This window comes from Solanum dulcamara, chromosome 2, assembly GCF_947179165.1.
Source record: "Solanum dulcamara chromosome 2, daSolDulc1.2, whole genome shotgun sequence".
Lineage (NCBI taxonomy): Eukaryota > Viridiplantae > Streptophyta > Magnoliopsida > Solanales > Solanaceae > Solanum > Solanum dulcamara.
The window spans coordinates 22,294,940-22,439,118 of record NC_077238.1 but is presented as its reverse complement, the minus strand read 5'-3'; the positions used below and the strand labels follow the sequence as shown (position 1 = coordinate 22,439,118).

Sequence of the window (144,179 nt, the reverse complement as noted above, 5' to 3'; positions counted from 1 at the left end):
ACTTCGAGGTAATTCCTATGACTTCGAATGGTACCTCAAATGTACTTAAATAACGGCAAGATTTGTCCATCTTACTCCAAACAAAGGCTTTGAACTAGGACCACATCATGCTTGAAGTGTTCTTACCAAAAGAAGTCCCAATTTGCGTACATTTAAAGTATTATGACTTGAGTACATTTTGTGAAGTACGCTCACACTCAGAAATAGTTCAACGTATGCAATTGTGATACCATGGACTTGGCATTTATGTAAATCTCCACTAATGTGAGAAAATTTGAAATGAAATCATGTAGGACTTGTTATCGGCTTGTAATGTAGGTTTAGGGAAGGGTAGGATATTCATTTGGGATAAAAGTAACTTAATTTGTTTTTGAGCATTGCACTGAATTTGTGCTTTCAAAGTTTGTTACGCTTTTAGCTCTTGATCTCATCGATGTCCTTTTGGACTTCTTTTCAAGCTTAACTTGTCTAAACTTTTTCCCCTTCTCATCATTTTTTAAAATTTCTCCTGTTTGTTTGGAGAAGAGCAATTTTGCTTTCTTGAACTTGTGGAAAATTCTCAAGTTTTTTTAAAGTCATTTTTGCATCCTAAACTTTGAAGGATTTTTCAATTTTTATTTTCAAAAACTTTGACCTTTGAATCTTCTTTTGTATCTCACACATTTTCAGTGCACTCAAAAAGGCAAGGCCAAGAGAGGGATAGTGCGTATAAGCACTCAAAAAGGGTATAGGCTAAAAATGTGGTTGTCCAAAAAAAAAGCTTTTAGGCTCAAAGTGGGACATGATAAGGATTAATGTCATTTGGTAAGCTTGAAAAGGAACAAATGGGTCAAAGAAGGCCTACAGTCATTTTTCAAATCAAACATTACTCATAATTTCGCCTCAATAACATTTAGGCCAAGTTCTAGATCAACAATGCAACACAATTGAATTTAATTCAATGCACATGAAACATGAAGTTGGCTTTGTTCTCATCTTGAAAGCATGAAAGAGAATGTTTTTATGTGTAACAAAAGTATGAACGAGAGGTACCAAAAAAATCTATGATTTACCACGAAGTCAGTCTTCTCTATTATATTGATTGCTCTTTCATATATACACTCTAACTATGTTGGCACCAATTAAGTCAAAACATGATTTTAACAATGAGAAATATATATTATTATTTTTTTTTAAAGTTTTTTGAATAAAGAATAATGAACCCTATAAGGGTTGCCTACATATCTCATTTGGATTAGAATCAGATGTGCGTAGTTCATGCAGATATGGTAAAAATATCTTTAAACAGTAAAAAAATTACTTTTTTTGAAGGAAAAAATAATAAAATGAAAAAATCAACGAGTCAAGTTGGAGAGCGGACTACCCAAATTTAAAAATGTCAAACAAAATCTTTTGTTTTTTTTTTTAAAACTATTTTTTAAAGAAATATAAGAAAAAGAAGATCAAAGATATCTATTGAACATAACACTATGTACAAAAATTAATACGAAGAGATAAATAAACTCAGAGCGACGCCTCGCTAGTCTGGTGTCTGAGTGCGGCCTTGATTTAATTTTTGAGGATTTTCCTCAAAATTTTTACCCCTGTTCCAGCTTCAACAAAATTTGGTATTCAATCTTGTAGCAAATGTCTTCTTGTGAAAAATTTTGAGATCTTCTCAAAATATTTTGCCCAGTTTCTGTTGTAAAATAATGAAAAGCTTATAGGAAACATGACCGAGCCATGGTGGCGCCTACGTATCCCGTTGAAGCAGGAATCATGTCAAACGTAGTTCCAACCATTGACTAGGTAACCATATTTTTGACAAGACAACTACAACTTTTGACTAAGCAGCCACAACTTTTGTCTATACAACCAAAATTTTTGACTAAGCAGCCGCAACTTTTGACTATACAACCGCAACTTTTGACTATACAGCGGCAATTGTTGACTATACAACCATAACTTTTGACTAAGCAGACGCAATTTTTGACTAAGCAGCCACAACGTTTGACTATACAATCAAAAGTTTTGACTAAGTAGCGTAACTTTTGACTGAGCAGTTATTTTTACGAATTATCTAGAGTTGCTTTTGAAAGATCGGTAACCCAAGCGGATAACTTGAGTTGGAACTTATGACAATCATTGGCTGCATGGCGAACCCATAAATTATCATGCATTTTGAAAAAGGTTATGTATAAAAAAGATCAGTTTCGGGTTCGTAAAACCATTCTTTCAGATACAAAATATCAGAGTTGATTAACGAAATATGCCATGAATGCAAATGACAGTATAAATATAATTAAACAAATAATAAAAAAATAATAAGTACAATATACAAATAATCTACAAAATATACAAGATATAATGTATGACATAATAAAAGAAAAATCTCCTCAATTTAAAAAATGAACTCATAATGGTTAGAACCTCATATTTCGAGCAGAGTTGACATTCTGTTACATCTCTATTTTTGCAAATAAGGAGCAACGTCATGGACTCGTAAAAAAATCAACTTAATAGTTTAAAAAGAACTTAAAGAAAAAAAAATTTAATTTAAGGAGTCGCCACCTAATTTTAGGATAATTAGGAAATCAATTAATTATTTATAAAAATATCTACGAAATTACTAAATTCTAGGTAAGGGGTTCAAGTGATTCGAAGGAAACGTATTAGCATCCTTCAAAATCCACAACTGTGGATCCCGACTGAACTCATTTTTTTAAAATTGAGGAAGAGATAAATAATATAACAAATATAATAAACAATAAAATATACACAAAAATAAAGTAAAATCATAATATAGGAAATGACCTAATATTTGGCTAACTTGATAATATACATAATAATGAATTAAAATTATTATTCAAAATTTATTCGAATAGCTTCTTCGGGAAGTAACTATGAGTTGGGTACTTGTAAAGACACTTAGTACAAGTGTTAGTAACAACAACAACAACAACAACTCAAAAATAAAATCCGTTTTATAAATATGAAGGCCTTAGAAATTGATGGTAATTTCTTCATCGGCCACTTTTTTTTAACTTCCTATATAAGATTAATTATAATAGAGACAAAAGGAGTGTCAAAATTATTTAAAGAAAAAGTTTGAAGGCAGAAACACATAAAAAGGAAATCAACCAAAAAAAATAGCATAATAATGAAAATAAAAAGAACATTGGAGGACACTCCAACAAAATTATTAAAATGACTAGAGGAAAAACAACCCAAATACATTAATATTGATATCACATTAGAATAAAAAATGATTTAAAAAATAAATAAATAAATAAAATAAAAAACACTTAAAATGGACCATATTCTATAAAACACAAGCATGAAGTAACCAATATATAAAGCAAACCAAAAAAAAGGAAAAAGAGATATGACTTACTGCTAATGGTGTTTTAATGATGGGGTTCTTTGATAAAAATAAAATAGTACTAAGTTAAATATGCCAACAAATTAAATGTATATAAACTTAAACTAAATTTCTGTTTTTTAAAATGGAGAGACCTCAAAAATCGACGGAGAAATTTTTTCAATGGCCAATTTTAACCTATTCAAATTAATTAAAATATCGGGGGAAGCAACAAAATAAACAACACTCAATAAAACATTGACACGCAAGTGTGCTTTTAAGGCACAAAATCAATATAAAATTAGTAAAGAAATGCAAAAGTTTAGCCAAACAATTTGGTTCATAACAAAACAGTGAATGCCTAACAAAAATCTTAAACTAAATGACTAGATGAAATAAGCCTAGAAATTATAACTTAAACATTTGCAATGTCTAACAAAAGATCACACTAGCAAAAAGAAAAGAACTTAAAAGGACCTAACATTAGATATGACAACCCATACAGTAGACTGAGAACTACAACAAACACAAAAAAAACAACATTTTAATATAATAACAATACCAAACCCAACAAAAGATTTCACACATCAATGAATTGTTAATAAATAAAGTAACTGCAACCAAAATAAGATAAACAATACCAAACAAATAAACAACAAAATCTTAAATGGGGCAAGAACTACTAACGAAATTTGTTAAAGAACCAAATCAACAAACAACTAAAAGTAATAAAAAAATAGAGCAAACCGTGAACATGAGACAAAATAATAAAATAAAATAATCTTAAAAAATCAACCGAAAGCATAAAAAACAGCAACCCAAACTGTAATGACCCTGAAGGTCATTTTTGAATTTTTTTGCGAAATAACTATTTTAGTCCTTCCCCTAGTTGCCCTGAGTCTTATCATATTTGTATCGAGAGTCGGTTTTTGGGAAAATTTTATGAAAAGGTTGGATTTTCGAAATTTAGAGTTTCCATAAGCTTTAAATATTTAAAAGTGGTATTTTAGATCAACTAGAGCTATGAGTCTCAGAACGGAATTTCATCGATTCCAGCAGTTTCAGAATGAAAAAATTGGTTTAGGAAAGTTTACGGAATCAGAATTGGGGCTATAACGAAAAATTGAGATCTTGAGTTGGGAATTTGATGAATTTTACGCCAATGTTTGACTTTGGTCAACTTTTGGAGTTTCGATGCTCGGAATGGAATTTCGATGACTCCGTTGGATTCGGGGGATAGTTTTTAGTCTAGAAGAAGTGTTAATGGAATTTTTAAAGGTTCTATTTTGGTATTTTGGAGGCCTAAGTTAGTTTAGGGGTGACTTTACGAGTTTTGAGTCAAGGAGACGTCGAATTCGAATTCTGATGATTCCATTGAGTTTCAAAATTAGTATGGTAGCATATAAGGTTTGTGTGCTCAGAATTTCGAACGAATCTCGAGGGTTGATTCCAAGAATTGAGACTTAGTGTTTTTGTTGTTGGTTGTTGATATTTGGTGCAAGAATTCTTGTTCTTCGCGATCGCGTAGGCCTAGTCACGATCGCGAAGGGTTAGCTGAATTGGTCATCACGATCGCGAGGAATTCTCCGTGATTGCGATGGTCAATTAATGAGTTGACCGAAGTTTTCTCATCAAGATCGCGAGGGAGGGTGTCGCAATCGCGAAGAGCAACACCTGGGCAGACTTGAAAATTTCCAAAAATCGGAATTTATCCCATTTCTTCCATTGTTGAACCCTAGAAGCTCGGCCTAGGCGATTTTAAAGGGGGGTTTTCAAGGATTTGGTGAGGGTAAGTGTTCTTGACTAAAATCTTTCATTACCCAATGATTTTAACGTGATTTTCACTTGCAATTTCATGATTTAAAGACTTCAAATTGAGGGGTTTCACTAAGAACTTTTCATTCTTTAAATTGGTGTTTGAGGGGTGATTTTAACTCCAAATTCAAATTGATTTTCAATATTAGTCTCTAAATACCTCAAGGATCATTTTTAATAAAGATTTTTGGATTTTGTTCGTCTTTCGAAATCGGGTATTTTGGGCTGTTCAGATCAGTTTTGGGCACAGTGTTAAAAATATCAAAATGGGTATCGTTAGACTCGTATTCTTATTGGCATTGCTTATTTGAATAGATTGTCTTGATTCGGAATATCAGCGTAAGGGTAAAGCTTAGATTCCTACGTAGTTCGAGGTCGAAATCGAGGCAAGTGAATTTCTAAATCTATGTCTAAGCTTGTAGGATCATGTATTCGTGATTTTACGTGTTTGAAAGTGATTTTGGGAATTAGATGAGGATAATTGATGTTTAAGCAAATTTATATTGAAATAAAGGGGTAATAGAAAGTGAGTGGGAGGATTTATATATGTTGTGTTCAATAAGAGTGATACTTGATCTATCGTGAATATTTGAATATACCGTTTTGATATGGGTTGATATTTGAATTATTGTGGATATTTGAACTTACTGTTGATATATGACTTGTGATTTGTTGATATTATCATTCCATCATCGTATTTTTCATGGACATTGCCTATTTGCATTGATTCTGATACTTTGAGATGAAATTTGATTCGATGATTATGCCAAAGGAAAATGGTTCCGATGAGAAATGATTTATGCAGAAGGAAAATAGTTCCGGAAATGCTGAAGGGAAATGGTTCCGGCGAAAAATGAGTTATGCCGAAGGAAAATGGTTTCGGCAGATACATGGTCCATGTGTGGCCCCATGGATTTCAGCCTGCTAGTCAGTGGATGTGTATCATTTAGGACAGACATGCATCACTATATGTGACATTGCATTACATTTCATCGCATCATACATATTTTCTATTTTGGACTGTTTTACCCCTGCTATCCCCTTGATCTATTTTCTTCACTATTGAGATCCTATTGATAGTTGAGTTGTACTGTGGTGGAGACTTATATGTATACATGTATTGTGCTGTTAGAACTGTTAGTCTGGGATAATTTTCATGCAGGTTGTAGTCTGGGTGGGTTGGATGGTATGACAGGAATACGTGTGTCTTATTAGCTTAGCTTATCTTAGTTGTTCGCTTGCTAGATACCGTGTCGGTGGTACTCACCCTTGCTATATACACTTGTGTAAGTTATGAATCCGGACAATGATCTCGTTCTCTCATTTTCCATCCGCGTCTTACTGAGGAGATTCGAGAGGTAGTTGTTGTTATCGGACATCTTTCCTATTCCTCTTTATCTTTTACTTTGATCTATTTGAGATACAAAGGATGAGACTTGTATTTATTTTAGTTTTTTATAGTAGAAGTCTTGTATATGTGACAACCAGTCCATGAAAAAAAATTATTAGTGATTAAGACTTCCGCTTTTGACATTTAAATTGCTTATTTTTAAATTGTTTCTACTTTTATTTCTGTATTCAGTGGGTTAGGCTGATTTGTCCAGTGGGAAATGATAAGTTCCATCACACCTGAATTTCGGATCTTGACACAAATAGAGCATTCAAGGAAAAATGTGAAAATATAAAAGATACCCATAGGCGACGTGATTTTGGACTTGTTCATAGTTACCGAAGCTCACTGCTGGTTCACTGGAACTTGGAGAATCAGTGGTTTCTGGTGGTGGAACTTTGGTTATTTTCCAACATGGAGGTGACTGGAACAAAAAATAAGGAAGATGGATTTTGTAGGTGAGGTTTTTGGGTTGTTCTATCTTGGAGTTGGCTGGAAATGGAGAGAGAGAGAGAGAGAGAGAGAGTTGTGTGTTTGTGAGGTTGTTGGTTTTGTTAGAAAAAGAGTTGTTGGTGAATTAACAATGATAAAAAGGAGTGAATATGGGGATGTTTGGGTTTGTGGTTGTTGATAAGAAACTACCAAAAATGGGTGTTTTTTATTATTTAGAAAAAAATAAAAGAAGAGAGAGAGAGAGAAAGAGTTTGAAAATGGGAAAGGGAGGGGGCCCGCAAAGAAAATATGAAATATGATTGAATAATTGAGTCTTGTATTCGAAAGACCAAAGTAGTTAATTTTGAACGCGATGAGCCAAAATTGGGTGTCAACAACTTGTCCCTTTGTTTGTCTAGGATTGATGAAAGAAATTGTGGACAAACAAAGTTGATGAACCCAATTTTGATTTGATAAACTTTGAACAAAACAAAATGAGATGTAAATAGAGCTTTTGAGCAATACTCTACATCCGTCAATATGGCAGAAAATAATCAACAAAAAGACAAGGACTAGTTGAAAACTGAAGACACGCACGTACCTTCGACGTTACTTCCAAAAATGCCTAGTGAAAATTTGTGTACCTTTGAAAGGAAGACGATCCACATAGCATGTCACTTTGAACGGCGTGATGTCTTAACTTTCCGCTTGTAAGACAGATGACCCAACTTAAATATAGCATGCCACTTTTTAGGGAGGTGGCGTCCCGACATGTCACTTTTTGGGGAGGTGACTTCCCAACATGTCACATTTTGGAGAGGTGACTTACTAACATGTCACTTTTAGGGAGGTGACGTCTTAATATGTCACTTTTAGGGAGGTGAGGTCTTAATATGTCACTTTTTAAGGAGTTGATGTCCAAACATGGTACTTTTTAGAGAGGTGACGTTCCAATTTGTCACTTGAAAGGCGGACGACCCAATTTGAACTTGAAATATCACCTTTTAGGGAAGTGACGTCCCAACATGTCACTTTTTAGGGAGGTGAAGTCCCAATATGTCCCTTGAAAGCCGGATGACTTAATTTGAATTTGAAATGTCAATTTTTAGGGAGGTGACGTCTCATTGTGTCACTTTTTAGAGAGGTGACGTCTGAACATGTCACTTTTTAGGGAGGTGATGTCCCAACATGTCACTTTTTAGGAAGGTGACATCTCAGTTTGTCACATTTTAGAGGTGAAGTTCCAATGTGTTCCTTGAAAGGCAGACAACCTAATTTGAACTTGAAATGTCACTTTTTAGGAAGGTGACATCCCAATGTGTCTCTTTGAAAGGCGGACTACCTAATCTGCAATAAAAATGTTAGTAGCAACGATAACATAAATGCAACTTAAACTATGCAAACATGGTCTTATATAAACAATGAATACGGTAATGATCCAATGTCCTACTTTGAACAAAACAACATTCTGAATCTTACAAAAAATATCAATTGAAGGAAATAACCAATAATATAAAAAAAATGTCATTTTGAAAGGTATGACAAACCAATTTTTTAAAAATGTCAATTTAGATGGCATGACAAACCAATTTTAAAAGTATCCTTATGCCTGAGATAACAAAACAACTTTAAAAAGTATCATTTTGAATGGAATGACGACCCAAAAATACAATTTAATGGTGAATGATTTAAACGGTTTCTTTGGACAAGCATTAAAAGATGGGTGTCAACCCATTTTTATTTTTTGAACAATGAAACATTTTAACTATAATTAGCACCAACAAAAGTATTGCATAGAAATTTCTCATGAATGCTTTCTCATTCAACCGAGATTGACTTCGAGGTAATTCCTATGACTTCGAATGGTACCTCAAATGTACTTAAATAACGGCAAGATTTGTCCATCTTACTCCAAACAAAGGCTTTGAACTAGGACCACATCATGCTTGAAGTGTTCTTACCAAAAGAAGTCCCAATTTGCGTACATTTAAAGTATTATGACTTGAGTACATTTTGTGAAGTACGCTCACACTCAGAAATAGTTCAACGTATGCAATTGTGATACCATGGACTTGGCATTTATGTAAATCTCCACTAATGTGAGAAAATTTGAAATGAAATCATGTAGGACTTGTTATCGGCTTGTAATGTAGGTTTAGGGAAGGGTAGGATATTCATTTGGGATAAAAGTAACTTAATTTGTTTTTGAGCATTGCACTGAATTTGTGCTTTCAAAGTTTGTTACGCTTTTAGCTCTTGATCTCATCGATGTCCTTTTGGACTTCTTTTCAAGCTTAACTTGTCTAAACTTTTTCCCCTTCTCATCATTTTTTAAAATTTCTCCTGTTTGTTTGGAGAAGAGCAATTTTGCTTTCTTGAACTTGTGGAAAATTCTCAAGTTTTTTTAAAGTCATTTTTGCATCCTAAACTTTGAAGGATTTTTCAATTTTTATTTTCAAAAACTTTGACCTTTGAATCTTCTTTTGTATCTCACACATTTTCAGTGCACTCAAAAAGGCAAGGCCAAGAGAGGGATAGTGCGTATAAGCACTCAAAAAGGGTATAGGCTAAAAATGTGGTTGTCCAAAAAAAAAGCTTTTAGGCTCAAAGTGGGACATGATAAGGATTAATGTCATTTGGTAAGCTTGAAAAGGAACAAATGGGTCAAAGAAGGCCTACAGTCATTTTTCAAATCAAACATTACTCATAATTTCGCCTCAATAACATTTAGGCCAAGTTCTAGATCAACAATGCAACACAATTGAATTTAATTCAATGCACATGAAACATGAAGTTGGCTTTGTTCTCATCTTGAAAGCATGAAAGAGAATGTTTTTATGTGTAACAAAAGTATGAACGAGAGGTACCAAAAAAATCTATGATTTACCACGAAGTCAGTCTTCTCTATTATATTGATTGCTCTTTCATATATACACTCTAACTATGTTGGCACCAATTAAGTCAAAACATGATTTTAACAATGAGAAATATATATTATTATTTTTTTTTAAAGTTTTTTGAATAAAGAATAATGAACCCTATAAGGGTTGCCTACATATCTCATTTGGATTAGAATCAGATGTGCGTAGTTCATGCAGATATGGTAAAAATATCTTTAAACAGTAAAAAAATTACTTTTTTTGAAGGAAAAAATAATAAAATGAAAAAATCAACGAGTCAAGTTGGAGAGCGGACTACCCAAATTTAAAAATGTCAAACAAAATCTTTTGTTTTTTTTTTTAAAACTATTTTTTAAAGAAATATAAGAAAAAGAAGATCAAAGATATCTATTGAACATAACACTATGTACAAAAATTAATACGAAGAGATAAATAAACTCAGAGCGACGCCTCGCTAGTCTGGTGTCTGAGTGCGGCCTTGATTTAATTTTTGAGGATTTTCCTCAAAATTTTTACCCCTGTTCCAGCTTCAACAAAATTTGGTATTCAATCTTGTAGCAAATGTCTTCTTGTGAAAAATTTTGAGATCTTCTCAAAATATTTTGCCCAGTTTCTGTTGTAAAATAATGAAAAGCTTATAGGAAACATGACCGAGCCATGGTGGCGCCTACGTATCCCGTTGAAGCAGGAATCATGTCAAACGTAGTTCCAACCATTGACTAGGTAACCATATTTTTGACAAGACAACTACAATTTTTGACTAAGCAGCCACAACTTTTGTCTATACAACCAAAATTTTTGACTAAGCAGCCGCAACTTTTGACTATACAACCGCAACTTTTGACTATACAGCGGCAATTGTTGACTATACAACCATAACTTTTGACTAAGCAGACGCAATTTTTGACTAAGCAGCCACAACGTTTGACTATACAATCAAAAGTTTTGACTAAGTAGCGTAACTTTTGACTGAGCAGTTATTTTTACGAATTATCTAGAGTTGCTTTTGAAAGATCGGTAACCCAAGCGGATAACTTGAGTTGGAACTTATGACAATCATTGGCTGCATGACGAACCCATAAATTATCATGCATTTTGAAAAAGGTTATGTATAAAAAAGATCAGTTTCGGGTTCGTAAAACCATTCTTTCAGATACAAAATATCAGAGTTGATTAACGAAATATGCCATGAATGCAAATGACAGTATAAATATAATTAAACAAATAATAAAAAAATAATAAGTACAATATACAAATAATCTACAAAATATACAAGATATAATGTATGACATAATAAAAGAAAAATCTCCTCAATTTAAAAAATGAACTCATAATGGTTAGAACCTCATATTTCGAGCAGAGTTGACATTCTGTTACATCTCTATTTTTGCAAATAAGGAGCAACGTCATGGACTCGTAAAAAAATCAACTTAATAGTTTAAAAAGAACTTAAAGAAAAAAAAATTTAATTTAAGGAGTCGCCACCTAATTTTAGGATAATTAGGAAATCAATTAATTATTTATAAAAATATCTACGAAATTACTAAATTCTAGGTAAGGGGTTCAAGTGATTCGAAGGAAACGTATTAGCATCCTTCAAAATCCACAACTGTGGATCCCGACTGAACTCATTTTTTTAAAATTGAGGAAGAGATAAATAATATAACAAATATAATAAACAATAAAATATACACAAAAATAAAGTAAAATCATAATATAGGAAATGACCTAATATTTGGCTAACTTGATAATATACATAATAATGAATTAAAATTATTATTCAAAATTTATTCGAATAGCTTCTTCGGGAAGTAACTATGAGTTGGGTACTTGTAAAGACACTTAGTACAAGTGTTAGTAACAACAACAACAACAACAACTCAAAAATAAAATCCGTTTTATAAATATGAAGGCCTTAGAAATTGATGGTAATTTCTTCATCGGCCACTTTTTTTTAACTTCCTATATAAGATTAATTATAATAGAGACAAAAGGAGTGTCAAAATTATTTAAAGAAAAAGTTTGAAGGCAGAAACACATAAAAAGGAAATCAACCAAAAAAAATAGCATAATAATGAAAATAAAAAGAACATTGGAGGACACTCCAACAAAATTATTAAAATGACTAGAGGAAAAACAACCCAAATACATTAATATTGATATCACATTAGAATAAAAAATGATTTAAAAAATAAATAAATAAATAAAATAAAAAACACTTAAAATGGACCATATTCTATAAAACACAAGCATGAAGTAACCAATATATAAAGCAAACCAAAAAAAAGGAAAAAGAGATATGACTTACTGCTAATGGTGTTTTAATGATGGGGTTCTTTGATAAAAATAAAATAGTACTAAGTTAAATATGCCAACAAATTAAATGTATATAAACTTAAACTAAATTTCTGTTTTTTAAAATGGAGAGACCTCAAAAATCGACTGAGAATTTTTTTCAATGGCCAATTTTAACCTATTCAAATTAATTAAAATATCTGGGGAAGCAACAAAATAAACAACACTCAATAAAACATTGACACACAAGTGTGCTTTTAAGGCACAAAATCAATATAAAATTAGTAAAGAAATGCAAAAGTTTAGCCAAACAATTTGGTTCATAACAAAACAGTGAATGCTTAACAAAAATCTTAAACATTTGACTAGATGAAATAAGCCTAGAAATTATAGCACGGACGTGTTGATCCTCGTCTCGTCACTCTTTACTTTGCTACACTTGAAGTAGTTCTCCAAGTGCCAAAGGAAGTTCTCCACCTCTTGTGCATCACGGTCACCCTTGAACATAGGTGGCTTGGGAGCCTCAATCTTGGCCTCCCTGTCCACGCTGGACGTCACACATCTTCCCGCTTCCACTTCTCCCTTGAGTGCCGCCATCTCGGCCTTCATGGTCTCTATCTTGCTTAGCGCGTCCATGAGCCGACATTCCAAGAAAGTGATCACCTTCTTTGTCTCGTACTCGGCAGCCTTGCGCACCTCCAACTCCTTTCGGATGTTGTCATTCTCCTCAAGGGTGAATTCCTCTAGACACTTGAACTTGCCGTCGAACTTGTTCAAGCGCTTGCCCAATATCTCTATGGCTTGTCGGGCAACATACACCCTTGCAATCCACTCTATGCCGGGCGTGACGTCCATGGGATCCTCGCCTCGCTCATCGTCACTCGCCTCAGTGGCCGAAGGTGAGTAGGATGTTAGGGCCTCTCTTGGTGTAGGCTCAAGCGGCACCTTCTCAATTCTCTTAGAGTTCTTCTTTCCCTTGCGGTTCTTCCTTCCAACATCTTGCTTGACGTTGGTGGAGGTAGTGGCGTTGATGTCTCCCTCACTTTCCATATCCCTTAGTAGAACCTCACTCTTATACCACGTTGTCACGGACTTAAACTTCAATAAGACTTCCGTGCGGCACTTGACAACTTACTCACAAATCTTTCACGATCTTGCAAGCTCAAGTAAACCTTTAATACTAGATCGCTAAGGGAACGTTAGATTGTAAGAAAGACAAGAGAGCTTTTATGAAGAAGGCTTTGTATTACTTGGAAGAATGCTTGATTTCTTGATGGTTTGTTACAAATGAATGTCCCCTCTATTTATATTACTCCTAAGGGGCTTGAGTGTAAATAAAAATTACGATATAAGTCCTCTCATATTTACAAAGAAGTTCCTCTCTAGAAATCTCTACACACTCTAGAGAAATCTAGGTCTTCCAAGACTAATCTACAAGATTCTAGATTTTCTCTAAGTCTTTTCAAGAATTCTCTTGGACATTCTAGAGCCTTCTATTAACCTCTCCAAGACTCTAGATCGTTTCTCCGTCTTCATGATCAAGTGGCGGGTCATAACAAAAAGGAGTGAAAAGGGGAATGTTTGTGTCTGTGGTTGTTGAGAAGAAATTGCCAAAATGGGTGTTTTTTTTTCTTTAGAAAAAAATAAGAGAGGAGAGAGATAGAGAGTTTGAAAATGGGGAAAGGGAGGGGACCCGCAAAGAAAATATGGAATATGATTGAATAATTGAGTTTTGCATTCGAAACATTGAAGTAGTTAGTTCTGAGCATGATAAGCCAAAATTGGGTGTCAATAATTACACATTAATTCCAACTGAATAAAATTGAGAAATTCCTAAGATAGAAATAATGCAGACGTACTACAATCTATTACAATTAATCTTATCGATAGTTTGGAAATAAGGCTCAACCTTGCAACATTTATACCACTCACTCAAATCCATAGTTTAAAGTATTACTACTTATCGTATCGTCTGAAAGAAACCTCACAAGCCACCCTAACACTTCATCTGACTTAATGCCATGAGAAAAATCCAACTTATTCTTATCCAAAGACTGATTCAAGTAAAATCTGTCAAAAAAGGAGGTCAGGTCAATTTATAAATGCCACCAAAAGAAGAAAAGAAAATACACAGAAACTACTAACACATTGTTCTTCTTTTCTTGTCCATAGAAACTACTAACACATTTTTCTTCTTTAGTAGTATTGTGGGTTGATCAAAATATGCAAAATCATGAAGGAATATATTTACCTTTGATCTCTCTATTATTATTTTTTAAGTGTTTAGCATGTCCTTTATTCCTAATTGACCCACCATAGAACCAGACATAAATTGTGTCAATTAGATAAATCTTATCGTTCATAAGGAACTCCAACAGAAACTTCAACTTCAAGTTCACAATAGCAAGGAAATTATAGAGTTTTAACAGAAATGAACAATGTAGAAAAACTATATAAAAAGGGAAGTATCCAGTTTTATTATGTATATTATTTTTGTGCATTACATCCCCACATTATTTATTAGGGAGTCAATTCTACATTATTTCTTCTATGCTAAAATTCTTTTGGATCATTTTCTTTGTTTAAACTTTTCTAATGTTCCATTTGATTTGCTGCTCTGGTTCAACAATTCTACTATTAAAAGACTACAATTTTGTATTTAATTCTCCAATTGGCTTTTCATCTAACTTGTCATTATCTAGGACACTAAGGAATTGTGAGTAAGTTCTCAAATACAGAGAAATATGGCACGACCCCTATTCTCAGGTCATGATGGCACTTACATCAACCCACCAATAGGTAAGCCTGATCCATAGCCCGGAGTCAGAAGCAACGGGCTATCAAGAAGAAGAGAAACAAATCAAACAGAAAACAATAATGATGAGAAGAAAGAGGAGCAAACAAAGGTACATATCCAAAGAACCGTTCCCAAATCTTGGCATTGTCGATATTTGAGCATCTAATAAAAAATAAGAGTACAAGGCTTATACAAATATAAAATAGATACAGACAGTCTTTGAAAGCAAGTAAGGACTAGTCCTAGCCGAAAATAGATGGAAATCGGCAACTCTGAATGCCAGGAGCTCACCAAATCTCCGAATGCAAGTTGCTCCGCACCAAGCCCAAATCATTGGCGATAATCCATAGTATAATCTTTAGAGTGCAGAACTGTAATATGAGTACCAAGCGAATGGTATTTAGTAGGCATAGGCCGACTGAGATCCACAGATAAAGCAAGTATAGATAACATATAACCAAGTAGGTATAACACAAATAGCTAATCAGGAGCTAAGATAAGGTAGAACAGGAAATAAGAGCGGAAAGACAGGATACATAGAGAAAAGAACCAGAGTCAAGGAACGCACCTGGAAGCGCAAGCCCATAACCTATTAACAACAATGAAGCATTATAGGGGTCAACTAGTAAAGAATGGAAGCCGACAACTATTGCTAATCATATAGTCACCTAAGGATTATCCAACTCAATTTAGTAGGGAGTACCAACAACAACAACAGACTATCACCCCTTGTTGACCAACCATAAATACAACAAAAGCTAAGTACAAGTATGATCAAACAATAACCGACTAGATGTCCATACCTCCGAAAGATACAAACAATGACAAACATACCCCTGGCCATCATAAAACCAGGGGACCAAACAACAGGAAAGTATATTGTGATAGGCAATGCGAATGAATGCAAGTTTGTAGTAAAAACTAGTAACATAATCGGTGGCTCTCAAATATCATCAATAATCAAGTGTATATACTCACTCCAATCCTCAGCCTACCAGGTGGGACCCATGTATCTCCCTCATCCGGTTCAGTGGTGCACCGCCACAAGGATCTAGAGGGGACGCGGGAAGTTGTATATACTGCTTGGGTCCAAATCAGATCTTTTATGTAACACATAGCATCCTCATCGTGGTATCGGAGAGTGAGTAGCCAAGCCAATGTAGTAAAGGGTGACATTGCGTCATAGTCAAGTAAAGGCTAAGAGCATCCCAGATGCAGTCAATGTAGAAAAAAAGGCGGTGTTGCGCTGAATATCAATAAAAACTGATATCAATAAAAAAATGAGTGCATCTTTGATGCCTTTGATACATCCATTATAAAAGGAGTACGTCCTTGACGCCTAATAAGTCTCAAAACCAGTGTCCAAAAGATTCAGGTGGTACGACTCCCGTTAAAACCAATTTAAAATAATAGTGGAAATGCTAGAATGTCTTCTCAAAAATAGTAGCAAAAGTCCATGAGGGAACCAGGATTGTATCATAAAATATGTGAAAATGATCGATCAATGCAAGTGCAAAAATTGAGAAATGGCTCAGAATCACATAGGATGAGATATATCTCTAGGATCAATGCCTTACCCCAGATATGTAGAACTAGATCGCAATCGAGCACCACTAAGCCCAACCTACGACTATGACGAGCTATTGAGGTCTCTAGCACTAGCACAAGATACACCATCCAGAACAAGCCCTATTGGAAATACGCTTAGCTATAAGGGCGATACAACACATGATAAAGAATCTATGGCTCAAACCTACCCTAAGGCCATCAATAACAATCCTAAAAAGGATAAAAAGGCTAAGGCAATACCACAACAAAGCTCATAGCCTAAACTAAGGATTTCACGGGACTATTCTAGTCTAAGGCTTAACTAAGAAAAAATGGAACGGGAGGAGAAAAACCTTATTCTCAAAAAGTACCAACCTAAAATTACATGTAATATACATTAAATGATATCTAATAAGGCTCAGTCAAAGTGAAAGACCGTAGCCAACATCGAAGCCGAACACGCGCGCTCCAAAGCTACCAATTTGAAGCTTTCCACCCCCGAATCACCTTCAATTACCGCCATACTAACAAAATAACGTCCACCTCGTCAATACAGATGCATTTGCACATAAATTGCACTAATCGAAGGACCCAAAATTAAGACTAAAATGGGATTGTGGACCCACAATGTGAACCCCAAAATTGATTTTGTGAAAAGATTCATTTGAGCTTACCGAGCTTTTGTTTCAAAATATGACACATTCGGTGCTTGAAAACGAAGAAAACAACCCATGTAATTATATCACCATTAAAGCATAAATCAAGAGCTATGGAAGCCTACTCCGGGCAGAAATTACCTCAAAACGAAGCTCCCCACACTTCTCTGAACACTTTTCTACGATCCCACACCAATTTCAAACCCAACGCAATTTGAATCAACCAAAACAGAGCTCTATAGCTCTCTAAATAGCGAGTTGAATGAATGGGAATAAGCTGAGTTCGTGTTTGTCCTTTAACTTAAAGACCAAACGAAATTGTTCTCCGCGAACGCGAAGGAAGAGGTCCCTAATGTGGAGACCAAGCTCATTGTCATTCGCGAATGCAGGCCAGGCATGCGAATGCGGAGGGGAGAATTCGAAGGGCAAACTTGGATTCCGCAAATGCAGCTTCTTACCTGTGATTTCGAAGGGCAAATTTGTCCTACACTAGCTAATCCACACCTGCTGGTTTTGACCAATTTCAAAATCTCTGACGGGGTGCTTGAGATTTGTTTGGAACCCTATGCACGCAAACGAACTATATTACCCCACTAAATTCAACGTTCTGGACTCAATGGTGCAATTAAATTTTTTGTCCAAGGTCATCTCGATAAAAAGTGGGTTCCACACCCAAGCGCCATTTTGGTCAATTCTACAAGCAGACTCAAAATGAGATCGGAAACCTTGGGAAGCGCACGAAAGGTCGTTCAAGACCAAACTCAACATTTTAGAGCTAACCGCACTGATGAAATTTCAATCCAAGAACGTTTGCCAAGAATGTTGACCAAGGCCAAACTTAGGCTAAAAGCTTAAAGCTAAAACGCATAATGGCTCAAACTCACATCTAAAGTCTCGGGAACCGAGTCGATCATGCCACTAGCCTAAAATAATCCTTTCAGAGCTGATGAAATCGTCAGAATTCCATTTTGAGGCTATTTTCCCAGAGTTCTGGTTGAAGTCAACCGTTGAAACTCTGGAAGCTCCAAAACACAAAAACAGGTATAAAATCCAAATGAACGACCAGACAATCGAACTATCAATGCAAGCAAGTCATAAATGACTTGAGGCTGCTATATGAAAGCTCTAAACACTAAAAGATTGAAAAAAAAGAGAAAATGACCCAGAGGATCATTACAACAAATCTATCTAATTAACTAATAACCTCCTAAAGCATGCAAGAACATTATGAAGTAGATAAACTCCGCATATCAAATAAAAAAAAATCCTTATTGCCACACCCAATGATGTTGAAGATATAATATCTCTCTCGGGACTTGAATTGAACATATTGCACACCTAAGTAAATTCCCATATCCAAACATAAATTAAGTGAAGAAAAACATAAATGTGAATCTAGTTCTATCATATCCTATCATTTCACCATTAGAGCTTTACCTTTCTTTTAACACTATTTTAGTAGCGTAATCTTTGAGCATTTCAGAATATTATTTGATGTTCTAGTATTCATATCTAACTAACCTCTACATTTTAAGATGATAAAATATGAGAAACAAATTTGAAGCTCAAAGACAAAATCTACTGCTAGGAGCTTCTAAATTTATGTGCAAACATTGACCATCTTCAAAAAATATTATCACTGAAATACGAAAAATTTACTGCATTTGAAAATTATATATTAACAATACAATCAAGTCCTAAAATTATTCAAAGATCAGCAAGGTATCTAGTGTATCTGAAACATTTCAGACCAAAGAAATTTCTGCATTTACCTTTATGTTCATGAGTAAAACAATTACTTTGTAAAAGTACTCTCGCTACTTAGCAACTGCAAATCAACTCTTCCTAACATAAACTTATTTTGCTTTGTCTTTCCCATCTAAAAAAGAATTGAAGTAATTATCAATGCTAGAGTCAACCATTAGCTCTTGGAAAATCATGTAGAAACGACATCCATGCCAAAGTTGGAAGGAACGGTCAAGTGTCTAATTAATTGAAAATTCATACCACAATCATATCATTAGAATTACAAACTACAATAATTACAACATATCCAATGTAATTTTATAAGTGGGATCTATGGAGAATACTTTGTCCGCAGTCTTATCCTTAGCAAGTGAAGGTATATAGACCATTTTCGTTCGAACATCAACCCACTATAAAATTATAAATTGTGGAATTAATGAAATCATAAGTGCAATTGCTATAAAAAAGAAACCAACCCCCAAACGTAGCAGCACATAGAAGAACCATAACATAGAGAAAGGAGAATATAAAGAGGAGATAAAGCTTCAAACATCTGTCACAATCCAATTTCTTAGGCCGTGATGATACCTGCTAACACCCACCAGCAGGTAAGCCTAATTCTTAACCTTTAGCCCGGAACTAGAGGCAATGGGCTATCAAGCGGAAGAGGGATAAACAAAGTGGAAAGTAAGTGATAATGAGAAGAGAAAGAACAATTGAAACAAACACAAGAAACCACCCCAAGACTTGTCATCAGTCAGTAATTGAGCATCTAAACCAAAACAGAAGTACAAGACTTTTACAAATACAATATGAGTACAGACAGTCTTCGAAAGTAAGTAAAGACTATTCTTGATATGGCATGGATGGAAATTGGCAACTTCGAACGCTAGGATCTCACCAAATCTCCGAATCAGAAGCTGCTCTGCACTAGTCCAATCAATCGCGATAACCCATACTATGATCTACAGGGGGCAGAAGTTTAGTATGAGTACCAAATGAATGGTACTTAGTAGGCATAGACCGACTGAGCTCCAAAGATAAAGCTTAGTAGGCATAGACCGACTGAGCTCCAAAGATAAAGCTTAGTAGGCATAGACCGACTGAGCTCCAAAGATAAAGCAAGTATAATTAACATATAATCAGGTAAATACTGCACAAGTAACTAATCAGAAATTATCACAATAATGACAAGAAATAAGACAAAGAGACTAGAGACATAAATAAAGGAGTAGAGTCAAAGAAACACACCTGAAACGCAATCCAACAACCCTACTAACACGAAGAATGCATCATAGGAGTCTACTAATAAAACTACAATGCTATCCGACAACTCTAACCACATAATCACCTAGGAACTATTCCGATTGAGCCTAGCGGAAATGACCAACCACCATCCAACTCAAATACCCCGTAGATCAACTACCAATACAACCGAAGGTATCAACTACAAGTACAACAAGAGATAAGAGTAAACATAATCATACAATAACCGACCAAACGCCCATACCTCCGGAAGGTGCAAACAAGGACAAACATACCCCCGACCTCCATAAACCAGGGAACCAAACAACAAACAAATATATTGGTGATAGGTAATGCCAATGAATGCAAGTTTGTAGTAAAAACCAGTAACATCATCGGTGGCTCTCGGCAATCAACAGCGACAACAAGTGTATAGACCCACCCTGCCCTCGACCAGCCAGGTGGGATCCATATGACTCCCTCATCCAGTCCCGTGGTGCATTGGCTAAAGTGGACCATAAGGAACGCGGGAAGTCAATATAAATTGCCTGGACCTGAACGAGGTCTTACATAGATATATAGTATCCTTGTAATGGTACCGGAAAATGAGTGGCCAAGCCGATGTAGAAAAGGACGACACCACACCGAATAATCAAGTACAGGCTAAAGGCATCCTGGATGAAGACAGTATAAAAGGACGACGTTGCGCCGCATATCAATAGAAACTGAGTGCATCCTTGATGCCTCAAAACTGTCAGTATATAACAGAGCACGTCCTCGATGCCTCGTAAATCTCAAATCATTTTATCATAGTAGTCCAAGTGTTACGACTCCCATTAAAAACCAGTTTAAAAATAATAAAAGTGTGAGAACGCCTTCTCAAAATTAGTAGTTAAAAACCAATGAAATACCAGGATCGTACCACAAAATGAGCGAATATACTCAATCAAGGCAAGTATGTCATCACCAACATCCAAACAAGAAACACACAATACAAATACTAACATTGAGCCAAAACCACACAGTCAGGGAAAAAAGGGACTAAACTGGGATCCAATCGCTCCTCGAGCACGGCCTCGAGCCCAATCAAAAGGTACAAGACAAAAAAGCATCCTAAGCCTACAACTAAACAAATGCGAACAATCGAGACATGGCTCAAAATCAGCAGGGGGAGAAATATCTCTAAGGTCGACGCCTTAACCCAAAATATGCCACCTCAGCTCCCAACGAACACAGGTAAGCCAAACCTATGAAGTCTCAAGCACTAACGTAAAAGGGTATCCTATCCATAATAAGTCCTACTTGATGCTACGCCTAGCTACGAGGGCAATAAACACCTGATAAAGCACCTATGGATCAAACATAGCCTAAGTCCATCAATATCAATCCTAAACAAGATAATAATGCTAAGTCAACACCACAACCAAAGCCCACAATATAATCCAAGGATATTACGGGACTATTCTAGCTTAAAGCTCACCCGAAAACAAGAAAACAGAATCGGATGAGGAGAATGCTAATCTCAACAAATACTCACCTAAGTCATATGTAAAATATACAACACGATATCTAATAGATTTCAGTCAAAAGGGGCAGACCGTAGCCTAGCTCGAAGCCGAACATGCGCACTCCAAGTCCACTTTCCGATAGCTTTTCACTCCAAAAATGACTCCAAATTCTTCCACACTATCAAATTGATGATCTACATATTAATACAAATGTTTTGACACCAAGAACATAATTTTCGGAGTCGGACCAAAAATCGGGTCTAAAACGAAATTGTGAGACCTACGCCGGAAATCTTGAATTTGACTCTGTAAAAAGGTACATTTGCGCTTAGAGAACTTGTGTCCCAATTATAGAACAATTCAACGCTCGAAAAGTATGAAAATCAGTCCATGCATAATTTTACCATTCAAGGATAATTTAAGGAGGTTAGTCGCTTAGGGACAAAATTTACCACAAACGATGTTTCAACAAACAAAACTAATTACGTCACGATGTTTCTTGCGAAAAAATCCACAATTTAGACTCAAGAAATACTGAAAACGGAGCTAAAATGACCAAGAAGCAAGCCCCCAAATTTCATCGAAATACCAACTTGAAAATACTAAAAGACATCAGCTTAAACATCAAATTTACCTCCAACGAAACTTCTAATGCACTCCCTAAGCTCATCAATGCGCTCCCATCGGAACTCTCTTGAAGTCAGACCTTTGAATCGCAAGAATCGAGTTTATATAGACCAAGAAATTAATTTCCAAAGTTCTTAAAAATTTCACTTCGAAAATACTCAGTGCAACATTAAAAATCAAGATTTTACCTCAATCGAATGCCCCAAATCAGTTTTCGAGCTCCCCAACGCGTTCTCCTCAAAACATCTCACAAGTTTTCCTTTTGGATCACCCAATTTGGATATCTAGAACTCAAGTTATGGTGTTTTAAAGTTGGAGAAATTACCTAAAAATGTGGCACCAGCACTGCTGCTGCACCCCTATTTTTGGCATAGTCCGAAAATCTCCGACGGGTGCTAGGGATTCATTCGAAACCCCGTGCGTGCAAACGAGATATGTTACCCCACCAAATTCGACGTTCCAAACTCAATGGAGCATTCGAAATTCTCATACGAGGTTATTTTAATAAAAAGTAGGTCCACACCCAAGTGACAGTTTAAGTTAAATTCCACAACGGACCTCAGGATTAGATCGAAAGCCTCGGGAAGCGAACAAAGGTCATTCTAGACCAAAAAAGACATTCCAAAACTAACCGCACTGTCAGAATTTTCATCCGAATGCGTTTTCCAAGAATGTTGACCAAAATCAACCATAGACTAACTTTCAAAGTAAAAAGCATCAAATGGTCCCAAACTCGTATTAATTGTCTCGATATTCGTGCCGATAATGCTACTAGCCTAATTCGGCTATTTCGGAGCTGATGAAACCATCAAAATTTAAATTTGGGGTCTCCTTGACCCAAAACTCAAAAAGTTTCAACTAAACCAACTTAGGCCTTCAAAATACCAAAACGGGCTCGGAATCTCTAAAAATTCAACCAACACTTCTTTTAGACAAAACCATCCCCCGAATTTAACAGAGTCTTCAAAATTTCATTCCATGCATCGGATCTTCAAAAGTTGCCCAAAGTCAAACGTTGGCCTAAAATTTCTCAAAATCCCAACGCATGACCTCAAATCTTCGTTACAACTCCAAAATAATTTCGTAAACTCTTCTAGACCAATTTTTACATTCCAGAGCTGCTGGAATCGACGAAATTCCATTCTGAGACCCATAGCTCCAGTTGACCCAAAATACTACTTTTGAACATTTAAGGACTTTTAAACTTAAAACTTTCCAAAACTCATCTTTTTCATAGAATTTTCTAAAACCAACACCAGTACCAATCAGAAATGACTCGAGACAACTAAAGGGAGAGGTAAAATGGTTATTTTATGAAAAATTCCAAAAACGACCATCAGGGTCATTACAACATCTCATCCAGACTATTCTATAGTGATATAATGAAATGGAATTGGGAAGAATAACCTTAAAGGAGAAGGATATGTATAGCCACTTACAATCCAACAACATTTGTTGCTCGCCATAAGGATGGGACACCCATATTTCGATCCCATACAAGCCTGTTACATGAAATGCACCAAAATCAAAGCAAGTCACCCCTGAGAGAAATAAATGAGTTCTAAAGATCTTTGGCAAATTCAAAGAGGATTTTCTTGTACGTTCATCACAAAATATTTCTAGATCCCAATACGCCCAATGCCTGATAGCTGCCAAAAAGCATAAGTTAGAAAACACAATATGTGTTTTCGTTAGTCATTAAACCTACAAAAATAAAATATAATCATCGAGTATAGCAAATGAGATCAACATTCTCAATAGTCAAGAGAACACAGTTTGGCGTCACAGTTATAGTATACCTAGAATATAGTTAACAAATTGAAGAAATGAAGTGGAAATTTGATCATCACTTATTTTTCAAATAAATAATCTTACAGCAGTCAACAAAGGAAAAACTAGGAGAATTGAAAGCAAATATCATAACCATCGATAAGAAAGATAAAAGTTGCTACAAATTCCTATAACTTCTCTCAGAAAAAGAAAATTCAACTCCTTATATGAGTCGTCCATAGGTCTATCAAGCAGCTTCATTGTAGACTTTGTCCATTTGTTATTCTTGAACTACAAATAAGACTATCTGCATTTTGTACTTAAGAGATTAATTCAATTCTAAACCCTCCTAATTTTGCAACTTTCATTTGAATTCTAAGAAACCCCAATTTCAAATCTTAGGTTAAAATAGTAAAATTCTTATTTAGCAGAGAATTACCTACATGCAACAGCCCATATGAATATGACCTTAAAGGCAAATAACTAAATTAACATAAGGGAAAGAACTTAGAAAGTTAGCCATGGAAGAAATTAAAAAGTATAGAAAACTGAAAGATTCCGGCTCAACAATGAAAAAAATTCTCAGTTGAACTTCTTCAAACACCTGGTGTATGTAAACGTAATCATAATAAAATCTAAAAAATGTGTAGTTTGTACATGATGTTGTTATTGTGAAACTCCTATTATTGTTATGGAGTAATGGAGCTCGTCTTACCTGACGAAATTTCTAAAACTAAATTCAGAAGAAGTCGTCATAAGAGCATTCATGTATGCAGAAATACTGGATAGACATCAGAAATAAAGTTAAAACTCATTGGAAAGAGTACTAAATCGAAAGACCTAAGAAGAGCACCCACAAATTAATTAATCATAGTATTGTTTTTTGGAGAAATTAAAGTCTTAGAAAGATGAACAATAAACATAGCCGAAGAGAAACGACCCGTGAAGAGTCGGAATCAAGGCTTGGCCTTGTCACTGCCGTCCTCCGCCGTTAGTTCTGACCACCGAGAAGTTATTCCAAATCCTCTAATATTCGTCCTTCAATCAGAGAGAATACGGTTTAAGATTTTTTATTTTTTTTTGAACTTAATTCATTTTTGATTAAGAATTTTAAAATTACAGTTTTCTCAAGGATCAAACAAGTACAGTTGTCTCACGTACAATGAATGCACCAAAATTGTGATTTCATCACTGTGGAATTTTACAATTCCACGAATGCCCCTATTCATCCTATTACATTTCTAGCACAAATTACAATTTTTGAAAGTTGTGTTCGTCCTCTATGTTGTTGGCTTATATATATTAGAATAAGGAAATATAAACAAGGAGGATTATCTACAAGGCTGCAGTTTTACATACACCCAATCCTCCAGTTGGAACTTTCTAGCATGTATGAGAGAATTGGCCCGAAAGAGCATTCTCTGTTGAGCTCCTTGCAAGTGGAATTTGGCCCAATGTTAGTAGAATTATATCAGGCGTCTATTATATTGAATTTATCTGATAGTCCGTTCAATGTCAAATTCAATAACATCAATCTCAAAGTTTTTTGATAAATAAAAAAAATGTAGTGGCGAAGAATAACCATACAAGATTTTAAAATGAGAAGTTTGAATAGCAAAATGTGGACTAAAGTTGTACCACCATTTTACTAAAGGCAAATAAGAAACCCAATCAGCCAGTGCATCAGTACAAAAATACCTTAAATAAGTTTTAAGATATCGATTAAGGATCTCAATTTTTCTATCAATCTGAGAGTGATATGTTATAGTACTGTAAAACAATACCTTGAACAGTCAAAAATTCCTTTTAAAATATGCTACTAATAAAAATAGGATCTCTGTCACTAGCGATTAAAACAGGTAAACCATGAAGTTTGAAAATATTATCCAAGAAGCAGGGCGAGACAGAGCAATATCCTAAATAACAATTTCCCCTTTGGACTTAATTAGTCAAACAACAACAACAACCCAGTGGAATCCCACAACGTGGGTTCTAGGGAGGGTAAACTGTACGCAGACCTTACTCCTACCAAGATAGGACAGCTATTTCCGAGAGACCCTCAGCTCAATAGAAGCATAAAAAGAGGTCAGATAAGGCTAAGAAGTTCGAAGTGATAAGGAAAAACAAATAACGAAAGCGACACCGATAAAATAGATAATAACAGAAATCAGAGCATAAGAAATTATAGTGCGCTAATGCGCCTACTAATAAGGAAGAATAACGAGACTATGTACTAGCCCTCTACCCTAATATGGGTCCTCCACACCCTCCTATCTAAGGTCATGTCTTCAGTAAGCTGTAACTGCGTCATGTCATGTCTAATCACCTCTCCCCAATATTTCTTCGACCTACCCCTACTTCTTCTGAAACCATCCATGGCCAACCTTTCACACCTCCGTACTGGGGCATCTGTGTCTCTCCTCTTCACATGCCCAAACCATCTCAGTCGCATTTCCCTCATCTTGTCTTCCACCGAGGCCACTTCTATCTTGTCCCAAATAGCCTCATTTCTAATTCTGTCGCTCCTGGTATGCCCACACATCCATCTCAATATTCTCATCTTGGAAACTTTTATCTTTTGAACGTGAGAGACCTTAACTGACCAACATTCCACCCCATATAACATAGCCGGTCTAACCACCACTTTGTAGAACTTGACCTTAAGCTGTGGTGGCACCTTCTTGTCACATAGAACACTAGAAGCGAGCCTTCATTTCATCCACCTTGCCCCAATACGATGTGTGACATCATCGTCAATCTCCCCGCTGCCTTGCATGATAGACCCAAGGTACTTGAAACTACTTTTCTTTTGGATGGCCTGGTCACCAAGCCTAACCTCCGCGCCAACCTCCTGAGGTATCTCACTGAACTTGCACTCTAAGTACTCTGTCTTGGTCCTACTAAGCTTAAACCCTTTAGACTCCAAGGTATGTCTCCAATCCTCTAGCTTAGCGTTAACTCCGCTACGAGTCTCATCGATCAGGACTATGTCGTCCGTGAAAAGCATACACCATGGCACCTCACCTTGAATTTGTCGCGTCAATCCATCCATCACCAAGGCAAATAAAAACAGACTAAGAGTTGATCTTTGGTGCAGGCCCATCATAACTGGGAAGTGCCCTGAGTCCCCTCCCACTGTCATTACCCTGGTTTTGGTACCCTTATATATGTCCTTGATCACCCTAATGTACGCCACAGGTACACCTTTAGCCTCCAAACATCTCCATAGTATCTCTCGTGGAACTTTATCGTAAGCTTTTTCTAGGTCCATGAATCCCATATGCAATTCCCTCTTCGTCTCCCTATACTGCTCCACCAGTCCCCTCATAGGATGGCTTCTATAGTTGAGCGTCCTGGCATAAATCTGAACTGGTTCTCTAAAATAGACACGCCTCTCCTCACCTTCATCTCCACCACTCTTTCCCACACTTTCATAGTATGACTTAGAAACTTGATACCTCTATAGTTGTTGCAGCTCTGGATATCCCCCTTGTTTTTGTATAGAGGGATCATTACGCTCGACCTCCATTCTTTAGTCATCGTTGTCATCTTAAAGATGACATTAAATAACCTAGTCAGCTATTCCAAACCTACTGAGATTGCACTCTTCCAAAATTCCCCAGAAATCTGGTCAGGTCCGTCTCTCTTCCCCAACGCATCCTACACACAACACCCTTAACCTCTTCGACTGTAATACTCCTGCAACACCCAAAATTGTGACACCTCCTTGTATATTCCAAACCTCCCAACACAATCTCTCTGTCCCCTTCTTCATACAAGAGTTTACGGAAGTATGACTGTTATCTCTGTTTAATGAGGGTCTCCTCTACCAATACTTTTCCATGCTCGTCCTTAATGCACTTCACTTGATCCATATCGCATGCCCTTCTCTCCCGTGCCCTGGCTAGCATAAACAATTTCCTATCCCTATTTTTCTCTTCTAGTTCAGCATAAAGGCGTTCAAAAGCTGTCGTGTTTACCGTCGAAACTGCCGACTTCGCCTCCTTCCTCTCTATCTTATAAAGTTACCTATTCATCCACTTTTCCACCTCATCCTTGCTTTCTATCAACTTCGCATACGTCATCTTCTTTGCTTTCACCTTCACTTGCACTTCTCCATTCCACCACCAATCCCCTCGATGTCGACAACGACTTTCTATTGAGACTCCCAACACTTCCCTTTCTAAAACCCTAATACAACTAGTCGTCCTATCCCACATACTATTTGCATCCCCACTAATATCCCAGGCCCCCATATCCTTCAATTTCTCTCCTATCTCCAGGGCACTATCCGTGGTCAAACTCCCCTATCTGATCCTAGGTCGGTTATCCCCGACCCTCTTCTTCCTTATCATCTAGATCCCTAAATCCATCACCAAGAGCTTATGTCGTGTCATAAGATTGTCGATCAGAATGACCTTACAATCCTTGCACAGACCTTTATCATCCTTCCTAAGGAGTAAAAAATCCATACGCGTCTTAGCCACTGAATTGTGGAAGGTTACCAAGTGGTCCTCCTTTTTTGGAAAACTTGAATTGGCTATCACTAACCCAAAAGCTCTTGCGAAATCCAAAAGTGAAACTCCTCTACCATTTCTGTCCCTGAAGCTAAAGCCTTCATGCAGATCATCATACCTTCCCGAACTAGACCCGATGTGCCCATTGAAATCCCCTCCCACAAAAAGCTTCTCTGTAAGTGGTATGCCTCCCATTAACTCATCCAAATCCTCCCAAAAATGTCTCTTATCCTTCTTACCTAAGCCCTCTTGCGGCGCATAAGCACTAATAATGTTCAACATGATCCCTTCAATGACCACCTTAATCGATATCATCCTATCCGTGACTCTCCTAACCTCCACCACCTGATACCTTAAATCACTGTCTAAAATGCCTACCATATTCCTATAATTTGATCTACTAGAGAACCAAAGCTTATACCCATCTACCTCCTTAGCTTTAGAACCTACCCATTTGGTCTCTTGGACACAAGCTATATTAATCTTCCTCTTCTTTAGAATCTTAACTAGCTCTATGGATTTTTTCGTTAATGTCCCAATATTCCAAGAACCTACTCTCAGTCTAGATGCTCTGTTAACCCACTTACCCCTCCTTACCCTCGTCTCCGTCCCTATTCCTGAGCGAGAGCATGACCCTAGTCTACCATCACTATCCAAAGCCACAAAAATGCGTATGAACTAATAAATTATTCAAAGGTCCAAAGTCAGCAAAATATAACTACAACTATATGAGCAAAGAATAGATATGGAAAGATATGATAACTGGAGGTACCAACTCCAGTTGAAATGAACCTGGTTGCCGCCGCAAGAAGATTGTTGATGATGGAATCTATCTTTTTCTCTTTAGACTTTTGTCAAACACCTTATGCCCCTACTTCTGAGTTCTATGAAATGCTTCAACTCTAGCTCAGATTCCAGCCCTACTTCAAAAAATGAATGGAAAGCAAGATACATAAATTGAAATAGCTACAATAGGTGAACCTTAGGTAAAATCCCAATTGAGTGGCCACAGAAGGATCAGTGTTTCAGATATATAGATCGAAAAACCTTTTTTCCTTTGTTCTATTCTCCGTTTCCTTTCACCTCCAAGAACACTTAAATGGATTTAGTATTACAGAAAGTAAAAAATAAAGAAAAGAGAATTAAAGAAAAAGAAACAAAAAAAACGTGTCAGCCCATGGTTAAAAAAAAGGAATAGAAAATGGTTGAATCAAACTGTTGGGTTTTTAAAAGATGAGGCAATAAAAAAGGATTGAAAATATATCTTAGTGGATTGAAATAACTTTCAGTAATTTTATTAAACGTTGAAGGGTCTTTAAACTGCCAACATAAAATTATCATGAACCGATCCATTGGGGCGTGCAGGCACCTACTCTAACACCTAAGTAGGAGAACCCTCAATCCCCTAAATAGAAATATCTTGCGGAAGTTTAACAAAATACAAAGAATAGGCTAAAAGAGTTATGAAATCAATTTATATTAACTTAAAAACTCCAAGGTTTATTACAAAACACAATCTAACACCCAAAGAATACTAGTCTATTCAGGTGCAATAACTTCTAAACATACAAATAATAATTAAAGTAATGACACAACTCCAACTATCAAGAAGGAAGAGTAGAATATGTGGGAGAATTATCTTCATCTTTACCTAAGAAACATCACTGACCCTGCAACCAGACTATGCAAAGTAGCATAACAAGAGTAGTATCAATATAAATAACATGTAATGGTAGGCATCATCAGCCAACCCGATACTCACCATATAATATAAAAAAATCAACAAGAAGAAAATATACTCTTGAGGAAATACACTGCTAAATATTTATGCACAGACTCTTATCATTCTCATTAACCTCATTAAAGTCATTCAAGCCTAACTCTCATCCCTTCTAGTTGGTTCGCTACCAACTCTAATACAATCAAGGCCTAGCCCTTTTATAACATAGAGGACTTTCCAAACTACGGGCCACCACTGACTCTATCTAACCAGTCTACTACCTCTAGCTTTCACACCAACACCTAGCCCTAGAATTAGCATCTCACTTGAAAGAGAAAAGTATTTAAGTGGACAAAGGCTCATTTTCTAACCCCACTGGGCCTTCCATGGCGGGACCTAACATGCTTTGGCGACCTTGTCAAAGCTGGATTCCTCTTTCCAGGGCGGCCTGCTCAAAGACAGAATCTTCGAATTCTCTCACAATCTTCCTTCTCCACATATACCAATAGGACAATATCAATATTTGACTCTACGTCATTAATCTTACTAGAGCACACATCAAATGCTCTCCACTTGTTTACCCACGGCCTCACACTTTTGATACGAACGTATCTAGCCACCATAACATAGTTCGAACAGGCATATACAAAAGTACATTACCAATTTACCAATTTAATGGCAATATAAAGTTTCACAGTGTAAATCTCAAATACAACAGTCAAAATGGTAACACTTGGACCTTTGGTCCTTTCATATCAATTAATACACAAGATGGGCATGCTCAAATATAATCGAGTGAGTTGGTCTATCATCACATATATATTCAAGATCAATTCACAAATGATAGAAACATAATGGTTCTCTCATTGAACCCACACCTAAATAGTTAGTATATGTCGTAACGTGACATCTGATCCAATATATGTATCGGAGCGTAACACCCAATCTAATATGTATATTGAAAGGTGACACTCGATCCAATATCACAATCACAAACATAATCACAGTTCATAAAAAATAGTTCACACACTTTCACCATCAAGTAACATGTTCATTGCATGCAATTATTCACAAATAGTCATTTCATTGGTTTCATTCCATCTTTCCCTTCATTAACAATATTTACTCAAGTCTTCTTTATTCAAGGAATCACTTTTGGTAGAACAAATTCAAGATTAGGTCTTAGGATTGTAGATCAATTAGAACAACATCTCAATCACCTAATCACAATAATTAAATGCATGGTAAATATCACAACATTGCTCAATCACTATTAAGAATTTCTTTATGATATAGACTAAACAATAACCTATAGCTATAGGTAATCAAATAAGTTCACGACATGAGGTTTATCAATACTAGTCATTCACATTCACCATTTATTTCATAATATGCATTACATAAGTAATTCACTGGGAAATAATCAGCATAAACACTCACAATTATTGTATAAGCTTATCCCTATATGCATTAATAACCTATAATCCCCATGTCTCAGAATTCCATTATGACCGAGCTATTCTCTACATTTAATCTCATAAGAGTCATTGGCCTTTTAAATAGTTTCACTAAGGTTAACATTCAAAGATTGTACCTTTAACACTAATCACATAATATTCATGACCCACAACATACATTCCCACTCTAAACAACAATTGACAATCATTTAACCATCCAGACTCCGTACCCAAAGACCTAGGCATGAAATTTCCTGTCAATCTACATTATATTAAGCGATGAAAATAAATTTATAACTACTCAATTAAGAAAATCTAGCCTACCTTGACGCCAAGCAGTTGTAAAAGGTCTATAGCACGATTCCTGACTTTCGAAAGGAGAAACAATGGAGATAGGCCTAAAATATGTGGGTTGTAGCCTTCCTTACACTATGAATCTCTTATTTCCTTCTCTCCAAGCCTAAAGCGGATTTTTTTTTTTTGGGGGGGGGGGTTAGGGTAAACATACTCTATTTGGAACCTAAGGGAAGAAGAATATAATAAACATATGACCTCTTTTATTTCTTGCCCATCGGATCCCGTTCTAGAAGCCTAATCCCGCTTTGGTGGTATCATCATGTACAATGTCTAGTAAAATAAGCATAATTGTTTGCTCCGAACTTCAAATGAGGCAAACTCAGTGGCGTTAGAAAGAAGACTCATAGCCCTTTAATTTGACAATTTTGGGGGGGTTTCTAGGGTAACCATTCACTATTTGAAACCTAAGGGAACAAAGAGATAATAAAAATATACCCTCTTTTACTTCTAACCCATCGGATCCCGCTCTGGAGGCCTAATCCCTCTTTGGTGGCATCAGCATGGATAATGTTTAGTAAAATGAGCATAATATTTTACTTCGAACTCTAAATGAGGCAAACTCAGTGGGATTAGAAAGAAGACTCATACACCTTTAATTTAAAAGGTCATCGGACACCTAATTTATTATAGGATGAGACCTGTGGTTATTTCAAGTTGACTCTAATTTAAACTCAAGTACGAAACTAAATCGAAAAAATACTTTCAACTTAACTTTAAGATAGGAGCATTGTACAACCTTAATTCACAACTAATGCATTCGCATACTAAGTAATTGATCCTAGCCTTATGATGAATGAGATTTATACGTCTTTACCACATATATTTTTAGTTAAGACGGAATAGGTCGTTATGATAGATACCAATTTACCCTTCGTTCATCCCCGAACGACAACATGGAAGAGAGGGAACATGCCGATGAGTTTTTCAAAACCAATTATGAGACACCATTACAACTTTGGGAAAATCAAATCCCCGGACTAATCCCTTTGCGTCAAACACTACACTTAAAGTTCTACAAACCTGAATGTCATTTCAAAAGTTTCTATAGGATACTATGTCCCTCACATATCATGATACCGCCTTAATCTTCTCAAACTCTATACCTCAAGACATCAAATATCTCTAAATAACACAATTCATAAAGTTCATTGGAATCTATTCTAAACTGAAATCTTGTAACCTCTAATACTAATAAGAACTTTATCTGGGCACTAACACTCTAACCAGTACTATAACGAGCACATCACCACCACTCAAAGAGAAATAACCACAAAGTATCTCATGCATCAAACTCAAGAATCAATACACCACAAATAAGTATGTAAGGATGATCATTCACAATCAATAATTGAGCATCAGTCACATTCGCTGGCAATGACCTTGGTACTACACTCTTGCCGGAAATGACCTCAGTAAGACACTTTCACCGGTAATGATGTGGCACTTTCACCAGTAATGACGTCACATCACACTCTCATACAAAATGACCCCAGCATCACACTCTGGCCAGAAATGACCTCGGTATCACACTCTCACCGTAAATGACCTCGGCATCACACTCTCCATCTTCTCACAGTGTCCAAAAATTAAAAAAAATTGGTATGTTCACACAATAATGAGGAAACGATAAGTTCAAGCAATTCACAATCATAATAGGATTATCAAAGCATATCATAAGATTCAATTCAATGTCTATATCAAACATTTCACACTTTTCAATCACAATCATAGCAACATATTGCCTTTTTATTAACCTCGTTCATTTATTAAGATCAACTCATATGAATACATAACCCATCACATCAACCCAAAAATATTACCCATATAAATCAATAACAATTATGACCATTATCAACTAGGTTCTAAAATCACTAGACAACCACGACCAGTCACACACTTAAGAGTTTTTCTCATTATCTTAGTATAAACAAACATGCACACTACAGGGATCTATTCATCACCCACCTTAAACCAATAACATAATGATAAATAGAAATACCTTTTTAGAAATAACTAAACATTGAGTTCCCACAACTCAATCCAATAGTTAAAATAATTATGAAAAATAGACACACAGTTTAACAACAACTAAAGTATTGTGTCCCCATAAGCTCAATCCAATAGTTAAAATAATCATGATCACAAGTACAATATAGTCTAAACTCCTAGTATCAAGTCTTAGCTAAGTAAACACATGAAATCATAGTAATTCCTTTAACATACTTCCAAGACCAAACCAAGCAATGCATAGTCAAACTCAAGATCATATTATTGAAAACCAGTCATGAAACATGTTAAAGAAATCTTTCATAACAACAATTCTGCTGTTATGCAACAATAGCCTTTTCTCACATGGTTTCCAATCAGGCCTGACTGTTCCATAACCGAAGTTTTCCCACAATCATAGTTCAATCTTTTACCTTATCATCCTTACCAATGATAAGCCCATGCACAACTAAGGATCTACATTCTCTCACATAAAATACATCATGTAATACATCAGAAATTCATTCATTAATCATCTTATAGTCCATCACTAGACCATTGTACTTAATCTAGTTATGACTCTCACGTAATCATGGAATAATTTCACAGAAACTCATGCAATCATATCTCACATAATTTTGACCATTTGGGCAAGTACACTTCACACATCGATAATTATTCAGACTACACTCTGCACATAACAACAATTCAAGGCTATATCACAAAAGTAAGTCAAAATTATTAACTTAATTCGCTTTATGGATGACCATTAGTTGATCATCCATACACTTACATAACCTCTATGGTCAGATACCAATTGTGTTACACCCCACGCTTTTAAAACTCGGAATGTCTCATAAGTTCCTTGGACATTATCATATGAACCAGATATGCTACGACACTATCGAATGACTCCAACGAAGGGAGGATGTAATACCCCATAGTAGAGAAGGTTGGAGATGAAATCATAAGAGTCCAGAAGGAATTGGAGGCCAAGTAATGAGTCGTAGGACTCGATTTACCTATGTAAGCTACTAATTTAAAAGTCATATGCACTTGAGCTACTTAAGCATATATCAAACTTACGTAGCACGGATTACATAGGTACAAAAAATAAGACGAGATTACGAGCCCGCGAGGAAGGGAAAAAACGACGACACGTGGTAGCCAATGAAGAAACGACACGTGGCAGCACTTCAAGCAAGAAGGTGACCCACCTGCTTGGGGTCAAGTAGGTGACCCACCTGCTTGGGGGGGTGGACCCCACTGCCACATGGCAGCCCCTAGTTGGCAGCATGATACAGTGGCCAATTGTGGCTCGACACGTGTCACCCTAAGGGGCTGACACGTTTCACCTCCAAGGCATCCCATATATACATGTTAAAATGACTCTTAGTCATTCACTTATCCATAATTTCAGCCAAAAACGTGAACAAAAGGGAGAAAAAACAACCTAAGGCTAAGAGAGAGTGTTATGGCGGCAACAAGGAAAACAAAGGTAAGCTTCCACTTTTGCTCCATAAATTAAGTATATACAGTGTTGCTTAAACATGTGGAGGTGTATATATGTGTCTTAGGATGCCTACGGAATCATGGTTTCAATTTTACACTTGGAACAAACAAGAAAAAGTTGAAGGAAAACTTAGAAAGCCAAAAAGAGAGGGTTACGGGTTTGGTCTCCAAAAGGTGAGCCTATGAGTTTTGTTCCGTGAATTAATTATTTGAGGTGTTACAAGGTTATATAATAGTGTTTGACAACCAAAAATTTCAATTTGGGGCAGCAAGGAAGTCATATAAACAGTCCTCCTAATTTCAGCACGTCTAGAGAAGTTTCGAGGTGCAACTTGACAATTTTGGCCAATTTCGGGTAAGGTAAGGTTTCTTCTTTTAAGTTGGACTTTATGGCGTTGTTATAAAGGGTGTTACACTCCCTATTGGTGGCTGGAAATATGAAAATGGCTTAGAAATACTTGGCGTTCGGAATAAACTAATTTGTAGTCGTTATAGTTGAATTGTTATCGAAACAAAGTGTTGTTCTTGTGAGGTGCTGCTGCAGGGGTGTGGCTTGTGGTTGCAGGGCCTAAACATGTTCTAAATGAGGTGGGGGAGATGCTGGTTTCATCCACACGACCCCCGCTTTGCACGGTTAAAGATTTGACAAAAATGGAAACTAGAAACTTCATTTTGATATCGTATTTTGGATAGGTCGTTTGGAGTATATATTATATATTGTTGGTCTGAGTTGCTGCAGGTTATTGTTGTTGGTTGGCTGTAGGTCATAGGGACCTAATTGGAAATTCGGATAGGGCACATTATAGGGGAGGTGCTGCCCAATTTTCGTTAACGCCTTAACAAACTAAAGGACTAGTCGAGGAAACGACTAAGGAAATAGATTCCATTAACATTAAGGCATAATCCAAGATGCTGGAAAGTTAAGAGTAGTTGATATTCGTATTAATTTTATATTGAATAGGTTCGGAAGACGACGTGTCGAACAGGATAAAGGGTAACTCCCAAAAGGTATGTAAAGCTTTCTCTTGGCATGTTTTGGTATAAGTTCGTACAACTATCTTTCTTTCCTTTTGACAAGTTTTAGCCTTAAGTGAAGTGTGTGTGGAATGTGGGGATAATTCCATTCCCAAAACTCCAAGTATGCCTCATAACCCATATCCACTGCTTAGTATTGGAACTGCTGCAAGAATTGAGTATTGCCTAGTAAGGCTTCTATGTGTTAAACACTAGTATGTGGAAAGCTATCTCTCATTTCCTTTGATACGTATTTGGTACGAAAGTGAGATTATGATACCATAATGATTCACCGAGCCCCATGATGGGCCGGGTATGAAATATGTGTATGCAGATCCCATAAAGGAAAGTACAGACCATATATAGTTTATTCTCTTTCTTCTTCTGGCATGTCTTAGTTGTAGGTTAAACATGATATGAGTTCCGGGGTAACTCCATTCTTAGCATCTCTTATTTACGTCTGAATATCGAACTTTTATAATAATCGAACTATTTCCCTGGAACTTTTATTTGTTAAAAAGGTAACAAATGTACAGGCTCCAAGTCTTACAGACTATATGTTAACAAATGTTTCTGGTTCCATAAGCGATTTGGCTTTAGTTTAGTACATGTCTAGGAGCCCCGAGATTATAATTGAGACAGCCCATAATGGCATTTAGAGGACACTCGAGATGACTACACCGTTACTCGGGTTCTCAAATAAAAGCTTAACTTTCTTATTCTATCGAGTCTCTGATAACGATTTAAATTGCATATAGTTACTCACTACTCTACTCGTGTATACCGTAACACTTCTTTCCTTGAGTCCCGGTCCAGGATATGTTCTCGTGCATAGTTCACTGCATTATTCACTGAGTCCCTCAATAGAGGGCCAGGATACGTGTATAAATATATGATGATGTGTTGTAATAAGGTGGTGATGGCACTGGGGCCATGATGGTTTTACAGAGATGATTTTATAGAGATGATTCACCGGACCCTCGAAAGGGTCGGCTATATGATATGACTCGAACATGCATGTTTTTGTAATTCATAAAGTACAGGTACAGGCTTCTGAATTAATACCTTATCCCCTGATTCTCTATCTCAGATATATTTCCAGTTGTATTATATTATGTTTTACATACTCAGTACACATATCGTACTGACCCCCTTTCTTTGAGGGCTGCGTTCATGCCCGCAGGTACAGATACAGATTTTGGAAGTTTGTCAGTTAAGGATTCCATGCAGCTCAGCTGGAAGAGGCTCCCTTGTATCGGGGCCTAGTTTTTGATACTATCCACGGATGTATAGAAATTGTATTATCCATTCAGGGGTACGGCGGGGGCCCTGTCCTACCATATGCTGTCATTTATATGTTTATAGGTCTGCAGACATATATATGTGGGTTGTATATGTCAGTTTGGTTCAGCTGGGTCTATGTGATATATTGTACATGTTGTTATGTTATGGCAGCCTTGTCGGCTTGCGTGCCCTGTCATGTTGTGATACAAACAAAAAGGGATACAGGTATATGTAAATGTTATCGCCCAGTGGGGCTCTGTGATATGATATATTGTTTTATTTACAGTTCAATGTGACCACAGCTGATAGATATGTGTATGGGGGGTCTAGGTCGGACCCCAGTCGCGACGTACGGGGTTGGGTCGTGACAGAAGTGGTATCAGAGCAGTTCGTCCTTGGAGTGTCTGCAGACCGTGTCTAATAGAGTCTTGGTTATCGATGTGTTGCGCGCCACATCTATAAACAGGAAGCTACAGGACATTTAGGATGTTACCTTTCTTCTACATCTGAGATCGTGCTATAGATCTGAGTCATAAGAAAATTCCTTATACTAACCTTGGATCTTAACAGAAGGACGACACCAACAGAAGGAAGTAATTGACGACATGGAAAGTTACGAAGCATGCAGGTTAGTAAAGTAAAGCCACGAAAGATATTCGTCAGGTAAGGTATTGAAATATAAAGTTGAAACTTGAAAGGAAAGCAGACAGAAAGTGCAACAGATGCAGTTTGAAGTGGGACATATGAGGTAAGTCCAGTATTTTTATATTATTGTTGACATTGAAAGACTTGAGTGGCTGTGATATGAGATGACATTGAAAGTCCTGTGCGGCTGTGATATGATATTATATATATATATATGTTGGCCCTGTGAGGCATTGTTGGTATTTTCTGTGTGCAGGTTTTGGCATAGGTAAGAAATGTAGAGGAAACTCTGCTGAAATTTTGCCAAAACAAGGAAAAGGGAATAAAACATAGTTTTATAACATGTCTGAGAAGTTGATACCAAGTACCCCTACTGTGTTCAACTAAAGCTGTAAGAGGTACCCTTTAGGTGGTCGATAAGGGGCACCCTTTCCACTTGAAGAATTTTATTTCGGAGGAACAAAAGCTTAATTAAGTAGTAAAGTTTAGACTACGGTATCTCCAGCCGTATTTGTACTGTAGAAATATAAACAGAGGGCTCAGGGTGAAGGATAAGATGTCCGCGAATGAGTTTCACTCTTTTTGAAAAAAAAAATATACCAAGCCCTCAACTCCTAATTGTAAATTAAATGAGTTGTTCATAACTCGAGGATAAACTCAGAAGGAGACCAGGTAGGTCAAGTATTAGAAGAAGTACTGTGATGTTTAAGAGGTTCTGATTTCTTCCAACAATGGTTGGAAAATGATGTACGATAATAGTTTATAATTTGCCACCGACTAATTGGGGAAAGAACTTCTAATAAAAGCACCCCAAGGAGGTGTCAGGAACTAAACAGGAATATGAATTAAAAAGGGGATAGGTAAGTATGAACTGAACAGTGTGATATGAGTATGCAGGGATAAATTGGAACCACTAGTAAGACGCACTTAGTACGCGTTGCCTAAGTTAAAGGCCTGCATGGAGAACGCAGTAAGATCATGGGGCTTAAGATACAAAGAAATGACGCGTGTACACAGCGTTGCCCCAAAAATAGTGGAATCCTTAAGGGACGAGGATGGAAAACTTAATGAACAAATGACGTAACTTCCATTCATCCCAAGAAACAAAGGATATAGGTTGTGTCAAAGACACTACTTTAAGAAAACCTGGAATAGTTATTCCCACAATACTAGTACCGCCTAATTGAAATTGGAATGACTACAAGTACATACATAGAAAAGCACGAGTACCCTCTAAAGGGGGGAAGTTAATGAGAAAATGGCAAAAGTAAGGTAAAGGCAATCGATATGGTAATATATTTGAGATGGACGTCTAAACTTCAATAAGATATCCTGCCGAACCAAGTTAGAAAGGTCTGGAAGCCACCAGTAATTGAACGGAAGCCAGAATGCTACATAAGGTAGCGTTGAGAAGGTTGTGACAAGACCCTAAACAACATAACGCTAGAAGGCGACTGCGTATAAAAAAAGGGTGTAAACAAGAAAGGATGTCGAATGAATTAAGAAAAACTGCGAAGGATAATGATAACATGCTAGATCAAAAGCCAAAATATTAGCTATAGAGTTGGTCGCAAATAATGTTGCGATAGATATATAACCAAGGACAAAGGAATAAAAAGTCTTCTGTGGAAGAAAATGAAAAGGACACAAAGTGAATCGAGGATAGGGAAGCGTATATGTCAAATTCCTTTAAAGCTATGCCAGGTAATAATAGACAAGAGTCAAAGCGGCTCCAAGGGTCACTATATGAACAAACTTTGGCGCTACTCAGTAGCCCACCCTAATGAATGGGTGCGTACAAAAAGGGATATGGTCATAGCAGAACTAAAGGTTTACGCCGATACTAGTTGCAAGATAACATAGGAAAGGACGAGGCGAAACCTAAAGACTCGCGAGACAATGCTGAGGTAAACCTTGGGCTAAAGTTAGTACCCGCGCCTCGTGGAAAGGACTACAACGAAACGCGACACGGAGACTTCCCAGGGAGGTCACCCATCCCAATATTACTCTCGCCCCAGCACGCTTAACTTCAAAATTCTGATGGAACTTAATGCGTTAGTGATGGTATGATCACGCGAGATGGGAGAATCTGAACTAGTGACGGAGAAACGATATGAGATTATGTACCCAGAGTATTATAAGATACGTTAAGGAAATTCTAACAAGGACTTAAGCAAAACAAAAAGGATTAGCTACTTGCTAACTGATGACATATTCGAATGCCACAGTTTGTCAACATAGTACCTGTTAATAAGAGGCAAACCACCGAAGGGTTATATGGGCCAGTAGGCGAGGGAATTTCGACACCATTGGGCAACCAACTCTGAGGGCAAGAAAAAGCAAAACAGTTGATGTAACTTACAAATGACAGGAAGCAGTGCCCAAGGTCGAAAATCCCACAATATGACCAGGACTACAAAACTTATTTTGCACTCCAGTGCCAGATGACTCTGGAGGGAATGTTACTTGTGGAATAACGATATTAGTCCCTACTCCTTCGATCAAAGGTTACCTAATCCGCTGAGAAGGTGTAAAATTATAGAGTAAAAAAAGTGGTAGGACCTTACGGAGTCCCCACAGCTATTATCCCAAGCGAAGGAGCCCAAGTTGCAACTAACTACCGAGAGGTGCAAAGAAAAGTTAAGCCAAACTACCGAGATGGAATTAGTACTACGGGTGAAGTAATACATGGCCACGATTGGACCAAAGATCTACCCCGACCTCGAGTGTAGGAAGGGAGGAAAAGCAGGGTAAGACATGAGGACTGGCGAGGTAACACTAGGATGCTTCTTGTACCCTCTCGTATTCTTGTAAAGGTAAAACAAAATGACACAAGATGATGTGTCTAGAGGATTATAAGCGGGGGTAAGGGAAATTGTGAAAAGGTTTAAGTAAAACTGACTGAACTGGCTGGTTACTACAGGATAGCGAGCTTCTATGCCAAAACTCTTTTGGAATTACACCAGATCATGTTAGACAAAGCACAGAACGACTACGAGCGCCGTTATATGGGGGGACTGCAACATTATTCGGTAGCCAACCCTAAGGATTGGGAAAAGAGGGGAAGAAGAACCCAAAAGATTGAATACCAGTTAAAGTTCTGAAAAGAGTCGAGAAAGACTATACGAGGCTAACGGTTCCCAAATTATCCACGTCATTACGCACCTATTTTATACTTGGTAAGAGTAGGGTGCTATATGAGTTGTTGTGATTAGGCTAAGGAATCAGCCCATTTGCTCCAATCAAGAGCACCTATGCTTCTGAAATTAGAGAGAGTTATAGAACATGGAGAATGGTAAGGTTCCGTGAGGTTTCCTCCTCTAATATCCAGATAAAGGGACTTCAATTCTAATTAACGCCTTGAGATCAGTCCAAGAAGAGGTCAGGAGCACAGACAGTTCTTAGTACCACATTCCTCCCTCGAGCTACTAAACAGACTGAGCGCACTATTAGACGCTAGAAGATATTCACAAGCCGGGAGATTAACTTCGAAGGTAGCCGAAATGATTATCCATAACTTATCAAGTTGCCTACAATAATAATTACTACTCCAGTATTCCAATGGACCCGAAGGAATTGGAGGTCAAGTAATGAGTCGTAGAACTCGATTTACCTATGTAAGCTACTAATTTAAAAGTCATATGCACTTGAGCTACTTAAGCATATATCAAACTTACGTAGCACGGATTACATAGGTACAAAAAATAAGACGAAATTACGAGCCCGCGAGGAAGGGAACAATTGACGACACGTGGTAGCCAATGAAGAAGCGACACGTGGCAGCACTTCAAGCAAGAAGGTGACCCACCTGCTTGGGGTCAAGTAGGTGACCCACCTGCTTGGGGGTGGTGGACCCCACTGCCACATGGCAGCCCCTAGTTGGCAACATGATACAGTGTCCAATTGTGGCTCGACACGTGTCACCCTAAGGGGCTGACATGTGTCACCTCCAAGGCATACCATATATACATGTTAAAATGACTCTTAGTCATTCACTTATCCAGAATTTCAGCCAAAAACGTGAACAAAAGGGAGAAAAAACAACCTAAGGCTAAGAGAGAGTGTTATGGCGGCAACAAGGAAAACAAAGGTAAACTTCCGCTTTTGCTCCATAAATTAAGTATATACAGTGTTTCTTAAACATGTGGAGGTGTATATATGTGTCTTAGGATGCCTACGGAATCATGGTTTCAATTTTACACTTGGAACAAACAAGAAAAAGTTGAAGGAAAACTTAGAAAGACAAAAAGAGAGGGTTACGGGTTTGGTCTCCAAAAGGTGAGCCTATGAGTTTTGTTCCGTGAATTAATTATTTGAGGTGTTACAAGGTTATATAATAGTGTTTGAAAACCAAAAATTTCAATTTGGGGCAGCAAGGAAGTCATACAAATAGTCCTCCTAATTTCAGCACGTCTAGAGAAGTTCCGAGGTGCAACTTGACAATTTTGGCCAATTTCGGGTAAGGTAAGATTTCTTATTTTAAGTTGGACTTTATGGCGTTGTTATAAAGGGTGTTACACGCCCTATTGGTGGCTGGAAATATGAAAATGGCTTAGAAATACTTGGCGTTCGGAATAAACTAATTTGTAGTCGTTAGAGTTGAATTGTTATCGAAACAAAGTGTTGTTCTTGTGAGGTGCTGCTGCAGGGGTGTGGCTTGTGGTTGCAGGGACTAAACATGTTATAAATGAGGTGGGGGAGATGCTGGTTTCATCCACACGACCCCCGCTTTGCACGGTTAAAGATTTGACAAAAATGGAAACTAGAAACTTCATTTTGATATCGTATTTTGGATAGGTCGTTTGGAGTATATATTATATATTGTTGGTATGAGTTGCTGTAGGTTATTGTTATTGGTTAGCGGTAGGTCTTAGGAACCTAATTGGAAATTCGGATATGGCACATTATAGGGGAGGTGCTACCCAATTTTCGTTAACGCCTTAACAAACTAAAGGACTAGTCGAGGAAACGACTAAGGAAATAGATTCCATTAACATTAAGGCATAATCCAAGATGCTGGAAAGTTAAGAGTAGTTGATATTCGTATTAATTTCATATTGAATAGGTTCGGAAGACGACGTGTCGAACAGGATAAAGGGTAACTCCCAAAAGGTATGTAAAGCTTTCTCTTGGCATGTTTTGGTATAAGTTCGTACAACTATCTTTCTTTCCTTTTGACAAGTTTTAGCCTTAAGTGAAGTGTGTGTGGAATGTGGGGATAATTCCATTCCCAAAACTCCAAGTATGCCTCATAACCCATATCCACTGCTTAGTATTGGAACTGCTGCAAGAATTGAGTATTGCCTAGTAAGGCTTCTATGTGTTAAACACTAGTATGTGGAAAGCTATCTCTCATTTCCTTTGATACGTATTTGGTACGAAAGTGAGATTATGATACCATAATGATTCACCGAGCCCCATGATGGGCCGGGTATGAAATATGTGTATGCAGATCCCATAAAGGAAAGTACAGACCATATATAGTTTATTCTCTTTCTTCTTCTGGCATGTCTTAGTTGTAGGTTAAACATGATATGAGTTCCGGGGTAACTCCATTCTTAGCATCTCTTATTTACGTCTGAATATCGAACTTTTATAATAATCGAACTATTTCCCTGGAAACTTTTATTTGTTAAAAAGGTAACAAATGTACAGGCTCCAAGTCTTACAGACTATATGTTAACAAATGTTTCTGGTTCCATAAGCGATTTGGCTTTAGTTTAGTACATGTCTAGGAGCCCCGAGATTATAATTGAGACAGCCCATAATGGCATTTAGAGGACACTCGAGATGACTACACCGTTACTCGGGTTCTCAAATAAAAGCTTAACTTTCTTATTCTATCGAGTCTCTGATAACGATTTAAATTGCATATAGTTACTCACTACTCTACTCGTGTATACCGTAACACTTCTTTCCTTGAGTCCTGGGCCAGGATATGTTCTCGTGCATAGTTCACTGCATTATTCACTGAGTCCCTCAATAGAGGGCCAGGATACGTGTATAAATATATGATGATGTGTTGTAATAAGGTGGTGATGGCACTGGGGCCATGATGGTTTTACAGAGATGATTTTACAGAGATGATTCACCGGACCCTCGAAAGGGTCAGCTATATGATATGACTCGAACATGCATGTTTTTGTAATTCATAAAGTACAGGTACAGGCTTCTGAATTAATATCTTATCCCCTGATTCTCTATCTCAGATATATTTCCAGTTGTATTATATTATGTTTTACATACTCAGTACACATATCGTACTGACCTCCTTTCTTTGAGGGCTGCGTTCATGCCCGCAGGTACAGATACAGATTTTGGAAGTTTGTCAGTTAAGGATTCCATGCAGCTCAGTTGGAAGAGGCTCCCTTGTATCGGGGCCTAGTTTTTGATACTGTCCACGGATGTATAGAAATTGTTTTATCCATTCAGGGGTAAGGCGGGGGCCCTGTCCTACCATATGTTGTCATTTATATGTTTAGAGGTCTGCAGACATGTATATGTGGGTTGTATATGTCAGTTTGGTTCAGCTGGGTCTATGTGATATATTGTACATGTTGTTATGTTATGGCAGCCTTGTCGGCTTGCGTGCCCTGTCATGTTGTGATACAAACAAAAAGGGATACAGGTATATGTAAATGTTATCGCCCAGTGGGGCTCTGTGATATGATATATTGTTTTATTTACAGTTCAATGTGACCACAACTGATAGATATGTGTACGGGGGGTCCAGGTCGGACCCCAGTCGCGACGTACGGGGTTGGGTCGTGACAAATTGGAACCTTCTCGATTCTAATTTCTCTTGCTTATGTCCCTTCAGCCGTGACAACGACATCAAATTTACTTTATTGAGATACCAATTAAAATCCAGAGAGACTCAACTCATACTACAAGTGATAGACCACACAAAAAAAGGGAAGAAATTAAATGAATTTCTAGAATGCTTCATAGCTTCCCAATGATTAGATGTGGACGTCAATATATCAATCTTCATAAGTCTATTCTATACTAACTCTTGTACCAGGAGATCAGTAACCTATACTCTGATACTAATTTTTCATGACCCAATCCACCGGACCATGCAAAAACCTACTCTAACACCTAAGTAGGAGAACCTTTAATCCCTTAAAATAGAAATATCATGCAAAGTTTGATAAAAGACAAATAATAGGCTAAAAGACTTATGAAATTACTTTATATTAATTTAAAAACTCCAAGGTTTATTACAAGGAACAATCTAAAACCCCATGGATACTAGTCCAAATATGTACAATAACTTTTAAAGATATACAGTATAATTAAAGTAATGGCACAACTCCAACCATAAGGAAGGAAGAGTAAAAGATGTTGGAGAATCATCTTCATCTAAGAAATATCACTGACCATGCAACCATACTATGCAAAGTGGCATAGCAAGAGTAGTACCAGTACAAACAACACATAATAGTAGGTATCATCGATCAACTCTAACCCACCACATAATATAAAGAAATCAATAAGAAGAAAACATGCTCTTGAGAAAAATACACCGCCAAACATTTATGCACAAACTCTTATCATTCTCATTAACCTCATTAAAGTCGTTCAAGCCTAACTCTCGTCCCTTCTAGTTGGTTCACTACCAATTCTAATACAGGTCAAAGCCTAGCCCTTCTATCATAGAGGAGTTTTTGAACTACAAGCCACCACTGATTCTGTCTAACCAGTCTATACCTTTAACTTTTACACCAACACCTAGACCTAGAATTAGCATCTCACTTGAAAGATAAAAATATTTAAGTGGATTAAGGCTCATATTTTAACTACACTAGCCCGCCATGGTGGGACCTAACCAGCTCTAGCGGTCTTGCCACATCGGGATTCCTTTGCTAGGGCAGTCTATGTGGAGACACAATCTTCGAATTCTCTCCCAATCTCCCTTCTTCACATGTAACAACATGACAACATTAATATCTAACTCTAAGTCACCAATATTACTAGACCACACATCAACTACTATCCACTTGTTTATCCATGGCCTCATACCTATAATACGGACGCATCTAGCCATCATAACATAATCCGAACAGGCATATACAAAAGTACATTACCAATTTACCAGTTGAAGGGCAATATACAGTTTCACAGTGTAAATCTCAAATACAATAGTCAACATGGTAGAAGTTGGACCTTCAGTCCTTTCATATGAATTATTACACATGATGGACATGTTTAATTATAATCGGGTCAGTTTCTCTATCATTACACATATAGTTAAGATCAACTCACAGATGCTAGACAAACAATGGTTCTCTCACGGAACTCATACCCAAATAATTAGTATTTGTTGGAATGTGATATTTGATCCAATATATGTTTCAGAACGTGATATCCGATCAAATATATATGTTGAAACGTGATATCCGATCCAATATATGTGTCAGAATGTGATATTCGATCCAATATATATGTCAAAATATGACACCCGATCCAGTATCACTATCACAAACACAATCACAGTCCACAATAAATAGTTCATATAATTGCACCATTAAATAACAGGTTCATTGCATGCAATTGTTCACAAATAGTCATTTCATTGGTTTCATTCTATATTTTCCTTCATTAATAATATTTCATCAAGCCTTCTTTATTTAAGGCATCACTTTTGGTAGAACAAGTTTAAGAGTATGAATTTCATTGTCTTAGGATTGTAGACCAATCAAAACAATATATCAATCATCCAACCAAAATAATTAAATGCATGGTAAACATCATAACATTACTCAATCACTATTAAGAATCTCTCTACGATATAGACTAAATCATAACCTATAACCACAACTAATCAAATAGGTTCATGGAATGAGGTTTATCAAAACTAAGTCATTTCCATTCACCCTTTATTTCATGATACGCATTATTTAAGTAATTCACAGGAAATAAATAGCATAAACACACATAATTATTGTATAAGCCTATCCCTATATGCATCAATAGCCCATAATCCCCAAGTCTCATGATTTCGTTATGACCCATCTATTATCTACACTTAACCTCACAAGAGTCATTGACCTTCTAAACAATTTCACCAAGGTTAACATTCAAAGATTGAACCTTTATGACCCACAATATACATTCTCACTCTAAACAACAATTGAAAATCATTTAACCATCCATACTCCGTGTTCGAAGGCCTAGGAATGAAGTCTCCCGTTAATCTACATTATATTAAGTGATGAGAACGAATTTATAACTATTCAATTGAAAAAACCCTAGTCTACCTTGGTCCAAGCAGTTGTAGAAGGTTTATAGCATGATCCCTGACTTTTGGAAGGAGAAACAATGGAGATATGCCTAAAATATGTGGGTTTACGCCTTCTTTGAGCTATGAATCTTTTCTTCCCTTCTCTCCAAGCCTAGAACAACAATTTATTTATTTATTTATTTTGGGGGGAGGGGAGGGTTATAGGGTAACCTTACTCTATTTTGGAACCTAAGGGAAGAAGGAGATAATAAAAATACATTTTCTTTTACTTTTGGTCTGTCGGATTCCGCTCTGGTGGCCTAATTCCTCTACGGTGGCATCAGCCCAGACAGTGTCTAGTAAAATGGGCATACTTTTTTACTCTGAACCCCAAATGAGACAAACTCGATGGCTTTGGAAAGAAGACTCATAGACCTTTAATTTGATAGGTCATGAGACACCTAATTATTATTGGTTGAGAGCTATGGTTGTTTGAAGTTGATTCTAATTTAAACTCAAGCTTGAAATTAATTTGGAAAAATGCTTTCAACTTAACTTTGAAATAGGAGCATTGTACGACCCTAATTTACAACTAATGCATTCACATACCAAGGAATTGTTATTAGACTTATGACGAATGAGATTCTTATGTCGTTACCACGTATATTTTTAGTAACGATGGAATAGATCGTTACAAAAATACATAATTTGAAATTTAAACAACCTAAAGTATCTAAACAACATAAACAACCTAACTAAAATTTAAAATTCAAAATTCAAATTCATCTTAAACTAAACAACTTGTTTTGCTAAAAATTACTGTGATAACTATAAGTAAATTTCAACACTCCTTCTTTGCTTTAGTTACTGCAATTAAAAATATGCTCCTCCTCAATTTCTGCTTTGGTAGTTGATGCTGAATTCTTTTCATTCTTTTTTAACTTGCAAAATTTTTTCTTTTTTCTTTTTTCTTTCTTCTTTTTTCTTCTTTTAATTTTGTGCTTCAAAAACACCTTCTATGACATTGTCTTGGTAGAAATTCTTTTGAAAGGGCTTTTATTTGGAGAATTGTATGATTTACAAAGTATTGTTATAAGTATTTTCTTTCCGTCACAACAACGCATATGACACAGTTTATAAAATATGATTTCAATTTCAGAGACAAAATCTAATTGTTTTGTCTGTAAGACCTTTTTTGGCATTCAAACAGAGAATATTGCTTAATATTGATATTTGTTGAAAAATATTTCTATGCTTTGAAAATAAGCATGGGTTAAAAATGATAGTCCTGACGGGTTAAAATGAGTAGCTTTGATGGGTTAAAGAGGTAAACTTTACGGGTTAAAAATAGTATGGTAGTTCTTTGGAAGAATTCACAGATCCCGTAAGATCGATGAAGTTATGATACCACTATTAATATTTTTTAAAAGATGGAGCAGCAAAAGAGGATTGAAAATGGCTGTCAAAGGATTGAATTGACTTTCAATCGCTTTCAATATTTTTATTAAGTATTGAGGGCTTTATATAGGCAACATAAAACACATAATCTGCATAATTTGAAATTTAAACAACCTAAAATATCTTAACAACATAAACAACCTAACTAAAATTCATAATTCAAATTCATCCTAACCTCAACAACTTATTTTGCTAAAAATTATTGTAGTGACTAAAAGCAAACTTCAACACAAACCAAGAGAAGCATGTGTGTCACATTTGTTCCTTTGACACACAAGACATCTATGCACAAATTCAACAATATCATTTCTTATCTCTTTTTAATAGAAATGTGCTAGGACCTTCCTGGTAGTAGAATTAGTGCAGAGTGTCCTCCAAATGGGATAACGTGCTATGTCAATATCTTGGTTCTCAAATTGGCATTATTTTCAATGACTACCTTGTATTTTCTCCTAAGTTTATCATTGGTCCAGGTGTAATGTTTTCAAGGAAACTGTTGCAGGGATGTGATCAATATTTGTAACTCGGAATCAGAAGTCCAACTAGCCTATATTTCATAACATAAAACATAACATAAATTAGTTTGTATGGAACAAACCAATAAGGAAATGAACTCAACCCCTTCAACACTTGACAAGGAATCACCAACTATGTTTACTTTGCCCCTTTTATATTGTTATTCAAGGTCAAATGTTAATAACTTAGTTATCCATCTAATTTAAGAATCACTATATAATTTTTTTCTCCTAAAAATCCTTTAATGCTTTATAATTTGTCTTCAAAATGAAGTGTTGCCGATAAGGCATAGGAAGGAATCGACAAATGAGATCTACCGCAACTCCCAAGATGTTACATCTCTATTCACATACTACCTCAACAACCAATCTTTCATCTATGAACCAAATTATTCCAAGCAATTGAGACAGTCTACTAAGCCAAGAAAACAAGAATGGCAGAAGAGAACTACTAATCCAAGCAAAGCCAGCTACACACAATGGTAAGAAGAGCCATTCAACCACTAACCCAACGGGACATCATGCAACTAAGGCGACCCTCGAAGCCAATTAGATCCTCCAGTATCACCACTCCCAATACTAACAAAGATGGTCTAGCCACCTATCTAACAAGGGTCGGCACCACAACAAAATTGACGGTAAGGGAGACAAAAAGTAACAGCTAACTATATCGGCCACAAACTCATAACACAACCACCAAGGCAAAGGCATAGGGAGTTGTTCCACAACCACTCTCAGCAGAGAAACTTGACCTAGTACTATAAGAAATCAGCTACAACACTGAAACATATACATATAAGTCTAAGTAAGGCTACTACCACATTTATGAGATAAATAATAAGTCAAATAGGCACGTATGGGTGTGAAAACCCCAAAACCATTGAATACAAACAATGAAGGGTAAAACAATGAAATTGCATAATATAACTGATATCTGGATCCTTGGCCTCTAACCGGCCTATAGAAGCATAGAATGGATCATGACCGAACTCGACCTGAACACTTGAAGTACGACTAGTAATAGTCTGAGCACTACCTCTAACTGGAGGTGACATAAACCCATGAGACTAACCTGGCTGAGCAAATAGCACACTGGTCCTACATCGGAGACAATCTCTAGATTGATGGCCAAGCTCTCCACAGATATGGTAAAGCCCAAAACAACTCTAGTGTGGGGAGTGATAGATGTCAAAAATTCTAAATGATTAACTCCTACTAGGGGCACTCCCTGGACCAGTGATCAAACTCTCCGCAATCATAACAACCTTAAGAAGAACAGCCCGTAAGAAGACAGCCACCACAACCTGCTAAACCTAAAGCTAAACCTCTCAAACTTTAGCCCATACTAGAACCACCCTGACGGTGTTGGCTACCCCTAGAAGCATGCAATGCTGCCTGAACAGGCCGGCAAGATTGACCCGACTAGAACCTCTGGTGGACCCAATCATAAGAGTCTATCCCCCTAGATGACTACAAAAGGGTCATGCAACACTCTCTAACAAAGTGGCCTTCCTCTTCACACTCATAGCAACCATCACCAATAACAACCCACTGAAAGGGCCCAAATGAAATAAGATAAGATCCAACACCTAAAGGCCTAATGTGCTCACCTCGAGAAGTCTGACCTGAACTCTGTCCGTTGTGAGCTCCATGACCTGCCTCAAAACCTCCTGGAACCTGAGGTGCTACCATCGTAGGCCTGATGGGTCCAAAAGGATGATGACCCTCACTAAAATAATAGTCACCCCAAAGTGGGATGTTGTCACCACTATGTTCATAGCGAGGCCTCTTATCACTATCTCAATAATCCCAAGGTATGCTTGCTCTATGGCCCTCACATGACTAAAACCTTGGGGAAGGATAGAACTAGCCTCTATCAAGTGATCTGACACCAAACGGAGTGGTAAAGACAGCCCTCTAACAAACTCCCAGCTCATATCCCATCCGTAGGGGATAATGTGGGATAATGCCTGGTCCACTCAAGAAACTCATGACATACACCGATATTGATGATGCACCATCCACCGAAACTCTGATAGAACCCGTTGATACTTAAATTGGGTCCACCGAAAACTTTGTGCTATCTATCTAAGAGAGAGTAGACTTTAAAGGATTGATTTTAGAGATTAATTGAAGCAAGACACACGATAAGGAGTCAATGAACAGAATTTCCTAAGAATGCCCTATAGCCTCCAAAATATAGGATACGGACGTCTCTTCACCGATTCGAAGGAATCTACTATGCATTTCCCTTATACCAATGATGCCAGTCAACTTAGAGCTCTGATACCAACTTGTCATAATCCGATTTCTCAGGTCATTATGGCACGTGCTAACACCTACTTGCAAGTAAGACTAACCCTTAACCCTTAGCCCGAAATTAGATGCAATGAGCTATCAAGCAGAAGATGAACCAATAAAGCGGAGAATAAATAATAATAATGAGAACAACAAAAATAATACACAAGGAAACACCCCAAGACCTGACATCAATCAGTAATCAAACATTTAAATCAAAATAGGAGTAAAAGGCTTTTAAAATACAAATATAAGTACAGACAGTCTTCGAAAGAAAGTAAAGACTAGTCTTAGACCATCATAGATAGAAATCGACAACTTCAAATGCCAGGAGCTCACCAAATCTCCGAATCAAAAGTTGCTCTATACTAGTCCAAATAAATGGTGGTAGCCCGTACTATGATCTATAGGGGGAAGAAGTGTTGTATGAGTACCAAACGAATGGTACTTAGTGGGCATAGGACAACTGAGGTCCACAGATAAAGCAAGTATAGATAACATATAATCAGGTAAACACAAGTAAATAGCTAACAAATGGTAGTACAGGAAATAAGAGCAAAGAGATAGGTTACATATAGAAAAGAATACAGGGTCAAGAAACGCACCCGAAAGCGCAAGCTAACAACCTATTTATGATAAAAAGGCATCGTAGGAGTCAACTAATCAAGATTGGAATACTAACTGTCACCGCTAATCACATATCCACCTAAGGACTAATCTAACTCAACCTAATCAGGAATACCAACAATAAATTTGGACTAAGACATCCTGTAGACCAACTACAATCACAACATAAGACAAGTACTAGGGTAATCATATAATAATCGATCGTACATGCATACCCCCAAAAGGTACAAATAATGACAAACATACCCCCAGCCCCTTTAAAATTGGAGGACCAAACAACAAAGAAGTATGCTAGTGATAGGCGGTTCTAATGAATGTAAGTCTATAGTAAAAACCAGTAACATCATTGGCGGCTCTCAGAGATTATCAATAACAAGTGTATAGACCCACTCCGGCCCTTAGCCTGCCAAGTAGGACCTATGCAGCTCCCTCATCAAGTTCAATCATGCACCAACCAGAGGGAATCATAGGGGATGCAAAAAGTACGTATACATTACTAAGGCCCAAACAAGGTCTTATATAAACATATACCATCCCAATAGTGGTATCAGAGAGTGAGCAACCAAGCCGATGTAGAAAAGAGTGATGCCACACCAGATTATCAAATATGGGCTAAAGGCATCCCAGATGCAGCCAATATAGTAAAAAGGCGACACCGCTACGAATATCAATAAAAACTGAGCGCATCCTCGATGCCTCTAAAACTGTCAGTATAAAAAGGAGCACGTCCTCGATGCCTCATAAGTCTCAAAACTAGTGTCCAAATAATCTAGGTGGTACGACTCCCGTTAATACCAATTTAAAAGTAATAAAAATGTGAGAAAGACTTCTCAAAAATAGTAGTGAAAGCCCATAAATAAATCAGGATCGTGCCACAAAAGATGTGAAAATGCTCAATCAATGTAGGTATGCCATCACCAGCATCTAAACAAGGCACACATAATCTGAAAAAGTAACATCAAGTCATACCATACCATCAAGGAAAAGGACTAGCCTATGATACAATCACTCCTCGAATAAGGCTTTGGGCTCAACAATAGATAATAGATATAATGGAATCACAAACCTTTCGATAAACAAAAAGCAATGTAATCGGGAAATGGCTCAAAATTAGAGAGGGGAGAAAATATCTCTAGGATTGACGCCTTAACCCAAAATATACCATCTCAGCTCCAACAAGCACAACTAAGCAAACCTATGGCTATGATGAGCCACAGAGGTCTCAGGCAGTGGCATAAATGTATACCGTCCGAAACAAGCCCCATCGGACACTATGCCTAGCTATAAGGGAAACAAATCAAACACTAAAGCACCTAAGGCTCAACCTAGCCTGAGTCTATCAATATAAACCTTAAAAGGGATACTAATGCTAAGGCAATACCCAGAAGAGGCCTTATAGCCTAAACTAAGGGTTTCACGGGGCTATTCTAGTCAAAGTCTCAACCGGGAACCAAGAAAATGGAATAAGATGAGGAGAACTCTAATATTGATAAATACCTACCTAAATCAATTGCAATATATACAAAACAATATCTAATAAAGCTCAGTCAAAGTGGGAGACCATTGCCTACCTCAAAGTTGATCACGTGCGCTCTAAATCTACTAATTTAAAGATTTCGACCTCCAAATCACCTCCAATTGCCGCCTTGCTAACAAAATATCCATCACGAGTCAATATGAATGTTTTGACACTAAAATTGCTTTTTTCAGAAATAGACCCAAAATCGAAGCTAAAATAGAATTATGGGACCCACATTAGAAATCCTAAAATTGACTCCGTAAAAAGGTTTATTTGAACTTAACGAAGTTGTATTTCAAAATACAACACAATTTGATGCACGAAACCAAGAAAAATAGCCCATGCAATAATTCACTATTAAAGTTCTAAAGAAAGAGAGAGGGCAGTCCCTTCGGGCATGAAATTACCTCAGTACGACAACTTCTGAAGTCCCCCGAACACTCCACAACATAGCCACGATCCACACAAACAACTCAATTTAGAGCTTTCTAACTGCCAAAATCACAAAAATACTTAATGGAGTCGGGTTGATGCATGACTAGTTTTATTTAAAAGACTAGTCAAAATAATATTCGCAATCGTGGGAGCTGGAGCTTGATAAATGACCATAATGATCACGGTGGTCAAACCTCGCGATATTTATGATCAACTTGGTCAACCTCACTAGAAGCCAGTTGTGATCGCGATGGCTAAGCTGAGTGCTCCTCTGCGATTGCGGAGGCTTCAATCCGATCGCGATGAAGAAAAGCACTGGCACCAACAGCTGCTACAATAGCAAGTTTTGGCCAATTCCAAAATCTCCAATGGGGTGCTCGAAGTTCATTTGGAACCCCATGCGTGCAAAAGAAATATGCTATCCTACCAAATTCAACATTCTGGACTAAATGGTCTACTCGTAATTTCCATCTAAGGTCATCTCAAAAAATAAGGGTCCCACACCCAAGCGCCATTTTAAGCTAAAATTCACAAGGAGACTAGGAATAAGATCGAAAGCCTCGAAAACCACATGAAAGGTCGTTTTGGACCAAAATCGATATTTCAGAGCTAACCACGCTGAAACAATTTCTATCCGAGCACATTTACCAAGAATGATGACCAAAGTAAAAATTAGATTAAAGCTTAAAGTCTAAAACGCCTAATGTCTCAAACTCGCACCGAAAGACTCGAGACTCAAGCCAAACATACTACTAGCATAAAATGACCATTTCGGAGCTGATGGAACCATCAAAATTTCATTCTAAGGTTGTTTTCTCAGAGTTTTGGCCAAAGCCAACTGTTCAAACTCTAAGAGCTCCAAAACAAGGAAACATGAATAAAACACAAACGAACGACCAGGCGATAGAACTGTTAGTCCCAACAAGTAATAAATGACTTGGAATCGCTACAAGAAAGATCTAAATGCTGAAATGATCAAAAATGGAGGAAATGACCTAGAAGGTCATTAAAGTTGTTGGTTTCGAATTTCTATTGTGTTTCCATATTTGAATAGATTGTGTTGATTTGAAGACACATCAAAGAGGGAAAGCTCAAGTAGCGGGTAGATTGATTGTGTGTTTGAGGCAAGTGGACCTCTTAACTCTTTGCTAGTTTATTGAACCTTGTATGCCATGTATGCTTGGAAGTAATAGGGATTGGCGAAGGGTTTCATATATCTCATGCTTTGATAATTGTTGAATGAATTCTAATGATGGTAAAAGTGGGCTAAAAGAAGGAATTTGTTGGTTTTGTGATATAAGATTACCTTGAATGGTTCGAGTGATTGTATCAACTTGTTCATAATGTTGTGTTGAGATTATCTGTATTGGGTTGTGACTGTGAAAGTTTGTTCCTCTCACTTGCATTCCTTTCGTTGAGTATTTGCACATATCTACCTACATTGATGCTCTACCAATGTTGTGATGATGATGATTTGTGAGAATGAGAGAAAAAAGGGACTTGTTACGCGCTGTGGTTAGCTCATATCGAGAGGAGACAGGGATCGTGTCATGCATTGTAGTAGGTGTAGGGACTGATATGTCCTCCATGGGTTCTAGACTGAGTTTCAGTGGGTGTGTATCATTGGGACAGACATGCATCATATATTACTAAAAGTGGGAAGATCCTAACCTCAAAGTAGGATTATTATTTTTCCCCTACAATAAATTAAAACATTTAATATTATATTATATTATATTAATTATCAATTAATGTAAATGTTGACCCATTGAAATTCTCAGCTTTTATGCCTAGGTCCTTTAGGCTTCTTTATAGATGATTTTTACTCCTTTAGCTTCCGGCAGTTGATAAAACTTTTCATATACTTTGACAGACTGTAAAATGCACTATGAAGAATGTATCTTCAAGTCACTTCTATATCAAATTATTTCCATTCTTCTTTTTAAGAATTTTGTTTCTTAATGTGTTCTTCTTCTTCTCTACTATAAAGATATAACATCTTTCCATCCACTATCTTGTAATTACTACCAGTCACATTCCTTAGCTGTTAATTATTACATGTGATTCGAATTTTTTTTCTTCTATACTTGATTGTAGAACAGTAAACTCATCACAAGTCATTGTTGTTCTTCCAAGTTAGTGCTAGTTCGAGCCAACACAATCTTGTCATGTTATATTTAAACTTCGATGGTCAGGTGCTTTTTAAAAAAATACAACCATTTGTTTGGTTGAAATTTTAGGAGCTTTTTGTTGTAGTATGTACAATATGTAATTGAGATTTATTGTTTTGACAGTATATATTTTTATAATAAAATTTATTCATATTAAAAATAGAGATTTTGTATACAAATTTGTTTGTTGTTACCCCTTCTAAATTTGTCTCATGCCTTTGTTAATTTCATTAAAGATTTTACATGCATTTATTAATTTTTCTATCAGGAATTCATCGACATATTCATACCATGAGAGACTATATTATCTCAATTAATTTTACATATTTCTTGTTTGATAGCAAATGTCACGTTTCATTTTTATAATTTTTAATGAATAAAATGTAAATTAATATTGTTTATTTCAAAATTTTCTATTTTATAACTCAATTTTCTAAATATATAGAAACTTTATAATAATAAGGGACAAACGTGCAAAGCACGTTCCCAAAAACTAGTGACTTTATATGACATTGCACTATATCTTTGTATTCTAATATTCATGATTGGTGATGTGGATTACGATTGTCGACTGAGGGAAAACTATGATGATGCTTATATATTCATATGTGCGTGTTGGAGTGTAAGTTGTGATGTTCTATATGTGAATTGTCGTTATGGAGTGAGAAATGTTAGATTGGGCTGACTTGTACGCAAGTTGTATTTGAGGAGGTTCGAATGGCCAGTGATGGAGTACTAGTATTCGATATGTCTTTATCTAGAGTTATTTTTTGCTTGTTGAGTACTGTTGTTTTTTCGTACTCACCCTTGCTTTCTATACTTGTGTAGTTTTTGAGCCCGAATCATCGTGATTATTTCTTCTTCTCTTTTACGTCTGAGGCTATAGTTGGAGAGTTTGTGAGGTAGCTACTTGTCATCTCGACAGACTCTTTTATTATGTTCTTATTCTATTCTAGAAACAAAGACATTTATACTTGTTTTTTTTGAATCTAATGTAATACTCATAGGCTTGTACACGTGATCAGTGACACCAGGTTTTGGGAATGTATTTGAGTTATGCTATGTTATCCGCGTTATTTATGATGTATTAGTCTTTTCTTCTCTTTTACTTTCGCATTTATCTCTTAGTTGGATTTTATGATGACTTGTCTTGGTGGGATAAGGCAAGTGTCATCATGTTGGATTTTGGATCATGACAAGTACCAAACTAGTTCACTTGGATCGTGATAATTTTATTTTTAAAGAAAATTACCTGTTTTACTTGAAATGCCCTAGATAGGAATTTGAGCTGATTTTATCACTTTTTAAAATGATTTAAACATCTTTCAATTGATTTAGACATCTTTTAAATTATATATACATCTTTCAAATGATTTTCTTCCACTATTTTTGGTGCACAAGTGCGTATATCATGATTCATCGAGATTTGGGGATTTAGGCTCTTATTATGTATCCATTGAAATTGATTGTATCTTCAAATTGGATTTGTTGTGAGAATTCATCTCACTCATCATATATTATTGTTCATAGAAATCTAAAAAATGTGGAAGTACTACTTTTGAGAAAGAAAATGAAACACTTTATAACATCCTTATCCACGAGTTAGGTGGCAAGTGGATGAGATATTGAGATTATGAGATATGTGGTATATGAACTGCGAGTCCCCCATGGATCCTTATCTTGGAAGCTTTACCTCAACAGGGTGTATACGACGGTTGTGTTACGGCCTTGTCCCACCATATCACCATTTTACATCACTGCATTGAATTGCATTACATTTGGTTGTCATGTTTGTCGATGTAATTAGCTTCCTTATTCAGGATTCTGTATGTAGGATTAATTGTTTGCTCTACTCGTATCATTCATATATCCAATTGCAACACTGATACTGATGTTGGAATTTTTTGTATGCGGGTGGAAGCAATTCGTAGTTTATTTTATAAATTTTGGTAGTCGACTTTACTCAGTGGGCCTGACCTACTGAGTACAAGTGGATCGTACTCACTCCTACTTTTGTAGCCTTTTATTGCAGCTCTTAGTATGAGTGGTACTAAATTGATCATGCAATATTTGAACTTCGAAGTTGTGGTGAGATCCTCGTTCAAGTCATCATTCAAGCTTCATCTTTCGAAGCTGTGGTGAGATCCTCGTTCAAGTCATCATTCAAGCTTCATCTTTCATTTATGTCTTTATGTATATTTCAAAAACAAGTGTTGAATTTCAAATTCAGATATTGTATTAGAATGCTCTTTAATGCTTATGATACCAAGTTTAAAAAAATTGTCATTGTATCTCAGTTTTTCTTCATTTATGGACTAACTTTGTTCTAGAAGTCTTGTACGACAATTTTTCCTTCTTTACCACAACATTTGAGATAGTTCTTGTGTTAATTTCTTCGGCTTACACACCAAGTTAAATTTGGAGTGTGCCATCATAACCTCAATTTTTGAATCGTGACACTTTCCGTCTAAATCCTTTGCGATATATTTTTCGAAAAAAACCACTTATAAGTCTACTTCTGCTTGAATTTGTTCATTACACTTTCTATAATTTAGTTTAAGGAAGTTGCTACATAGATATTGAATGATAATGGCTTAAAAATTGGATGAAATAGATCACGTCAAAACGATAAGAGTAAAGCAGTCTAATTAATGAGATTAAAGGCAAAATCAAAGGTTCTAATTTTTCAAGTTATTAGGCTATAATAACTATAGAGTTTAAACCAAATCTATTGGATTCAACCTAATCTTTAGCCAACTTCTCCCTCTACCCTCCCCTGATTTTTATTTTTTATGCATAATTTTTTATAATACATAATTCAATATAACATGCAACACACGAAGGGAAGCCTTGGAGTAACTGGTAAAATTGTTATCATGTGACTAAGAAGTCACGGGTTCAAACCTTGGAAACAGTCTTTGGCAGAAATGTAAGGTAAAACTGCGTACAATAGACCTTTGTGATCGAGCCCTTCTCTGAATCCTGTGCATAGCGAAAGCTTTAGTGCACCGGACTGCCCTTTTATGCAACACACATACTGAAAGCTTAGTAAATAATAATTGTGTGAACTAATGATGGGGAAATTATGGAATGTTTGGTAATACGACATTCAAAATTTTGTGGCTGGTGAAAGTAGTAAACCGGTAAAGAATCTGGATGCATTTGCCATGTACTCGTAGTGTGAGTACACAAAACGTAGTAGTTTGAATCATAGTTACCAGATTAGCTCACTTAGATTTGAACTTACCTACTTATTTTTAGAGAAAATTCCATAAATAACCATTTATAGTTTGAATCATAATTACCATTAGTAACTATAATATAGTTCCAAAAAATTACCAAACATAATTATATTTTGAGTACTATAAAACCAAAGTATAACCATGTTTGGTCATTTTTAGAACCTTCTCTATAAAGGGTAATTAGAGGGCTGAAGTTTGCTCTCTTATGTAATTATCCCATCTTCTTTATAAGGAAAAAGATTGATTTTCTATTTGCACGCCGGCTCGAGACGGAAAGATATAAATGCTCTGAACAGTGGATGTAGTCGTATTTCTTCAAAAGTAACAAGTATACAAAAGAAAAGGACAACAAAAAACAAACTCTATTCAGTTTTGCTAGTAAGAATTGGAACCTAAAGCTCTTTCAAACAGTTCAACAAACTCTATTCGTTTTACGATGGTTTTTAGAACTTCATGAAGGATCTTTTTAGTAAATCTCAATGGAAGCTATACATGTTCCTCAGGTAACTTGCCACAACTAGAACTGCAAGTGCTAGACCCCAAGAGTGCGTTCAATGGTCAAAGGTTCATAGGTAAATTAGGAGGTACTAAGATGACGTATCAGTCCTTGAGGCCAAGCTTACCATCTCACTCCAAGAAAATCTCTCTATACACACACAATAAAAAACTACTGAACAAAGTAAAGGAGCATCACAAGACTGCTATATACACCGAAATAGGCATTATGTTCACATCCTATTTAGAAGAGACCATCAATTAGAGTGAGTGACCATGTGAGTGAGTGAGTGCATCTCCCTCGCCAGGCACATTGCAATGACCAAGATCACATAATGGTACCATAAAAAAAATCTACTTCTGGGAGTTAAAGAGTTGTCCATTCAAAGCAAACACCTTTAATGCAAGAGAATTCAAAATTCATCAACCACGCCGTGGGCAAACGTTAGCAAAATGACCTGGATCACCACAGATGAAACATCTCCCAGTTATTGGTTCACCTGTTGCCGACACAAATGACACACTACTGGAATGCCCACCACCCTGGCCACGGCCGCGGCCACGGCCACGGCCACCTCTTCCGCTGCTAGTAGATGCAGAAGTATTTGCACGTTCTACTCTTCCTCCATTGAGGTTATCTTCCCATCTGTTATACAGCAAAAAAAGTGTATCAACTAAACAAACAACTTTGACGTTATCAAGAACCGAGTAATACAGAGGTCTGAGCAATTATAATGAAGTACGGATGTCAGCAATTCAATTTTTTCGTCCTTTTGAATAGCAATTACCCCCAATACATAAAAGAGTTTATAGCAGTATAATGATGTGATTTCTATTTGCAAATGAGCGTAGCTATTTAAGTGAGATAAGACTGACAGTGTTTTACAGATTGGCCGAACAGAATGTGTTATTGTCTACTATGACACGTCTGAGGCAGCTTTTTGGTGAAGAACCGAATTAGTTCTCAGGGTTTACAGAGTTGCATCATGATAGGTCATGGATCATATTATAATCAAGAATTGGAGAGAAGAGGTACAAAAAGATAGACAAGATTTACATAAAGCAAGTTTGCAGGTGTAAACTATGTATAAATATAAAGACTCATGTTGAAATTTAGTTTTCCCTACACAAAAAAGTTGCACTCCTGTGATTGACATGAAAAGAACTTTCTTCCCCTGTTGTTGGCAGTATTGGCAGTGCGCAAAATGCAAGGCGCTCCACATGAATTACAAGGGATTGAAGATTCTCCTGCATTGTCAGAAGGGATCAGCTATAAAGTTATTCAAGGATCGTAATATTCAACATAAGGTGTTGCATGTAATGCTCATGGCTTTCTCAAGAGAATGCATCACTGAATGTGCGTCTGTTTTGCTTAATACGAAGGCATCAACAATGTTTGATTAACAACAGAGAGGAACAAATACTATACCACATCACAGAACAATATTTTTCACATTTTGAATTCTATTTCACAGTATCACTTCATGTGTTCTTTAGTTGCTTTAACAATACTCTAATTGATAGGGTGAGAAGTGGAAAGGCTAGAGAGTAAATTTAACTGGAGAACATTCTCAGGTTGGTACGGGATATAAGCAGCTAGATAACCCAAATTGCACGGCTATCTCATACACAGAGACCAATATGGTGGCCAAAGGTAACTTTTGCTTCATTCCAAAATTCAACTACGGCTACAGAAGGAGGGTGGGAAAGTTGCAGGACGTGTTGGTCATTGTATACCAGTGTTCTGAAAGGCGCTCGCCTCTCGCCAAAGGCGACAAGGCGAGGCGAGGCAATGGCTTGTTGCCTTTTCTCTGCGTGGCGAGGCGAGATCCAATGGGCGACGCAAGGCGAAAGAATTGCGAGAGGCGACCAGGCGTGGCGAGGCAAGAAAGGCGCGCCATTTGTATTTTTTTAAAAAAACGAACTGATTTAATAATTAAAAGAAAATATTAGGGTTTTTTGGTTATTTTGACAAACCTGCAGTCCTGCACTCTATTCTCTCCTGCACGAGACAGCCACGATCCTTTTCTCTCGTTTGCAGTTCTCACAAGTCGCGACTTTCTCCAGTTCTTGTTTCTTCTTTCTTCTTCAACTGCTCAAGTCTCAACTCTTAACAGGTACGTTTCAGTCTTCATCTTTAGTTCTTTTTTTTTCTCTTCTCTTCTTCTTCTTCTTCTTCTTTCTTCTTCTTCTTCTGTTCTTTAGTTCCTCTCTTCTTCAGTCAACTCAGCAGTCAGCAGAGTGCTCTGTTTTTCTAGTGCTGTTTTTATATTTTTGGACTTTAGAGCTACTGAGTTGTGAGTCATTGACTGTGACTGCAATGAGCAATCTGCCAATATTTTTTTTTAAAGAAAATTTTATTCTTCTATATTTATTTCTGTCATAATCAATTTAGTTTTATACTAATTAACATAGTATTTATTTGTCCATAAATAGTTATTTTTTAACAAATAATTTAATTCTTCTATATTTATTTTTGTCATAATCAATTTAGTTTTATACTAATTTTGATGATCTTGAAGAAGAATAGACTTTTAGAGTTCTAGTATTGTTTGTCAATTGTCTTATGAATTATTGAATAGAATTTAGTATCTACTATTAGTTTTTGAATTGAAATATTTGCTAATATATGTTATTGCTATTGAGATTTTAGATATTTATCTATGCAATTAAATATTTTAAGAATTTGGAATTAATTGGCGCCTCAATTCAAAAAGGCGAGCGCCTCGCCGCTCGCCTCGCCGCCTGGCGAGGCAGGCCATTGTCGCCTTTCGCCGTCCAAAACACTGTTGTACACAAGATATACAGATAAGGTAACAGAAGAGCACCAAACCATTGTCAACTTCCTGAGACCAAGCAGTGCGACCACGAGAAGCCTGTGAAGGACAATCATTTGACAAATGCCCTGTTTGCCTGCAGTATGCACAAGAACTTTGTGCTCTGGAATTGCCTCTTTGTGCACTGCTGGATGCTGTAGGGTTTCCTTGTCCTCTACCTGGCAAAAGAAGGCCAGCTACAGTCAGTCCTAAGGAGACAAGTATTTAACTCAGGAATGAAGTTCCTACAGCAACAAAACAATCATGATATTCATACCAAAAGTCTCAGATTGTTTGATTATTATGCAGTCACCAGTTTTTCCTAACTAAATCGTTAAATGGAAAAATAATAGAATGCTCAAAAACATGTTGGCTGAAAGTTTTAGTTGGTTAGCTGGTGGCAGCCAAAACAGCCAACAAAAAGTTTCTAAATGAGAGTCAAATGATTAATGTTGAGGACAGCTTTGGTAGTTAGTTTGTACGAGTTTTTGGACAAGTTCTAGTTCCAATATTTCTCTCTCTAGTTTCTTGCTTTTGTGAAGAACGAAGAACATTATTCTTTCAAACTATTATATTCAAAGTAAGTTTATGAATTCTTTTAATCCTTATTCTTGTTGTTATATATCATGACTATGGGGTTTCTAGTTTTACTTCTTGAAAGTATAGTAGTTTGAAAGTCATGTAAAGAAGCTTTGTACCTAATTTACCTTTTTGACTTGGTAACTTTTGTGTAAGAGAACCTAATTATGGCCAGCATTTAGTCTAATAAGATGTTTATGGAAAGTTGTAAGAAACTTGTAAAGAAAGCTTAAAAGAATTTCAATGAAACTAAAATAAGTTGTATTGATTGTTGTGACTTGTGATGATTGGATGATGTACATCTCTATACAAAAGATCCTACTCGTACCTATGACCGGTAGCCAAGGGCGGAAGGGTTTCATCCAAACTTCGTTCACTTACACTCTATATAAGGTCAAATTTGATTGTTAGGTATATATACTATGTATTGAATTTCTTTGACACGACTTAGAAGCTGGTTCGATGGTCAAGGGGGTTCAAAATTTCCCCAAGGTCGCTGGTTGACTGGTTCCAGTTCTTGGTCACTGCAGTACTTTTTTCTCTTTTTTTTTGGTTTGGTCGTTGCCCACAACTTTCAGCCATTAAAGCACCATTTTCCAGATTTCTTTCCATCACTAGAAGTAAGGCTCATTACTTGTTTCTATTGTCCTTCCTTTTATGCTTAATTAATATTTTTTTTATTTGTTTAAACACATTAAATTTAACTGTCATAATAATACTTCAACTGTAATACGTTACCTTTATTCAAAAAAAAAGAGTACTTCAACAGTAATTTTATTTCTCTACACAATGTTCCCAATAACAAAAGTTTATAAAATAAATGGAAATGAGTCACGTGTAGCAAATAGGTTTGAATAACATAAAGAATATCATAACCATATAGTTACATTATGATATTTATTTTTATCCTTTTCTTAAAATTGGTGAGTTTATTTAGTTTATCTTTTTAAAATCAAATTCAAAAACTAATACCATTCAATTCAAAAAAAATAAAAATCTATCAATTCAAATGATTTTCTACTCCCTCCATTCTCTTGTAAGTGATTTTCTACTTTTTTAAATGAGTTCCAAAATAAGTAATTTAGTAAGAAATCAAGAAGGTATTAATTATTATTATTTTTCAAAATTACCCTTATTTAGAAAGCACAAAAAAAAATTAAAAAGGGTTGATGGAGCATGAAAAAAGTAGGAAGAAATGTTAAAAGAGACGTGACAAGGTGAGTTTAAATTTGGGCAAGTTGAAGTTAGTTTTGTCCTTCGCTGCCCGGCCCCATTTATCATCATGCAATCTTTTCGTACTTATTTTTTTTATATTTTGAACCTCCTCCACAAAAATCATGCTTCGGCCATGGCTAGTAGCATATCTTCCCAAGCAAGTCATGTTTCGGGTTCCTTACAATATACTCTTCCCAACCAAGTGACTATTACCTATGAAGCCTATGGTGTTTAAAGAGTCACAAGAAGTCAACTTGAACTGTACAAGGAATGCAAGTCCAAGTATGGACGTCATCATTAACGTAATGCTTATACTCTCTCTATCCTAATTTATGTAATAAACTTCTAATATGTCTACATCTGGAGATGGCATTACTGCCAGTAAAAGAATGACCACCTCCAGTATATTCATAATTCGTTCTCCAAAAGCTTGGTTAGAATAGGAATAGAAATAGGATTGTATATAGTCTCCTAGATGGAAAAGAATTATAATGTACTGTCTACAATAGGGCTCAGTGTCGGTGTAATAATGTACTCAACGCAATTCTATAATACTTTTCTCCTTTATTTCTCACATGGTATCAGAGCAAGACTCATCACAATTCTCATTTCTGATGTTGGGCCCCCATCCTAAATTGCGCACGCACCATATGTCCAGCACTGGACGGGATGGGGAGTTCGAAGACTCCCACATCGGCCCTTTGAGGGATGAGCGATATCTTTAATATGGCTCGGGCATTTGTCACCTCTTAAGCTAGTCTTTTGGGGTTAAGTTAGGCCCAAGTTCCACAACAAAGATTGATTGGTACGTGGAATTATCTCACAATGACTGGACCTGACATTTATTAGTTTATGGATTCTCCCTGGAGAGTAATTGGCATTCAGCTGACTGCATTCTTGACTACTTTTCGCGGATTGAGGCCATGAGAAGATTTTTGGATATAAAAATGTTGATTAGGCAGGATCACCTTCTGATAGACGTTTTACATCTGGATATTGTATTTTAATAGGAGGTCATTTGGTTTCCTAAAAAAAGTTTTTAAAAATGTGGTTGCTCGATCTAGTGCAGAATATCGAGTAATGACGGTAGCAACTTGTGAGCTAGTTTGGATCAAACAGTTGCTCAAAGATTTAAAATTTACAGAAATCAATCATAGAAACTTGTATGTGTTAATCAAATGGCCCTTCATATTGCATCAAATCCGGTTTTCACGAGAGGACTAACATATTGAAATTGAATGTCACTTTGTCAAAGAGACATTGTTACAAAATTGGTTAAGTCAAGTGATTACCACTAGCTATGTAAAGTCAGGAGAGCAATTGGATGATATATTCACAAAAGTCTACACGGAAACCTGGCAGAATATCCTTGTAACAAGCTGGCATGACTAGAATTTATGCTCCACCTTGGTGAGAGAGTATTAGAGAATCATTATAGGTGTACATTAACTTGTGTATTTTAAGGTTTACAGCACTACATTACCTTGTATATGATAGTATAGTTGATTTGTAGGGATTTCTAGATCTAGTTACCATATTCTCTACATTGTACATATAGCATAGTTTCTTTGAGCAACACTACATGAAATTCGTCCAATGTTTTGTTCAGTAAGACAAGCTCAATACTTATGAATGAAATTACCGAAACCTCAAAGGGGCAGCCCGGTGCACTAAGCTCCCGCTATGCGCAGGGTCCGAGGAAGAGGCCGACCACAAGGGTCTATTGTACGCAGTCTTACCTTGCATTTTTGCCAGAGGTTGTTTCCAAGGCTTAAACCCGTGACCTCCTGGTCACGTGACAACAAATTACCGAAACCTCAAATGCAAAAAATTCATAGTATTAATTTGATAGAAACTGAAAGGTATCTAACTTTTAGGGCATTTGGGTATGCCTTCGTTTTGTTTATGGTCTTTCTCTAAGAAACAATAGTGAGTTTGGATTTGGTCCAGAGAGAAACTGATTTTAGGGTTTTTTTTCCATCAATTACTTTGGGTTTACTTTTTGAAACAAAATCTATCACATAACCACTAAAAGATTTTTAAAAGTTTTCATAAGGGTGAATTCATTAGACTAAAACCGACCAGATGACTTGACTACTACTACTCGTATTCACAAATAAAACATTTATCGATTGAAGGGGAAACAATCAATCTAGACAATAATTCACTTGGGGCAATAATGCAAAGGGATTTCAGCTTTTGCATAGACTGGTCCATTTTCAACAAATAGAACACCGCAATTCGAGTTTCTTTTTTCTTCCAAGAAAAACGAGTTCACTTTTTCCATTTTGATTTCCAACTATTTTTTGGAAGAAAAGAAAATGCATGTTCTCTTTTAGAAAACAAACCATTGTTTTATGGAACTTAGGTACTGCTTCAAAGAAATGCAAACTATCGAAGTTGGACATGAAATTACATTAAAGCAAAAAAAGCACTAGACAGGTGTTCCTTACATACCTGAAGTGTTGGAACTATTGCGAGAACCAGTTCCGCAAATTTCTACAAGCTGCCTAAGAATATCATCACAGCCACCAATGCAACCTGACAAGATATATACACCATTCACGGTTATATTACTGCATTATCTACAGGCAACAATAAATTGCGTTGATGCACTTAAATAAGTTAAACAACTAGAAATGGCAATATTATTTTGAAGACATTGTATTACTTCTATGCTAAAAGATAATTCCTTGCAGCATCTGACAATTTACTCGTCTGTCAAAGTCTCCTCTCCTATTTTTAGTTTACCCTCCCTTTGTACGATTGAAAAGAAACACAATCTTATATCGTAGCACCAAGAAATATTTCCAGTTTGATTGGTGAAATTAATAATGTCTAACTCAGTTGTGTTGTCAGTAATGACGCACAGTAGTATCATCCAATTTTGTGTAGCTCTTGGAAAGTAAAAAAAAAAAAGTTCATTTTGGTAATGCCTCCACATCTCCCTTGCTGGCACTACCCAATCTGAAGTCCTGCCACCTCGACCACCAAACTGTAAAAGTATTCAACTTGGAAAATATTTGACCAACAACTTTTAACAGTTTATTGCAAATGTTGCACCTAGAAAAGAAAAGGTGGATTGCAAATAATTGTATATTGAACATGCAGACTCTCATGTTTAATAAATCAATATGGAATGACTTTGAATTCCATTCGGTACATTATCTTGGAGCATATTCATCATTCAGACTTCACCATTAGTATTTGAGAGTTCACAAAATATATGTTCAACATAAAGAAAAGATTAGTTTTGTTAAATAATTAGAAATGAAGTCAGAAGATAAAACACTGTTAGCGGCAATGTGAAAAATATAAAGAACAAGGAAGAACAACAATATTTAACGTGGTTCGAATCAGAATGATCCTACGTCCACCAGAGAACAACTGCCTTTATATTAACAAAGAAAGGGGAGAGATCCCAAATACAACTAAGAGAATTGCTCTATCAATTCTCTACTTTTCTAATGTATTTTGCAAATGCCTTAGAATATGAGAAGAGAAGAGAGAAATATTTTTGAGGTGTGTTTCAAATGAATCAAAAGCTACCTATTTATAGGAATAAATTCTTGCTCTTAATGTCATCCATGACATCACATTTTGTCAAGATGTCAAAGTTTACCAAACTTTCACCTAACTTTGACCTACCAAGTTGCTACATTAAGACTATCTAGAATCTTGTCAATTTTAACAAATCTCCATCTTGGCAAGATTCTCCATTTTCAACTTTCTTTCAGCAACTTTTGATTGTGTCTTCAACCTCAACTCTTTCAATCTCCACCATGGTTTGCGTTCCGAGCATGCGTATGAACAACTCCGGCCAAAATTCTAAGCTTATTAGGCAATCCCGTTGTAAGAAACAAGAAGAATCAAACCATTGTTGAACACACAAGCTCCACCTAGCAGATGTTCTCCCAGAGTTTGCATCAGTTGATGCATACTCCCGCCAAGTCCTTGCAGTGTGAAAACTTGGCAAGAGGGACTATCTTGGTCAACATGTCTGTAGCGTTATCGTCTGTGATAACCTTCTCGACCTTGATTACTCCCTCTTCAACGACATCTCGAATGAGATGGAATCTGACATCAATATGTTTGGTGCGCTCATGAAATCTTTGATTTTTAATCAAATGAATAACACTTTGACTATCACATCTTAGAGTTAATTAAAGCTGAACCAAACTCAATTCTGCCACCAAACCTTTCAACCAGATAGCTTCTTTCACTGCCTCTGTTGCTGCCATATATTCTGCCTCTATTATTGAGAAAGCGACAATCGATTGTAAAGTTGATTTCCAACTAACGACACTGCCAACGAGAGTAAAGATGTATCCAGTTGTGGACCTTCTTCTATCAAGATCCCCTGCATAGTCAGAATCCACATAACCGAGAACTGAAATACCTTCACTTTTTCAAAAGGTTAGGCCAACATCAGAAGCTCCTTTGAGATATCTCAATATCCACTTGACAGCTTCCCAATGCCTTTTTCCTGGATTAGCTATGGACCTAGTGCTACCAACTGGATTGGCCATATACCTACTTACCACACTTACAGATTGCGCAATATCTGGACGTATGCACACCATAGCATACATAATGCTACCAACTGCGCTAGCATAAGGAACTTTTGACATATGCTCCACCTCATCCCCAGACTGAGGCGTTTGTAACTCTGAAAGCTTAAAATGAGAAGCTAACGGTATACTTACTGGCTTGCTGATTGGCATATTAAATCTATCAAGAACATTTTCGATGTACCTCTTCTGAGAAAGATGTACAACACCATCTTCTCTTGAAATCTCCATTCCAAGAATTTTCTTTGCAGCTCCCAAATTCTTCATGTCAAATTCCTTGCTTAACAATTTCTTCAAAATATTTATCTCTATGATGTTGTTAGCAGCAATAAGCATATCATCAACATACAACAATAAATAAATCATAGAGTTACTAAACATTTTCTTGTGATACACACAGCTATCAAATGCACTCCTCGAGAATCCATGTGTAGTCATGAATGCATCAAACCTTTTGTACCACTATCTAGGGGATTGCTTCAAACCATACAAAGACTTCTTCAGTTGGCATATATGATCTTCTTTTCCCTCAGCTAGGAAACCTTCAGGTTGTTCCATATAGATTGTCTATTCTAGATCACCGTGTAAGAAAGCAGTTTTGACATTGTAACGCCTTGAAAATTTTCATGTCAAGACTCGAACCATTCTTCATAGCCGTATAGGCTTGAACCCGACGACTACTAATTTCATATATGAATTGGGATAAATTCCTAAGTATTTGAAATGTATTAATGTGTTTAGGGGTCATAAGGGACATCTAACACCAAGCCAAGTCCAAAGAACTTCCACCGGCTAAGTTTTCGTACGAGTCTGGAATAAGGTCAACTTCAAACGACTATATCTCCTAAAATATAACGAATTGGGTGTACCATGACCTATCAAATTAAAGGTCTTTGAGTATTCTTTCCAACGCCACCAAGTTTGCCTCATTCCGAGTTCGAAGTCAAAAGTTATGACCATTTTACGACAAACTATCACTGCAGAAATTTTTGACCTGGCATTGCAGTGGCGCCAAGCGCCACTCTAGCGCCCGAAACTAGCCTCAGTAGTTTGGGTGTTGGCGCCAGCTATCTTGCCAATAGGGTTTTTAGCTCGTTTTCCTAATTTTAAGGTCATTTTAGTCTCTTCTTGTGTTTTAAACCAAAGTGAGGTCATTTTGGGGACTAAATTGACCCTAAACCTTCTAACTCTCTCATTTTCTCACAATTAGACTACAAGGTAACAAGTATAGACGATTCATCAAAGGTAACATCTCTACTAACTACAAATTTTTGAGTAAAGATAAACACCAAAAGTTTGTACCCTTTTACTCCATCTACATACCCTACGAATATAGTCTTTTTAGCCCTTGGTTCAAGCTTTCCTTCATTAACATGATAATAAGCCGGACACCCAAATATTCACAGGTATGAATAGTTAGAGGGTTCACCTGACTATACCTCATTCGGAGTCTTAAAGTCAATCGTTGATACTGGAGATCGATTGACAATATGAGAAGCAGTGCGAACTACTTCAGCCCAAAACAGTTTGGATATTTTGGCTTGTAAGAGCATACCACGAGCCTTCTCAGAAAGAGTTTCGTTCATTCTCTCGACAACTCCATTCGGTTGTGGTGTGTGCCTGACCGTCTTATGTCTTGCGATTCCATGAACCTTGCAGAAATTATTGAACTCTTCACTGCAAAACTCCAAGCCATTATCTGTGCGAAGATACTTGATTTTTCTCTCCATTTGATTCTCAACCAAAATCTTCCATTCTTCAAATGCTTCAAAAGCATCCCTTTTTGCCTTCAAGAAACGCACTCAAACCTTTCGTGAAAAATCGTCAATGAATGTGAGAAGATACCTCTTTCCTCCCTTCGATGGAAGCTGAGAGGGACCCCATAAATCTGAATGGATGTAGTCTAGCACTCCTCCTGTCTTGTACTTGCCAGTGCTGAAACTGACCTTCTTCTGCTTCCATAGGACGCAATGCTCACAAAATTCAAGTGTGTTGATCTTCTCACTGTTCAAAAGGTTGTGTTTGCTCAACATCTCCAGTCCTCGTGAGCTCATATGGCCCAGTCTCATGTGCCATAATTTTGCCTTGTCATCATCAGATAACTGTTACACTGTAGATGCATTCACAGAGCCAACAATGGTGCTTCCTGCTAGTGTGTAGAGGCCATCCTCCAGCTTGGCCTTCAGCATGACTAAAGAACCTTTAGCCACCTTCATTGTACCTCCCTCGCTCATGTACTTGTAGCCTTGATTATCTAGAGTATCCAAGAATATCAAATTCTTCTTCAGATCAGGAACATGAAGGACTTCTGTAATAGTCCTCACGATTCCATTATGGCAGCGAACCCGAATTGAACCAATGCCAACTATTTTACAAGTTGCATTATTTCCCATTACTACAGTTCCTCTACTTTTCTCATAGCTGCTGAACCAATCTCTTCGGAATATCATATGCAGAGCACAACCAGAGTCTAACACCCATTTCTTGTCATAAACTCCACTATTGCATGATGTTGTTAGTACATATTCATCATCAGAATTATGTACCTGCGCAATAATGGATGCACTCGCCTTTTCTTTGGACTTTGACATAGGTCGTTCAAAGCAGCCCCAACACTCCGCATTTTTCTTATTCATACAAGATTTTGATTTGTTCCATCCCTGTTGGCTAGTACGACCTCTTACAAAGAGCCCACTAGCTTAATCATCTTTGTCCCCTTAAAAAAGCCTTCGCAAATCACAAGAGTTAAGTGCTTGCCGCACTTGCTCAAGAGTGATAGGCGTCCTGCTATACATCATTGAATTCTCAATATCACGATATTTTGAAGTCAATGAAAATAGCAAAGCACATACAAGCGTCTCTTCATCCTTCTTAATTCCGGTAATCTATAAGTCCATCACAAGTTTATTGAATGCATCTAGATGGTTTTGCAACAAAGTACCTAACTCCATCTTAAATGTGTGAAGACGTCATTGTAACAACATCCTTGTTGTAACCGACCGGTCCTGGTAAAGCCCTTCTAGCCTATCCCATAACTGTTTGGCTATCTCCTCGGTACTTGTACTCACTTCACAGAGCACGTTAGGTGCAAGGGATAGTTGGATTACACTCAATGCATCTCCTTCAATCTTTGCCTTGTCGGAAACCGATGTGCTATCCGGGTACTTTCCGTCAATAGCGTGGATTGAACCTTCCCTCCGCAGTAACACCATCATCTGGATTTTCCAGATATTGAAGTTGTTGCGTCCACTAAATCTATCGATTTTAAACTTCATGGAACTCATTTTTACTTGTTCTTCCTCTTCTACTACAAAGTATTTGGAAATACAAAAAACCAAAGTAATTCTTTTCTGATGTGGAAGTTCAGACTGTGCTGCAACCACAGAGAGCATACTCAGACAGAACCTTGGCTCTGATAACAATTGTTAGCGAAAATGTGAAAATATAAAAAACAAAAAAGAACAACAATATTTAACGTGGTTCGAATCAGAATGATCCTACGTCCACCAGAGAACAATTATCTTTATATTAACAAAGAAAGGGGAGAGATCCCAAATACAACTAAGAAAATTGCTCTATCAATTCTCTGCTCTTCTAATGTATTTTGCAAATGCCTTAGAATATGAGAAGACAAGAGAGAAATGTTTTTGAGGTGTGTTTCAAATGGATCAAGAGCTACCTATTTATAGGAATAAATTCTTGGTCTTGATGTCATCCATGACATCATATTTTGTCAAAATGTCAAAATTTACCAAACTTTCACCTACCAAGTTTACCAAACTTTCACCTACCAAGTTGTTACATTAAGACTATCTAGAATCTTGTTAATTTTAACAAACACCAAAGACAAGATATTGAGAAAGAGAGCCACCACACCTTGTAACTCTTTATACATATTTGTTTTAGGAAAAATTAATTTTAACTATTTAACTTTCCGTACATTAAAAGGGGTAGGGTTTCTCAGTAAGACAAACTAGAACAGACTTTCATAAAACAGTCCTATTCTCCAGCGTACCTAAATGTTGAACACTGTAATTTGGCGGTATTTCCAGCCGTCGAAATTTAAACTGAATCTTGAAAACAGGTCCTGAAAGTCATATTCAGAAATCAGGAAACAAATTATGGATGTATTGGATAGGGTACCCAATCTAGTACAGGAAAAAAATAATCCAAGAAGCAACCTGGACTGCAGCTAGTGCACGTATTCTCGGTAACAGAAGCTTCTGAGAGAGACCCAGGTAGCCAGACAACATTTCTGCACTGTATGAATCAATCAAATCATATCAAAATATAATAAAATCACCAGATAATCTTAACATATCATGTGTATAGAATCTCGACATTTAGAATGGGAAGTGTTGAGAATATTGTAATGGCACCGTAGCAATTAGGGACTGTTAGAAGAAATTAGATTAATTCATTCCTGTTATTAGGTAGCTAAAATATTAACACTTGCACAATTACTATTTAAACCAAGGTGATTGAGGGAATAATCAACTTCAGTTTTCTCCTCCTTGTTCTATCATTTCACATGGAATTAGAGCGCTTGTGCTAAAATACTTGTGCAATCACTAGCGACATCAAGAGAAAAAAGATCACCATTGCACATTTTTCAATGATCGCAAAGGCTGTCCGAATAATTGTCTTTTGGTGGTGTTGGGAAAAAACCAATGTCACCAATAGAAGACCAAAACTCAGCTGAAAAAGATGTCTGACGTGCCTCCACGCACCAACAGATCTCCAGTATCTGGCAGTGTGACAATTCATACTCCGAGTACATTTCCTGCCACCTTCCAGCAAGATTCTTCTTCTGTGAGTATTGCCTCTTTATCCTGACTCTATCCATCCAATTTCCTCTCAGTTTCGGTCATCGAGACCCTTTGTCAAAAACTATCAGTCACTTTTCGGCGAAGTTTCGGGATATCCAGCCAGTCCTAGCCAATTTTCTGTAATTGTTTGGCACATTGGTAATTATGTCTTCATTGATCTGAAGATACTTTGTCAGATAGTTGATACTTTGTGTTGAAACTTCTTTGGTTCATCAGAATGTCAGTCAGATTGGATATTTTTGGCTCTGTAAACATGGGTTCATTCTGTCAGATTGGATATTTTTGGTTCTATAAACATGGGATCCAGCAACTTGAACCAAATAATCACCATAAAATCCTTGATAGATAGTGCAAATTGTCTATCTTGATCTTCTTTTGTTCAATTATGGCGCAAAGGACAAGGCGTTTAAGATCACTAGATTAAACAAGCCACGAATATTAATGAGAAGGTTCAGGAAGAATAGGAAAAAGGTTGATGCTCAATTGTGTAACTCTTAGTTTTGGCCCACGCAGGCAGTTGTTTGATTTAGCAAATAATTGCTAAAGTCTTAATTTTATAATTAGGGAGCTATTTTATAAAACCTCCCATTACCCACTGTGAAAAAATAAAAGAGAAATATTATTGAATTGTGTATTCTACATTATTACAACGAGCCCTATTTATAGACACTGCATTACAATTTTTTATTCCAAGTAGGACACTATTATTCATATTCCTATTCTAACACCCACTTTAATGGATAGGGGGAATTAACCACTAGGTCCCTCTCTCTGCCTATTAAAAGAGAATAACGTATTTCATCTACAGTGTTCTGAAAGAACTACAGAAAGGAAAAGAGAGAGAAAAACTGGTTTTCTCAAGAAGACAAAATCAAGTGCTTCCGCTCAATTCAAGTCAAGATTCAACAACAAATTATGGCCGATTCGGGTATGTAATTCTTGACTGAATTACTGTTGGTTTTTTTAAAAGATGGGGCAGCAAAAAAGGATTGAAAACGTCTCTCAATGGATTGAAATGACTTTCAATAATTTTATTAAGCATTTTGGGGCTTTAAATAGCCAACCTAAAACACATAATCTGCATAATTTGAAATTTAAAACAACCTAAAATATCTCAACAATTCAAACAACTTAACTAAAATTCAAAATTAAAATTTATCTTAAACTAAACAACTTATTTTGCTAAAAAGTAGTGCAGTAACTAAAAGAAAATTCAACACTCCTCCTTTACTTTAGTTACTGCAATTTTAAAAACTGCTCCTCAATTTTTGCTCTAGCAGTTGATTCTGAATTTTTCTTGGTTATTTTTGAACTTGCAAATTTTTTGGATATTGATCTTCCTCTTTTTCTTTCTTCTTTCTTCTTTTGATTTTGTGCTCCAAAAACATCTCCCATAACATTGTCTTGTGTAGAAGTTCTTTTGAAAGTGCTTTTATTTGGACAATTGTAGGATTTGCAAAGTGTTGTTGTAAGTATTTTTCTTCCATAACAACAACACATATGGCATAGGCTATAATATATAATTTCATTTTCACTGACCAAATCTAATAGTTTTTGTCAATAGAGAGACTATTGTTTGACATCAGTATTTGTTGAAAATAGCCCTATGGTTTGAAAATAAGCACGAGTTGAAAATGGTAGTCCCGACAGATTAAAATGGGTAACCCTGACGAGTTAAAAGGAAGCCCTTACGGGTTAAAAATGGCGGGGTAGTTCTTAAAAAGAACTCACAGATCCTGTAAGATCAATTAAACTCTTGATACCACTGTTGGCTTTTTTAAAAGATGGAGCAGCAAAATAGAGTTGAAAATGTCTCTCAATGGATTGAAAATGTCTCTCAATGGATTGAAATGGCTTTCAATAATTTTATTAAGCATTGAGGGGTTTTAAATAGCCAACATAAAAAGACAAAATCGATGAAACGGAAGAAATCCATCCCTTCATTCTCTCCGCCTTACACGGATACATAATTGGAAATTTAAACAACCAAAAAAATCTCAACAACTCAAACAACCTAACTAAAATGCAAAATTCAAATTTATCTTGAATTAAACAACTTATTTTGCTAAGAACCACTGCAGTAACTAAAAGCAAATTCAACAACTACTGATGTTGTATGTGTACGTGAAAATCATTAAGTTCCAACGAATCTGAATAATTGATAGGATTTCATGATAGATAGTTTATGATGCACAGTCAAAAATCCTTACAGTAATCTCTTATGAAAGTTGATTGATAAGAAATTGATGCTCTTGTTTCATCCATTCCAAACTTGCTTTTTAGTTTGGGAAAAAGCTCGTGATTTATACACAAATGACATAATTCGACTAAATGATGTGATTTCTCAGTTTACTAACTTTACAAAGCAAGATTTGGATATATAAAAGGTATACAAGTACAGTCTAAGTTTCAAATTAGCGTCTATATACATATCTACTTATCTTGGATAAGTTCAGGAAGTATTTCTAGGCTATTAAAGATAGAAAAAAGGATATCACCGCTCCTTGCCTGATCTTTGACTGTACTCTATATCGCCGACATTACCTTTTTTTGAAACTCAACTGTACTTCATACCATCTTCTTCTGAACACCTAGAGATTTCTGAAGTATTACCCGATTCATCTCCTACAGCACCATCAGTCTTAACTTATCACTGCCATTCACGCTTCTCATCTGGTCCAAACAACTCACACTCGACACCAGATCCTTTCCAGTTGCGGACTTGTCTCCCTGACTGAGTCCCCTGTTGGTACTCAATGTGGTATTCGTTTTATTCGTAATCCTAATTCTGAAGTATTACCCGATTCATCTCCTACAGCTCCACCAGTCTTAACTTATCATTGCCATTCGCGCTCCTCATCTGGTCCAGACAACTTACACTCGACACTAGATTCTTTCCAGTTGCGGACTTGTCTCCCTGACTGAGTCCCCTGTTGCTACTCAATGTGGTATTCGTTTTATTCGTAATCCTAATTATACCTATCTGAGTTATCATCGCTTGCTACTATCTCACTATGCCTTTGTGTCATCACTGCCATCTAATTTTATTTCTAAGACTAGATGAAGCTCTGTCTCATCAAGGCAGACGACAAATATGATTAATGAGACATCTATTTTACACTCAAGTGGTACTTGGGAGCTTGTTTCTTTGCCACCTGGAAAATCAATAGTCAATTTTCGGTATGCATACACGATGAAAAGGTGGCCCTGATGGCAGATTGATGTGATTAAAGGCATGTTTGGTTGTCAAGTGTTATAAGCAAATCTTTAGACTTGATTATGGTGATACATTCCCCCCCCCCCCAACAAAGATTGCTTCAGTCACCGTTTCCTATCTATGGTGGTTGTTCACGATCGACCTCTTTATCAATTGAACATGAAAAATATTTTTCTCGATGGTGATCGTGAGGATGAAGCATATGTGATGGAGCAATCTTATGATTTAGTTGCTCGAGGGGGTATGCCAGTTATGTTGGTTTCTATATGGTTAGAAATAGTTTTCGAGCATGGTTTGGTAAATTCAACTCAATTATTCAAGAGTTTGGAATGACTCGTGGTGAGGCTAATCATGTTATATTTTATCGCATATGCAAATTTGTGCATTTATTTGGATGTTTGTGTTGATGATATAGTTATCACAGGCAATGATCAGGATGATATAACTAAATTACAACACTTACAAACTAAGGATCTAGGCAGATTGAAGAATTTCATATGTATTGAAGTCGCTCAGTCCAAATAAGGAATTGTCATCTCACTACGCAAGTACATGCTAGACATTCTGAAAGAGACATGAATGACAAGATTGTCGACCCATTGATATTCTCATGGATCTAAATGCTAAGTGTATCCTATGGCAAGGGGAACCTCTTAGTGATATGGTTGGTTGGTGTGAGAAATGAAGTAATACAATCGAGGAAGATAGGAGAATGAATTGCTTCATCATACTCTCAAGCTATTGGGTCCTTAAATGCATATTCTAAACTAGGAAAAAAATCAAGGTTACATAGTTTCAAAGAAATAATATCCTCCTTAATTGATTCTAATTAATATAAACCATATATACAAAATTTTATCATATCTACATGATTCTACAATATCTATGCAATAGTCTCAACACTCCCCCTTCAAGCTAGTGCATACAAGTTGCACAAACCATGCTGCTTGTGAGAAATAAATAGCACAAGAGAAAGCTTAGCTTAATTGTTCCCTCAAGCTTTTGGTTGTTTAAATAGTGATGTATACCTATTCTAAAATGGGAAAGGATGTCAAGGTTCCAAAAGAACCTCCACTTGATTCATACTGATTCTACAATATGTTTATTATTATATCACACTCCCCCTCAAGTTAGTTGTATATATGTAACTAACTCGGGGACCGGCAAGAGATTTAGTAAATAGATTTGCAAGTTGATCATTTGACTTCATGAACTTTGTGACAATGCTGCAGAGAATACCCTTCTCTAGCAAAATGAAAATCGATTTCTACGTGTTTGTTTCTTATGAAACATGGGATGTGATGGAATATGGAATGTTGCTTGATTATCAACTCAAGATCCATCTAAACAATCTCTCCAAACTTAAATTCTTTGAGCAACTGCTTGATCCATATGAGTTCGCATGTTGCTACCACCACAGCTTAATATTCTGCTTCCACACTAGACCTACCAACCACATTGTGCTTCTTACTCTTTCAAGACACCAAGTTACATCTAATCAAATAAGTTGCTCGGACTCTCCAAAAATGTTGCCGCACCCGTGTCGGATCCTCCAAAAATGAACTACTTTTGAAGGATCCGACACGCACCCGATGACAGTTTTGAAGATTCCGAGCAGCATAGTAATCAAAACACAATATATGAAGGTGGAACGTCTATCTGAAGGTGACTTCCCAATCTGCATCTGTATAGGCACACTATCCTCTATCCTCGTAAAGTAATTCTTTCACGGAAGCAGCTTTTATATAACGAGCTTCTATATAACGAAGGATATGGACTACTACATCTCAATGGGTGTCATATGGAGAGCTTGAAAACAGACTTATAATGCTTATTGAAAAGGCAATATCAGGTCCAGCCATTGTGAGATAATTCAGCTGACCTAGTAGAAACTTGTCATTTGGGTTCATGGGAGTATCAACAGACCTACAATTTGTCATCCCTGTTTCCCTAAATATATCAAAAGCATACTTCCGTTGTGATTAAACAATGCCCAGTATGAATTGGGCCACCTCAATGACAAGAAAATATCGTAATATGAGTCATGACTAGATCTTTCGTATACAAATGTTGAAAAGGTGTTGCTTCAACTCAGTGATACCATTTTAAACACTGTCTGTTATGACTATGTTATCAACATAAACCACCAAATAAATGCACAAATTTCAAGCAAAAAGCTGATAGAACACAGAATGATTAGCCTCACTACGCGTCATACCGAACTCCTGAACAATTGTACTAAACTTACCAAATCATGCTCTTGTTAACTTCTTTAAACCATATAGGGATAGGCATAACCAGCATGTAAAATCTCAAGACACCCCTAAGCAACAAAACTTGGTGGTTGGTCCATCTATATACTTCATCTTCAAGATCACCATGGAGAAATTGGTAAAGAGGCCAACGGTGAACAACCACCGTAGAAAGAAAAAGGACAGATGCAATTTTAGCCATGGGAGAGAATGTATACCTATAGTCAAGTCCAAAATATTGAATACAACCTTTGGCCACTCAACGTGCCTTAAGTAGATCACTTTTACCATCTCGGCATATTTTCACCGCATAAACCCAGAGACAACCAACAGTAGTTTACCTTTAGATAGAGTAACAAGTTCCCATGTGGCAATACAATGTAAAGCGGACATTTCCTCAATCATAGCATGTTGCCATTTTGGATGTGAGAGGGTTTCACCTGTAGACTTAAGGATACTAACAGAAGACAAGAATGACGCAGCCATAACAAGGTGATGATAGACAATAATAACTCAAACTGACATAACTGTGTTAAGCTAAAGAGTGGAGCGAATACCATTTTTGAAGGGCAATTGGAGGACTAAAAAAAGAAAAGCTCACAACAGGTGCTTGATCCGATGCAGGGAATGAATCATTTGGACTTGATCTGGAGATTTTGCAATGATGATAAGTTACGAGGGGTGAAGTTGGAGGAGCTGGTTGAGGAACTGGAGAGGTAGTCAAAGGTGGTAAGGCTGACAAAGAAAGTGATACTAAAAGGATTCAGATTGATTGCCTTGCAAGAATTGCAAGAGAAGGTACCAGAAGTTTGGCAGAGAACCAGCTAGATTGAAAGCAGCTACTGAATTGTTGTGGAAGTAAAATTAGGTCCTAGAATGAAGTATGACAATCTATATTTGCAGGTCTTATCTATTCTGGAATTACAGGCTCTCTAGAAACAATTGTGCAAGATTTCTACGGTAGCTATTGAAGAGAATTACAGGAAAAGCACCTACTTGTGGGTAACCCAAGCAACCAACCATGAAGTTCCCATCCTGCATTAATGAGAGTTTTATCAGAAAACGTGTGTAAGGATGGGGAAAATCTAATTAGAAAATGAGAAGCAGCTAATTATAGAAGTGCAAATCAGACATTACAGATCCTTAAGCATGCAACAGTCTCATATATCCCAATTTAGCCAATAGATGACTTCACACAACAGATAAGCTCTTGATGTAGTGATATCTACACTACCATGTTGGTCTTCAAAAAGGAAAACTTTAGCACTGGTGCTTTAGTATGGCCTATATGAAAAGATTTCTGACTGACAAAACACTAAGGGTTTGTTTGGAAAGCCACCTGGTAATTGAAATTGGCGTAATTACTAGGGTAGTAATTACTAGCGTAGTAATTACACAGTCTAGTAATTAGGATGACTTGTTTGTTTACCACAGTGTAATTACAATTGTTTTGTTTGGTTGCACAAGTGTAATTACAAGGTTATATTAAATTTTAAAATAAAGGTTAATTTTCTAAATTTAAAATTTATATTAGACAAATAAGGATCTTTATAAATGATATTAAAATTAAATATTAATTAATAAACATATGTTCTTAACTAATATTATAAAAAAATAATTTATTTATATTTTTAAATTAGTATATTTTAAATAATTTAATCAAATAAACTAAAAGTATAAGATTTTTATGAACATCATGAAATGTATGTTTGACAAAAATGTTAATATTATAAATATAGTGTCATAAAATTATTAAAACATTTGACAAAAAAATAATCTATCAAGTTTAACTAAAAATAAATGTTTTGCAATGTCAAATATCACGTCAATAGTACTAAAACAAATGAAATTGAAAATATGACATAAATCCTAAATTCAAAACAAAAAATTTAACATAATGTTCTTATATCAAATTTTAGCACAACATACATAAATATGATTTTATAAATTAGAATACTAACAAAATTATTTTTAAAAAGAAATAGAATAATAAATAAATAAATAATATGAAAAATTGCATAGAATGAAAAAGTAAAGGTTGAGAATGAGAATGAAATGAAATATAAATTAAAAAATAAAAAATATATATTTAGAAAATATCAGAATAATAAAAATATATTTTTTAAAATAATAGAAATAAAAAATAAATTAAAATGAAAAAAAATATAAATATAAATAAAAGAAGAATTTAAAAAAAAACTTCATGCAATTAACATGATGTAATTACACCAATTCCTTACCCTCCCTTGGGAATTGAAGAGTGTAATTACTCTTCTTCAATTACACTCAATTCCTCTCTTACCAAGTAATTATTTGGTCTACCAAACGTGCCAAAGAGTGTAATTACACTCAATTACACCAAATCCTAATTACGTTGTGGCTTTCCAATCATGCTCTAATGGTTTTTTAGTTCCATGAATAATCATCAAACTTGTTCTCAGCAATTAATATGTTGTTTCCAATTACAGGCCGCATGCCAAATGAAAGAGGAATACTGGAGCTGGAAGTGGAGATGAGATCCCAGATATATGAAAGGAATTAATTCTACCCATTACCGGCTTTTGTCTGAGCACCATATCTGACTCTAGACAAAGTCCACATCTCCGAACAACATCTCCAACTGCTTGTTGCTCGCCACCGCTGGATCTGTTTGATCTGCAGAGCCACAATTTTCAGGCAATCAAAGGAATGAGCCAGGCATCAGCAAAGAAAGCATAAGGGATACCTTTCAAAGAAGATAGCCATGGCCTCAAGGAGCTTTCCTTTGTTTGTTCTGGCCTGCAAAAAGTTTCTCCGAGTACATAAAAAGTATAACGAAGTGCCTTGAACCTAATGGTACAAAAGAAGCATTGTGTCTCATTCTGATTATTATCTTAGCATAGGATCTTTGTCCCTGAACAGAAATGTGGTGAACCTATTTCCAGCAAAGTCTAGTGATAATTATGTTAAGATCTATGCACTTTTGTCTTGTCCCAAAATTCTTTTTGTTGGACCACCAGCAGGAGATGCTGAAGATTCTAATGAACAGAATGATCACCGTTTCTAACATCTTAATCATTGGAAATCGGGTGAGGTCACAGTTTGATTTGATCTTGCATTCAAGTCTAGCTGATATTGGGAATAGGTACCTCACATGCCTTGAGGAGAAATAATATACAACTAGGTTAGAGGCCATGGTTGTCAACAGAACTCTCTCTTCTCTTACAGTTTGAGCTAACGAAGTGGACTTACATAATCACTCTAAGTGAAGTAAATGCACTCAGAAAGGAAAACGAATAGGCTCCGCCATCTTTAGTGTACTTTAAGTCAAATATAGAATAAAAGAATTCATTAAAAGGGTAATCGAAGACTTCTAAAGAGCTCGTCCTTGACAACACCACTTTGTTCTACAATATTAACAAGGTCCCACTACCTTAAGAGATGAAACTTGACGGATTAGCATGTTATTCTAAAACAGAGATAGAGTCCTATTGCTTAGGATGAATTTTGAAGTGCCAATTATCACAAGAAAATCTTGAAAAGCATCTGTATTTTCTGAATTTTTGTTATTGACTTACATCTGAAAAGCAAGCTTTCATCTGCTGCAAGCAAGTTTCTAGAACTTCAGCCTTTCTCTTGGTTCCTATGCTAACGGCTTTCATATCACATTCCATCATAGCACGGAGATATGGTTTCCATAGTTCATAACTGTAATAGAAAAAGAAAAGAACAAATAGGTAAGTTACCTACGTATTGCAAGCCAGTATTTAATGTAATAATACAAATGTTAGCGTATTGCAACAACACAATCAAGCTTAGAAGAAAAATGTGAAGACAACATGAACAAATTTTAATCACCTGAAGCTAATATAGTGCAAAATAAACAATAAATTTGTTTAGTTCAGATAACAACTTTGAAAAGTAATATGCTTATTAAATACCTTGTGCAATAATGTGTTAGGTTTTAACATTCGAATAAATGGTTTTCTAGACAGCTCTCTGCGTCCTCTGACACCAGGGTTTAAAGTCACCATTGTCATGACCCGCCCAGTGTTTTGAGAAGCGAGAAGCGGAAAAAAGCGACGGGGGCTCGCTTCACAGAAGCGAGAAGCGTGAAGCGAAGCGCATGCTTTTTTCAGAAAAAGCGCTATTTAGTATAAAAATATAAAATATAAAATATAAAATATGCATAGATAAATAATCAAAAATTGGCCATGAAAGTGGTCTATGGGCTCCACTTTTTGATAAATTCCCTATGCAGTTAATTAAACATCCAATAACCATTCTCCATTTCATATCACCAGCCCACTAGCCTAATAAAACAGCTGCAGCAGTATTAAAAAAAATAAAGCAGCTGCAGTGGGTAATAAAGCAACCCTTGTTTTGTGTAATAAAGCAGCCCTTGTTTTGTGTAATAAAATCACTATAAAAAATTCAACCAAATTTTTCAGCTCAACAAATTAATTAATATTATATGATAAAATGATTTATGAGAAAAAGAAAATCATGATACAGATAGAAAAAAACAGAGCATAGCTTAACAAAACAGAGGTCACTGAGAACCCAAATCAAAAAAAAAAGGGCCAAAACATACCAGCAGCTGCGCAAAACTGCACTGCTGGCTGGATAGAAACAGAAAAAGAAGATGAGAAGAAGTGATGAAGAGAAAAAGAGAAGAACATCACAGCGGCAGAAGCTGAATAGAAATAAAAATAGAAAGAGAAAGAGAAGAAAAACTAACCTGGTTGTGGTTGAAGTTTGAATTGACGAAGTCTCGAAGAAGTCACAGCAGCGAATAATTAATTGTAAGTTTACAGATTTGTTCTTTTAAAATAAACCCTAGTGCCGCTTTTAACAAATAAGCGCGCTTTTTTCTCGCTTCAACATGAAGCGCACTTCTCGCTTCTTCCATGAAGCGCACGCTTTTCTGTTTTCGCTTCGCTTCACGGTATTGAAGCGCTAGTGCCTCGCCTCGCTTCGCTTCGCTTCACGCTTAAAGCGAGCGCTTTAGCGCTTTTTCACAACACTGGACCCGCCACTTGATCATCTAGAAGGGAGAAGAGTCTAGAGTCAAGGAGAGGTTATGGAAGACTCTAGAATGTCCAAGAGAGTTCTTGAAAGACTTCGAAAGCTCTAGATGCGTAGAGAACTGTAGAAGAGAGACTTCTTTGTAACTATAGAAGGACTTGTGTAGTAATTATTATTTGCACTTAAGCCCCTAATGAGTAATATAAATAGGAGGGGCCATTCATTTGTACAACCATCAAGCAATACAAAAGCCTTCTTACAAAATCTCTCTTGTGACTTTCTTCAATCTAGTATTCCCTTAGCAATCTATTTTGAAAAGGCTTACTTAAGCTTACAAGATCGTGAAAGAGTCGTGACGAGTGCCGCACGAAAGTCTTAGTCTAAGTGACAAAGTGGTATCAGAGCCAAGTGTCACGGACTTAGACTTCGACTAAGACTTCCGTGCGGCACTCGACAACTTAATCACTACTCTTCACGATCTTGTAAGCTCAAGTAAGCCTTTTCAAACTACATTGCTAAGGGAATGCTAGATGGAAGAAAGACATAAGAAAGATTTTGAAAAAAGGCTTTTGTATTGCTTGGAAGATTGTTTGATCGCTTGATGGTTGTACAAATAAATGACCCCTCCTATTTATATTATACTCACTAGGGGCTTAAGTTCAAATAATAATTACTATACAAGTCCTTTCATATTTACAAACAAGTCCCTCTTTCTAGAATACACTACATAACTAGAAGCTCCTAAGGACCTTCTATACAAATCCATGGAATTCTAAGATCTTCTAAGGTAATTCTCCACGTCTCTAGAACCTTCCACTATGGACTAGCCTTCTTCCCTTGTAAGGCTACATGGGCAACTTTGTGCCATGTGGCGCTTATGTGGCGTGATGACATGGCGGGTCGTCACACTCTCCCCCATTTGACGTTGCGATGACCACGGCACAGTGCTGCTACATAATCTCTTGGATCTTATCTTTAAATATCCACAAGTACTCATATCGGTCCCGTGTAGCTTCTTTCGATGATTTCCCTTTTCAATGGACGTGGAACATGGCAAGGGCTTTTTGTTTGTCTCCCTCAGAACTTGTAGTGGTTTCCAAGAAGATCGGTCCCTCCTTCTTGAGCTCTGTCACAAGCTGTATGGATGATAGTTGAGCTTTTCCTTTCATCTTTGGTAAGCTAACCAGGGGTACCATACATGATCCTTCTCGCTCCATGACCAAGAGTCGTTGGAGATAGGGATCGATCATTGTGTGACACTTCTGGAAGAACTCTTGCCCAAGGATTATATCGAAGATGTCTAAGGGAGCGACAGTGAAGTTGGTCTTACCTTGCTACTTGCCCAACATGATGTCCACTCCATGAAACTCCGCACATAGGAGTTAGTGGTGCATTAACCGCCTTGAGGCGGGTGCTACTTGGGTTGTAACTTAGCCCCAACTTTGTTGCCGCTGACTTGGTCATGATGTTGGCCTCTGCATTTGTGTCAACCATAGCACAAGCGGGTCGTCCATTGATCGTGGTGTCTACATATTGTGCGACGTATTCCTTCGGCTTCCCTGATTGCTTTGCGATAGCTCCGCATAGTCCAATTAGGCCCAATTGTGTCGTGTCCGAACTTTGTCCTTGCTCCTGTACATTTTTCTCCTTCCATTCCCGTAATATGGCAACAAGGTTCTTCAGTTCAGGACATCTTATATAGCCAAACGGCACTCCGCATATGTAGCAACCATTTCCCTTTGTATTGTGTGCCTTCCTGTCAGCATCTCTTCAACGTCCAAACTTCTTGCCATCAGACTTATAGGTGCCATGATTCTTGGGATGTAGTTGTTGCTCTTTGCTTTTGCCACGATCTCCCCCACCTTGGTCATGACTACCTCTAGTCTCCTCTTTTCTTCCTCGGTCATACTTGTCATGCCTGAAGTCTGTCAAAGCTTCGGCCTGTGTGATGGCTTCATCGATAGTCCTGACCTGTCGACGTTCCAACTCTGTCTTGGCCCAATATTGCAGCCAATCCATGAGTTGGAATAACATTACTTCATCTGTGAAGTTGGGAATCTGAAGCGTGAGAGTAGTAAACTCCTTCACGTATGCCCTTATGCTACCTGTCTGCTTCAACTCCCTGAACTTGCATTTTGCCTCATAGATGACATTGTTGGGGAAGAAGGCCTTCTTGAACTCATATTGAAACTGCTCCCATGGATTGCAAGGGTGGATGCCGCTAGGCAAGCGCTTGAACAAGATCGATGAAAAGTTCAAGACTCTTTAGGACTTCACCCTCGAAGAGAATGACAACATCTGGAAGGAGTTGGATGGGCGTAAAGCTGCGGAGTATGAAATAAAGGAGACTATTACCTCCTTGGAGTGTCGGCTCATGGACGCACTAAGCATGATTGAAACCAGGAAGGCCGAGATCAAAGCACTCAAGGGAGACATGGAAGCTAGAAAATCTGCGACATCCAAAGGGGACAAGGAGGCCAAGATTGAGGCTCCCAAGCCACCGGTGTTTAAAGGCGCTCGTGACGCGCAAGAGGTGGAGAACTTCCTTTGGCACTTGGAGAATTACTTCAAGTGTAACAAAGTGAAGAGTGACGAGACAAGGATCAACACGGTCGTGCTATACCTCTCGAAGATGGCTATGTTGAGGTGGAAGCGGAAGGAGTCGGAGATAAGGAAGGGGCTATGCACCATCGATACATGGGAGCAGTTTCAATATGAGTTCAAGAAGGCCTTCTTCTCCAAAAATGTCATTTATGAGGCAAAACGCAAATTCAGGGAGCTGAAGCATACGAGTAGCATAAGGGCATATATGAAGGAGTTTACTACCCTCACACTTCAGATTCCAACCTCACGGATGAAGACATGTTGTTCCACTTCATGGATGGGCTGTAACATTGGGCCAAGACGGAGCTGGAACGTCGACAAGCTAGCACAATCGATGAAGTCATCACACATGCCGAAGCCCTGACGGATTTTAGGCATGGCAAGCATGACAGGTGTAGAGGAAAAGAAGCAACGAGTAGTCATGCTAAAGGTGAGGGAGATCGAAGCAAGAGCAAGGAGTAGCATCCACACCCTAAGAGTCATGATAAGGCCGACGACAAGAAGTGCGGACGTCGGGGCTACGCCGAGAAGGAGCAGTCTTCGAAGGGAAGTGTTTTCTACATATGTGGAGGTCCTCACGGCTATGCAAGATACCCTGAAATGAAGAACATTGGTGCCATATTGTGAGAACAAAGGGATAAAGAGGTGCAAGACCAAGCGAAAAGTTTGGGCACAATACAGTTGGGCATGATCGGGCAATGTGGAGCTATTGCGAAGCGAGCAGAGAAGTCGGAAGACTACTCCACGCAATATGTGGACATTTCCATCTAGATGCGTAGAGAACTATAGAAGAGAGACTTCTTTGTAACTATAGAAGGACTTGTGTAGTAATTATTATATGCACTTAAGCCCCTAGTGAGTAATATAAATAGGAGGAGCCATTCATTTGTACAACCATCAAGCAATACAAAAGCCTTCTTACAAAATCTCTCTTGTGTCTTTCTTCAATCTAGTGTTCCCTTAGCAATCTAGTTTGAAAAAGCTTACTTGAGCTTACAAGATCGTGAAAGAGTCGTGAGTAAGTTGTCGAGTGTCGCACGGAAGTTTTAGTTGAAGTCTAAGTTCGTGACACTATGCTCTACGTTCTTTATAGATCAAAGAAATCGAGCGAAAAATCTTAGCGCCAGAAGTCAGAAGCTATACTCTGTAGTTCTTTCTGCCTCATTGTACATGAGAAAAAAGTTGTTCACTTATCAAGTAGTATTGGGCTAAGAAAACAATGCCAAATAGCTTTAGCACAACGTGAGACATGGAGCTAGTAAAATCTCTTTAGTCTTTGCTTTTTGTCAATGATGTTTGGCCATCAATTCTGAAGTCTGCAGAACACTGCTTCTATTCAAGTTGGAAAGAAAGGTGAAAAACCTTTCAGATACAAAAGAGCTCACCAGACCACATATCAATTCAATTGAGGGTCTATTAACACTTCTAATGATGTGTCTCTAACTCAAGAGCCTGATGAATATAACATTCAGATAACTTGCCAAGTCTTTATCCAGCTCAGACAAGAAGAATTTGGGGTAGGAAAGAGAGAACACACTACTCAACTGGAAGACCCTTTTAGAGTGACATGCACTATTACCAATGTCTGCCTCGACTTCTAACCAACATCCAACGAACTACAATCTGCATTAGGCTTCTTGTTGACTTATAAAGTGATCATTCTTTCGAATTCCAGAGGTGGAGACCAACTGCACTGCAACTAATTCTTAATTTCTTGGAGACTTCACGTATTCAGTAGCTAACCACAAAGAAACTGCCTACAGGCTACACCAATTCCAACCGGTGTTTCTCAGGAAGTTCGAAGTGAATTGTAATATATAACATAATCTTTGATGTTTTATAGGAAAGGGCATTATTTTCTGTCACTTCTTCCTTTGCCAAAAGATATCCCTAATCCATCAGATCAAACAGTTCCACTACTCAAGCTATCCCAATTAATCGCTACCAGAATGGGCATCAATATCTTGAGCTCTGCATATATTTTTCTACTTTAAGAGGTACTCCCTCTTTCCCAAAAGGATGCCTTGGGTTATTCACTAAAGCTGAATTCCATATTAACTTTAGAACAAATGTTTTCCATGATAACAATTGGTCAACTTAAAAAGAAAAATGAACATCAAAAAGTATTAGGTTGTTTGAGCACTGTATTTTTTGAGTCTCAGTGAAATGATCTGAGCATGAGAAATTTCAGCAGATGCATCTGATATCAAGCATAGAACTGCTATTATTAGCTTCTCAACTGGATAACGGCTACTCAGTTACTATTTTGGAAATTTTACTATAATGTCGAGCACTAAGTTTTGACACTTTAAGTGCAAGCCATCATTAGTTCTGAGAAAGCCAGAGACTATATATGAACCATATGAAAGAATGCTAGTTGGCAACAATTTCAATTGCAAAATACATAAGCTTTCTAACCATGTTTATGCAGCATCTGATTTTGAAACATACAAGGTAATCTTAGGAAAAATAATTGCAAATGCATGCTAGTAATGACACACAACCTAATCCCAGGAAGAAGACTTCTAAAGTGGAATACCGTGTCAATTAGCTACAAATATTACCCTGTAGTTGTTCATCCGTCTAGGGTGGAAAAAGAGAGTTTTATGTTAAACATAATAGAAAGCGTGGAAGATTATAGTCTCCAGGTGCGCGCGCACACACACACGTGTTCAAAGAAACACGGTTTAATATGTTATTAACTGCATAATCATCAGAAAAGAATAAGAAAGACAGCTCAATAATGAAATCGAGATAAGAGTACAAGTATAACAAGTTAGATCTGAGTACTCACCCCATATCATCATATCCCATTACTAGTGCTTCCCCCTGGATTTAAGAAACTCCATATGAAGAGATCAATTCAGAAATGTGGAGAAGATGCAAAGAGAACTGCATACAGTAGCTGAGAAGAGAGCAAACCCAGGCTACAACAGCAGTAGGCAGCCTACAAGCATATTGAAAGCTCAAAAATACCAACTTATTATCTCAGAAGGACAAGGAGAGAGGCTATGTTTTCTAATAAGGAAAAAGGTTTTCTTCCATTATCCGCAATAAGTACCAGTCTTGAACGAGTTGCTTCACATTATGTCATTGGTTTATTTGAGAAATTAGAAAAAAGAAGCCATATCCCTGCATCATATCAGCAACTTCAAATACTAAGCAAGTTAAACTAGATAAAGTGTTTTCCATCCATCTGGGCCTATTTCCTGCAATTTTGCCAATTTTAGAAACCACAGTCCTAATGAAGGGCGGACCCACATTGTAACAAGAAGGTTCAACTAAATCTGCTTCGCTGAAAATTTTGCTACTTGTAGATTATACTTGAAACGAACTTGACACATCAATGAAGGTTGGCTAAGTGGCCGAGCAGAGTCATTTCATCAGTGAGCACATGGGTTTTAGCTTGTATAGAATTTGACACGCCTTCTCTTTCTATAGACACCAAAATGTCATCTACTTCCACTAACTGATAATTCTATACAAGCTCTCATAAAAGGAAGAACAAAGTACTTCAACAAAAAACTGAAGGGGAAACATGAATTTCCCCTATTTAATGTATCCACTATCCAAAGTAAATTTTACTATGATTATATCAAATTATTTATTTCTAATCAAAGCAATATATATATATACACACACACACACACACAAGTGAGAAAAGGAAATGGAAGAAGTGATAAAGAAAAAAAAAGAAATACACAGAAGATAATAAATAATTTAATTAAGATATTACTAGTTTAGTTGGCGAGAACCGAGTGTTCGAGTCCTTAATTGCATAAAATCGATCAAGTAGTTTCTTTATATGATCGTGCATTGTTGCATCTGTTCCAATGCCAGCCTATTAGAAAAACCAATAAGGAAATAGATGAAAATCCATGTGATCATTTTTGGGAAAAACTATTAATATTGAAGGCCAGGCACATGAAAACACATTGTTTATCATGAAAATATGGCTAACGCTGTTTTGAAAAAACAAACTAGCATACCTTGTCCATACAACCCAATAGATCAGCCTCACTTAAAAGGGGAGGAGGTCTTGTAACTCCTGAATCAAGGGTCAAAGTTGTTGGTGTAAACTGCACTTTACAACAGCAAACAGGTAGATGTGTTCAAGCATCTTGCAGCAAGACAACAGGCGATAATCTATAGAACTGAATAACTCAATTCTTTATATAAGCTTTGTTTTTCCGAGAATGCATGGAAATTATCTGATGTAAGTGGAAAGAACTTCCAATATGATCTCTGAACATGGAAGGTTGTATTAGTAAATATGGACCATTTTATCAAGAATATCAATCATTACAATATGCAGGTAGAAATGGATTGTCAGCATATATGCCGAATTTCTTAGATTCTATGCCTACTGTGAGCCTGGACTTTTGATATACAGAATTAGTCCATTGGCTCAAGCTACAGCTGCAAATTTAGCATAGGCCTTCTGTTAGAATCCTAGGAATATTCTATAGCATATGTGTAAATATAGTAGGTAGCTTGATTTACTCCTATTTTAATTAGGTATTGATTAGGTATTGATTTTCTTTCCTTTTTAGGACATGTATACTTAGCTATTTAAACCCCAATAGCTTGTGGGAATAATCAAGATGAGTTCTCTCTCAAACTCTTGTCTTCTCAGATGGTATCAGAGCTTTGTGCAATGAGAAAACAAGAATAATAAGAGAACAAATTGTTTTTTTGACAATTGGTAAGTAGTATTCTTCAGCATTAGGGAATGCTGGCCACCATCAAAAAAAGGTTACAGCCATGTTCCAACAAAAATTACAAGCTTCCTATCATATCTATGATTTGATCTACATCTTCTATACATAATGGTTTACACCAAAAAGTAAAGATACTAAACAATTCCATTTGACTTTGGGATGGAATTGAGTCTATCTTCAAAACATCTACCATCCCTTTCTCTCCAGACAGCCCACCAAATACATGAAGGAATCAATTTCCATCATCTCTTTTGAGTCTTGTTGCATCCTCTTCTAATCCAGCAGCTAAGGAGGTCGGAAGTATGTTCTGGCATGGTCCAGCTTTGACCAGAGATGTTTAGGAAAAGCTCCCATAATTGAGTAGTGTACTTACAATGAAAGAATAGATGTTTGTTTGTTTCTCCTGTCAAGTTACACAAAAAACACCTGGGAACTAGTGTCTTTCCTTTTTTTGCAACACCTCTTGAGTAAGACATGCTCTCCTGATAACTAGCCATGTGAAGCATTTCACCTTAGTGGGTGTCAATCCTTTCCAAATGTTGTTCCATTGGTGAAGTCTACCACCTGTCATTTCCTATACCCTTCTCCTATATGCACTATTTACTGTGAAAAGCCCCTCCTTAGTGTGATTCCAAATTACTCTATCGGGAACATTTGTAGGGATGTTAGCTCCACCTAGCATTTCCAAAAGGGAAGCTACTCTAGCCAATTCCCAGTCATTCAGAAGTCTTCTGAACGACAAATCCCAACCATGTGCAATCCAACATTCACTAATTTTGGCTTCAGGATTGTTGCATATAGAAAATAGATCTGACAAGACCTCTCTCAGTGAGCTTTGATTGATCCAAACATATTGCCAGAACTTCACTTTGGTGCCATTACCTTCAGAGTTAGTTCTTCTTCCAATGAGTCCCACATAGCTCTGATGGATTTCCACACTCCCCAGCCATATGGCATTGAGGCTATCCCTGAAACCCAAGGGCTACGTTCATCATATTTTGCCACTATTACTTCCCTCCAAAGGGCGGGCCTTCTCCTCACTGATATACCTCCAAAGCCATTTCATTAGGAGACTTTCATTCTGCACTCTCAAGTTTCAGATTCCCAAACATCCCTTTCCTTTGCTTAGTATCATTGTAGTCCAGTTCACTAGATGATAGCCCTTTTCTTCTTTGCCTTTGTTCCAGAGGAAATTTCTTCTGAGTTTATCTAACTTTTTCACCACCTTAGGGGGGATAGGAAATAGAGACATTACATAGGTGGAAAGTGAGTTCAATACTGAGTTTTATCAGTATGGCTCTACCTCCTAGTGAGAGGTATTGAGCTTTCCATCTTGCTAACTTCTTTTCTGTCTTTTTAATTATCCCATCCCATATTTCCAAAGCTTGATGCCTACTGCCTAGTGGCATTCCCAAATAAGTGGTAGAGAGTCCCTCTATTCTACAACCAAGTATACTTGCCTACATCTGAACCTGAGGAATTTCTTTAATAGGAATCAAGCCACATTTTGCCCAGTTGACCCTTAGTCCTGCTACAGGGTCAAAATGGATTAAAATCAGCCAGATGTATCTCAATTGCTCAACCTAAGGGTCACAAAAATTAGGGTATCATCTGCATACAGCAAATGACTGATCTCTTTTCCACCCCCATTACTGGCTCCTATTTGAAAGCCCCTTAGCCATCTGTTCTGTATGGCTATTCTCATCAACCTATCAAAACCTTCAATTGCCAATATAAACAAAAAAGGGGAGAGAGGGTCCCCTTGTCTCAATCCCCTTTCAGCATTGAAGAAACCCACAGGCTCTCCATTAACAAGGACAGAGAATCTAACTGTCTTTATACATGCCGCTATCCACTTCAACCATTTGATCCCAAAACCCATCTGTCTCATAGTGTTTAGTAAGAAAGACCAGTTAACATGGTCATAGGCTTTCTGAACATCTAGTTTGTAAAGTAATCCGGCATTACCATCTTTCATCCTTAGTCTATACTAGCAATTAGAGCAGCATCCATAATCTGTCTTCCTTTTATAAAAGCCATCTGATTTTTGTTTACCAATTTATCCACCACCTTCTTTAGCCTTTCTGCAAGTAACTTGGCCATGATCTTGTGCATTCCTCCAACCAGACTAATTGGTCTGTAATCTTTAAGATCTGAGGCTCCAATCTTCTTAGGTATTAATGCAATAAAGGTTGCATTAAAACTCTTTTCAAAATTCTGATTAAGAGTGAAACTGTGCCAAAGTCCCTATTATATCTGGAAAAAAATCATTGGAAAGCCATCTGGGCCTGAGGCTTTCTCCTTGGCACATAATTTGATGCTGTTCAGAATCTCCTCCTCCTCAAAGGGTCTTTGTAACCAGGTTTGCTCCTCTTCAGAAATCACAAAAACTCCTTGCAAAGTCAGATCAGGTCTCCAAGATTCTGGTTCTTCATACAACTTCATATAGAAATCTAGAACAACTTGTTTGATTAGAGTTGGGTCCTGAACAGTGATTCCATCAACCTCTAACTTTTCCATAGAATTGCATCTCTTGTGTGAAGTTGCAATTCTATGGAAAAACTTGGTATTTTTGTCTCCCTGTTTCAGCCATTGTACCCTAGATCTTTGTCTCCAAGCAATCTCCTCCAAATCCATAGCCAGATTGGCCTTCTATAACACTTCATCATCTGTCAAAGGTTTCTGTTCCTGAATGCTTTCCCAGTTTGCAATTTGGTTGAGGATTTTCTCCCTTCTCTGCTTCCAGTTACCTCTGTTATTTTTGTTCCATTCTTTCAGCTTCACTTTCAACATCTTTAGCTTTTCAGCCAAGATGTACCCTGCTCTTCCCTTCACAACAAAGGAACACCACCATTCCTTTACCTTATTTTTAAAACCTTCCGCTTCCAGCCACCATGATTCAAATTTGAAATATGACTTCCTCCACTCCCCGTTCCCACATGTTAGCATGATAGGACTGTGGTCAGAAGTTAGCTTTGGCATCACTTCTCGTTTGATGTGTGTAAATCGCCCCCCCCCCCCCCACACACACACACACACACATTGGGCACAATTTAAGAATCTGTCAATCCTTGAGGCACATCCATGATCTTCTCCTCTCCTCCAAGTAAAAGATCCTTCAAATAAAGGAGGATCAATCAATTCCAACTCCCCAATATAGGTTGAAAATTCTGACATAGCACCATTGATTTTATTACAGTTTTTTTTTCTGATGGGTATCTAGTAACATTGAAGTCACCACAAATTATCCATGGTCCATTAATACTAGTTCTAGCTCCTACCAGTTCACCCCATAATATTTTCCTAATCTCCCTGTTGATTTGTGTAGACTGTTGTAATATGGCAACTAAAATCTTCATCAACTCCTATGAACTTCCCAGTAATGCATTGATTTCCAATCTCCACTAACTCTCTATTCCATACCCTCTTGTCCCAAAGGATTAGAATTCCCCCACTACTACCCACTGCTTCCTTATGCATTTCCCCCTTCCATCTATTGCTCCAAATACTCTGTAGCATATTATCGATTGAGCCATCTAATTTTGTTTCCACCAAAACATATATGTCTGCCCTTCATTGGTGTAGTAATTTCCTCACCATTTCCCTCTTGCTATCCCCATTTAACCCCCTTACATTCCATGTGATCATCTCGACTTTCATTGATTAGTCAGAGCTAGAATTCTCCCTCTTGACCTTGATTCTCTATCCTTAAAATTGACATCGTAAAATAAGTTCCTCACCTCCTTAGGAATTATATTCGTTGAAGCTGTTGACATTGCCTTTGAACATTTCCCATTTCCTTCTTCCCGTCTTTGGTCCAATTTTGACAACAATATGAGAGCTTCTTTTTTACAACCTTTAAAATCCACTCCGAATTGTTGTCCGAGTTTGATCATATTCTCTTGTATCCAGACATTAGTATTGGCTACGAAGTTTTCTTCCTGATCACTATTATCCACCTATAGTGGCTTTGGGTCTGCATACATGACCAGTAGAGAGCCTGAAAAATCCTTCTCAGATTTTTCACTAGTCTGGACCAAACTATTCTCCTTACCCTTCTGTTGGTCCCCTTCTTGTTGCATGATGGATTGTGGTAATTTCCTTCGCACCCTTTCCCCCTCATCTCCTCTTTCTTTTCTTCTGTCTTTGAGTTTTGTCTCACTGTCAAAAAAAAATGAAGTTCCCAGGAACCTCTTCTTTTCATTCAAGTGTTGTAAGTTCTGTATAACGCTCACTGTAGAGTCTTTTAATATTATTTGGGCTTAATTGAGCCTTTTCACTCGAAGGCCCACCACTTAAAAGAGTCTTTTGCAACCCTTGTATCTAGCACCAATTGTCCTCCTCTGGTCCCCACAACCACATTCAATTTTTTTGTGGTCCCCCCATACTCCATGTGCCAATCATTATCCAGCAGTCCCTTTTTTTGTATGTATTAAAGGAAGAGTGTTGAAATTTACTTTAGTTACTGCAGTAATTTTTAGCCTAATAAGTTGCTTAAGTTTAGGATAATTTGAATTTTAAATTTCTATTAAATAGATTAGTTTGTTGAGATATTTTAGTTAATTTTGAATTTCAAATTATGCAGACTTTTGTTTTAAGTTGGCTATTTAAAGTCCTCCTATGCTTAATAAATTTATTGAGAGACATTTTCAATTCATTTTTCTTCCCCATTGTTTAAAAAAACCAACAGTGGTATCAAGAGCTTTATTGATCTTACGGGATCTGTGAATTCTTCCAAAGAACTGTACTATACCATTTTAAACCCGTAACGGCTACCTTTTTAACCCGTAGCGGCTAACCTTTTAACCCATTAGGACTACCAATTTTAGCCCGTCAGGGCTATTCTCAACCCCTGCTTTTTTCAACGCACAGACTATTTTCAATCAATTTTTAACCTAAAAAATGGCAAGTTGTCGTCTCTCTTTCAATGCCCCACAAATTTTCACTGGCCAAAACTTTTAGAATTGGTCAATGAAAATGAAATTGTATTTTGAAACATATGTTTTATGTGATATTGTGATGGAAGAAAAATGCTTACAACAACATTTTGCAAATCCACAATTGTCCAAATAAAAGCACTTACAAAAGAACTTCTACACAAAACAATGTCATGGAAGGTGTTTTTGAAGCACAAAATCAAAAGAAGAAAAAGAAAAAAGAAGAAGTTTTGCAAGTTCAAAACCAATGAAAAGAACTTCAGCATCAACTACCAAAGCAGAAATTGAGGAGGTGCATTTTTTTAATTGCAGTAACTAAAGCAAAGGAGGAGTGTTGAAATTTACTTTAGTTACTGCAGTAATTTTTAGTCTAATAAGTTGCTTAAGTTCAGAATAATTTGAATTTTAAATTTCTATTAAATAAATTAATTTGTCGAGATATTTTAATTAGTTTTAAATTTCAAATTATGCAGATTTTTATTTTAAATTGGCTATTTAAAGCCTCCTATGTTTAATAAAATTATTGAGAGAATTTTTAATCAATACTTTCTGCTGTCCCATCTTTTAAAAAAAAACACAAAGAGCCTCCTTTTTCTGTATTTTTCTTACCCTTTCCATGAAAAGGTTCCTACAGTCCTTTTCCATGAAAAGACATGTCTTCCTCATAGAAAGACTCACCCTCTTTCTTCTCCAGTTCCTTATTCCAATGCTTTGCCGGCTCTGCACACCAGATTGAAAATGAGAAAGTCAGATTATCATTTGAAACTTCGATGAAAGAGGGAATTTTTTCCCTGGGGCCATTCACTCTAGTTCTTGCCCATCTCAAGTGATTTTTGAGTTCTGTCTCCTCTTCATTCTCCAGCCAGCCGCCACACTCTTCCCCTATTTTTCTCATTGTTTCAGCATCCCACAGATGTAGGGGAAGACCCAAAACCCTAATCCAAAACCATTCATAATTCATTGATTGCGGAATTGCACTGGACGTTGGGCTGCACTAAAGTTTCAGTACTTGTCCTTGTCTCTCCCAGTCTCCCATAAGGATATGCTTTGCTGCTCCTCTTGATTGGAACTCAAAGAGAAATTGGAAGCCATTCATGTTGAAAACTTGGATGTTTGGGACCCCTTTCCAAGTCTCTATGGCCCACCGCCTGACGTAGTTGCGAGTGGGAACTTCTTCTCCTCCAATGAATGTGCCGACCAAACATCTTTGCAACAGTGTGTTCTTCTCCTGGTAGAGGCTCTCCGACGCTTCGTTGTTGCTTTTTGATTTCTCTTGGCTCCATTTGTTATTATTAATGGCTGCTTTGTAATTACCTTTACCAATAAAATGTGTTCATTTTTGTATTTCCCTCTGTAATAGGTAGCCCCTCGTGTGCTTGACATTTTAATAATGAAATCTTCAATTCTACAGGCAAGTTTGCCCCATCCTTCATTAAATTTGTTTTTTGGAATAATGATTACTGACCTATTATGACCTTTAACTGTAATAATGGAGATGTAGCAGCCATATTTATTGAACTTTTGTGAGCAATAAACATGCGTAGCTATATCATTGCATCTCCAAGTTTTAAAGCTTTTCCCACTATTTTTTGATGTCTCAAGTAACCTTCTGCATAACCATAGCAGCACTCCCCTCCCCACTGTCATCCTCCTCAATGAGAGTTTGGAGCTCTCCACCCAATCAAACCACTAACCAGTTTTTGAAGTAGTTCCAGAGATGTCGTGAAATTTGCCCCCCGTTTTGAAAGAAATACGATCCTCCATGATAGGAGAAAAGGAAAAGAAAGAAAAGAAATGGTGTAGAAAGATCTCCAATGGTGGAAGACCACTGGAGAGAGGTTTAGGAGCTCCTAGGAGATTACCTTGGGAAGAGTGCCTGAGAGCATTTTAACTATCTGGTAGAAAGAAGTTATCTTGTCTCTTTTGGCCAAACACTAACAAAAGAACAAAATTGCTGAGAATTTTTTTTTCCAACAAAACCTCCATTGTTCCGCGATTCCGACACTCTCCAGGGGTATTGTGCACCATTACAATTGGAATCCTCGCGGCGTGGTGTTTACCAGCCACTTTTCCGGCAGATATTTTCCCCGGCAACTTTTTCCAATGAGACAGCAAGCAATTTTCCAGTTTTCCAGATCTATTCTTCAAGTTTTTTCCCATAATTTACTTTATTTTTTGGACACTAATAGATCTGTTTTTTTTCATGTCTCTTGGATCCGATATGTTTAGTACTAAATATGTGGGTCCAAGCAACCCAAACCATGGCATCACAACAGAACCTTTGACAGGTAGTGCAAACGATTTATCTTGGTCCTCCTTTGTTCAATTATGGTGCAACAGACAAGATATTCAGGAGCACTTGGTTACAAGGGTTAAGGATATTACTGAAGAGGCGAATGGGAGAAGATTGATTCTCAATTGTGTAGTCTGTTATGGAAATCTATTTCAAAGTTGATGTCATTGTTCCAGCCATTCCAAACTTGCTTTTTAGGACATGTATACTTGGCTATTTAAACCACAATAGCTTGTGGGAATAATCAAGTTGAGTTCTCTCTCAAACTCTTGTCTTCTCACATCTTCAAACTGTTGCCTTTTATTTTATTTTGGATAAAATAACAGATTTCATTGATAAATACAAGGCCATCTTGGCCATATATTAGAGGTATACCAAAAGGAAGAAACCTACAAAATAAGGTTTTCTCCAAAAGTCACTCAATCAATCCTCTATGTAAGTAGGAACTACATGGGTGCACCAAAAGAAAATAAGGGATTGAAGACTACTCCTTAATAGAGCAAAGCTCGTCTCCACCCCTTCAAAAGCTCTCCTATTTCTCTCTTTCTAAATGATCCACATCAACGCAAAGGGGTTAACATTCCAAGCCTTGTACCTTCTTCTCCTAGCTCCACTCTTTCAGTTGAATAACAATTCCTCCACTGATCTTGGTAACACCCAAGAAACTCCAAACCAACTAAAGATATCCCACCATAACCTTAAATGGTTCCTCACTCAACTAAAAGCAAGATGAAGAGAATTTTTATTGTCTGTAGCATGCATATGATGTAATTATTGACTTTTGAGTGGTAACATGGGAATTAAAAGAAAAACTCTCAAAATAAAAAGAAGCACCCAAGCTCCAGAAGGACAGGCAGATTGTATTATTTTTTAAGCACATCTAATTTACTTGTATAGACCATTCGATGGACTTTGTGGATATACCTCTCCCCTTATAGGAGATGCATACTCTTGTATAATTATTTTGTACCGGGTCATACCCTGTTTTGCCAACAAAATCACTAAACATCGAAAAGGAACTACTGACAGGGCCTCTGCTAATCCCACCACTGCCTCCACTTTCATCTTCCCCCACTATCCCCCCACCCCCCAATCATCTATGTATAATCTATCCCCCTTGAGCTACCTTTTGGCCTATCTGATGATTCATTGAACCCTCCCCTATTCAAGTCCTGGCAGCTTCAAATAAAAGCCCACCAACCTGCTCAGTCAACACCAACACAAACTGCTACATCGTAAAAGTACTGATATCAAATTTAGTTTTGGTGCATAAACTAAATGAGCAAAGGGCACATCAAGATTACATGTCTATTCAACTGTCAGTCCCACAGGCAATAGGTTCATTCTTTGACTTGCAGTTATAAAATAGAAGTTTCTAGAAGTTAGTTACTTAGAAATGGTTTGAAATAATAAAGTTCGTCATAGGGAAGATGATAATTAAATTACTGCAGAGGAACTCACCAAAAAGTTCATGCTTAGCCTCACCATTGCATAATTGCAATGTCATAAATAGAATAATAAATTGGTTTTTGGATAGAATCAAAGAGCACGAACCAACCTGTTGACCAAAACTGTATGTGGGGATCACTGAACCTCCCCATGATTCAAATCGGTACACATCAAGGTAGTTTTTCTGTGAATACAAGAAAAATGATAATTCATTACAAAAAGTCAGTTAAGATTGCATTTGCACTAGTCCTCTACATATATCTTGTTTAAAGTGAAGAAATTACACGATTGAGTTAAGAGTGCAAAAGAAATTTCAGAAAGAAGAAGAAATATTTAACATCCTCCAGCCTCCAAGTATTGGTTTCTAAATAGATGTAGCAAGTCTATCCTCAAAGTACAAATTGGTTTAGTTTAAGAAAACAGAAGATATTATGAAAAGATATGGCTAAAAAAGAGAATGAAAAAAAAACAGAGCATTTAAATGAAATAAAAACAATATAACAATATAACAGTTAAATTTTCTTCTTCCACCATTATCGGTAAACCAAACATGTCAACGAAAAATTTTGGGCATACCTGACCTCAGAGCTTAAAACATCAAACTAAATGTCCTTCAGATCAGATATGAATAAGACCTTAAGCTATATGACCAAAACAGCCAATCCGGGCAACTGCCAGGAGCATTAAATAGGGATCTCATAGTTTGGAACCGGTAATGGTGAAATAGTGGTAACGAGACTGACAGGGTGGCACAAGAAGGCGTCTATCCAACGGGGGAAGAATGTTTTCATCAAGAGCAAACTGTCAGCATCCCGACTATTATACCGGCAAGTGTAACTAATAAGTTGTACAGACTTCAAAGAAATTTCTGCTGGGGCACCTATGATGGGATAAAAACATGTGGCTTAATACATCTTTATCCCTCAAACTTGCACGGAAATTCCTTCTACACACATTTTCTTTGTGATACAGAATATTGTATACAGCACTCTATAGGTAACAAATTTGTACAGAATTGTTGGATTAGTTACCTTAGTTAGAATCCTCACCTCGTGCATTTAAAAAAAATGATTAATTGAGTAAAAGACATGGAAAATTCCTCCGTTACTTGTTATTTTTCATGGTATCAGAGCCTTGTCATCGGAAATTTTGACTGTTGATTGCTGGAACTAAGGATTGTGTTGGTTCTTGTGCTTGAGACATGGAAATAATTATAACCACCTACCTAGGGAGAAGCATCTCCCTTCAAAAAAAATTCTATGATTTTTACTTTGTATTATATCTTGATGGTGAAAGAGAGAAGTGATTATTTTGCATTTGTTTTTCCCCTTAAATGGTGTGCTGTAGTATGTAGTTGGACAAAACAAACATGTAATGAGTGAAATCTATACGAACACTATAACAAAACAAGGAAGAAAAAAATGGTGAAGATTTGAGGCTAGGAACTCGCCCAACAATAACAACATCCAAGAAGCCATGACTAAGTATAAATGATACTGTCAAATCATAAAACCAAACCGAAATTGCAAAAACGTAACTGAACCGAACTTATATCAGTTTGGGTTCGGTTAATATTATTATCAAACCAAAAACAGAAAAATCGAATTGAATTTCTTAAACCAAACCGAACCGACCGAATCCCAGCTCTACATGATGCAATGCTTGAAGAGATACATGCTTTAGATGAAAATCACACTTGGGATTAGTAGATTTACCCAAAGGAAAGAAGAAAGTAGGATTCAAGTGGGTCTTTGCAGATCCTGATGGTTCTGTTGCTAGACTTAAAGCCAGACTTATGGCTAAAGGCTATGCTCAGACTTATGGGGTGGATTATTACGACACTTTCTCCTTGATAGCCAAGCTCACCTATGTTCGCTTATTTATTTCATTGGCTGCTTCTCAGCATTTGCCTTTACATCAGTTGGATATCAAGAATGTGTTTCTTCATGGTGATCTCCATGAAGAGGTATATATAAAACAACCACCTAGGTTTGTTGCTCAGGGGAGGTATGGGAAAGTTTGTCATCTGAGGAAATCTTTATATGGTCTTAAGCATAGTCCTCGTGCCTGGTTTGGAAAATTTAGCAATGAAGTTCAAGAATTTTGGTTGAAAAGAGCAAGTATGATCACTTAGTCTTCTACAGACAATCAACTACTGGTATTATTCTTCTAGTTCTCTATGTTGACATCATTATTACAGGAGATGATAGTGCAGGAATTTCTTCTCTCAAGAAGTTTGCACACACCAAGTTTCATACCAAAACTTGGGGAAGCTAAAGTACTTCTTGGGTGTAAAAGTAACAAGAAGCAAGAAAGGGATTTTCTTGTCCCAAGGAATGTGTGTACTTGACCTACTTGCAGAAACTAGAAAGTTGGGAGCTAAGCCTTGTGGCACATCAATGGTTCCTCATGTACATCTTACTAAGGATGATGTTGATCTGTTTGATGATCCAGAAAGATACAGAAGGTTAGTTGGGAAACTGAACTACCTCACTATTACCTGTCCAGATATTGCCTATGCAGTTTGTCTTGTCAGTCAATTCATGTATGTACCAACAGTCAAACACTGGGCAGCCTTTCTACAAATCTTGTACCATTTGAAAGGAGCTCCTGGCCTTGGCATATTGTATAATGATAACGAGCATACTCGTGTTGAGTGTTTTGCAAATGTTGGTTCAGATTAAGAATTGATAGAAGATCTACTACTGGCGATTGTGTATTTGTTGGTGGAAATCTGGTATCTTGGAGAAGTAAGAAACAAAATGGTGTATCTCGATCTAATGCAGACTCTGAGTATAGAGCTATGGCTCAATCCACATGTGAAATAGAATGGATACATCACCTATTAGTTGTGATTGTTTGAACCCTTCTTCAACAAAACTTTGGTGTGATAATCAGGTTGCTTTTCACATTGCCTTAAATCCAGTGTACCATGAACGGACGAATCAGATCAAGGTTGACTGTCACTTTATCCGTGAGAAGATTCTAGAGAACATGATGTCCACCGGCTATGTGAAGACAGGGAGCAATTGGGTGATATATTTACGAAGGCTTTAAACAGAAATCAGATGGAATATCTTTGTAACAAAGTGGGGATGATTAATATCTATGCTCCAACTTGAGGGGGAGTGTTGCAAAATATACATAGACATGTCTACATATAGTATACATAGCACAATCATAGGTAGAGATATTTAGAGACTTTTTCTGATTTTGTTTCCTTAGAAAGATTTTACTTGTACACCTACAAATAGCTGTTGTTCTTGCAATAGTACTACAAAATTGGTCCATTGTCTTTGTATTTTACAAGAACTAAGAAAGCAATTTAGAAAACGTATCATGTTTCATGCTCCCTTTATTCTGCTCATGGCAGCACACTGTCAACCTTATCAAAGAAAAAAAAAAGGCAGCATGCATTCAAAGCGTGTGCTATCAGTCAGACGGAATGCATACATAGAAACTAGGATTGTAAATTGGAAACTTACTGCAAGTATCACTCTCCCACATGCAGAAAAGGATTCACCAGCAATATCAATCTCAACTATAGTTTCAGCCCCAACAGCAGGTTGAGAAACACAGGCCAAAAAATGGCGAACAACCAACTCGTACACTCTCTGCACAGAACAAATGTCAGTAGTAGAAAAGGAGTTCAGCATAGGTCACAAGGGGAAGTCATACTGCAACTCCTTCTATATAAGTTGCCACCAACTAAGTATAGTGTCAGATCCAGTACTAACATGGTGATCCTGGCTCCATCTGGTTTCCCCAGCAGAAAATTTAGTTGGATGAATAGGAGGATGGGCCTTGTCATCATGCCCACCTCCATTAGGGTTTCTCCACAGTCCTGATTGAGTGTCTAGTAGGCGCTGCGCATATGTGCCCCATACAGGATGACCTTCTTGTTCTTGCACCATTGTCTGTTTACACAAAATAATCAACTGAGTACTTTCATTAATGATACCTAAAATAGTGTACTCTAAGAATCAACAGACTCAGTTGAAACAGTTCACAGAATCTAAGTCACATCAGCATTCCGGCCATGTGAACATCACACTTAAGCAGCACCAGCATTCTGGTTAACTGACACAACTGAATTCCACGTTTTAGTTGTTGCTGAAGTTTCTCTGCTGAATTCTTATCAGTGATATAATGGTAATACTAATAACGAGCGATTTCCTACATTTTTCCTGAATTTGCTGAGCTATCTTTTTCTTTGCTCTGCTACAGCATGTATACAGGAAATAAGGTCACTCAGCTTCACTATGCTGTTATTTGTTTTGAGTATACTTCTTCTAATATATTACAAGTTGCTTGTATGAGTTATTAAGCTTAAGAGTTAAGAGCACAAGTACCTTAGAACTTACCCCTCTACAAGACCAGTTCTTATCTTTGGGCCTGAATGTCTTGAAAATCAATAGTATGATGGAAAAAAATTGTTTTGATTTTCAAAACAAAAATGGTTAGTTATAAACAGTTTTGTTTTTTGATCAGGAAAAAAATAGTCAATTTTCAGCACAATCCAGAAACAATTACTCTCATAACAAAATCTGAACACTTCCCGATACAAAATTTAATGCAGAATCAAACAAAAGAAAAAAAATTTAATCCAAAGCCGTATTTAATTTGCTTATGGCTTCTTTTCTTTTTTTTTTGATAACTGAGAAATCATTGTGGGTCATTGGTGCACAATTCAAAACTCAATGGATAATGTATCCACATCTCTGCCTTTCTCCACTTAAATACAAAGCTTTTGGTCATGGCAGGTAGGGGTGTGCATCGGTCAGTTAGGTTCGGTTTTATGTATTATCAGTTCGGTTTTTCGGTTTTTGGTTTTTAAATACGCTAAACCAATAAGATATTTTTTATTAATTTTCGGTTTATCGATTTTTGGTCATTAACGGTTCGATTTTCGGTTTACCCAATAAGAAAATAGTCATAAAATAAATATATGACTTCTCGCTTCTCTAACAATTTGGCGTGATGCAGTGAAACAAGCAAATCAATTGTAAATGCTTTGATATGGTGAAACAAGAAAGATAATGAGAAATTGCATCAATAAGAGCAGATGTAGTATGAAAGCTACATCAATTACATGTTACATCCAAAACATAATATGGAATTTTTTATGTTAATCAAATTACAGATGTTTAAAAACTTGCAAAAGTTACAATTACAAACTAATCTTTAGGTTTTGAGAAAAGAGTAAGACTAAAGCGGTGTGAACTAGTGTTGTAAAATGGGTAGACTGTGTAGAGTAGTGATATAGACATATAGTGTCTAGTTAGGTTAATATTTAATATTTAATATTTATGAAGGGTAAAGTAGTAAATTACTATTGTCTTAATGGGTTATCGGTTTACCTAATAACCCAATAATAAAAACCAACCGAACCGTTAACCCGATACTTTTTTTTATAAAATCATTAAAAACCCGTTAACCCAATAACCCACTAGCAATAACTCAATAATATTTTTTCGGTTCGATTTATCGGTCGGTTCAATTTTTGCACACCCCTAGTGGCAGGGTTTTGATCCGTGTTATGTGCCTACTCACACATCACAAGTTTCACTGTTACCACTAACCAAAACCCTGGGGATAAAATTGCTTTTGGATTTGAGAGTAGTTGAAATATTATATAATTAAACAATTAAAATTGAGCTCTCTCTAACAGCTTAAACTTTTAAATGATTTTATTCATCAGAATAAACTTTCAGTATATTCGATAGTTGTTCTTTTCAAACAACAAACTGTGACTAAAAATCAAAATCTTAGAAATTACTAAAACCCTACAAAATTATTAACCAAACCAAAGAGCAGTTTGGATCAGCCAGTTCTATTTTCTAAAGTGAATAATGGGATCGAGAGAAGAAGGAGAAACCTAAGCTTCAATAACATCAGTAGAAGTACATTTCCGTTCACCAAGCTTCCACCTGCATATCTCTGGTAAAACTTCCCCTTTCCCATTAATGTTGACATACATTGATTGTACACAAAGAGCAAGGAGCTAGTTTAACTCATACAGCAACAGCATACTGTATATTTTGGAGTTTATGGGGGAAGTTAGTTTATTGGAGATAAGTGCATCATCGCATGTGTATAAAGTGAAATGGGGCAATGGCAGTCATGCATTTTCATAAGTTCTCTTCCATTCACATATTTATCATAATGGTTTAACTAGGGGCACAGCTTGAAGAACATTACCTACAACGTGACTTATTCTTGGATTATCGAAAAAGAAATAGTAAACTCACACGCAAGTCGGTCTTCTCCGAGAAGCAATCAGTTTCTGTGCGAGGATAACTGATAAAACCATTTTGATATAAATCTTCTGCCACCTATCATAAACTCGAAAAGGAATAGAGGAAGTTAATCAATACAATCCTGGCTAAGCATGTTCTGAAAAAAAACATATGAACCAGCAATAGTAAAGTGCATGCCTCATCAATGAGGCAAATAATGGCATAATCCTAACCACCAGAACAATCAAATGTCTGGCCTAGAAAAGAGATTCTGGAATAAGATATGCAACATTAATCATATCGCGGTTCATGTGACTCACTGATGTTAACGTGGCACGAAAGAGCTTGGAGGCTTCATTCTCAACACTAAAAGTTTGGAGTTCTTCAACGGGTCTTGAAAACCAAGAATCAAGCCAAGGACAGGGACAATGGAGCAAAATAGAAGCTGCAGGATTTCTGAATCTGAGCTGACCCCAATCGCGGGCTTCCCAATCGCGAACACGAGCAGTCAATGGCCTTCGTGATCACGGATCTCATTGAAAATGTGGAAGCCAGCGTCAGTGGTAAAGGAGCGATCGAGGATGAAACTAATAGCTGTCAAATTGTGGTATTTCTGCTCTTCTCTAATATTAGGCCTAGTTTAAGGGTAATTAGGTAACTGTTAGTTAGTAAATCAGCCCTGGGTTTAAATAGTACATTAATTCATTATTTTACTAAGATTTTTGACGATTGTAAACCTACATGGTAAAGATTGGCTATGCCCTTGGATGATCCAAACTTGGTGTGGCACAAGAGGATTTGATCTCTTATAGAGGGTTCCTATAACTTTAGGTGCTATTGTCAAAAAAAAAAATATTGAAATGAATCACAATTACCTCATATGTTGGAATCAACAAGCATCTAAATTTATAGGAACCCTCTATAAGAGATCAAATTTTATTGACTCAATTGTGTCGAGCTTCTTTTTATCGCCATTTCTACTATCCTATCTTCTATCCATGTTCTTGTGATTTTAGGTTACATCCCTCACTTTGCATTCAGGCCTCCCAAAAGAAGTTATATTAGATGGGACAACCACAAAGGAAGTAGACATTTTTTCAAACTACTAATGCCTAACTCCCACAGGCGAGAGGCGAGAAGCGGAAAAAAGCGACAAGGGGTCGCTTCAAAGAAGCGAGAAGCGTGAAGCGAAGCACACACGTTTTTCCGAAAAAGTGCCATTTAGGATAAAAATAAAAAATATTATATGTGCATAGATAAATAATCAAAAACTCAATAGAGGTAACATATTAAGCAAATCTTTCAATTTTAGATTAAAAAGTAAATAGATAGTCAATAATCCTCATAAATAACAACATATAAAGCAAATGCATAACCAAATCACAGAGCAGCTGGCAGCAAAACAAAAACAAAATACTCATAGCGTTACAAACAGAGCATACTGAGAACCACAAATCGGAAAAAAAAAGAACAGAGTAACGCTACTTAAGTAGCATTACAAACAAAAAATTTAAAAAAAAAAACCTAGTTACCTTCAGAAGCAGTCGCGCAGAAGAGAAACAGAAAAAGAAGAGAAAAGAAGAAAAAAAGAGATGAAGAGAAGAAGAAGAAAAAAAAAGGAGAGGAGAGGAGAAGAACTAACCTTCAGAGCAGTCGAAGTAGTTGCAGCAGCAGTCGATAGGAGGGAAAGTAATTGGAATAATTAACTGTAAGTATTTTTACAGAAATTTAAAAAAAGAACCCTAGTAGCGCTTTATTTCAATTACGCAAGCTTTTTTCTCACTTTTATAAGAAGCGCACTTCTCTCTTCTGCCCAGAAGAGCACGCTTTTTCAATATCGCCTTGCTTCAAGGCATTAGAGCGCCAGCATGTCGCCTCGCTTCGCTTCTCACTTAAAGCAAGCGCTTCAGTGCTTTTTCACACCACTGGGCTAACTAACACCAATCAATCTGAGACATATGAAGTAACAAAAAAAATAACAAAGGGAATCAAATTTAGAGCCCGTTTGGATTGGTTTTAAGTTGGTCAAAACCAACTTAAAGCCCCTTTTCAGCTTTTGAACGTGTTTGCCTAATGCTAACTTTAAGCCAGAAAGTTCTTAAAGTCAGTCAAAAATGAAAAGTTAGGATTCCTAACTTTTTTTTTCTAAGTGCTTAAAGTCATTTTCTTTGACCATGGAAATTACTTTTATATCCCTTATATTTTAACTAAATTCCCAAACTATCCTTTTTATTCTTTTAACCCTAAAATTCACATAATTTTCCTCATTTAAGCACTTTTATCCAAACACTCAACTGCTTATTTATAAAAATAATTTTCAGCACTTTAAAGTTCTAAAAGCACTTCATACATAAAAGTTACTTTTTTTAAGCCCATCCAAACGGGCTCTTAGTCAACAAGCACGTATTCATCCGACTCCCTTGAAGTTGGGCGGGTTGGGCTAGAAATACATTCATTGATTGGTCAATTTGGCACAACAACCCAAAAACTCATCCAAAAGCTTCAAAGCAGCCCAATTTCGCATATAAGTAAACTTTGACAAGAAGTTGAAAAAGAACAACAACAACGTACCCAATGAAATCCCACTAAGTGGAGTCTAGGGAGGTTAGGATGTACGTAGACCTTATCACTACCCTATGGAGATAAAGAGGTTGTTTCCAAAAGACCCTCGGCTCACCTGTATCAACCCCAAGTACAAAAAGAAGAAAACAATGAAGAAAGCATAACAATTAATAAGGAAACAGTGTAAAGTCTACAAGAAAGAAACAGTAACAGAACCAAAATAGTATAATAATCGAAACACAATAAATAACATATGATATGAACTAGAACGGTATGACTAGTACTAAGCAACAACCTTCACAAGGCAAATCAACACTCTACCCCTACTAACATTCTACCCTAATACACGACCTTTATTCCTTCCTATCTAAAGTCATGTCCTCAATAATATGAAGTTGTGCCATATTCTGCCTAATCACCTCCCCCAAATACTTTTCGGCCTACCTCTACCCCTCCGTGTACCCCCTACAATCAGCCTCTCGCACCTCCTCAAGGTTTCCAATAGAGCATTAGTAAGGAAGTAGATTTAGAGGTTTAGGATGGAGGAGAATGCTCCATGAAAAGGGGTGGTGGCTGAAAATTATGGTATCACAAAAGGGGAATGGAAGTCCAAAAACATCACAGTTCTGTTTGTTTTCGGCCTTTGGAGGGGTATGTATTATGAAGGGTTGGGAACAATTTTGTAGAGATATTTCATTTAGGGTTAGGAACGGAAGTAGGTTAGTTTTTGGGAGAATAAATGGTATGGAGAAAGGGAATTGTAAGAAGTTTTTTCCAACATAAAAAGAATGTCATGTCAAGGAGCGTTGACACACCAACTAACTTGTTTGGTTAATGAGGGTGGAGTTCATTCGGATTTCAAATTTAGAAGGAACCTACAGAACTAGGAGATGGTAGAATTTCATAATTTGGTTACGGGCAGAATACATCGGATGTTACACCTGACACGGAGATGGCGAGAGGGTAGGGATGGCTTATTCCCTGTCAAATTTTATTATGAGGATCATTAGGGAGAGGAGTTCACGTTTCCATATCGATCTATTTGGGTTCCCAGGGCACCTAGAAATGTTGTGTTGCTTCGAGTGATTGGCAGCAAGGAGTGATTTTGACAGCAGAAATTTTGAGGAAGGGGAGATCACATATGTTAGTCGGTGCTTCATGTGTAAAGGTTCCAGTGAAGATGTTGATCATCTCAGGTTGCATTGTCCAATGGCTACAAGATCTTGGACGGTGGTTCTTAATTGCTTTGGACCTTTTTTGACAATTGGTAAGTAGTATTCTTCAGCATTAAGGGAATGTTGGCCACCATCAAAAAGGGTTACATGCACGACCCAAACAAAATTTACAAACTTCTTTTCAATTCTATGACTTGATCTATGTCCTCTATACATAATTGCTTACACCAAAAGAGTAAAGATACTAAAAAATTCCATTTGACTTTGTGAAAGGAATTGGATTTTATCTTCAGAACATCTACCATTCCTTTCTCTCCATACTGACCACCAAATACATGAAGAAACCAGTTTCCACCATCTTTTTCAAGTCATGCTCCCCCCCCCCCCCAAATCCAGCAGCTTAGAAGGTCAGAAGTATGTTCTGGTATGGACCAGCCTTGGCCAGAATTGTTTAGGAAAAGCTCCCATGGTTGAGAAGTGTACTTGCAATGTAAGAATAGATGATTGTTTGTTTCTCCTGTCAAGTTACACAAAGTGCATCTGGGGCCTAGTGGCATTCCCTTTTTCTGTAGCACTTCTTGAGTGAGACATGCTCTCCTAATAATTAGCCAAGTGAAGCATTTCATTTTAGCAGGTGTCAATCCTTTCCATATGCTATTCCAGTGGTATTGTCTGCCACCCTGTCAATTCCTGTATCCTTCTCCTATAGGCACTGTTTACTGTGTAAAGACCCTCTTTGGTGTGATTCCGAGTAACTCTATCAGAAATATTTGTAGAAATATTAACTCCACCCAACATTTCCAGAAGGGATGCTATTCTATCTACTTCCCAATCATTCAAAAGTCTCCTAAAGGAAAGCTCCACCCATGTGCAGTCCAGTAATCACTGATTTTGGCTTCAGTAACAGTGAAGGAGGTATTACACAATTGGGCCTACAGGAGGAGGCATAGAAATCCAAGGACATGGAATGTTGCTCCTTTAGCAATTATGTGGAACATATGGAAAGAGAAAAATAGGAAGACTTTTGAAGAGGTTGAACAAGACTTTGTTAAGTTGCAAAATAGCCTCGTCTTTAGTTTCTTTTTGGTGCATCTTTGAGGCACCTATTTGTTTAGAAGATTTGGAGTCTTACGTTAAGAAAATTATTTTGGAGGATCATATCAAAGTTGTTTTCCTATACCCCGGCAAGGTATAAGATGGCTCTAGCAACGTGGGCAGGACGTTGTATCATCGCTGGGCTCATAAGTGATTGTTGTCTGTTAGAGAAATTCCCCAACAAAGTAAAGTATATTATTTTAATATTTTGCTTCCATTGCATATTTTATTGTCAAGCGTAAATGACTTTACCACCTGTTCATGTTTTCCGTCAGTTCAGTTATATGCAGTCTTTCAGTTCAGTTATTTGTTTCATTCAGTAATGGTTTTCGAGTGCCTCCCACGTCCAAGGTGTAGGCTCGGGATGTGACAGATATAGTAGCTATAGGAGACCCCATAATGTTGGGGATTTGCAGAAAAAGTGTCTACAAAGGAAGATATGTCGGACAACTAAATTGGAGTCACCAAAAATCTAGATTTGTGCTCAAACACAGCCAAAACTAGATGGGTGGACTCGCAATGAGTAGGTGAGTCCCACAAGAGAGGATCTTGCTAAAGTTACTGAACGCGTCGGCACTTGGAGAGATCTTTATTGGAAATATTTGAGTGCTTCTTGGCATGTGGAGGCGCTTATCAACTCCGATGAGGTTAGTGCTTTCTGGGTTCTTTTCACCAGAGGATTCTAAGCATGAACGTGGCGTTGGTTTATGTGCAATTCCTTCAAAATGTGGGGCAGCCTTCGATAATCATTGGAAATGTTACACGACAGTGATTTCTCTTCTTCCGAAGGGCACTAGTAAATGAACAATGATTGATAGCTCATAAATGCTATGATATACCACGTGGGAAATTAAGCAAGGAAAAAAAGATTGACCAAAAACATTACTTGATTATTTCCTCAAGCTATGCTTGAGACTCCTCAACTACTGGAACAAGAAACGAATCTTCCAAAAATGGAATGAGTTTGGCAATAAATACCACAAGAAAGCTACCACCCACGTCCTTTCGAGATAGAGGTACAACAAAAAGTATTCAAAAAGGGCATCGGAGGCCTTTCTCATATGGAGTTGGAGAATGAAATAAAAAAAGATTCTCAAGAGGTATGCAGTGTTATCAAAAGCAAAAAAGCTCTAAAGTCTGTTGGGGCTTTAAGCGCAAATAAAACGTGATTTTTAATGAAAAATGATGCGAAGGGAGAAAAAATACAAACATATATGTTTAGTCCAAGACTAATAATTATAAGTATGAATGCCAAACATATTGAACAAAGAAATTGAAAAAGAACTACGATAAAGTGAAATATCAATCGTTTAGTGTTGCCTCTACATAAAGGCTCATTGGCAAGGAAAAGTATGTCTTAGAACCTTGATGACAACACTGAAGACGCACAGTAAGTGAGGCGATACACTCAATACGTTTTGAGTCTCGCTTCATGGCTTTAGCGCTCTTAGCGTGCCTTTGACAACACTGGAGGCATGTATCAACAAAACTGTCCTTGAAGAATGAGATGCAAATGGATTGACCAAGAAATATTTTGTTTTTTTTGTGTATAAGATTGTGATCCATGTAAGCTTTATACCTTAGTTTACCTAAATTAATTGCAGAGCCAAAGAGGAAAATAAAAGAAAAGAGAAAACTTGCAATATTTTCATAACAAGGAAACAAAAAATAAAGAAAGAAAGAGACATTCCAATGAAAAACTTTTGAGCAATACTAACCTTCATTGTCTGCTCGGAACTCATACGGAAGTATCTGGATGCACGCTTTTCAAGCTCAATTGTACTTAAAGGATGAGGGGGGTATTTGAGTTTCTCCTGCTGTTTAACCTTGGTAACCTTTACAAAACAACATAATTAAGTGAGCTTTGCAGCCTCAAATTTCTACTCTATATTTAGGCTTAGCTTTGAGAATTGGCTTTTTAGAGCTCACTGTTGCAATGGGTTCCTGGATGCACATCTCATAAATCGTTACTCCACATGTGTAATCAAACAGATGACCGCGCCTGCCAAGTCAAAATCATTATAGGTACTTTGACCTTCTATTTCAGAAATAATTTTAGGATTGAACCAAGTGCCACATTACATCCAGTTAAAGGTAGCAGTGCCTTCATCCGAGTTGTGAGTACAGTTGATTGTCCAAAATTCTTCAGGTTCATGTGCTTGTATTTCCCAATATCGCTCCACAACAAAGCCAAGTGTAGGGAACTGCAGAAAAAACATATGGAGTACGATGCAAACTTTTACACCTCAGACTGTAAAATAAAACTCACCTTTTGAAAATGTAATATATGTATTACCTGGCAGGGACCATAGCTTAAGACAAGATTTCTATCATCTGTAGCAAAATCAAGGACAAATGCACCTCTCAGAAGCATTGTCTGAAATCTTGTGAAAGAAGCTCCTATACGAAGATCAATCTCCTGCAAATTCAAATAGCAAAATACAGCAAGGAACCAAATCAGGACATTCTATCATAATTGACCAAAAGGCTCCACCTATCAAAATATAATGGTAAGTACTTATTGTATTATTTAAGAATGTTACTGCAGTTTAATTGCCACAGGAACATGATGGTCAAACTTTACTTGGCTGTCTCAAATCTAAAGAAGTTTTTCACTGTCTTAAAATAAGAATGACTTGAACAACGGAACTCACTTGCCGAACATCTACAGCATCAGAAAATAACTGATTTGGCTGAACAAGAGTCTGCACTGATTGGTGAATTTCCCTGGTGATCTCAGAAGTATTTTTCAGAAAGTACAATGACAATTCGTGAGTGGCACATAAAACTTAGTATGGAATCGAAAATGTCAACTAGCTAGCAGAACCTGTCAATTAAGGCAGAGAACCGAGCTCTCCACACATTAAGGTTATGATTTGCTTGTCTACATACATCCAACACTTCAAATGCAATATTTTCTCCTTCTCTATCACAATCGAGCCACAATATAATCCACTGACAACTTCTGGCTTCTGCCTCCAGTGTCCTTTTGATATCCAACTTATCCTACAAATTACCAGAAATATTTTAGGCCATGTTTTCATATGCTTTTACAAATGATGTCTCAATTTCAAACACATCACTGTCGTGACATACCAAGAGAGAAAAATTGTATTTGGTTTTCACTTATACAAAACAACATACCTAGTGTAATCCCACAACTGGGTTCTGGGGAGGTTGGTGTGTACGCAGCCTTGCCCCTACCTTGTGAAGGCAGAGAGGTGGTTTCCAATAGACCCTCGGCTCAAGTTCACTTAAAAAACAGAAAAAGGAAAAACACAAATACAACAATATTTGACAGGAATACAAAAAAGAAAAAAAATTGGTTATCCTGAAGCATTTTAAACTGGCGGTACGTAATTTGTGTCTAGAACTTTTGTTTGGGAGGAGGGAGAAGCACATTTGGAAGGTTACGCCATTCTGTATATTTGGAGAGACAAGCTAGATGAATACTTGAGGAACAGGAAGTGGAAGATTAGGAGTTTTTCACTATCTTATTTGAACTTTTAGTGTAAAGAATATATGATATAGATCTTGTTACTGTCTCAAAAAAAGAAAATATGGTATAGATAGTTGGATGTACTTTTGGAAGCTACTACGAGATTGTAACTTTTTATAGGCCAATTAGTCTATTTGGGAGTGTTTACAAGATTGCAGCCAAAGTACTAGCACAAAGGCTCAAGGGTGTAATGGGCAAACTTGTTTCCAATCTTCAAAATGCTTTCATTAAGGACAGGCAGATCACAGATGCTGCTCTTATTGCCAATGAAGTTTTGGATTGGAGAATGAAAAGTAAGGAACCCGGCATCCCATGCAAACTAGACATAGAAAAAGTTTTTGACCAACTCAATTGGTCATATCTCTTTTCCATTTTAAGACAAATGGGTTATGGAGAAAGGTGGATTAAATGGATCGGCATCACCAAAGTGAAGTATTCAGTTCTAGTGAACAGAAGTCCAGTGGGCTTTTTCTCACCACAGAAGGGACTCAGACAAGGGGATCCCCTCTCTCCTTTTTCTTTTTATCCTGCCTATGGGGGCCTTAGTAATATGTTGGATAAGGCAAAGTAGCTGCAATGGCTGGATGGTTTTAATGTTGGCACAAGGAACACTGTTAATGATTCACACTTACTATATGTTGATGACACCCTTGTATTCTATGGAGCAAATAGATCTCAAGTTCTTTACCTAAATCTAACCCTACTCATCTTTAAATCACTTTCAGGCCTTCATACAAACATGTTAAAAAGTGTTATATACCCTGTCAATGAGGTTTCAGACCTAGAAGAACTTGCAGGCATCCTGGGTTGTACCACTGGCTCCCTCCCAACCACTTATCTTAGATTACCCCTGGGTGCCACATTTGGATCTGCATCTATATGGGATGGGGTGATTGAGAAGTTCGAGAAAAGGTTGGCATCATGGAGGAGGCAATATATGTCAATGGGTGGGCAATTGATACTGATTAACAGTGTGTTAGACAGCATTCCAACTTACTACATGACACTATTTCCCACACCTAGCAAAGTACTGAAGCAGCTTGATAGGATCAGAAGGAATTTACTATGGGAGGGTAACAGCAAGGATCACAAGTTTCAACTGGTAAAGTGGATTAAAGTGGTGCTGCCAAAACAATTGGGAGGCTTGGGCATAAAAGATTTAGCTCTTCACAACAAATGCTTACTCATGAAAAGGTTATGGAGGTACACGCAAGTGGATCAAACTCTATGGAAGGAAGCAATCAAGGTAAAACATGGAGTCCAAAATCATTGGTGCTCCAAGCTGTCCAGATCCCCTCGTGGTATAGGCCTATGGAAGAGTATATGCAAACTTAAAGATGAGTTCTTTCAAAATACTAAGTTGGCAGCAGGAAATGGTATACATATCAGGTTTTGGAAGGGTAGGTGGCTGGACAATATCATTCTGATGGGAAAATTCCCAAGTCTATTTCAAATAGCACGAGAACCAAATTCTTCCATCTCTGAGAATAGGGAAGACAACACCTGGAATGTACTATTCAGAAGAAACCTACAAGACTGGGAAATCGAAGAAGTAGTCAACTTGTTATTTAGTCTAGAAGGCCAGGTGATAAATGTCCAGAAGCAGACAAATTAAGGTGGGGCAGTGACAAGGATGGTAAATACTCAGTGAAAGCAGGCTATGCAAACTCATATTGATAACTGACCATGGAAGTTGATATGGAAGACCAAGCTCCCAACAAAGCTCATATGCTTCAGTTGGACAACTCTTCATGAAGCTTGCCTCACTCAAGACAACCTTAAGAAAAGAAAATTTCAGATTGCCAATAGATGTTCCATGTTCCTGCAGAACCTTGAGTCCAACAACCATCTATTTTTACATTGTACAGTCACTGCTGACTTATGGAGTATGTTTTTGTCTATATTTGGTATTAATTGGGTAATGCCACATAGCACCAAAGAGTCCTTTGAATGCTGGTGAAATTGAAGAGTTGGTAAGGCCATCAAGCCAATCTGGAAGATGATACCTGCTAGTATCTTTTGGTGAGTATGGTCAGAAAGGAACAGCAGATGTTTTGAAGATTTATCAACATCAATGATACAATGATAAAAATAGTCCTACAACAGTAAGAATGAGGGTTCGATTAGTCTTTTAAAAAGCAGGGGGCTTGAGGTGAGGTATAAGTCCCGAAACACGGGGCGTAAGTCCCATGAATTTATGAGACGTATATCTCATGTATCTTTAATTTTATAATTTTATTACTAAGAAAATAAGTAAAAGTAAAATTCTTAATAATTCTATAAATAAATTCAAATAAATCACCAATAACATGGGAAATAAACTGCTCTTCCTCTAATTGACCCTCGGACCTAAAATTGCCTCTAGAATCACAAAGATAAGTCTGGTGTACCTTATTTGTTCCTCCTTTGCATCACAAAAGATCACGGTGTCATTAGCATAAAGAAGCTGACATATTTCCATGTTCATGCCTACTCTATTGCTAACTTCAAAGCCTCTTATCCAGTGGTTTTGGGTGGCAACCCTCAACATACTATTTAAGCCCTCCATGACTAATATGAATAGAAAAGGAGACATGGGCTCTCCTTGTCTCAATTCCCTCTCTGAAGGGAAATAACCCACGGGTTCTCCATTTACCAGAATGGAGAACCTGACAGTTTTAATACAAAATTCTATCCATTTTAGCCATCTGACCCCAAACCTCGTCTGTCTTAAAATGCTTAAGAGAAACCCCCAGTTTACATGGCCATAGACATTCTCCAGGTCTAGTTTGCACATGATACCTGATTCCTCTCCCCTTAACCTGGTGTCTACACATTCACTTGCTATAAGTGCAGCATCCATGACCTGTGCCATCTGGTGCTTGTTCACCAATTTTCCCACCACCTTTTTCATTCTTTCAGCTAGCACTTTGGCAATGATTTTGTATACTCCACTCATGAGACTTATGGGTCTAAAGTCCCTCTGGGTCAAGGCTCCATTTTTCTTAGGTACTAGAGCCATAAATGTAATGTTGATGCTCTTCTCAAAGACTTGGAATTCATGAAAATGGTGCATTGTGTTCATGATGTCAGACTTCAACACACTCCAAAACTCTTTGTAGAAACCCATAGGGAACCCATCAGGCCCCGGAGCCTTATCACTGGCACAGACAACACCTCTTCCTCAAACGGTCTCTGTAACCATTTCTGCTCCTCCCTATTAATGGTTGTAAAGTCTTGAAGATTATAGTCATGCCTCCAGTTCTCTGTCTCACTATACAGATTCTAATAATAATTCTGAATTTTCATTTTTGTGGTATCTGCATCAGTGATGGTGTCTCTCCGTTCTTCAATTGTGTCAATAGCGTTGAATCTCCTATGAACAGTAGCCATTCTATGGAAATATTTTGTGTTCTTGTCTCCATTCTTCAACCACTGGATCCTTGACCTCTGTCTCCCGGCTATCTCCTCATTTCTGGCTATTTCCTCAAATTCCATAGCTAGCTGAGCCTTTAGCAATAACTCATCATCTGTGAGTGCTCTCTGTTCCATGATGTTTTCCAGCTCATAGATTTGGTTTAGAATATCCTCCCTTCTTTGCTTCCAATTGTTTCTGTTGTCCTTCCGCCACACCTTCAATTTCCCTTTTAGAAGTTTAAGTTTGGATGTCAGGATGAATGTAGGACTCCCACAAACATTGAAAGAGTTCCACCATTCTTGCACCTTATCCCTGAACCCCTCCACTCCCAGCCACTATTGCTCAAATTTGAAGTAAGTCTTCTTGAAGTCTATATCTCCACATGTTAGCATTAAGGGATTGTGATCTGATCCCATCCTTGGTGACAGAGACTATTTGATTTGAAGGTGCATTTCCTCCCACTGGGAAGAATAAAGGAACCTATCTATCTAGGATGCACTCCCACGATTGTCATTCCTTCTCCATGTGAAAGATCCTCCAAATAAAGGAGGGTCTACAAGTTCCATGTCATTAATCCAATCTGAGAAGTCAGACATTGCTCTTGAAATACTCTGACCATCAGTTCTTTCTTTTGGATATCTAGTGATATTGAAATCTCCACACACCACCCATGGCCCTTCAAATTGACTTTTGATAGCTGCTAATTCCCACCAGAGTTCCTCCCTTTCCACTCTATCACATTCAGCATATACTGCACTTAAATGCTTAGTTACTTCTTGATTGATGCCTTCAAATTTACAGGTGATCATTTGATCGCCACTCTCTACCAATTCCCCCATCCAGTTCATCTGATCCCATAGTACTACTATCCCTCCACTTCTTCCAATAACATCCATGTGCACTTCCCCTAGCCATCTATTTTGACATATTTGTTGGTAGTAACTAGACTACTTTCTTGTTAATTTTGTCTCCAATAACACATAAATATCATCCCCCATTGAAGTAATAGATTCCTTACTAAGGCTCTTTTACTCACCCCGTTTAACCCCCTTATATTCCATGAAAGAATTTTTATCTTCATGAGTTAATCGCAGTTGTTATTCTCCCTCTTCCCCTTGGTTCCCCATCTTTGAATTTCACATCAAAAGCTAGATTTCTTACCTTCTTTGGGATTACTATTTGTAGGTTCTCCTAGCTTGCTTATTAGATCTTGAAACACATCGTTTGGTAGTCCTTTTGTTAAAACATCAGCCACCTAATCTTTTGCAGATACAAATGGCGTACAAATGAGTCCAATATCTAATTTCTCCTTAATGAAATGTCTATCTACCTCAATATGCTTAGTGCAATCATGTTGTACAAGATATGAGCTATACTTAGTGCTGATTTATTGTCACAATATAGTCTCATAGGTCCTTCCCATCTGATCTTCAAATCATCAAGGATTATCTTTAACCATAACAACTCACAAACTCCCATAGCCATAGATCTAAAATCGGATTTGCACTTGATCTGGCAACTACATTTTGTTTTTTACTCCTCCAAGTCACCAGATTTCCTCCAAAGAAAGTGCAATATCCGTAACATGACCTTCGATCCACTAATGAACTAAGTCTGCATCAGTATAAGCCTCTAAAACCATGTCTCCTCCTCTTTTGAATAGTATTTCTTTTTCTGGACTTCCTTTAAGATATTGTAGAACCCTGTTGACAGCTTGAAGATGCATTTCTCTAGGATCATGCATAAATTGGCTAACAACACTTACAACAAAGGCAATGTTCAGTCTTGTATGGGACAAGTAAATCAATTTCCCTTCAAGCCTTTGATACAAGCCTTTATCTACCACAGAATCTTCTGGAGCATTGCACAATTTATGATTATATTCAATTGGTGTAGCCACTAGTTTACACCCAAATTTTCCTGTTTCTTTCAGCAAATCAAACACATATTTTTGTTGGGAAATACAGATTCCTTATTTTGAGTGTGCCACTTTGATTCCCAAAAAATACTTCAATTTCCCAAGCTCTTTGATGTCAAATTCCATGAGTAAACACTTCTTCAAATTTTGTATCTCCTCTGAATCATCATATGTTGCTATGATGTCATCCATACAACAACAACAACAACAAGCCCAGTATAATCCCACCATGTAGGATTTGAGGAGAGTAGAGTGTACGCAGACCTAACCCCGCCTTGAAAGGTAGGGCGGTTGTTTCCGAAAGACTCTCGGCTTAAGATATGATGTCATCCATATAAACCAAAAATGTTGTCACCTTTCTTGTTTTTGAATGTCGTATGAACAAGGTGTCGTCTCTCTGACTTTGTTGATACCCTAGCTTGATCATAACCTTTGTTAATCTTCCAAACAATGCATGAGGTGATTGCTTTGATCCAGAGAGTGCTTTTGCAGTCTATACCCCATTCCCTTCTTACTTTCAAAACCAAGTGGCACTTCCATATAGATCTCCTCATCTAAGTCTCCATGTAAAGAAGCACTTTTTTTACATCAAATTGTTGTAGGTTCCAATTAAAAACCGCAGCCAATGATGATAAGATTCTCACTGTATTCATTTTTGCCACTCGGGCAAAAGTCTCCAAATAATCAATTTCATAGGTCTATGTATATCCCTTTGCTACCAAACGAGCTTTAAATCTATGGACCCATCTAACTTATATTTCACAGTTAACACCCATCTGCACCCGACCAACTTTTTCCCTTTTGTTGATTCCACATTTTCTCAAGTTTTGTTTTTCTCCAACGCTTCCATTTCTACCTTCATAGCTTTCTCACATTCGTTGTTTCCTAATGCTTCAAACAAAATTTTTGGGGATAGGAATTGTGTGGAGGTTATAGAGAAAAGCTTTATGACTTGAGGATAGATTTTGATATGTCATAGTACCCCATTTTTTGTTATAATTTACACCCCTCACAATCCAACTAATGATTTTAGCTTTCATCTCAAAAATCAGTATATTTTTGCTACTCTAATCCTTCTGATAATTAATGCAAATTATCAGAATACCAGATTCTCTACTCGATCCCTTAGGGGTTGTTTGGTTGGGAATATAAGAATAATGTTGAATATGATGTATTAGTAATGTTGGTATTAGTTATGATTGCATTAGTTGTACTGAGATTATCCCTTATGAAGTGTTTGGTTTGGTGTATTAAGAATAACATGCATTGCATAATTTCTAAAAAGAAATAATTTATTTACAAAAATACCCTCCACAAATATGGTAGAAAGGATGTGGAAAAGGTTTTGAGGTACAATTTTGTCTTTAACCATGCTAATGCATGCATTAAAACTCTTTGCATTACTAATACCATAGATTTTCAAGTATAAATTATACATACCTTAATACCAAATAGAGCGTATAACTAATGCTACATAGGTTGAAAAAGTGTACCAAAGAAGGTACTAGTAAACACAAAACTAATGCATGCATTACTTTTTCTAATGCACTCTACCAAACGACCCCTTATTCTTTTGATGAACAAGTATTTTATATTGCATCTGCTCCTTTTTGACAGCCCTGTTGCATTCAATTCTTGCTAACAAAGCTAGGGCTTCTTCTTCACGATCTTTTTACTCACTCTGATGATGCTATTCTGTACTTATTTTGAAGCAAAGTCCAAATTCATCGGTGAGGATTACAACTGAATTTGTTTCATGATAGAGACGAAATCTATTCATAGGAGTGCTAGTACCTCCTATGAATTCTTAGTGGCATGGCTTGACATTATTATGGATTTTGTGTTTCAATTACCTAGGACTAGTAGAGGTAGAGTATCTGTATTGTGGTTGATAGATTCTTGAAGGTGGCACGCTTTAATCCTTGCCATAAGAGTGATGATGCTACACGTGTTGCTTCTTTATTTGTTGAGCATCTACATAAATTGCATGCAGTAACTACAACTATTGTTAGTGATAGATACTTAAGTTTCTTAGTTATTTTGGATTTGTTATTTTCCACCTCATGTCACCCTCAAACCTAGGTGGGCCAATAGGACTTCGGGAAAATATGTTAAGGGTTATGGGTAAAAGGAAGTATGCTTCTTGGAAGGAACATCTACCTATAATTGAATTTGCTTACAATAGGACTTTACACTCTTCTATTGGCATGTCTCATTTTGAAGTAGGAAACTACTACTCTCCATGTCATATGTGGCTGAAGTCTCTTACATAAAAGATAAATCCTACCTTTCCTGTTCTTGTCTCTCACATGGTATCAAAGCTAGAGGGAGAGTTTATCAAATTTTGAGTTTGTTTTCCATTTTCCACATTGAATTTGATATAAAATAATACACCAATGGTGACATAATTAGTGCAGTTTTAATACGGGCATGACTTCAGTAATACATCAAAGAAAATGACCTTTCAGAAATTGATTAAGTTCAGATCAATTTTATCATATTCTGCAAATTGAATCATTTATATTGAAAAGCCTCAGTTTGCAATCAACATTAGCAATTGGACTGGATTCTCGAGCATACATGAAGTTCAATATCTTATTCAAGAAGTGACCAAACTGCCAAGAAACAAATACTCGGCAGGAGATAAACTTAAGGTAAATAGGATAAATAGGTACCTCGGGGACAAACTTCCGAACAGGCGCATTATAGAGGTCGAGCGGGTCACATGAGTGCCATTTCCGGTAACGATCGTCAAACTCAAGCTCCATGAGGTGGCCTGTGACGGAGGTGAACAGCATCTGGCAAGGCTGGTTCCGAATGGTGTAGTTGAACTCAAAGATTTTGTTGTACCTGGAACGTCCGTTTCTTACTCTCATGCCACCTGGTTGGTTCTTAGATAGTATCCCCGACACTGCCTTGGCCACCGACGGCTTTTCAGCCACATTTAGTACCCTTATCTCCCTCCCTCCGCCTCCGGCCATTTTCCTGACGAAACGGTTTTTGGATTGCCCCTTCTATCGTCGCTGCTTAATATAATTTCCCGCCTTAGAGCCGCCAAAGCTCAATATATGTATTTTGTGCCCTCGAGTACTTTTTTAAAATTTATTTGGGAAATTACACAAAATAGACTCAATCTTTTTCATTGTGTTTTATGTATGTTCAAATTCTTGAATTGAAGTATTAATCTTGACATCCTTTTTCAGAGTAATATCAAAACTACTTCAAAGTAATGGCCAGAGGTATGTATTTATAATTCATATATATTTTAGAATTTAGAATTTAGATAGTTTGTTCACTATATTAATTTATACTTGCGCTGCACGTATGTGTCATATCAATATGAAGATTTCACTCAACAAATTTATATAATATTGCAAGTGAAGTTACAATACATACAATTATATTAATTTAAATGAAATAAATATATTTTTCTAAATTTAATATATCTGTATACCGCGTCAATTAATTATAAAGTTTTAATTGATTTTAAACTTTTAAATATTGAAAGAATAGTAAATATGATGAAAAGACGATTTTATCTAAAACGGAGTCTTTTACTGAAGGGCAAAAAATTCAATTAATATTTTTAAAGATCTCTGTGATTTTAATATAGTATAGATATTTATTTTTTTGTACATTTTCAATCTTAACGCAAAATAAATGAGAAATTAAAAAGAAGATAAGAATAATATTGGATATGGCAAAAATGTGACATTTTCTTATTTTCTAAAGTTTATGAAGATGAAGACTAAACGATTCCAAGCCTATATGTATACAGATTCTTTTCATGTATATAAAATGAGAATCTAACCAATACATACCTAATTTTCATCATATATTATAGTGATGGTAATTGTTGAGTAAATTTAATTTATTTTTGGCATATAAAAGAGTTTTAAATATTGACTCAAGAAATCAACAAGGAGGTCTTTAAGCACAAAATACTATCTATTGATATATCGAATCCTATCAATTGTTTTTATTTTAGTCTATTTGCTTATAATATAATGCTATATTTAATGGATATGATGTTATTCTTGCACTTTTGCTAACTGGGACATAAAAAAATCTCTTTTTTTATTTGTATTTAATTTTACATATCATAACAACAACATTAAAATGTGAGATTAAAATAATATGATATACTAAATTTTTAATGTGTGTAAATCATGTTTTTATGCATCGTTAGCATTGGTGCATTATGATGTTTTATGATCTTTGAATCAAATAGTTATCCTTTGGTAAAAAATAAAATAATTTTTTTGTTCAGTGAATGTACTTGATGCTCAATTAGGAGTTGAATACTTATAGCAAAAATTAATTGTACTCTACATTAAGACTTTAGTAGTAATGATAACAAATATAATGCAAAATTTAGCAAATTAAATTATATTTGATTTGATATCTTTTTCATGAAACTTTGTTACGATCCGATTTCGCAGGTCATGATGACACCTACTATAATCCACCAATAGGTAAGCCGAATTCATAGTCCAGAGCCAAAGATAACGGGCTATCAAGCAGAAGATAGCCAGAAAAAGCAAGCGAGCAAAACAAGTGACAAGAAAAAGGAAATAATAGAAATTAAAGAACCTTTCCCAAGACCTGGCATCAGTCAGTAGTCGAGTTTCTAATCAAAATAACAGTAGAATGCTTTTTAAAATACAACAAAAAGTATAGACTATCTTCGAAAGAAAAATAAAAACTAGTTCTAGTCAAAAGTAGAGGGAAATCGGGAACTTCGAACACTAGGAGCTCACCCAATCTCCGAATCAAAGTTGCTCCGCAAAAGTCCAAATCAACGGCGATAACCCGTATTGTGATCTTCAGGGGGGCAGAAGTGTAGTATGAATACCAAACGAATGGTACTCAATAGGCATAGGCCGACTGAGCTCTACAGATAAAGCAAGTATAGATAACATATAACGAGGTAAATATAGCACAAGTAGACAAATAGGATCTAACACAAGGTAAAACAGGAAATGAGAGTAAAGAGCTAGGATATATAAAGAAAGGAAACAGAGTCAAAGAACACACCTGTAAACGCAAGCCACAACGTATTTACAATAAGAAGGCACTATAAGAGTCAACTAATCAAGAATGAAATACTTACTACCCCCACTAATCACATAGTCACCTAAGGACTAATCCAACTGAACCTAGCAGAAAGCATCAACAACAAATCCAAACTAAGACACACTGTAGACCAACTACAAACACAACAATAGATAAGTACAAGTATAATCAAATAATATCCGACCGGACACCCATACCCGCAGAAGGAACATACAATGACAAATATACCCCCGACCCCCATAAAATTGGGGGACCAAATAAAAAACAAGTATATTGGTGATAGGTGATGCTAATGAGTGCTAATCTATAGTAAAAATGAGTAACATCATCGATGGCTCTCAGAGATCATCAGTAATAAGTATATCAACCAATCCCGAGCCTCAGCCTGTAAGGTGGGACCCATATAGCTCCTTCATCTAGTTCAGTGGTGCACTGGCTAGAGGATCCCCTAGGAGAAGTGGAAAGTCTGTATACACTGCCTAGGCCCGAACCAGGTCTTATACATAACATATAGCATCCTCATAGTTGTATCGGAGAGTGAGTAGCCAAGCCGATATAGAAAAGGGCGATGACGCACCGGATAGTCAAGTATAGGCTAAAGGCATCTCAGATGCAGCCAAAGTAAAAAAAGGGCGACGACGCATTGGATATCGATAAAAACTGAATATATTCTCAATGCCTCTGAAACTGTCAGTACAAAAAGGAGTATGTCATCGATGCCTCATAAATCTCAAAACCACTGTCCAAACAATCCAAGTGGTACGACTCCCGTTATAAATCAGTTTTAAAAATAGTAAAAACGTGAGAAACCCTTCTAAAACAATAGTAAAGCTCCATGAATAAACCAGGATTGTACCACAAAATACGTGAAAATGTTCAAATAATTCAAGCATGTCATCTCTAGCATCCAAACAAGACACACACAATTTGAAAAGTAACATCGATTCATACCATACTATCAAGGCAAAGGAACTAACCTGGGATCCAATCATTCCTTGAATACAACCTCGGGCACAACAATAAATAATAGGCATAAAGGCATCACGAGCCTACTACTAAATATAAAGCGAAGTAATCGGAAAATGACTCAAAACCAGATAGGGGGACAAAATATATCTAATATCGATGCCTTACCCTAAAATATGCAATCTCAACCCCCAACGAGCACAACTAAGCCAAACATACAGATACGACAAGCCATAGAGGTTTCAGGCACTAGCATAAAGGTACACCATTCATAATAAGCTCTATCAAAAGCTACACCTAGCTATAAGGGCGATATATCACAAGATAAAGCATCTAAGGCTCAAACCTAGCCTAAGGCCATCCATATAAACTCTAACAAGGATAATAAGGCTAAGGCTATACCACAAATGAGGCACATCACCTAAACTAAGGATTTCATGAAAATATTCTAGTCTAAGTCTCAAGCGGAAACCAAGAAAATGGAATAAGATGAGGAGAACTCTAATCTTGGAAAATACCAACCTAAATCATTTACAATATATACTAAACAATAAAGCCCACTCAAAGTGAGAGACCGTAGACTACCTCAAAGCTAATCATGCGCGCTCTGAATCCACCAAATTAAAGCTTTCCACCTCCGAATCACCTCTAAATGCCGCCACACTAACAAAATATTGATTACCTCATCAATATAAATGTTTTGATACCAAAATTGCATTTTTCAATGACGGACCCAAAATCGGGTCAAAATAGGATTGTGGACCCGCACCGAGAATCTCAAAATCGACTACGTACAAAGGTTCATTTAGGCTTAATGAACTTGTGTTAAAAAATACAACACAATTTGATGCTCCAAACGAAGGAAAATAACCTATGCAACAATTCACCATTAAAGCATAAATCAAGAGCCATGGCAGCCTACTCCGGGCAAAATTTACCTCAAAATAATGATCCCCGCACTTCTCCAAACACTATGCCGTGAACCCACACCAATTTCAAACCCAACACCATTGGAATTACCAAAAATGGAGGTGTATAACTCTCAAATCGCGAGTTGAAAATGTCCAAGTGAGTTGAGTTCACGTCAGTCAACTAAGTATCGTAAGTAAATTGCTCCCGGTTGTTCAATCATTTGATAACCAGAGTCAGTAAAATGGCCTCCGCAAATGCATAGAAGCGGATCGCAAAAGCAAAGGGTCCAATCTTAGAGTTTCGCGAATGCGAAGCCAAGCCTGCGAATAAGGCCAATGGCTAGCGAACACGGAGGGCATTTCTTGCCTACACCAGTTGATGCACATCAATTGGTTGTTGCCCAACTTGGAATCTCCGACGGGGTGCTCGGGATTCATTTGGAACTCCGTGCACGCAAATGAAATATGCTACCCCACTAAATTTGACATTCCAAACTCAAAGACACTGTCAAAATTTCCATCTGAGGTCATCTCGACCAAAAGTAGGTTCCACACTTAAGCGTCATTTTAAGCCAAAATTCATAAGGAGGCTTTGAATGAGACCGAAAGCCTCGGGAACCACACGTAAGGTCATTCTAGACCAAACTCGATATTTCAGAGCTTACCGTACTAATGGAATTTCAATATGAGCACATTTACAAAGAATATTGACCAAAATCAAACATAGGCTAAAGCTTAAAGACTAGAATGCCTAATGGCTCAAACTCACACCAAAAGCCTTAAAACTTGAGCTGAACATGCTATTCTTTTATTGAGTTGTTGATTGTTAGCCCACTTGAGTGTCTTCTTAAATTTATCTAAGTCTTATGCTTGTGATTGAATAAGTGATCTGACCAAGTAGTTCGGTTGGGGCCAATAATGATCTCTGAGTGCCGGCCACACCTAGGGTACCCTATCTAGATATGACACATACCCTATCCCTCATGCTTTCTACTGTTCCTTCTTTTACACAGTTCCCATACTATAATACTTGATAAAGCCTGGCAATATGCTTGCATGCCTTGCCTCACATCTGCTTCCCACATGATCATAATAGCTTCCCTTAGGTTTAGATTTAGGATATTCATCCTTGCAAAAGAAGAAAAATAGTATAACCATGTATTGTTTGCAACTTCTGAGTATCAAACACATGTGAGGGTGTCTCTTATGCTGGTGTGGAGTAGCACCAACACCTTGATGGACTTGAAATTCCTCATCTCCTAATTCTGCAATTCACTGGTACTTTGAATTTTCATAACCTCCACATGAAAAAGGCCATCTTGAAAGGCAACTCTTTCATCCAAATCTCTTTTAATATTTTATTAGGTTGATCTTTATGTCTAATAGTATCATACTGATCTTTCCATGAACTTTTCATTAGCTTCTAGCATCCATCTTGATGTATTGTTCTCTTCCCTTTCCCTATGAGGTCTAATTTTCCCGATGTAATGACCCTCAAGGTCATTTTTGGAATTTTTGTAAAATGACCATTTTACCCCTCCCTTTAGATGCTCCGAGTCATTTCTAATTGTTACCGGGTGTTGATTTTTAGAAAATCCTATGAAAAGTTAAGTCCTTGGAAATTTTGAGTTTCATAAGCTTTAAGTGTTAAAAAGTGGTATTTGGGGTCAATTAGAGCTACGGGTCTCAGAATGGAATTCTGTCAATTCCAGCAGCTCCGAAATGTCGAAATAGGCTTAGGAGACTTTACAGAATCAGTTTTGGAGCTGTAACGAAGATTTGAGGCCTTGAGTTGAGAATTTGAAGAACTTTAAGGCAAGGTTTGACTTTGGTCAACTTTTGGAGTTTCGATACTCGGAATGAAATTCCGACAACTCCGTTGGATTCAGGAGATGGTTTTTGGTCTAGAAGAAGTGTTGGTTGAATTTTTAGAGGTCCCGAGTCCATTTTGGTATTTTAAAGGTCTAAGTTAGTTTAGTTGCGACTTTTTGAGTTTTGGGCTAACGAAATCTCGAATTCAAATTCTGATGGTTCCATCAGCTCCGGAATGACCAAATTAGGCTAGTAACACTGTTGGAATAACTATCGAGTAAATCGATACGAGTTTGGGGCCATTTGGCGCTTTTGACTTTGAAACTTAGCCTATAGTTGACTTTGGTCAACATTCTTGGAAAACACGCTCGAATAAAAATTCTGACAGCGCGGTTAGTTCCGGAATGTCAATTTTGGTCAGGAACGACCTTTCGTTTGCTTCCCGAGGCTCCCGAGCTAATATCGAGACCCGTTGTGGAAAATGACTTTTGGGTGTGGGGCCCACTTTTTATTAAAATGATCTCGTATGGAAATTCTGAATGCGCCATTGAGTCCGGAATGTCGAATTTAGTGGGGTAGCATATTTGGTTTATTTTTATCGGATTCCGAACGAATCCCGAGCACCCCGTCGGAGATTTTGGAATTTTCTAAAATCACTTATTGCAGCAAAAAGCTGATGCAGAAGCAAAAAAACGTTTTTGGGTTTTTCTCCAACTTTAAAACCCTTTATCTTGAGTTATATAGCTCCAAATTGGGTGATTCAAAAGGCAAACTTGTGAGATTTTTCGTGGAGAACGCATTGGGGAGCTTGGAAACTGCTTTGGAGCATTCGATTCAGGTAAAAATCGTGATATTATTTGCAGCAGTGTCCATTTCCGGAATGGATTTTTGAAGAACTTTGACAAGTTATTTCTTGACCAATATAAATCCGATTTGGGTGATTCCAGAGGCTATATTGCGTGGAAATTTAAGGAGAACATCGTGGAAGTTTCAGAATCTGTTTTTGGCACGTCGTTCGAGGTAATAAATTGATTTTTAGCTGCAGATTTAGTGATTTTCGGAATGAAATTTTATTGAATTTTGAAAGAGTGTATCTTGGTCAATATAACTCCGTTTTGAGTGATTCTTGAGGCTAGATTGTGGGGTTTTTCGCAAGGATCATCATAGTGCAATTTGTTTGGGTTGAAAGAGTCTCGTATTTCCAGAATTTACTGATTTTGATGCTGCCATTTTTGGTCCTTTAGTCCGAATTTATGAGTTTTGGTGGTTTGATCGTCTTGCGTAATTTTCCACCCCGAATTGTATTATAAATCTGATTTTTGAGCTTGGGGTGACGTTTAGAACCTGTTTTGGGGGTCAAATCCGGAATTTCGTATGTGGGTCCCACAATTCCCATTTTCGACCCAAAAATTGGTCCATTTCCAAAAATTATGAAATTAGTGTCTAAACGACCGTATCGACGTTGTGGTTCTATTTTTGACAGTTTGGCAGCGTTCCGAGGTCGTTCGAAAGGGAAAAGCTCCAGCACAGTGATTTAAAGCTCGCGTGTTTAGCCTACAGGTAGGCTACGGTTTACCTTTCTTTAGATTGAGTTGGAATGTGTGAAAGCATGTTGAAATAGTTGGGATTTTGGTTGGGTAGTTTAATTGTACATCTCAGGTGTTAGAAATCATGTTTTAGGCTTGTTATCGGGTTTTTCGGGTATTTAGAAGCAGATGTATCTTGTCGTTATTTGTTAGTATTATAAGGAGAATTGAATGAGCATGTTGTTGATACTGTGGAGTATGTTGGCCTTAGTATAGGTGTTAGAAATCATGCTTTAGGCTTGTTATCAGGTTTTTCAGGTATTTAGAAGCATGTGTATTTTATCGTTATTTGTTAGTATTATAAGAAGAGTTGAATGAGCATGTTGTTGATACTGTGGAGTATGTTGGCCTTAGTATAGGATGTAAACTTGCTTTATATGCCCGGCGTCGCTCCGGTGGACTTAGATCCCTGTAGAATGGTGTAGCGGGCTAGTGCCTAGTAGTTGGCCTTAGCTAGGCGATACCCTTGCTCTTAATAACACTCCCACCCATAACTCGGTATAGTCATAACTTTTGAGATGCATTGGCAATACTAGAATTCGTGATCGTTTGGCTTCGGCTCCGGTTTAAGTTTTGGCGGCATATCAGTTGACTCATTGGGGAGGAAATTCTCGGTACTGTTGTTGATTAGTTGGAAAGGATATATTCGAAACCATGGGATAAATTATCTATGAGCATCCGGGTACCCAGTTCCGGCCTCTATTCTGGATTATCTATGAGCATCCGGGTACCCAGTCCCGGCCTCCGTTCTGAATTATCGGGGAGCATCCGGGTACCCAGTCCCGGCCTCCGTTCTGAATTATCGGGGAGCATCCGGGTACTCAGTCCCGGCCTCTGCCGACTTGCTAGTATGACGAGCATCCGGGTATCTAGTCCTGGCCTCGATCATACCGATGTATTACGGCGAGCATCCGGGTATACAGTCCCGGCCTCGACCGCACCGATGTATTACGGCGAGCATACGGGTATCCAGTCCCGCACTTATGTATTATGGCAAGCATCCGGGTACCTAGTCCCGGCCTTGGCCACTTTGAATATTCGGGCGAGCATCTGGGTCCCAGTCCCGGCCTCGACCCCTAAGTCACCCCTAGATCGATTGACTCTTGGAGATTCTGGGTTTTGAAAATGATACAGTACTTTGGTTCCTGACATCGCATATTCTTGGTTCCTAGCCTTGGTAGTTGTAGCTATTCTGTGTACTCGGCGAACTTATGGGGGTTCGTTCGGGTTTTTATTTAACTTGCGTACGAGTGTCCCGGCTGGGCTTATGGGGGCCCAGTTGGGTATAGTTAGCTGTAGCTCTCGTAGATAGTACTCTTTTCACTTTAGATGCTTATGTTGATTCCTATTTAGGCTTATTCCTCTTTTTCATATTGTTTTCACTTTTTCTGCTCAATCGGCCTATGATGCCTACTGGGTACCTGTTGTCTTGGTACTCATACTACACTCTGCATCTACTTTCGTGATGCAGGACTGAGCACCAGCTACTGTCACGAATAGATCGATCTTGTTGCAGTCAGATTCAGAGACTAGGGTGATAACTTGGCGTTTTTAGATCATTCTTGTCTCCTTCAGCATGGATGGCCCGTCTTTTGCCTTCTGAGACTAGCCAGTTGTTTTATATCTTTTTGGTCCACTTTCGGGACTTGTACTCATATTTTATTTTGTAGCAGCTCTGTACTTGTGACTTCCAGGTTCTGGGAGGGATCTTTAGTTGTTTAAAACATGTTTTGGTTTACTTCCGCTTATTCATTCTGTTTACTTTTATAATTCAATGCTCTTATATAGTTTTAGCCTTCAAACACATTACTTGAAGTTCCGGGTTGACGGGTTGGCTTACCTACTAGAGGGTTATAGTAGGTGCCATCATGACCTGATGAAAAGTGGGTCGTGACACCCGACAATGTAATTTTCTACTTCATTTGGAAATATCTTATTGATTTCCTGAATATTCCACTCCCCTTGTCTCATACGTTCTTCAATTATTGGAATGTATAATCCCATTCATAGCTTTTTTTCATTGATTGAATACAAATCTCCTATTCTAGTCCAGTTATCATACCAAAGATGGATGATACCTCTTTTGGTTTGCCACTAAATTTTGTGCTCAATATGATTCTGACTTGTAACATTTTTTCCACACTTGTGATCCATTGTACCCCACTTTTCATACTACCACATTATGATTTTCTTTATTGCAATATCTATTAACTTGAATTTACTCCACACAGCTGATTATGTTCTGAAGTTCCACCATAGCTTGTAGAATAGAGCCATTGATACATCTTGTAATAGTTGAAAACCTAGTACTCATTCTTCTTTCCAGCTAAAGGCGATACTATCTACAACTACTGAAAGAAGTTCAAATAATGTCTCATCGGTTATTCCCTCTCTAGGGAATGCTTATTCAAACTATTTATGGGAATTTGAGATTTTTTTTCTTTATCTCTTTTTTCTTAAGTCTATTTATGAGCAGAAGGAAAGTAAAGGTAGAGGGTCCAAAGGAGAGAGGAGATCTCTGCTCTTATCGTTAATTAGATATGCCTCTAGATCTAAATGTATACCCTAGACCAAGAGGTGTGATTCCCCGAGTAGCTCTTTATACTATGGGATTGTATAATTTTCTTGACCTTTCGATTGAGAGTATTCAGTGGTGGGCCAACCTTAAGATAGGAGGTGATGGAAAAAGGGTAAGCCGATGGTAAGCATAAGTTATTCCACCTTGTCCAGTGCCTGGCTTTTTCTCCTATACAGTTGCTCCAAAAAGGTTGAGTCATCATCCTTTGAATTGTATTTATGACATTCATGAGAGGGTTCATTACTAATAGACAATCGATAGGAATGCTCCGTCGGAGATGTTTAATTAACACTGCTCTTTTCTTATAAGACAAAAGTTTCCCTTTCCATGCATGTAGGCTAGTACTAACCCCGTGTATCATTTGCTGGTAATATGTCATTTAAATTATATAAAACATAAGACACCTCAGATATGTAATGGAAAACTCCTTTCTCAAAATATTAGTGGATACCTCTTCTACTATTACTTCCCCTTGCGACACATTTTATGAGGATAAACTACACTCTTCTTCTTGTTGGTTTTTTGACCTGACACCTACTCATACTTCTCTAATAGCCCATTCACCAGCTACATTACTCCTTTATCAGTTTTGTATAGTATCTACAAAGGTCAGATGATCAATTTTGGGCACCCTTAGGAATTCCAACATCTTTAATTCATTCTTATGCAATAAGGCATTCAAGGCTCTAGACATCACTTCTGTAGACAAAATAAATAGAGTTATTTATGTTGATCATTGTATAATGATATATTATTCTATTAACAATTATGTTAATATTATTACATGGCATGTGAGATTGGGTCACATAGGGTGAAAGCAAATAAATAGGTTTGCAAAGAAAGGACATTTAGGTTCTTTTACCAAAATTTATATGCCAACATGTAAAAACTATCTTGCCGAAAAGATTACACCTAATTCATTTAAGAAGGCTAAAAGAGCCAAGTTCCAACTGGAATTAATCCATTCTTATATATGTGGTCCAATGAATATGAGGACAATGTCTGGTACTTTATATTTCAATACATTGATTGACGATTTTACTCGTTTTGGTTATGTCTATTTGATTTCTCATAAGCTTGAAGCATTTGAATAATTTAAAAGATACATGAGTGAAGTTGAAAATCAATTAGATAAAAGTATAAAGACTTTAAGAACCGATAAAGGTTATGAATATTTATCAAAAGAGTTTGAAGAATTATGTACTAGAAAATCATTATCATATAGTTAACTATTCCTTATACATCTCAACAGAATGGTGTAACTGGAAAAAAAATATAACACTATTGGGCATGACAAGGTCCATATTGCCACATGCAAATTTACGTATCTTCTTCTGGGAGATGCGTTCTTGACTACAACCTATATATTGAATAAATTGCTTTCTAAATCAGTATCTTCCACTTCTGAACTATGGACTAGTTAAAAATCAAACCTTAATAATCTACGACCTCAAAATTGTGGTGCATATATATAAGATCATTTTAGTTAGTTTAGTAAATGAATTGGGGTGTACTAACACATTTAAACATCATATTTTAGCATAGTTATGAGTATAATCTTGTGAATATCCTTTTGTTTATTGATGATATATTGTGATAAGCTAATAGAAATGATTAGGTTGACTTCATGCAAAAAACATATAGCGAGAAAAGACCCATATGATGGATTTAATTCCAAAGCGAAGTGATCCAAATTAAAATTAAGAAAAAATAGATCTAGGAAGGGCCATGAGATGAGCCTCGCACCACACCTATCTGTGAACTAAACTTCAGAGACTCAATAAAAGGAGGCCAAATGTGAGAAGGGCCCCGCACTATGAGGCAGTGCCTCTAGGCCGCCATATCCTTATCCCTTAGACTAGGTTTGACCCCGTCAATGCAAAGTCCAACATATATATATGGGTATGTGTGTGTGTCTTTTGATAATATTTTTAAGGGGAACAAATTTATATTAGGCCTTATAATTATAAAACAAAATTCATTATTCTTATTTTTTAGGATTTACTTTATAGTTTTAGATGGTTATTGTGGAACGGACAAGATTTGCTTGCAAGAACTGTTTTAATCATAGGTTTCTCTTATTCTCCTTTAAATTCATAATTTCTAGTAGTTTAATTAATTATAAATATTTTCTTACACTAGTTATGAGTAGCTAAATTCATAACTAAGGTTATGAAGCTTAGGTTAAGAATGATGATGTTGAATGCTATACAATAACATATCCGTTCATAAAGGATGATCATTGGGTATTAAATTCTTTTCCTACTTAATGATTTATTTAAAGATGACTGATAATCATTAATAAAGAAAATCACTCATTTTCTGACATGCTTGACCATAAAGGTACAAATTAGAAAAAAGGTTCATTAATAGAAATTTGGTGCTACCAACTACTAGGGGTGTACATGGATCGGGTTGGTTCGAATTTTTTACAAACCAAACTAATTCATTTGTGTCGGGTTATAAAATCTATAGACCAAAACAAACTAATAAAAGTTGGGTTTTTCGATATCAATTTTTCTCGGGTTTTTTGGATTTTTTCCGGTTTTTTTGAGTTTCTCGTATTTTTCATAATATCTAATAAAACGCACAGAGCAGTGCTTCTTAAAAAGAGTTCTAGTACAAAATATCAACATAAAAGATTGAGGCAGAACATTGTTTGAAGTTTTAACTTTATAATATAACTTTATAAGATGGACTTTTTTTGTATATTATTTAGATGAGCTGCTCAAGTCCAAATTTAAATGTAACAAAGAAAACAAAATTATAAAAAAAATTTAAAAAATATTTATAAATTATATTTTAATAAATATTTTTATGTATAACATAATTTAAAAGTAGTATATCTATAATCGGGTCGGTTTGGGTTCGGTTTGACTTTTTTTTAGTTAAAATCAAACCAACCCTATAATGGTCGGGTTGTTTTTCAAACATCAAACCAAGTCAAACCAAACCACTAGTCGGGTTTTTTTACCAGTTTGATTCGGTTTGTCGGTTTGGTGCGGTTTATCGATTTGCCCTGTACAACCCTACCAACTACCATCTAATAACTTAAGACCATGAGCAGATAGTTAACTTGAGACTTTTAATGGATGAAAAAATTAATTTGACACCCAAGTGTCTGTGAAGGACTTGAGGTGATATTCTCTTAACTGGGGTGAGAGGCTTTAAGAGACATACATATCCGTTAGTTTTGCACAATGAACACAGTTGAGTGGATGGAAAGTAAGGCTTTTATTGGAGTTTCGATATCTAAGAACTGTAATCCTAATTCATCTTCTTTATTGATAAAAGCCAAGTAGTTAAAGTAGTTATTAGATCATAATTATAAATTCTCAATTCTCTCATAATAGTTACTTTCTTAAATTTCAATAGAAAATATAAGCAAGCTCTAGTATTCTCTCTGTGGGATTCAACCTCAACCTAATTGGGTTACTATATTTTTCATTGACCACTTTGACCCCATAAAAAGTATAGTTTTAGCGACATTAGTAAAGTGGGTGTAAAAGGAAAAAATATAGCTTTACAAGATAATCAGATGTGTTCATTGGTGAATCGGGGGAAGGAAGAACTGCTGAAATTGAATCACAAGATTTCACATTTCTAGAATATTATTTTCAAAAAAGGGTGAAATAAAAGAAAGTGGATATCCTTACGAAATGTTGAATTTGTATGATCAGAAAGTGTCATTAGACATACTTGATAATTAAATAAATCAAGAATTATTTTCTGATCCAAGATGAAGTTTTGAATTCCAAATTCCTATGGAGAAATCTGAACTTCAATTTCGTAAAAGTAACAAAAAAGTGTACCTAAATGATCTTATGAGATTGATGCTAATGCCTTTTTTGTATCTCTCACAAAATAGAGTAAACCTAATTTTGTGATAGAGACTTTAATGATCCTTAAAAAAGATGAACATTTAAAAGTGATGAATTTCTTTAGAGTCAATGAAAATCAACAAAGTCTAGGCTTTAGTTGACCTTTCTCTGAGACATAGAACTATTTTAAAAAATTGGATTCTCAAACTTAAATGCAAATAATATGGGTCAATAGAAAGTTATAAGGCACGATGGGGGGGGGGATATTTTATTCAAGAAGATAAAATAGATTATGAGTAAATGTTTTCACCAGTTGGTGAAGTTTACTTTAGTTTTGGTTATTTTTTCACATTTGGATCTAGAATTAAATCAAATGGATGTGCACACCACTTTTTTTAATGGAGAACTAAACAAAAATCCACATGGAATAACCTACAGATTTCGTTGTTAAAGGTCAAAAAAATAAAGTTTGTAAATTAAAAAAATCTATTTATGACCTCAAACTAATCCTCAAGGAATGGTAATTGAGATTTCACAAGGAGGTAATTTCATTTGATTTCACTATGATTGATGAAGACTATTACATCTATGTTAAGAAGTTCAATGAAAATTTGTAATTCTTATTCTTTGTGAGGATGATATTTTATTAGTCAAAAATAATTTGGAGTATGTAAAAACTATCAAGTCATGAATTTCAAAGTCATTTGATTTGAAGTAGAAGGGTGCAACAGACTGTACTTTGGGTCCTAAGATCTAAGAGATCGCTTCAAGAAATTTTAGAGTTTATCTCAAGAAACATATATAAGAAAATGTTGGAGAACTTTTGAATGAATAGTTGAAAATCATTCATACTCCTATAGCAAGAGGTGAAAATTTAAGCCTTAAAATTGTTCATAGACTAAAAAGCAAGAGGAAAACATGTCTCGGGTTTTATTTTCTAGTGTTGCCAAGAGTTTGATGTACACTATGATGTATACTCACTCAAAATTTAATATGTCGTAGGTCTAGTTAGCAGGTGTCAATCAAATCCTAGAGAAGATCATTGGAAAACAGTGAAGATCCAGAAATGATAGTCGTGCTATCCCTTCATGTTTGTGGTTTTCAGTATTTTTCGATATCTGAAGGGAACTATAGATTATTCACTATGCTAAAGTAAATCTGTCTACTCTTGATAGGTTATACGAATGTTGCCACAACCCAAGCTAGTTCCTAGATGTGACATGTCGCTTAGGATACCGAGAGACCCCAAACAAGCCTTTTAGCATAGCATACATAAACTAAGTAAGAAATATCGAAAGAAAATAATAAATATGGAAGATAAATCTTAACATAGCAATCTCTGTAGAAGAGAAAACTCAAAACATAATATCTGAATAGATGGAACTATATGACCATAGTCTAACAATGTCTCTACTAACTTCGACGGTGGAATAGGACATGCCCTAGCTCACCCAAAATAAGATACTAAATGTCATGAAAGAAAGAACAAAACTCATAAGGGTTGTGTTCTCAAAACATGAGGACTCACTAACAATTTACTCAAGAGCAACCTTAAACTAGCCACGTTCAGGATCATGAGAGTCTCATCATACATTATGAGATAATATAAACAAAAATATGCATTATTACATGGAATGCACTAAGTATATGAGAAAATATATAAGGTAAACGTGATGGCATGATGATCAAAAAAATGTGATGCAAGACCAAGAATCCTTTAAAAACATGAGAGTAAAATCATAAGTTATAAATCGTGAGATAAGGTCCAAACAACATTCAAAAGACATAACAAAAGCTTATAAGAAACGTACTTCATTTTGTGGGATATTAAACTTAACAGGCATTTTAGACCATATGAGCTATAACATGGAATTTGATTTAACTCCCACAATGAAAAGAAAGAGGCTACTTGCCAAGGTAGACTCCGTATCATAATCATCATCATGTACTATATGTAGATCCACTAGATAGGCAAATTAAGACAAACCTATGGGGGCATGTAGTTTAGGACTAGGGGTTTCTACTAGAAACTCCCTTACCAAGTCTACACCACATAGTCCTCTCGGTGCTAAGTTAATCCCAATGAAATAAGTAAATTTTTTATCATTCATATCATTAAGAAAGGCAATAATGAATACCAATCCACATCATAAAATATATAATAAGAATAGATCCTTAAAAATCATGGTCATAACATAATTCATCTAGCCACATACTTTTCTAAGCATCTAATCATAATTCCTTCATATTGGGAGAAAACCTTTCACAATTAATTCATTCATACTTGAAAACATTTTGAAACATAATTCATAGGTATTCATAAATTATTTGTAAATCCTTCATAAAATTCATGTTCGTAAATCATAGCTTCTCATTGAAAATCATAGACATAATGCATGAGTCCACGTGAAATAAATTTAAAATCATCTATTAATGTGCATTCATATATAATCAAGTGAAATAATATCAATTGAATCAATAAAGAAAAGATCAATGAAGATTTGACATGAAACCCTCTTGAATTGAGTGAAATTAAATTAGGAGAATTGAGTTCTTTTGGGATCCAATGGATGAAAGGGATCCATTGATGAATTCCCACATACCTCATCTATAAAAGAACAAAAATCAATTGAGATTGAAGGTTGAAACCTTGAAAATCCTTGAAACCCTAGCTCTTTCTTGGGGAAAAAGACTTGCGAGAAAACCTTGAATCCTTAAGTGATTTTGAGAGAATGAAGGGAATGAGGTAATTTTAAAGGATTTGGGCAGTTATAGGACGTTCAAAATATTCCAAAATGACATACGTTTTGAGTAGAAAGAATGGAAAATACCCCTCACTAAAAACTGCTGAAGTGACCCGATGGTCCATAGAAATTGTTACGGTCCGTCCAATGGACTAGTAGAAATATAGCTCCAAAAGCCAGGGCTACTGGAAATTACACCTTTGACCCAACGACTGGTATCTACGGGTCGTAGGTCATTGTACGAGCTGTAAAGTGGGTTCGTAGAAACCAAGGTCAAAAATCAACCCACTTCCTATGACCCATGTCCTACGGGTCGTAGAAACTCTTACAGATCATAGAACCCTTTATAGAACTTAGGTACCAAAAATAATAGCTACTGGAAATTGCACATTGGACTTATGAACCAAGTCTACGGGTCGTAGAAAGTTACATGAATTGTCAAAGGGATTTGTGGAATCATTCGAACACCTAAGCCTTAGAAGTCACTCTACAGTTTGTTTCTACGGATTGTAGGACTTCCTACAGTCGGTAGGAATCCCTCGTAGGATGATCCCAAACTTAGACAAATTTCCAATTCTTTAGTGCCCTTCCTACGAGGCCTTCTTGCAGTCTATAGGACTTTCTAATATATGTAGGTAACCTCGTGGAAATAGCAATTGATTCACTTTTTCTGTAACATTTCTTTCGCTTGGCTTTCCAACTTCTGAGGTCTAACAATATCTCCCCCTTGGGAACATTCGTCCTCGAATGGGACTGAAGCTAGCATGAATAGAGTAGGGGAAGAGATATAACAATCCAACATGAATGCCATAACACATAAAAATACATAAACCAAGGAGAAATAAACCCCTACCTAAACCGTGACTTTAAAACTCATTTCATAAACATGCATCCATACGAAAACATGGTAGTGACTAAAACGTATGAATTCAAAAGAGTGAATGTGAAGGAACTTAACTCCTCAAGTTTTAACAGAGGGAAAAAGATGATGATAACGAGATATAATATCGGATTTGGACTATTATGTGGTAGCCTCAACTAGTTAGTCCCTCTAACGAAGCTTCACTGATGCAACTTCTTTATTTATCAATTTTCGAATTTCACGGTTTAAAATTTCAACCAGATCCTCTTCATAAGATAGGTTCTATTTCACACCAATGCTTTCTAATGGAACAATAGAGGTAGGATCACTAACACACTTCTTCAACAATAAAACATGAAACCTCACATGCACTAATGTTAATTCGGAAGGCAAATCCAACTCATAAGCTACTTTGTTATAGCGCCTCCAAATCTGATATAAGCTTATATAAGGGGAACTAAGATTCCATTTCTTGTCAAAATGAATCAAACCCTTCATAAGTGGCGTCTTCAAGTATGACCAATCATCAACCTCAAATTCAAGCTCTCTTTTCCTTACATTTGGATAAGACTTCTGTCGGCTTTGGAAAATCTTCAACCTCTCTCTAATAAGTTGAACTTTATCCATAGCTTCACACACCAACTCGAGCTCTATCAAAATAGCCTCACCAACCTCGAACCACCTGATAGGAGGCATATACCTTCTACCATATAAGGCCTCAAAAGGAGCCATTTTAATACTCGAATGACAACTGTTGTTATAGACAAACTCAATCAGTGGCAAGTGATTATCCTAATTACCTTTGAAGTCAATCACACAATCCCTCAACATATCCTCCAAAGTCTAAATAGTACTCTCGACTTGACCATTAGTCTGAGGGTGAAAAGTTGTACTAAGCTTAATTTGAGTACCAAGACACTTTGGAATGACCTCCAAAATAGAGAACTAAACTGAGTACCTTGGTATGTAATGATTGACAACGGAACCCCATGAAGCTTAACTAACTCTCGAATGTAAAGTCTAGAATAATCCTCGAGTGAATAAGAAGTATTAACGAGAAAAAATGCACTGACTTAATCATTCGATCAACAACAACCCAAATCAAATCATGTTGCCTATGAGTAGGAGGCAAACCAATAATAAAGTCCATTTTCAAGTCTTCCCACTTCCATGTAGGAATCTCAATGTCTTGAGCTAAACCTTTCAGGTTTTGATGCTCAACTTTCACTTGTTGATAATTCGGACACTTAGCCACAAACTCTGTAATATCTTTGTTTATGCAATTCAACCAATAGACTTTCTCAAATCACGATACATATATGTAGATCCCAAATGACTAGAATACCACAAACTATGTGCTTCTAAGAATATTAATTCCTTCAAGTCATCAACATTGGGAACATATAATTGACCTTGATATCTAAGAACACCATCTCCCCCTTGGGAGAAAGCTTCATTGGCGTTTTTGATAACCGCTTTCTTTAACTTAGCAAAAACTAAATCATTATATTGCTTGGCCTTCACATCTGATACAAGTTGGGGTGTTCATGGTTCGGTTTGGGTCGGTTATTGATTAAAACCATAACCAAACCAATTTAATCGGTTATTAAATGTCTAAAACCATAACCAAACCAAGTAAAATAATAACCACGGGTTTGGTTATTATCGATTTGGTTCGGTTTGATTCGGTTATTCGGTTTATGACTAGCCGAGATAATTCAAATATTCTCTCTCTACATTCTTCAAATTCTTATGAAGCTCTTTTTTCCTCACGACCCACAGAGGTTCAAAACAAAAAATGAAACAACTTAAACATTCGGAAAAAAAAAGAAAACAACTTAAAATCAATTTAAAATTTGAAAAACTCCTTACAAACCTTCTCAAAATTTGATAATCTTATACTTGGGGTTGAGGAGTTGAGGTTGCTCTTGAGCCTTCACTGTTAGTCTTTGACTGTGAGTCTGTGACTTTGTGAGAAATCAACGTGAGAGGAACAAAAATGTAAAAGGAAAACATATACTAGGGTTTTAAAATTTTAATTTTTACTTTATGTTGCTGCCTGCTGCTCAAGTGCTTAGTGTTTATTAGAAATTTAGGATTTAGAATTTAGGATTTAGAATTGGGCTTGAGAGTTGGGCTAATGGGCTTGGATTGTTGGACTTGGACCGCTGTTTAGTGTTTATTAGAATTTATAATTGGGCTTGAGAGTTGGGTTTGGATTGTTGGGCCTTAAAAATAAGTATATTAATATTAAATTAATAATTAAAACGTATAAAATATCTTTAATTATTTATGAAAAACTAATATTATACATATAAATAATTATAAATTTTAAGTATATAATTATCGGTTTGGTTCGGTTATTTATTCGGTTATTTTTTTCTATAACCATAACCAAACCAAATATTATCGGTTATTCAAATTTAAAACCAAACCAAACCAAACCAAACTGAATGTCGATTTTTTTATTCGGTTTAGTTAAATTTTCGGTTTGGTTTTGATTTTAACCAAAACTGTGAACAACCCTAGATACAAGGGGCGATTCAGAACCATTTTACCCAATAACACCACCATTCTCGAAATCAACTAAGCGAACACCTAAACGAGTAATTCTATGAACATCACAAACTAAATCCTTCGTTTCATCCTCAATATGGGCAACACTATTTATGGACAACATACTAAGAGCATTGGCAACAATATTTGCCTTCTCCGGATGGTAGAGAACACTAATATCATAATCCTTCAACAATTGAATCTCCTTTGTCAAAGATTCAAGTCCTTCTTGTTCAAAACATATTGCAAACTGTTATAATTGGTGAATAAATCAACATGGACACCATAGAGATAGTTTCTCCAAATCTTCAAGGCAAAGACAACTAATGCTAACTCTAAGTCATG

The 144,179-nt window shown here is 36.8% G+C and overlaps 2 protein-coding genes, 1 long non-coding RNA gene and 1 pseudogene across 5 annotated transcripts; all 4 read right to left on the bottom strand.

The window, feature by feature from the left end:
• Window positions 1-19,647: 19,647 nt before the first annotated feature.
• Window positions 19,648-25,196, bottom strand: LOC129880440 (uncharacterized). 2 transcript variants are annotated; one of them, XR_008765390.1, is made up of 2 exons: window positions 23,707-25,196; window positions 19,648-19,884 (listed from the first exon to the last, which is right to left on the bottom strand). It is a non-coding gene; the product is annotated as an uncharacterized LOC129880440 (long non-coding RNA). The 2 variants fall into 2 exon arrangements; XR_008765389.1 differs by having other exon boundaries at window positions 23,739-25,196.
• A 15,323-nt stretch (window positions 25,197-40,519) lies between these two features.
• On the bottom strand, window positions 40,520-40,639 carry LOC129881219 (5S ribosomal RNA; annotated as a pseudogene).
• A 20,084-nt stretch (window positions 40,640-60,723) lies between these two features.
• LOC129880439 (DNA topoisomerase 3-alpha) lies at window positions 60,724-124,125 on the bottom strand. Of its 2 annotated transcripts, none has more exons than XM_055954474.1 (24): window positions 123,598-124,125; window positions 114,936-115,114; window positions 114,763-114,835; window positions 114,405-114,527; window positions 114,191-114,312; window positions 114,038-114,110; window positions 113,827-113,943; window positions 107,289-107,372; window positions 104,775-104,954; window positions 104,523-104,651; window positions 101,147-101,221; window positions 91,627-91,716; window positions 91,374-91,478; window positions 90,432-90,466; window positions 83,584-83,713; window positions 82,752-82,804; window positions 82,582-82,681; window positions 81,023-81,061; window positions 73,910-73,988; window positions 73,744-73,815; window positions 67,615-67,698; window positions 63,381-63,542; window positions 61,675-61,795; window positions 60,724-61,193 (listed from the first exon to the last, which is right to left on the bottom strand). In XM_055954474.1, exons 1-24 carry the CDS (start codon window positions 123,901-123,903, stop codon window positions 60,971-60,973), a joined length of 2,754 nt encoding a protein of 917 aa, XP_055810449.1. In that variant the 5' UTR covers window positions 123,904-124,125; the 3' UTR covers window positions 60,724-60,970. The 2 variants fall into 2 exon arrangements, 1 of the variants encoding a protein (XP_055810449.1); XR_008765388.1 differs by lacking the exon at window positions 60,724-61,193 and adding an exon at window positions 62,525-62,876.
• Window positions 124,126-141,560: 17,435 nt separating this feature from the next.
• Window positions 141,561-142,010, bottom strand: LOC129870754 (uncharacterized). Its single transcript, XM_055945618.1, has one exon. It carries the CDS (start codon window positions 142,008-142,010, stop codon window positions 141,561-141,563), a length of 450 nt encoding a protein of 149 aa, XP_055801593.1.
• Between the last annotated feature and the right edge of the window lie 2,169 nt (window positions 142,011-144,179).

Bases quoted from the DNA above. Each gene is read 5' to 3' on its own strand.
- LOC129880439 (XM_055954474.1), bottom strand. From the start codon at position 123,903: ATGGCCGGAGGCGGAGGGAGGGAGATAAGGGTACTAAATGTGGCTGAA. The intron at 104,955-107,288 runs GTGAGTTTACTA...TTGTGTAAACAG, and splicing joins CGGAGAAGACCGACTTGCGT to ACAATGGTGCAAGAACAAGA. The intron at 91,717-101,146 runs GTTGGTTCGTGC...TGTAAAGTGCAG, and splicing joins CATACAGTTTTGGTCAACAG to TTTACACCAACAACTTTGAC.
- LOC129870754 (XM_055945618.1), bottom strand. From the start codon at position 142,010: ATGGCTCCTTTTGAGGCCTTATATGGTAGAAGGTATATGCCTCCTATC.